We start from the raw sequence: 102,024 nt of genomic DNA on the forward strand, positions 1-102,024 counted from the left end.
TGGAGCATGTCAAATTTCTCTTTTTGGTATTGGGGGTCCCATCTGTCAGACCAGCCCCTATTCTTTAATACATAGATTAACCCTTTAATAAATTTGGTGCACTTGACAAAAAATATGCAAACACAGCAAACCCTACAAAATTGGGGGACTATTTGTGTGTCCATCTCTCCCTTGCTGGCAGAGACAAGGATAAGACATTGGATTCCATTAGGTCTGATCCTTCTGTTATTAAAGGGGACAAGTCGGGAGCCGAGACAGCTGCTTATTTCCCTAGTGATTCTTCAGTTGTGTCCCTTTAAGGATAAGCTCTGCATCCTCATATATTATGGGGGAATTATTCCTTCTGTTCTGCTCATTTCTTAGGTTTTACCCCCCAGTGACATGTAGAGCGTGCCACGTACTGACCACACCACGGCGCCCCTTATCGCTTATCTCACTTACCCACGGGGCGGAAACGCCTCACATCACTACACACAAGGCCACGTTCTCTTATCTGCCATTCATAATATTTACTACGAGCAAAACTGTTATTGTTCTTCCTCAGACATAACAGATACAATGTAACAGCACAAAACATGAATACAGGGGAGCCGGTGTACAATGTATCACAGCACAACGGGAGCCTCCCATCCACCCATAGGTCTGTGACCACTTCCATCCCAGTAATCAGACGTCCACAGATGGGGTTTGTGCTCACAGCCCAACACCGTGCAGGACGCTTGGTATTTGCCACAGAACACCAGGATTGGCAAATTCGCCACTGGCACTGTGTGCTCTTCACAGATGAAAGCAGGTTCACACTGACACATGTGACAGACGTGACGAGTCTGAAGACGCCGTGGAGAGCGATCTGCTGCCTTCAACATCCTTCAGCATGACCGGTTTGGCAGTGGGTCAGTAATGGTGTGGGGTGGCATTTCTTCGGAGGGCCGCACAGCCCTCCATGTGCTCGTCAGAGGTAGCCTGACTGCCATTAGGTACGGAGAGGAGATCCTCAGACCCCTTGTGAGACCATATGCTGGTGCGGTTGGCCCTGGGTTCCTCCTAATGCAGGACAATGCCAGACCTCATGTGGCTGGAGTGTGTCAGCAGTTCCTGCAAGATGAAGGCATTGAAGCTATGGACTGGCCCGCCCGATCCCCAGACCTGAATCCGGTTGAACACATCTGGGACATCATGTCTCGCACTATCCACCAACTTCACGTTGCACCACAGACTGTCCAGGAGTTCGCAGATGCTTTAGTCTAGGTCTGGGAGGAGGTCCCTAACGAGACCATCCGCCGCCTCATCAGGCTCATGCCCAGGTGTTGTAGGGAGGTCATACAGGCACGTGGAGGCCACACACATTACTGAGCATCATAGATACATAGTTATTAAGGTTGAAGGAAGACTGTAAGTCCATCTAGTTCAACCCATAGCCTAACCTAACATGCCCTAACATGTTGATCCAGAGGAAGGCAAAAAAAAACCCATGTGGCAAAGAGTAAGCTCCACATTGGGGAAAAAAATTCCTTCCTGACTCCACATACGGCAATCAGACTAGTTCCCTGGATCAATGTCCTATCAAGGAATCTAGTGTATATACCCTGTAACATTATACTTTTCCAGAAAGGCATCCAGTCCCCTCTTAAATTTAAGTAATGAATCACTCATTACAACATCATACGGCAGGGAGTTCCATAGTCTCACTGCTCTTACAGTAAAGAATCCGCGTCTGTTATTATGCTTAAAGGGAATATTGCCTTGCGCAGGCGTGTACTGTGGAGGACAGAGAATGAACTTCAATCCAATATTGCGCCCAGCATGCAGCCAGCGGGTAAGGAAAGGGTGAATCAAACACCAGAAAACCCCGCCCATATGACCCAAAACTGGTCCCGCCAAATTCAGGTGACAGGTTCCCTTTAAACCTTCTTTCCTCCAGAGGTAGAGGATGCCCCCTTGTCCCTGTCTCAGGTCTATGATTAAAAAGATAATCAGAAAGGTCTTTGTACTGTCCCCTCATATATTTATACATTAAAATAAGATCACCCCTTAGTTTTCGTTTTTCCAAACTAAATAGCCCCAAGTGTAATAACCTATCTTGGTATGGCAGACCCCCCAGTCCTCTAATAACCTTGGTCGCTCTTCTCTGCACCCGCTCCAGTTCAGCTATGTCTTTCTTATACACCGGAGACCAGAACTGTGCACAGTATTCTAAGTGTGGTCGAACTAGTGACTTGTATAGAGGTAAAATTATGTTCTCCTCATGAGCATCTATGCCTGTTTTAATGCATCCCATTATTTCATTTGCCTTTGTAGCAGCTGCCTGACACTGGCCACTAAATGTGAGTTTGTCATCCACCCATACACCCAGGTCTTTTTCATCGACGGTTTTGCCCAGACTTTTAGAATTAAGCACATAGTTATACATATTATTACTTCTACCCAAGTGCATGACCTTACATTTATCCCCATTAAAGCTCATTTGCCATTTATCAGCCCAAGCTTCTACTTTACATACATCATCCTGTAATATAAAATTGTCCTCCTCTGTATTGATTACCCTGCAGAGTTTAGTGTCATCTGCAAATATTGAAATTCTACTCTGAATGCCCCCTACAAGGTCATTAATAAATATGTTAAAAAGAGGGCTCAATACTGACCCCTGTGGTACCCCACTGCTAACCGCGACCCAGTCCGAGTGTGCTCCATTAATAACCACCCTTTGTTTCCTATCCCTGAGCCAGCTCTCAACTCACTTACACATATTTTCCCCTATCCCCATTACTCTCATTTTATGTATCAACCTTTTGTGTGGCACCGTATCAAAAGCTTTTGTAAAGTCCATATACACTACATACACTTGGCTCCCTTGGTCCAGTCCGGAACTTACCTCTTCATAGAAGCTGATCAAATTAGTCTGACATGAGCGGTCCCTAGTAAACCCGTGCTGATACTGGGTCATGAGGTTATTCCTCTTCAGATACTCCAGTATAGCATCCCTTAGAATGCCCTCCAGGATTTTACCCACAGTAGAGGTTAAGCTTACTGGCCTATAATTACCGAGTTCAGTTTTTGTCCCCTTTTTGAATATTGGAACCACATTTGCTATACACCAGTCCTGTGGTACAGACCCTGTTATTATGGAGTCTTTAAAGATTAAAAATAATGGTCTATCAATGACTGTACATCATTTCCTTGTCTTGGGGCATTTCCACTGAAGTTGGATCAGCCTTCATTTTCCACTTTGATTTTGAGCATCATTCCAACTCCAGACCTCCGTGGGATATTAGTTGTGATTTACATTGATCATTTTTAGGTTTTATTGTTCTCAACACATTCCACTATGTAATGAATAAAGATTTACAACTGGAATATTTCATTCAGTGATATCTAGGATGTGGGATTTTAGTGTTCCCTTTATTTTTTTGAGCAGTGTATAATGGGGCAATGACCCAGCTATTCACACGATTATACATTAGTGGGGGCTATACCATGACTAGAGGGGAACGGAGACAAGTGGATAAGAGCAGGTCACACACAATTACTGTATGTACATGTTCCCACAGTCAGCAGCACAGAGTACTTAAGGAGTGAAGCACGCTTGTATGAGAGATAAAGATCACAAAGTCACAGGGTGGGTGGGTGGGGGGGGGGTTGCGTGTGTGGAGATCCAACATTTTACCACAAGCACAAGAACAAAAGAGGACCCTTAAGGTACCGTCACATTAAGCGACGCTGCAGCGATAGCGACAACGATGCCGATCGCTGCAGCGTCGCTGTTTGATCGCTGGAGAGCTGTCACACAGACCGCTCTCCAGCGACCAACGATGCCAAGGTCCCCGGGTAACCAGGGTAAACATCGGGTTGCTAAGCGCAGGGCCGCGCTTAGTAACCCGATGTTTACCCTGGTTACCAGCGTAAAAGTAAAAAAAACAAACAGGACATACTCACCCAGCGTCCCCCAGCGTCTGCTTCCTGACACTGACTGAGCTCCGGCCCTAACAGCACAGCGGCTTTCACTTTCACTTTAGGGCCGGCGCTCAGTCAGTGTCAGGAAGCAGACGCTGGGGGAGGTATGACGCTGGGTGAGTATGTACTGTTTGTTTTTTTTACTTTTACGCTGGTAACCAGGGTAAACATCGGGTTACTAAGCGCGGCCCTGCGCTTGGTAACCCGATGTTTACCCTGGTTACCAGTGTAAAACATCGCTGGTATCGTTGCTTTTGCTGTCAAACACAACGATACACGGCGATCGGACGACCAAATAAAGTTCTGGACTTTATTCAGCGACCAGCGACATCACAGCAGGATCCTGATCGCTGCTGCGTGTCAAACTAAATGATATCGCTAGCGAGGACGCTGCAACGTCACGGATCGCTAGCGATATCGTTTAGTGTGACGGTACCTTTAGTGAATGGACAAGTCAAGGCTGTAAGGTGCTGGAGACAGATAAGGTTCATGACAGAGGAGAATCAATGGATGTAAACATAAGTATATACATGAAGTGCAGGAGACAGAGGTGCAGTAATGGCTGTAAATATCCATATAGACCATATTATAGGGGTCCCGGCCATGTGCAGAGCGACACTATAGCGCCTGCGATAATATCTACACACAGTGGATTCCTCTGGGTGCAGCTCGACCGGTTCTCACCTGGGCAGGTCTGTTCCATCCTCATCCAAAACACTGCACTCCTGCCAAAATGCAGAGCAGACGCTGTGCCGAGGCGAAGGTTACAGCCCGTGTGGACGGGGGACAGCAGCCGGCCATTAGCGGGGTTAACACATCCTTACTGACACTGCGATGACCCTCCGGCTGCTGATCTTCTGGCACGGGCTGGACGTAGTCTAACATCATCTGCTTCTATATATGAGAAATGCACAGACATGGCTCTCGCCTGTAGATCGTGCTCGCGCACAGCCTTACCGAGAGAACCCCGCAAAGCCTGCACATGCCATGTGCATATTTTGCAGCAGATTTCATCCTTTGCAACATACAAGGCAGGAAAATCGGCACCATATCTTCAAATCCCCGCGGTGAGGGACGCACGAAGTCGGCCATGAGACGGCAGCTGCTGAAGCAAAACTCATAAGAACCCGCACAAAATGGCTTTATTGTTTTATTTAACCAACAATAATAAAGGGAGAGGAGGTCGTATAAACGGTGACGCCAGACACCTAGAGGACAATAAATTAGCAGCCCGTATCCACTACACCCCACGGTCATACAGAACAATACACATTGCAAGATATAAAAGAAAAAAAAAAAACTATTTTGAGGTCACTGTAACAAAATGCATCCTGCTCATAAAGGCTGGAGAATTACGTGCAGATACATTCATTAACCCTTCCTACACCTGGCGACATAACTAATAACAGCATTAGACCCTAGAACTGAAGAGTGAGTGATGATCAGACACCTTGGCAGAAAAGACTGGGATTTGGAAACCAGCGGAAAAAAAAAAAAAAAAAGTTTATATAGAATTTTATAGAAGTTTATATAAGAATTGAAATTGAATAGAAAATGGCAGACTAATGTGCTAAAAGTCTGTGATGATGGGGGCAGTGATTAATCCAGATGTAACAGAGGAACACGGGTCCCAGGAAAAAAAAGTTGCTCTTCCCATATATTAATTTTATATATCTGCTCCTGAAAAAGCCGGGAGACGCACGGCACAGACAGCCACCAATACAGAAGCTGGACGGGTTGTCAACAGTCACTTGGTGGTGGGAAACAGTCAACATGACTGTGGGTGCAACTCCCGCATGGGTGTACTTACATGGCTAGTCTTACTAAATAATTACCGAGACAGCACTAGATGCTGTTCCCAAATTAGCAGGTTATCCCCTATCCAAAGAATTGGTGATAACCTGCTAATCACCAGGATCCCACCCATCCGGAGAAGGCTCCATTCTTGGTCTATGGGGTTGCCAGAGATAGGAGTGCACATGCGAGGCCACCTCCCCATTCCAGCAGGGTTGTGTGAAGGAACACTTCCAATTAAAAGTCCCATCGCTCCATTCTACAGCGTCGTGTTTTCGGGATCCCATTGGTTGAGCACATGCAATATTACAATGTCCCACTCTAACCAGGGACTGGTAAAGGGGTCCCAGTGGTCAGACCCCAAGCGATCTGAAAATACAGAGTTATTCCCAACTGGGTAAGTTAGGAAAAATTAGATAACCGAAAAGTTGAAAAATGACAGTCAGGGTGATCACATCTTATCTTACCCAAATTTTCCAGAAAAAAAAAAAAGAACGACTAAATGAACTCTGTTAAATCCGAGTGACAGAAGCAGACGACTCCAAGAGTTAAATCATTTTTTTTTGGTGGGTGGTCTGTAATAATAATATTATACATATATATCTATTTATTTTTATAAAAATGGTCAAATTAATTTAGTTAGAAGTAAATGGTTAAAATTTCATAAACTTGCAGGTTAGGATCTCTGTCAGTGACCGGTGAGGGGGCAGAACGCTAGGACCCCCACAATGAATGGCTCCTTCACTGATCCGCCGCACGACATCACATCCTGTCCGGGGTGGAAACCTCAGAGATCGCTGTTATGGCACAACATACGGAGACCGCCATTATGTGGTGGGGAGACCCCTTTACACATTACGTGAGATCAATGGCAGCATTGTTTAGTGGAGATTGGCAGATGGTTATGGGGGATCCGGACCAGTGAGGATACCAAGCGTTGCTCCCCGCACAATATCTAATAATTCAGCTATAGGAAGCGGCTAACATGACGGCCGATGCTCAGTCCATCCAGAAATAATGACGTCTGTAACAAGGGTACGGACACAATGTGGAAATGCTCCGGACCAGGAAAAGTGCTGGGTGTGTTAATAAGGACAACACAGGCGATTTAGCAGCATAAGAACTATTATCACGTAGATTAGCAGCCGGTTCTGGCAGCAGCGCTCACTCAGATTACCTCCCACTCGTCCTCGAAGTCGGACTGCGCCAAGATCCCGTCGCACTTTGGAATGTCGGGGTGGTGGCTGTACGTCTTCGTGAGACGCTGGAGCAGGGACCCCGAGCTGCTCACACCCCAAACATCGTCCTGGGACGTCACTAAAAAAGAAACCACACATTGTCAGTAACAATCATTACATCATATCGAAGACCTATCCAAAGGAGAAGTCATAAATATCAGATTGGTGGCAACCCGCCTGGGTCGGAGCCCTGATATTCGTGTTGGCGGCAGGAGGAATCTCCATAGATGTTCCAATCCTGCTTGCCTGCAGCCACCACTAGGGGGAGCTCCCTGTATACATAGATACATGCTAAGATCCTGTCTGCAGCCACCACTAGGGGGAGCTCCCTGTATAGAGAGAAACATGATAAGATCCTGCCTGCAGCCACCACTAGGGGGAGCTCCCTGTATACAGAAATATATAAGATCCTGTCTGCAGTCACCACTAGGGGGAGCTCCCTGTATACATAGATACATGCTAAGATCCTGTCTGCAGCCACCACTAGAGGGAGCTCCCTGTATAGAGAGAAACATGATAAGATCCTGCCTGCAGCCACCACTAGGGGGAGCTCCCTGTATACAGAAATATATAAGATCCTGTCTGCAGTCACCACTAGGGGGAGCTCCCTGTATACAGAGATACATGATAAGATCCTGTCTGCAGCCACCACTAGGGGGGAGCTCCCTGTATACAGATACATAAGATCCTGTCTGCAGCCACCACTAGGGGGATCTCCCTGTATACAGAAATATATAAGATCCTGTCTGCAGTCACCACTACGGGAAGCTCCCTGTATACAGAGATACATGATAAGATCCTGTCTGCAGCCACCTCTAGGGGGATCTTCCTGTATACAGAAATATATAAGATGATGTCTGCAGTCACCACTACGGGGAGCTCCCTGTATACAGAGATACATGATAAGATCTTTCCTGCAGCCACGACTAGGGAGAGATCCCTGTATACAGAGATATATGAGATCCTGTCTGCAACCACCACACGGGGGAGCTCGCTGTATACAGAAATACATGATAAGATTCTGTCTGCAGCCACCACTGGGGAAGCTTCCTATATAGAGAAATACATGATAAGATCCTGTCTGCAGCCACCACTAGGGGGAGCTCCCTGCATCACACTGCGTTCTTATGTAAATCTGTATGCAGTGAGCTCCCCCTAGTGGTGGCTGTTGGTAGCCCACATAATGTTTACATGTGTTTCCGCAGGGGAATTTGCCATCTGGATCAGAATATTTATGAAGATAAATTGAGAAAGTTAAATCGGTACATAACACTGGCACCATTCAGTTGAAAGAAAGAAATGTTCAGGAGCAGACATCTAAAAAACTTCATGCACAAATTCCTCCCTGGGGAATAGCTCTTGCTGTATATTATGCCCTTACCCGTTACCCACGACATGTTGCCTGGGATCTTCTTCCAGTAGTCCCCGGCCGCGTTCTTCTCTGTGATCCCATACCGTCTAGCGATATCCCCGTTCTGACACAGGGCCCAGACGGTTCTCGCACTCACTGCCAGATGACAGGCCTGTAAACCTACGGAGACAGATGGCAAAAGCTTGAAGAGCATGTATACTTTTGCAACAGATTTTCTTAACTTTGCATATGGTCTGGATTTAAAGATCCACCGTTTTATGTACACAGCTCTGCTGCAGACCTAGCAAACACTGTGCTTAGATCATGCAGTAATCTGACAGCAGGAAGGTGAGAGGAGGCAGATGGACCTACAGGAGCTGACTACATAGGGTCTGTATATAGTCTATAACCATGGAGACACACAGCTCTGCATGGGATCTGTATACACCAGAGATTCTTATTAAGGGAAAAAATATATATAAATAAATAAATATATATATATTTTAAGATATAATGAAGATGAATGGGCCCATCGCTTTGTTCTTACCAGGCACATACTCCCAGTCCACCCCGACGGGCATCTCCTCGGTGATGCCAAGTCGGACGTAAACGTTACACTTGTTGTCCAGCGTCCACAGCATATTGTCATTTGGACCGGAGTAAACATTTATCAGAATGATTCCTACTGGCTGCAAAAATGAAAAAAAAAAAGGGGGTCAGTATAGTGTGAATATAAATACACACAATTTCTGCTTCCTGTCACTGAATGGACCCCTCACTCCTTATTACAGGAGATGTTTTGCAACAATGTACAGTGGAAATTCTCAACAGGGCAGCAGCTCCATTATCTACAGACCTGCATAGTTACATTGTAACAATTTCTCAGCTGTGGGAGATGAATTAAATCAACATGGATTTGTAAGCAAAAAAACAAATGTCTATTCACTGAGAGCAGGCGGAGATAATGAAGTCCATTTTTGATGTCTGGGCCCCTTCAAGAGCTGCGAGGGCAGAAGCAGGGAGGGCGCCGGCAGGGAGGGCGCTGGCAGGGAGGGCAGCAGTGGGAGCGCAGCTCTGGTCTTTCCTGTTCGCACCATTTGAGGTTACGGTTATATTTAGAGAACGTCGTCCCTGGACGGAGCGCTGTTTACACACAGATCCCTGCGTTACATCAGGTACGATGCGGAAGCTCATGTGGAAAGTATGCAGCGGCGGCAGACGGGTGCGGATTCTCCGAATACTTCGACAGACTGATGTCCATTTTGTGAGACAGCTGCATCGGATCAGCGCTCAGCAAATGAGATTTCTCACTCATCCACAACACAAACCGAAAAGCAGGAAATAATTAAAGGGGTTGCATAAATAAACTTTAAATTGGCTCCCACAAGCTGAAAACGCATCCATGCTCTCCCAGACGCCGCTCATCTCACAGATGGTCTCTACAGACACCTATTCACTGACAAAGTCCACGATTAGAAAACCATGGCTGCCATCTTCCAAAACAGTGCCACACCTGTCCTCAGGTTAGGTGCGGTACTGTGGCTTATTCTCATTCACCTCAGTAGACCTGAACTGTAATACCAGACACAACCCAAAGCAAGAAGTGGCGCTGTTCCTGTAATTCTGGACAACCCCTATAACAGTCCGTTATTTGTCCATATTACCTGTATGGGGGGCTCGATCATGATCCAGGCAGGCAGCATCATACTTGGATTAAGGGGTTGAGTTCCCACTCGGAAGTATATCCCCCCACTGGTGTCGCATGCCCAGATGTGTTGGTTGCCGCAGGACAGGCTGCAGAGCCTCACTGGACCTGGAGGAAAAGTATGTGTGTTCATCAGACATGTGGCGGTACAATATATAAACAGGCCGTGTCCTGAGCACAGTCCTGGCCCAATATTCACTATTTATAGGGGGTATGATCGATAAAACCAAGACCTAGGAATGTATCCCACCAGAGACCGTCAATCCCAGCCCTTGCACAGAGTTCATCCCAGTATGAGAACGTCTAACGCACTTCGTGACCCCCAAATATATTATTTAGGGGATACACCATTTTTTTTCCAACTGTGCCCTAAAACTTTCTGGGGTGCAGATTAACCATTGATGAGGTCAGTGGGGGCCCGAGCCAGATCCGACATCTATGGCGCCTTTAAGGCCTGAACACTATCTATGGCCTAAAAAAATATATAGTAAAAAGCAAAGAAGAGAAGTACAAGCCGCGCATACAGAGAACTAAACTGACACGCGACAGTGCCAATACTGGTGGCGTAAGGTGCAGTCGGTGGTTCTGGCGGCACAGATGAGTGTACATGCCAAAAGCCTTGGACCTCACCTTAACTACTGGAGGTACAAAAGGAAAGAAAATACTGACAAGCAGGAAGCGGCGGCAGGAATTCTGCACAAGACCGAGCCTGGCTTCAAATAGTCACGGTGTCCAAGCAACTCCAAAAACACGTCATTTACGAGAAATAGACAAAGCACAGATCTCAGTGTAAATACATGCGAGATCCCTGCCGGTTACCTCCGGACACCGCACCCCAAACAAAGCAGGGCACATTCCACCCACACAATCGGGGTAAGAAAAGCTGGAAGCAAAACTGAAACCAGCAGAAAGGTCTGCGAGGTCTTGCTGGGGACAGACTGACTGCTGGTTGGAAGATGGACTCAGGAATTGCTCATACCGAGTATTAATGATGTTAAAGCTTAGTGCCGGGACTCCTGGTACGCACTCCTGGTACGCAGGCGGCGGGCACGGGACTCCTGGTACGCAGGCAGTGGGCACGGCCAGATCTGGTTACTCCAGAGCAAGTCTTTTGGAGAGTAACAGGAACTTGGCCCGTCTGCTGCGTGCAAAAATAAGGTACTGGAGGCAGCAATGCTGAGCAGTCTGTAATGTGAGTGCACAAGACTCGCACATTACAAGGAAAACACGAAATGATAAATCGGGAATGATTCATAGCATTCTGAAGTGTAAGGGAGAATAAGAAGAATCCCATGTAAATCCAGAGTCTGGGGCGGTTCTGATTTCTAGACACTTTGCAGCTGCTGGAAAAAAAAACTGTTGAAAAAACAGTATTAAACGGTTAAATGGGGACATCGTTCATTGTCACGGCTGAACCAATGCAGCTTCTAAAAAAAAAATAATAAATAATAATAAACTATTGGAATAAAATGCTGCACCAAATCAGATGGGAAAAATCTGTGTGGATCGGAGCAGATTTGGAAGGTGCAGTTGCAGCGAGGCTTATTGCCACTGATGAACTCAGCAAGGGAGCACGCTTTTTTTTTTTTTTTTGGCATTATCTGTGTCATAAAAAATATATTACTATGTACTTTATGGAAAAAAATGTTTTAAAAAGACTTCCCTAAACTTTTGCTTGTATTCCAAAAGAAAACCCAGCAACAACATTCAGGGAACGTAAATCATTGCCCTCCTAAAAACAGCATTCCAGGCTCAGAGACTAATCTTGAGTGGTCCTGGTGTAGGGGCCTCGCAGCTTTGCGTGACTTGTCTAAAGTATCGCTGTCACACGGGTCTCCAGCTGTTAAAATATGTTGGGACGGACGTCAGCGGCCGCCCGGGTGGCATTGAATATCATCTACAGAGCCGAGTGGCTGTCCTGTGCCCCGCGCGCTGGGACATTCTGTGACACGCACGTACCCGTACTAAGTGACTTCTCTCGGTTTTCAGGAGTAACGACAACATTGAAACCCGCCACTCAGTGCGAGCGCTCCAAGTATAGAGCGCTGATAGGGACACCTTACCTGAGTGTCTCCCTGCAGATACAGCAAATGTTGGGTAAACAGAAAAAAAAGATGATGCAGAACTGTTCAGTTTCCAGCAGATTTACAAACCTAAATTATATGGGATTTTTTTATTTTATTCATACACTTACCCAGCTGAGACAGATCCAGTCTCGTCCAATGCATTCCTGTTGGACAGGTCTTGGAGAGAGTGCGGATCAGCACCGCACCGTGCTGATCCAGAGCCCAGACAGCATCCGCGCAGGCCGACATGTGGATCATCTCCGTATCTGGGGGAAGCTGCGCAGTGGACGGTCTGTAGGGAGCAGACAGGTCACTCAAGCAGAACAGGTCTTTTCTGCTTTGGGATATCCATAACACGCTTCCTGCAAAGGTGACAGCACCAAACTGGATGATGTCAGAGACACCGGATAAAGTAGGAAATGTTAAGTCAGACTTATATAGTTAATTACATCTCAAAAAAGGGGGTATTTTGCTAGGATACGACGGGAATCCAACAACATAGAATGGGTCCATGCACAGGGCTTAGTGCCCACTCCCTTAGGTGGGGATGCATTGCAGGTCATAGGGTCCAAGGCGTCGCTGTGCAAGGAAAGTAATGAAGGGGACAGAGTGCAACACCAACCGACTGGCCGCTCCATTCTCTGAAAAAGGATCCACATGATCACAGAGTGATGGTAAATCTTAGCGATATGTCATCACATCATAGCTGGTAGCGCTCCTTTAATGGATCCTATTAACGGTTTATCAAGGCCTTAAAAAGTATTACATACCGTCTCTACTTGGGGAAGCAGACGAGAAAACATGTATCCATTTGGTGGTGGATGCCGTACCCCGTGGTACTATCTGATGCCAGAATGTGCCTGTAAATAATGAAAAAAAAATCAATTAAAACTACCTTTTCTTCTAATCAAAAAAGGAAAACAAATAAAACTTTCAAAAAATAAAAATATTTAAACCTTGTGATAAAAAAATTACCAAGAATGCCGTTTTCGGTTCTCATATCCTTAAAATAAATGTACAGTATATAGAATAATAATAATAAAAAAAAAACACAAAACAAAAAACACTATTCTCCCCCTTAATAGAACCATAAATATTACAGCTCGCCGCAGGAGAAATAAGCTCTCAAAGTTACAGAAAAATAAAGTTATGGCATTCAGAAAATGGTGAAAAAATTTATTATTTATATTTTGTTTAACCCCTTAGTGACAGAGCCAATTTGCAGCTTAATGACCAGACCAATTTTTACAATTCTGACCACTGTCACTTTATGAGGTCATAACTCTGGAACGCTTTAACGGATCCCGCGGGTTCTGACATTGTTTTTTCGTGGCATATTGCACTTCATGGTAGTGGTAACATTTCTTTACTTGCGTTTATTTATAAAAAAAACAAATATTGCGAAAAAATTTTAAATTTCACAATTTTCAAAATTTAATTTTTATGCCCTTAAATCAGAGAGATATGTCACACAAAATAGATAATAAATAACATTTCCCACATGTCTACTTTACATCAGCACAATTTTGGAAACAAAATTTTTTTTGTTAGGAAGTTATAAGGATTAAAATTTGACCAGCGATTTCTCATATTTACAACAAAATTTACAAAACCACTTTTTTATTTAGGGACCAGATCACATTTGACATCACTTTGAGGGGTGTACATGACAGAAAATACCCAAAAGGGACCCAATTCTAAAAACGGCACCCCTCAAGGTGCTCAAAACCACATTCAAGAAGTTAATTAACCCTTTATGTGCTGCACAGGAACTGAAGCAACGTGGAAGGAAAAGGTTTTTTTCACAAACATTTTATTTCAGAACCAGTTTTTTTTATATTTTCACAAATGTAGAAAGAGAAAATGAACGACAAAATTTGTTGTGCAATTTCTCCTGAATACGCTGATACCCCATATATAGGGGCGCACAGCAGAGCTCGGAAGGGATGGAGCGCCGTTTGGGTTTTTCAATGCACAATTGCCTAGAATTGAGATCGGACGCCATGTCACGTTTTGAGAGACCCTGATGTGCCTAAACAGTGGAAATCCCCCACAATTGACACTATTTTGGAAAATAGACCACCCAAGGAACTTATCTAGATGTGTGGTGAGCACTTTGAACCCCCAATGTTTTCACTAAAGTTTATAATGTAGAGCCGTGAAAATAAAAAAATAAAAAAATTTCCACAAAAATGATCTTTTAGCCCGCATTCTTTTATTTTCCCAAGGGTATCCGGAGAAATTGGACCCCAAAAGTTGTTGTGTAATTTGTCCTGAGTACGCCGATACCCCATATGTGGGGGTAAACCACTGTTTGGGCGCACGGCAGAGCTCTGAAGGAAGGAGCACAGTTTTGGAATGCAGACTTTGATAGAATGGTCTGCGGGCGAAATGGTGTGTTTGCAGAGCCCCTGATGTGCCTAAACAGTAGAAAGTGTCCACACTTTGGAAACTAAACCCCCCCCAAGGAACTTATCTAGATGTGTTGTGAGAACTTTGAACCCCCAAGCGTTGCACTAAAGTTTATAATGCAGAGCTGTGAAAATAAAAAAAATCTTTTTTTTCCCCTCAAAAATGATTTTTTAGCCCCCAATTATTTATTTTCACAAAGGTAACAGGTTTTTTATTTACCATTTCATTTTAATCACTGTGATAGGGTCTATCATAGTGATCAAAATGAACCAATAGGAAAAATCTCCTATTGTTCTCCTCTTCCCACAGGTATGCACTGAATGTCTCCAGCTATGCCTAGATCCTGAATGCCTATCTGAACGGCATTTTTTTTCTCTGGTATGCACCGAATTTCTCCAGCTTTGCCTAGACCCTAAATGTCTATCTGAACTGCATTTTTTTCTCTGGTATGCACTGCTCACCCTTCACTTTGGATCCATAATGTATTTCACTTCTCTGGTGTCTTCCATGCATACCCTGAGCGGTCAAGTCTAACCCCTCCCCCCCTTTTATGACGTTTTGTTTAACTATGAACATGTGTTCTTGTCACACACCCCCACATCCACTCACAGCTGAATCCTCTTACTAGCACATATATTCAGATCAAGGAGTCTGATTCATGCATTTTTCAAAGTACATATTTTTAATTACTTTGAATTAGACTGAACTGGACTGGAATTGACTGGAAGGTAACAGAATACCAAACCACTACAATGTTTTGGTTTCTTTTCTCTTTTACTCCCATACTACTTTTCTTCTTACAATCTCCTGCAATCCCTCCACCTAGTAAAGAACTAGTCATTTCTCCCTCAATACTCCCCAGCCATCTCACCTTCTCCTCAGAACTGTTCCTCCACATACAATCCTCTTTCTCCAGACACACACGGCTGCATCATGTTCTATCCTGTTCTCACCTTCTAACGCTCGGTCTGCTACTCCTCATCTCTGGTGACGTATCCCCAAATCCGGGCCCTCCTCAACACATCCCCACACTCATTTATAACCCCCTGCCACAATCTTCCACACATCTTCGCAACCACAATAACCTCGTACTCATTCATCCAGCCCGCACTCCCCCTACCTGGAGCACTATGGAACGCATGCTCCATCTGCAACAAACTGCCATTTATCCATGACCTCTTCATCACCAACAAACTCTCATGGCTCACCCCCTCTGACTCAGCCTCTCCAGCTGCGCTTTCCTATGGCGGATTCCACCTCTCTCACACCCCTTGCTTCAGCAACAAACGTGGTGGAGGAGTTGGCTTGCTCCTGTCCGACACCTGCTCCTTTACTCCAATCCCGCTACCACCCTCCGCTGCTCTTCCCTCGTTTGAGGTGCATTCCGTCTGCATCTATTCCCCCTCCAACCTCCAGCTGGCGTTCATCTACCGCCCCCCAGAACTAGCCATCTCCACCACCTCCCCAACTGGCTACTTCATTTCCTCTCTGCTGACATCCCCACTATCATCATGGGTGACCTCAATATCCCCATTGACACTTCCACCTCAGCTGCCTCTAAACTTTTATCACTGACTGCCTCCTTTGGCCTCACTCAATGGTCCTCTGAAGCCACTCACAAAGATGGCCACACGCTGGACCTCGTCTTCATCCACCTCTGCTCCCTTAATAATCTCACTAACTCATCCCTCCCCCGTCTTACCACAACCTACTGACATTCTCTTCACTCTCCTAGTGTGCAACCCCCACTCCACAAACTCACTCTCCCTCGCAGAAATCTCAAACACATCAATTTACAATCACTCTGAGTCCCTTCTCCCTCTTACAGACATAGCTTCCCTTAATGACACAGATGCTGCTGCCACTTTTTATAACACCACAATAACAGCAACACTTGATTCGGCCGCCCCGCACATGCACAGCAAAACTCGTACAATCAACAGGCAGCCCTAGCTGACCACCCTGACCAAAGAACTGAGACGGGCTTCCAGGGCTGCTGAGCGGAGATGGAAGCGATCCCGCTCTGCCGACCACTTCACTGCATACAAGCAGTCCCTCGCCAGCTTCAAGTCCATGCTCACTGCCGCAAAACAAACTTACTTCTCACCTCTCATATCCTCCCTGTCTCACAACCCTAAACAGCTTTTCAACACTTTCAATTATCTACTCCGTCCCCCTGCCTCCCCTCTCATTTCTGCTAAAGACTTTGCCAGGTTCTTTAAAGAGAAGATCGATCTGATTAGAGAAAGCTTTGGCCCACAGCGCCCAATGCCCCTCTTAGCTGCTCAACCCTGTTCCTCCAAAACCAGCTTCTCCACCATGGCAGAAGATCACACCTCACCACTTGCACGCTTGACCCGCTCCCGTCCAACCTCATCCCTAACCTTACCACGGTCTTCATCCCAACCCTAACACACCTCTTCAACCTTTCACTCACAACAGGTGTCTTCCCCTCATCCTTCAAACATGCCAAGATCACACCCATCCTCAAAAAGCCCTCCCTCGACCCATCCTCTGTGTCTAGCTATTGCCCGATATCTCTTCTCCCTTATGCCTCAAAATTACTGGAACAACATGTCCATCTTGAACGGTCCTCCCACCTCTCCTCCTGCTCCCTCTTTGACCGGTTACAATCTGGCTTCCGACCCCATCACTCAACTGAAACTGCCCTAATTAAAGTCACCAATGACCTACTAACCGCCAAGAGCAAGCGACACTACTCTGTCCTCCTTCTCCTGGACCTGTCTTCTGCCTTTGACACTGTGGACCACTCCCTTCTGCTACACATCCTCTCATCTCTTGGCATCACAGACTTGGCCCTATACTGGATCTCGTCATATCTGACAGACCGAACATTCAGTGTCTCCCTCCCCCACACCACCTCCTCACGCTGCCCCTTGTCTGTCGGTGTTCCTCAAAGCTCTGTTCTGGGACTCCTACTCTTCTCCATCTACACCTTCGGCATGGGACAGCTCATAGAATCCCATGGTATGAAGTATCATCTCTACGCCGATGACACGCAGATCTACCTATCCGGACCTGACTTCACCTCCTTACTTACCAAAATCCCACACTGTCTGTCTGCTATCTTGGCCTTCTTTTCTGCTAGCTTTCTAAAACTGAACATGGGCAAAACAGAATTCATCATCTTTCCCCCATCTCACTCTACCCCTCCGCCAGACCTATCTATCAATGTCTGCTTACTTTTCCCAATCCCATATGCCCGATGCCTTGGGGTGATCCTCGACTCTGCCCTCTCTTTCAAGCCACATATCCAAGCCCTTGCCTCCTCATGCCATCTCAAACGCAAAAATATCTCCTGGATCCGTGCATTCCTTGACCGTGACACCACAAAAACACTAGTGCATGCCCTTATCTCCCGCCTTGACTACTGCAACCTCCTACTCTCTGGCCTTCCCTCTAGCACTCTAGCACCACTCCAAACCATCCTACATTCTGCTGCCCGACTAATCTACCTGTCTCCCCGCTATTCCCCAGCCTCTCCCCTATGCCAAGCCCTTCACTGGCTTCCTATCACCCAGAGACTCTAGTTCAAAACTCCTACAATCACATACAAAGCCATCCACAATCTGTCTCCTCCATACATCTGTGACATGGTCTCCCGGTACTTACTTACAAGCAACCTCCGATCTTCTCAAGATCTCCTTTTCTACTCCCCTCTCATCTCTTTTTCCCACAACCGCATACAAGACTTCTCCCGTGCTTCCCCCATACTCTGGAACTCTCTACCACAACACATCAGACTCTCGCCTACCATAGAAACCTTCAAAAAGAACCTCTTCCGACAAGCCTACAGCCTGCAGTGATCCTCAACCTACTGAACCGCCGCACAACCAGCTCTACCCTCTCCTAGTGTATCCTCACCCATCCCCTGCAGACTGTGAGCCCTCGTGGGCAGGGTCCTCCCTCCTTATGTACCTGTGTGCCTTGTTTTTTTGCTCATGTTTAATTGTATTTGTTTATATTTGCCCCCTAATTACATGTAAAGTGCCATGGAATAAATGGCGCTATAAAAATGTATAATAATGATAATAAATTGTTGCCGGGTGCCAGCCGGCAGATCTAGGCGGGTGTACTGCGCATGCACCCGCCATTTTCTTACTGGAAGACGACGCTGGCATCCGTGGAGGGAAGCAGGAGGACCCAGGGACACCAGGGGGGGGGGAAATCGGGGACCCCATTTCTCTCTCTTCTGATGTGCGATCACAACAGAGGAGAGAGAAATTAAATGGCAGATTGAACTTTTTTTTTGGTCGCCATTATACGGCCAATAACGGCGATCGCAACCCCGGGGTCAGTAATCCGACCCTAATCATGTTCTCCCCCGGTAGCCGAGACCCTGGAGAAATTTAGACTCTGGGGGGCACTATACACTTTTTCCACAGCGGCGGTGGTTTAAATACCCTTAATTGCCTCCATGAAAAGGCGTATCGGCGGTCGTTAAGGGGTTAAAGTAATAAAATATAAGAGAAAGTACGTTTGTCATCGCTGTAGTTAGACCGCCCTGCAGAATTAAGTTACTAGATCATTTCTTCCACATACTGAATAGCATAACAACAAATCCCAAGTTTCTTATACTTTTTTTTCCCCCAGTACATTATATGGTAAAACAAACTATGTAATTCAAAGAAGAAAAAAATGACGGCTCTTGGAGGAAAAAATTAAATACAATTAAAGTGCACAGACAAAGTTGGCAGAATCACAAAGTGTTAATACCCATCACATTGCACGACGGTGCGACTAATGCTGAGCTGACACTCACCGATAAGATTCCCCTTTGCTACGTGAAAGTCATTTTTGCCGGAGGTGATCCATACGCCGCTGCTGTTGACCCCCAGTAAGTTGGGCTGGCACTGGGACTGCTGGGACCAGAAGGTCATGCGCAGCTTGTCAGCCACCTTCTCCACGGGCGCTTGGGCTACCGTGGCCACTGTCTGCGTGGCCTGGATCAGGGTTTGGAACAAGGTATAATTATCAAAGACGACGTAGTCCGTGATGCTGACCTGTAACGTAAGAGGTTAATTGAAGACACAAGTCATAATCTGGCCTGGTGACAAGTATGGAGGCTATGGAGCTGCCCTACACGAGGAGCTCAGAAATGAAGACAAAGTGCCTACTTGCCACCAATGGTCATCTTCTCCTTGAGGCTTTTTGGAGGTGACTCCTGTCCTGAACCACAAGTTGCCATTGGTATCCAGAGTCCAGACGGTGTCCTGATCCCCCAGTGTCAGGCAGACTGGTTCCAGTACCTGTCTCTCACTGCGATGGTAACATGACGGTCATTACTTGCTGCACCAAAGGACATAACAATCCGTGACAAAGATAAGACGTACCTGACCAGGTCGCACTGCCAGACTTCACCCTCCGGAGAGAAGCTGCTGACTCCTTCCCTGTAGAGGAGGCCGCGCTGCTCAGTCAGGGCCCACACCACGTTATTTCTGGCCGTGATCTGGGATAATGGGCATGGGCAGTCAACTTTAATGGCTCTGGCACAGGGGCGGTCCACACTGAGGCCTGGTGGAAAGTCAGAAAAAGCATTTAGCACCTTCAAGCTGCAGCCGGTTTTTAATTTTTTAACTCCCTTTCCTTTAAGAACCATACATTTTCTATTTTTTTTCCAGGAAGACATGTAGATTTGAATGAAGCTGTGGCCCTGCATTGCTCGAGTACCAAGATGGCGGCCTGGGGGAACTCCAGTAGGCCCCTGTCTGCTCTGGAAACCCATTGGTACCCTACACTCACATCGCTTGGGGGATGATGAGAGCCAAAAACAGAAAAACAGTGCAATCTCCAGCCTTAAATGCCTCTATCAGTAACTAACAGTGCCATTTAAAGGGAACCTGTCTCCCCCAAAATCGAAGGTGAGCTAAGCCCACCAGCATCAGGGGCTTATCTACAGCACTCTGTAATGCTGTAGATAAGCCCCCGATGTATCCTGAAAGATGAGAAAAAGAGGTTAGATTATACTCACCCAGGGGCGGTCCCGGTCCGATGGGCATCGCGGTCCGGGGCCTCCCATCTTCTGAAGATGACGTCCTCTTCTTGTCTTCACGCTGCGGCTCCGGCGCAGGCGTACTTTGTCTGCCCTGTTGAGGGCAGAGCAAAGTACTGCAGTGTGCAGGTGCTGGGCCTCACTGACCTTTCCCGGCGCCTGCTCACTGCAGTACTTTGCTTTGCCCTCAACAGGGCAGACAAAGTACGCCTGCGCCGGAGCGTGAATACAAGAAGAGGACGTCATCGTAAGAAGATGGGAGGCTCCGGACCGGACCGCGACGCCCATCGGACCAGAACCGGACATGGACCGCCCCTGGGTGAGTATAATCTAACCTCTTTTTCTCATCTTTCAGGATACATCGGGGGCTTATCTACAGCATTACAGAATGCTGTAGATAAGCCCCTGATGCTGGTGGGCTTAGCTCACCTTCGATTTTGGGGGTGACAGGTTCCCTTTAAGGGGTCAAACTGTGGGAAGCTAAGAAAGCTACTATAGTCGCTGTTAGCATCCGATTTAATGTAGTCTGTATGGGCGGCATGGCACCCCTAAGCAAGGGCAAGCATGGCCCCCGCAGGCAAGGGGCTGTATGACCCACGCAGGCAAGAGGCCGCATGACCCCCGCAGGCAAGAGGCCGCATGACCCCCGCAGGCAAGGGGCCGCATAAAGCAGTATAAAAGGGTTCGCACGCCCCCCGAAAGGCCAGGACCCGCATAGAGCCGCAGGCAGGAGTCCGCATAGAGCCGCAGGCAAGGGTTCGCACACCCCCCGAAAGGCCAGGACCCGCATAGAGCCGCAGGCAAGAGTCCGCATAGAGCCACAGTCAAGAGGCCGCATGACCCCCCACAGGCAAGGGGCCGCACAGAGCTGTAGGAAAGGGTTCGCTCGCCCCCCAAAAGGCTAGGACCCACATAGAGCCGCAGGCAAGAAGCCGCATGACCCCCGCAGGCAAGTGGCCGTATAGAGCCATATGAAAGGGTTCACATGCCCCCGAAAGGACAGGACCCGCATAGAGCCGCAGGCGAGAGTCCGCATACAGCCGCAGGCAAGAGGTCGCATGGCCCTCGTAGCCCACATGGCAAGGAGCACCATACCTGTCTGTAAGTATAAATCTCCATTCGTTCTGATAATCCATGCAGTATCATCACTCAGAGCTACAGATGAGGCCTGGGGAAGCGCTTCGTACCAATGTCTTTTTCCTTTAATGGTCACTTTCCCACAAGCGAAGGCTTTGTCCGTCTTCTGTTCGATCTTCCACAGTAGGTTTCCTAAATAGAAATGATAGCAGGATGTTATCCATAACCGCGGCACAGCAAGAGCCACCGTCTTATAGCAAATGGTGGCTATACTGCTGTGTGGACACATACAGTTTCCGCAGCTGCAGTGACACAGTCCCGGGTACATCTGGATTTCTGATCTATAGGACATATCAGTGACTGACAAACCTGAGGGAGACACTGCCACCTGCTGGACGACATCTTCGAACCTCTGCCAGGGCAGGCCGACCCCCGGCACAGAACTGCAGTACAGGGACCCCTTGTAGTCCAGACACCAGACGTACTTCTCGGACACGACGAGGCTTAGAATGCCACTGGCAGGTCCAGAGTAAACCATCCAGCTCTCCGCAAGCTAAAGGGGGGCACAGAAATACGTTATATACCATGATGAGAATACAGAGACAGCTATTGTACTGAGGGGAGAGAACTCTTAACCATCGGAAAATAGGGAAAAAAAAACCTACTAAAAGGGGAAAAACAGCTTAAAGGGGTAGTCTCCGGCACTGGACAATGAATTAACTTTGCGGAAGCCTATTAATACCTGTTCCGATTTCAGTAAAGTGCTTTCTTCTTGCATGGACCGTGACAGATCTTGAGATACGGCCATTTCTGCCACACTGACGTCAGAGGAAGAGTGTTGGATCCTATGACCGTAGATGTCCTCGTCATCGCTGGACGCCAAAGACTGCTCGTGCTCGCTGCGCTCCGGTCTGTACTTTGCAATGGCCTCTATCGTGTCCTTAGGTAAACGGTATGCATTAAGACCAAAAGTGTCCCCAATAGAACTTGAGGATATGTGGCACCGGACCTCAGACACCTCCTTCAGCTTCTCCGAAATCTCATCCCTGTAGCCGTTCATGGATTGGGGATTATAGTCATTGCTTAAGTCTGCACCTTGTCCGCCAGAGTCATTACTCTCCTGCGTCTGCATTACGGCATCTTGCTCGTTGGCGTCACCATGTTCCCCCTCAGCGCAGATATCACCAGCCGCTGAACTAACATCGGACATAGAGACGCCAGTGGCTTCAGATGTGGTGCTGTCATTATTCTTAGTGCTTCCATGGTTAACTTCTTCCACATGGTATGAATTGCTCCCACTCTCAGCATCAGGAGCTGAGGAATCAGAAGTTCGGGTAGTGCTAAAGACGCCTGACGTGTTCTCCTCTTCACCGTGACATTTCCTGCTGATCAGACTTTCCTGGGAGCTTAAATGGTCACTGGTCAGACCCGCTGCAGTGCAGGAAAAGTACGAGGTTAGAGAGCATGGACTGTCCATGCTCGGTGTGCTCTCGAGAGATCCCACACGACTTCTGGAACCGCTTTCTGGAGAATAAAATAGAAAGAAAAAAAAAAATAACTAAAACACTTAATTGATACCTGCGATTTTTTCACTTTCATTTTTTTCCCCGTTTTTCTTCAAAGAATTACTTATTGTTCATTTTTACAGCGACGAGCCAGTGCGAGGGTTTGGTTTTGTTGCAGTTTTGAATAACACCATCAATATTACCATATAATGTATTGAAAAATAGGGATTTTTGTGTACTTTTCTCTGAGCCAATCATTGGGGGAGACAGACCATGGGTGTATGCTGCTGCCACCAGGAGGCTGACACTAAGTATTACAAAGAAAGTTAGCTCCTCCCCTGCAGTATACACCATCATGTTGGCTCCCAGAGAACCAGTTCAGTGCAAAAGCAGTAGGAGATCAATAATCTATATATATAATGGTCTAAGGGGTACTTCCGTCTTTCTGTCTGTTGGCAACTTCCGTAACGGTTATTCATTCGCTGATTGGTCTCGCCAGCTGCCTGTCATGGCTGCCGCGACCAATCAGCGACGGGCACAGTCAGATTAGTCCCTCCCTACTCCCCTGCAGTCACTGTCAGGCGCCCGCTCTATACTCCCCGCAGTCACGGCTCACACAGGGTTAATGCCAGCGGTAACGGACCGTGTTATGCCGCGGGTAACTCACTCCGTTACCGCCGCTATTAACCCTGTGTGACCAAGTTTTTACCATTGAGACTGCCTATGCAGCCTCATTAGTAAGAACACCTAATGTGAAAAATAATAAAAAAAAAAAACAAAACAAATCATTATATACTCACCTTCCGCCGCCTTTCCGACGCTCCGGTGACCGGTCTATGCAAGCGGCAGCTTCCGGTGCTAAGTTTGGTGTGCGACAAGGACCTGCCATGACGTCACGGTCATGTGACCGCAACGTCACCACAGGCCCTGAGCGAAGAAGCTGCGGTACCATGAGACAGGCAGGGACAGCGTCAGGAGCGCCAGGAGCAGGTGAGTATTTCATATTCACCTGTCCACGTTCCATCCGCCGCTCTGTCTTCCCGTCCTCTTGCAGTGACTGTGCAGGTCAGAGGGCGCGATCACGTATTAGTGTGCGCGCCGCCCTCTGTCTGAACAGTCAGTGCGGAGACACGGGACGCTGAGGAGCAGCGACGAGAGGCGAGTATGTGATTTTTTATTTTATTATTGCAGCAGCAGCAGCATTACATGTGGCACAATGCTGTATGGAGCGTCTATGGGGCCATAAAGAACTGCATGGAGCATTATATGGGGCATCTATGGGGCCATAAAGAACTGCATGGAGCATTATATGGGGCATCTATGGGGCCATAACTGCATGGAGCATTATATGGGGCATCTATAGGGCCATAACTGCATGGAGCAATATATGGGGCATCTATGGGGCATCTATGGGGCCATAACTGCATGGAGCAATATAGGGGGCATCTATGGGGCCATAACTGCATGGACCATTATATGGGGTATCTATGGGGCCATAACTGCATGGAGCAATATATGGGGCATCTATGGGGCCATAACTGCATGGAGCATTATATGGGGCATCTATGGGGCCATAACTGCATGGAGCATTATATGGGGCATCTATGGGGCCATAACTGCATGGAGCATTATACTACGTGACTGGGCAACATAGTACGTGGACATGCATATTCTAGAATACCCGATGCGATAGAATCGGGCCACCATCTAGTGACATATAAGAGTATAACAAGTCAAATTGCAGAACAAGAACAGAGCCATTAGCAGGGTGGGAGCTGTGTCCCCCAATGATTGCCTCGGAGAAAAGGATTTTAAAGGTAACCTGTCACCTGAATTTGGCGGGACCAGATTTGCAATATTGCCTTGCGCAGGCATGTACTCCGGAGGACAGAGAATGAACTTCAATCCAATATTGCGGCCAGCATGCAGCCAGCGGGTAAGGAAAGGGTGAATCAAACACCCGAAAACCCCGCCCATATGACCCAAAACTGGTCCCGCCAAATTCAGGTGACAGGTTCCCTTTAAGGTGAGTACACAAAAATCCCTATTTCTCCTTCACCTCATTGGGGGACACAGACCATGGGATGTCCCAGAGCAGTCCCTGGGTGGCGACAACCTAACAGATCAGGCCCTGCGTAACCGCTTAAGAATGTGCTACCGAGGCCTGCAGGGTCCACCTGCCCAGACTGCAGAAGTCTGGGAGTGAATATTGTAGTACTTCAAGAATGTGTGCGGACTGGATGAAACTGCAACCTTGTCTGCCTCCTCTGTCGACACCTGGTGCCTAATGGCCCAAGAACCAACTATCGACGAAGTGGGGAGTGCCCTGATCCCCCGCTGGGATAGGCTTACCTCTGACGCAGAAGGACCCCTGGACGGTGTAACGAAACCACCAGGCTAACATGACCGATGAAGCGGCTAAACCCTTCCTGTAACCGTCAAGAAGCCCAAATAAAGTGTCCAAGCTTCGGAAGGATGCCGTCCTCGATACGTACCTTCTCAGAGCACTCACCTCATCCAGAGTATGGGGAACCCGTTCCATTTTGTGGACTGGTGCCGAACGAGACGAGGGAAGAACGATGTCCTCGTAACAGAGGGGCTACGATACCACATTGGTAACAAGAGACGAGGACGGCCTGAGGACAACCTTGCCTTGATGGCAATAATGAAAAAAGTCTGAAAGGACAGAGCCCCTAGATTCGAAGACTGGCCTGAATGACGTGACCACAGAGAAAAAATGGCGACCTTCCATGACCGTAAAGTCTGTCCGGATCAAAAGGAGTCTACTGTAAGACCCCCACAGGACCATTAAGGTCCCAAAGATCTAACGGTAGGCGATAGGGAAGAACCTAATGTGAAAACTCCCTGCGAGACAGTCCATACTTGCAGTTCTGTTGCAATAAGACCGAAAAGGCTAAAATCTAGACTTACAGCGAGCTGAGCGTCAGGCCTGAATCTAGATTGTTTTGAAGGGAAACTAAAAAAGGGAGAAGGCGTCCGTGATCTCTGCCCCAAACAAAATGCGTACTGAGGTGGGCTTACAAGCACTAGTCGCTGACAACTTGTTGTGAGAGTCCCGCCTGGCTCAAAACTGGTTCCTGGACGATCCAACAACCGCCAGAGAAAATCCATGGGTTGTACTAGCTCAGCAAACAAAACCTGACGTGGTCAGTGCAGATCGCCCAGGATCACTGGGACCCTTTCCGCTTCCTAAAGACTCTCGGAAGTAGTGGAAGAGGGGTGACTGAACTGGTACCACGGAAGAACCAGAGCATGCACTGCGCTGGCTTTTGGATCTCGAGATCGAACTATGAACTCGAGTACATTGGGATTCAGTCTGGACTCCGTCCAATCTACATCTGGAGTGCTCCAGTGAAGGCAGATCTGTTGGAAGACTTCTGGATGAAGTTCCCACTCACTTGAGGCGAGACCCTGATGGTTGAAGAAGTCTGCCGCCCCGAGTTCTACTCCTGGGATGTGTACTGCCGAGATCACCAAGTGATTGATCTCGGCCCATCGGAGAATGTGAGGTACCTCGGCTATGGCCGCGGGTGTGAAGGGACAAATTAAGAAAGATTCTCCATTTTGTGCTTTTCGACTCCATTTTGCTGTTTTAAGATACATTTTGTTAGTAGGCTAAAGTTTACAGCTGTTATGAGACCTTGATTGTTGCAATCTAAACAGAACATGAGACTGAGGGTGTATTGTTCTATGAGACTTTGACGCACAGACTGTTCCTGCATTCTTATAGGTTAAGAACTGTGAGCGTGTTCTTATGCTGATTGGTTGAAGTATAATTTCTATGACTATGAAAAGTGATAGACAATAAACGGGGGCCAGAGAGATCTGCTTGATCCCCCCCAAACAGAGACACACGTCTCCGTCTGGTCATTTTCAGTTGCCGGCAATGCCCTGTAGATTAATATGGAAATCACTGAGTTAACCGTGAAGGATCACTTTAGATCCTCCCTCAACAGTTGGCGCCCGAAACGTGGGGCCCCAAGCAGGAACGCCTCTGCCCCCCGGAGGACAACAAGACAAAGGACCCTCGGACCGGACACAGGCACTGGAAAATTGGGACTGATCATCCCCCACAACAACCACAGTAAGTTGGCAGTTATACTGTCCAGACTGACCGTTTGGTGTGGTTTTCCTGTGTTTGTGCTGCAAAGAGGATCTGAGGTTTGTCCCCGATGGTGGGGTGATTCTTGGGTGGAATCATATAGAGGTGTAGTTCCGTTGGGAGCCCAGTGCTCGAACCGTACCTCATAAGGGACGGACACCCCGGATTGACCAGTGATGTAATTCTCTTTATAGTCAAAATATCCTGAATTCCTGATCACTGTTAGAATCAGGCGCGGTGAGGTGATCGAAGATGGGTAGGATGCTTAACTCAGGAATATATAGATATATATGTGTATTTCCAGAGGTGTCCGGAGGGAAAGTCTGAGACGCCCTCCTCCTTTCGCTGAGTACCGCGTTTTTGGGTTGTCCCAGCAGGGGACAGGTAAACCTAGTGGAACAAACTAATACGGCCGCTCTGGTATTGTGCACGACAAAGTAAGGATATTTAGCTCTAAAGGAGAATCAGTTTCCATGGAAGAAGACTACTTTGAATTTGTGTGATGAATCTGATATTGTTAGCCCAAAGATGGGGAAAATATTCTCAATCATTGTTTTTTCTAAGGTGTTATGGCATGTGAATTGTGTGATGAAGGTTTTGTAGAAATTAATTAAGTCTGAGAACTGCTGTATTCCGTTTCTGTGTGAAATTTCTAAGATACCTGATGGGAGGGGTCAAACAGCTGTGCTATTGCTTCTTTCTGTGCTGAGGAATGCTGCGATTTTCTTATCTATGCTGTGTCTCTGGTGTGGAGGGGCAAGTAGCTGCGTTCTAAGTTTCTTTGTATTTTCTTGGTGTAGTACGCGCTGGGAGATTTGTGTTTTGTTTAAAGCGACAATATGGTTTTGCAGTACAAAGAAATATTGTAAGTTGAAGTTGAAAGTGAAATATGGTCCCTCCCCAGGAAATTAAGCCTCTACTCCCGACTGTAAGCCCTATGCCCCTTAACCCCAAAGCACCAATATATCCTGGACTGCCGAGAAGTTCTATGGGCGTCTTATGGTAGTATTTAAAGATCTGGGATTCTCATTGTAACAAAAAGCCCATACACAACTTTTTGTAGTAGCTTTAATGTCCGGCCTTAAATCTGAATTGAAAGAGGCAATAATGTCAGTCAGACCCGATATTGAGACTTCCACTCCGGATGATGCATTAAAAGTAGTAAAAAAAAAAAAAAAAAAAAGGGGGTTTTCAGAATTTAACCCGCTCTGCATCAGCAGGGAAATCAAAAGGTTAAACCAGTAGCCGCAGCAAATCCTGCTCCAATCTCAGCCCCCCCCCACACACAGTTACAAGGACGCAGCTCCGTTCCTTATCAGTGGCCCATGTAACAGACTTCAGCTCCAGCCCTCCCACCATACACAAATTCAGCTCTCTACTCCAATATCCCTTTTAACCCTATGTCTGGGAATCTCACTCTCCAGCCCCGCCCTGCCAATTCTTGCTTGCAGTGTTGGCGCTGTGGCCGGCCCGGTCACTTTCAGAGAGATTGTCATACCCCTGCTGACAGATGTTACCTTCCAGTTCCCCCTTCTACCCGTAATCTGAATACTGGGAACTCTGGGGGATACTCTGGTTACAGACAGTCTCAAAATCCTGATAATCGCCCATACTGACGGGGTGGCCAACCAGGGTCTGCCATCACAATGTCCTCCACCAAGCCTGGGGCATGCTCATCCGTCACGCTTCCTGTGGGAGACACCCTTGTCAAGTTTATGGTAGACACTGGGGCGGCCAATTCCATAATCAAGTCATCAGATGTACCTACGGATTATCCCTATTCAATTCTCAGACCAAGAGCTTGTTTTAATTGGAGTAGATGGCAGGCCCAATAAACATACTCTCACAAAACCCATCCTTGTGGGACCTTTCCCTGAAGTTACTGCTCAGCTCGTAATCTCTCCTACATGTCCGGTAAATTTACTGGGGGCAGATTTATTATCACAGTTCCGCTCCAGGATACAATTCCAAGATGATGGTCAGATGGTCCTCACATTATATAACCCCTGTATCCTACATGCCCTTCCCACAGGTATGATGGCCCTGATAGGCCCAGATCCACCCCCCAATAATGCCTGTAGAACCAGTAAAAGTGTTTCTCAAACCTGGTGCCCCTTTTTCCAAAGTCCATCAATACCCTTTGAAATATGATCAGGAGCGGGGCTTGAAGGGGTAAATACAAATGTTACTCGATAATGATACCGTGTTTCCCGTTAAGAAAAGCCCCCACCCGGCCAGCCCCCTGTGTACCGGCTGGTACAAGATCTACGGGCAGTTAATGCAGCTACTGTTCTGGAAACTCCGGTGCCTAATCCACATACTCTTTTGTCCCAGATACCTCAGGATGCTGCTTGGTTCACAGTCATCGACCTCGCCAATGCCTTGCCAGTTTTTGTTTGCATTCACTTATCAGGGATGACAATTGACGCGGACAGTTATGCCACAAGGGGCCCAAAATAGTCCCAATCAGTTTGCAAAAAATATGGGCGAGTGTCTTTTACCCTGGCAGTTAAATCACCCCTATGTCACGCTGCTTCAGTATGTGGATGATCTTTTGTTGTGTGCATGAACAGAGCAGGAAGCCATTGCTGCCACTGTTAGCCTCCTCAAGTATCTGGCAGATCTGAACTGTCGGGTTTTGGCCTCGAAACTTCGGTTCTGCCTCGGTCAAGTGATATTTTTGGGTCACTGTCTCCTTCAGGGTGTCAGACACCTCACAAAAGAAAGAAAAATAGCCGTCAGCTCCCTTCCTTTTCCAAAAGATGAGACTGAACTCCAGCGTTTTCTTGGACTATGTACTTATTGTCGTCAGTAAATACCGGACGTGTCCCACATAATGCAACCTCTCTACAATGCCCTTAAAGACGGTTTAAGATATGCTGATGAGTTTGGCAGATTCCACACCGGATACGCTGTTACTACGGAAGATACTGTAGTGCACGGAGCTGCATTCCCTCCCTCCCTCACTGTCAGCACAAGAAGTAGAACTTCAGGCTCTGTCTACTGCATGTGTTCTGGCCAAAGACAGGTGGGCTAATATATACACGGACTCACAGTATGCATTTGGTATTGCTCATGATTTCAGAGCCCTATGGGCCAATCGAAAGTTTATTACTACCGCCGGGACTCCAGTGAAGAATGCTGAAGCTGTTAAAACCCTCATGGACTCAATCAAATTACCTACCCAGGTGGCCATTATCAAGGTCAAGGCGCACGGTCCTAGGAACAGTCCACAGACTGTTGGTAACACCTTTGCGGATATGCAAGCAAAAGCTGCTGCTCTCCTACCCGTTGAATGATCATATCAGCTATGGTGACCACGCACTCTCAGCGTAAACAGTTACAAGAAACACTGACTCTACAGGAACCTGATGATCCATGCCAGACTGAGGTTTTCTGTCGGACCCCGCGAGACCGATTAATGGTGATGCAGAGAATGTCCCCAAAGGAAGAAGTGAAGCAGTGGAAGGCTGAGCACGTATGGGCAATGGTCTCTGGAAAAAGGACCAATTTGTGAGTCTCCCTAAGCGGATGTACCCTGCTATTGCCATGTGGGCACATGGGCCCACACATCGAAAAAAAAAACAGGCCCTAGCCCTGGTACAAAAATTCTACTGGGCTCCAGGTATTTCTACAGTCCTGACAGCACTCAACCGTGCATGTAATATCTGTTAGACCTGCAACCCCAGTCAACTTCAACATGTACCCCCGAAGCACCTTGCTAAGCCCGACTATCCTTTCCAAAGGCTCCAGGTGGACCACATCACGTTGCCAAAGTCTGGAAGGTATGAATATTGTCTGGTGGTTGTCGATATGTTCTCCAGTTGCCCAGAAGCATTCCCGCTTACCAACATGACTGCAAAAACCACAGCAAAGAAACTGGTGATGGAAGTTATGTGCAGATATGGTGTTCCAGAAGTCGTCGAAAGTGACCAAGTTCCGGCCTTTATTTCTTATGTGTATCAGGAGGTTTTGACAATGCTTGGATCCACTGTAGCCCTCCATACTCTCCACAATCCAGTGGGAAAGTTGAGAGGCTGAACGGCACACTGAAGGGACAATTGACCAAAATGATGCAGGAGACTACGGCTCCATGGCCAGAGCTCCTACCCATTGTACTATACCACATTCGTACTACCCCTAAGGCAAAACATGGCCTGTCCCCATATGAGATACTGTTTGGTGCTAGGCCCTCAGTTGCAAATTTCCAGTCTCAGTAGTTATCAGAAGAAACTGACCGTGCTGTTCAATATGTTATTCAGCTTAGTAAAAATCTTGCTAACACCCATGTTTTAGTTTCTTCTTCCCTTCCAGATTCAGCAGAAACCGATATTTGTCACAACTTGAAGTCTGGTGATTTTGTGGTCGTGAAAAACAATGTCAGAAAATACGGACTAGAACCCTTGTATGACGGTCCCTACCAAGTCCTCAGTATCACTCCTATGTCAGTAAAACTGGAAGGAAGGCCGACGTGGATCCACGCATCGCGATGCACGCTGGTTAAACAGACTAGTAGCGGGGCGTGGCCTAGCAGGAGATGTGAGAGGACGCGTGTCGGACCTCTCCCGCTGCCTGAACGCTGATCCGGTAATATCAGAGGCGCCGCCGAACGCCACATACCGGTGGAGGAGCTCCTGAGTGCCCGGAGAGTGGAGGGAGCTGACCGCGCTGTGCGCACACAGCAGGATGACAAGAAGGAGGCAGAAAGAAGTCGGGATGGCGGGCAGCACGCGCTCCCAAGATGGCGCCGACAGCGCTGCTGAAGACGCGGCAAAAGCAAGTGCTGCATACCAGAAGAGGCTGGAGGTCATCGCCAGGTTGGAGCAGTTTGCGAGGACAGAGGAGGAAGGACGGATGATGCAGGGAGCCGCTGGAAAGGTGATAGAAGAGGAGGGGATCTCAGGGGAGCAGGTTGGGACGAGGTCTGGGGCACAGGCAGAGGGGATGGTGAGTGGATCCCCTATAACACCTATTATTACACCAGATGTGAGAAATCCTCCATTGAAAGATGTAGCTGAGCTGACTCCAGAATATGTTTCACAAATGGAGACTGGCAGTGCTGATGGGACTGGGGAGCCAACCCTGAAGGATATATTTTCTGCAGTATTATTCTGCAAAACTGCATTGACAACCCTAACTGTCCAGGTGGACGACCTTAAAGGGGAAATTGCCTCTTTTCGCACAGCTATGCATAAAATGGAGCGGAAAGTTGAACTGTTGGAGGAACGTGTGGGAGGTGCGGAAGATCAGATTGCTGAAATGGCAAAGAGAGAGAAAAAATATGTCCAGCGCATTGCGGAGTTAGAGTTTAAAACTGATGATTTGGAGAATCGTTCGCGCAGGAGCAACTTGAGAATTATTGGTGTACCTGAAAAGGCAGAAGGAAATAATCCCACTGAGTTCATAGAGACATGGCTAAAAACTAAGGTTGGAGGGGACAGTCTCACAAACCTTTTTGCGGTTGAAAGAGCTCACCGGGTGCCGACTAGACCTCTGCCCCCTGGCTCCGCCCCACGGACCTTTCTAGCTAAAATCCTAAATTACAGAGACCGGGATATTCTGCTACGGAAGGCCAGAAATATGGAGGAATTGACTATTGACGGTAACCGTGTATCTATATATCCTGACTATTCTACAATTGTACAGAAGCTCAGGATGAAGTTTGGAGAGGCTAAAAGACGCTTGCGTGAATTAGGACTGGCCTATTCTATGCTGTATCCGGCTAAATTAAGTGTGGTGGCCATGGACAGGGTTCACTTTTTTCAAAATCCTGAGGAAGTGTCACATTGGCTGGACTTGAATACCAAACGTATTGGAGCAGAAAAGACCCGCTGAAGAGGTTTAAATGCGGTCTTCTGGCTATTGTGATAGATGGGGGAGAGAAAATTGAGTTGATGGTTAATAGTGATCTGTTACTAAAAGAATTTGGGGTATGGTCCTTGTGCGCTAGGGTTGTGTTCGGCGGCGCAACTGTTTATATATCCTGTTTCTAAAGGGCGGGGGGAGGAACGACTGGAAGATAGAGGGAAATCTATTTGTGGTGGTATCGGCTTTTGAGCCACTGCTGGGATAGCAACAGCGCGTTCCCCTTTCTCATACAGAGAGGGAGTAGGAGGTTATACGTTGATTGTTATAACGTTGTTGGGGGAGAAGTTATTAAGGGAAGGGAAGGGTAGGGTCAGGGGTTATTTTGTAATAATGAGGGGCTGGGGGGGAGGTTTGGGTAGGAGGGCCCAGTTTAGGGGGGTAAAGAAGACCAATGGGAAAAAGAAGAGAAGGTTAACTATTATGCAAAATGATGGGAGATAGAGTTAAAATTTTGAGCTGGAACATTAGAGGATTATCGAATGTTACAAAACGTAAGGCTATTTTGCAGTATATTGTAAAACAGAGACCCTCGCTGGTATGCCTTCAAGAAACTCACTTAATAAAGGAAAAAAACGGTATATTGGATAAGAGATGGGTGAGGAAGGCTTACCATGCGACATTCTCGGCCTATGCTAGGGGAGTGTCAATCCTTGTGCATACAGGCGTACCGTTCGAGGAGGTAGAGGTGGTAATAGATAGTGATGGACAGTACGTATTCCTTGTGTGTAAGGTGTTTGCTAGACTGGTATGCAGAATGGGAGCCTTAAGCCTTTCGATATGCTGCAGCAAGAGTTCCAGTTCCCGGGGTTAAAACTATACCAATACAGACGGGTTCAACACGCATTTTAGGCACAGAAGAGGAGGGGGCCTATAGTGATCCAGAAGGATCTAATGTTGGACTTTATATTAAATAATAATGGAACAAAAGGGGCTATATCCGAATTATATGGAGATCTGCTACACACCTTTCTACTAGATTACCCTATAAAGGCCAGAGGGAAGTGGGAGGCCGAATTGGGGGAAATAGAAGATGATAGGTGGGAATCTATCTTAGAATACGTACCCAGGTTATCAATGAGTGAACCTGGGAGAATGTCACAATTGTATGTGATAAATAGGGCCTATAGCAGAGGTCCCCAACCTTTTTTGCACCAGGGACCGGCTTTAAGCAAGACCAGTTTTCCATGGACCGGTGGGGGTGGGGCAGGGGCGGGGCTTTGGTCATATGGGGGTGGGGTTATGGAGGGATGGAGCTTAGTGCATACTTATCATATAATTATGACATTTATAATGAGAATGTGATTGAACTTACCATAGGTTCAGAATGAGTGGGAGCACCATGCTTGTTTCCCTGGTGCTCTGCACCATTATTGCCCCATAGCTGTGCCATATAGTGCTCTGCACCATTATTGCCCCATAGCTGTGCCATACAGTGCTCTGCACTGTTTATTATTGCCCCATAGCTGTGCCATACAGTGCTCTGCACCGTTTATTATTGCCCCATAGCTGTGCCATACAGTGCTCTGCACCGTTCATAATTGCCCTATAGCTGTGCCATATAGTGCTCTGCACCGTTCATAATTGCCCCATAGCTGTGCCATATAGTGCTCTGCACCATTATTGCCCCATAGCTGTGCCATACAGTGCTCTGCACCATTATTGCCCCATAGCTGTGCCATACAGTGCTCTGCACCATTATTACCCCATAGCTGTGCCATACAGTGCTCTGCACCATTATTGCCCCATAGCTGTGCCATATAGTGCTCTGCACCATTATTGCCCCATAGCTGTGCCATATAGTGCTCTGCACCGTCCATTATTGCCCCATAGCTGTGCTGCTGCAATAAAAATAATAAAACACATACTCACCTCTCTTGCTTGCAGCTCCTCGGCGCCATCTTCCCGGCGTCTCTCTGCACTGACTGATCAGGCAGAGGGCGGCGCGCACACTATATGCGTCATCGCGCCCTCTGCCTGAACAGTCAGTGCGGAGAGATGCGGGGAAGATGGAGACAGCGCCCGGCGTGTGGAACGCGGACAGGTGAATATGTAATACTTACCTGCTCCCGGCGTCCCGCTCCTTCCCCCGGACAGCTGGTCTTCGGTGCCACAGCCTCTTCCTCTGTCAGCGGTCACCGGCACCGTCATTAGAGGAATGAATTATGCGGCTCCGCCCCTATGGGAGGTGGAGCAGCCTATTCATTTCTCTAATGAGCGATCCCACGTGACCGCTGAACAGGGGCGCCGCGGACCGGCTGAAAAACCCCAACGGCCCGGTCCTGGTCCGCGGACCGGCGGTTGGGGACCTCTGGCCTATAGGACACCTGATATGTTGTTGTTTAACCCCTTCCTGACATCCGACGTACTATCCCGTCGAGGTGGGGTGGGCCCGTATGACCGCCGACGGGATAGTACGTCATAGCCGATCGGCCGCGCTCACGGGGGGAGCGCGGCCGATCGCGGCCGGGTGTCGGCTGCATATCGCAGCTGACATCCGGCACTATGTGCCAGGAGCGGTCACGGACCGCTCCCGGCACATTAACCCCCGGCACACCGCGATCAAACATGATCGCGATGTGCCGGCGGTGCAGGGAAGCATCGCGCAGGGAGGGGGCTCCCTGCGGGCTTCCCTGAGCCCCCCGCAGCAACGCGATGTGATCGCGTTGCTGCGAGGGTCTTACCTCCCTCCCTGCCTGCTCCAGACCCGGATCCAAGATGGCCGCGGATCCGGGTCCTGCAGGGAGGGAGGTGGCTTCACAGACGCCTGCTCAGAGCAGGCACTGTGAAGCAGCCTGTACTTCTCGCAGATCAGTGATCTGTCAGAGTGCTATGCAAACTGGCAGATCACCGATCTGTATTGTCCCCCCCTGGGGCAAAGTAAAAAAGTAAAAAAAAAAATTTCCAAATGTGTAAAAAAAAATAAAAAAAAATATTCCAAAATAATGAAAAAAAAAATATATATATTATTCCCATAAATACATTTCTTTATCTAAATAAAAAAAAAAAAAACAATAAAAGTACACATATTTAGTATCGCCGCGTCCGTAACGACCCCACCTATAAAACTGCCCCACTAGTTAACCCCTTCAGTAAACACCGTAAGAAAAAAAAAAAAAAAAACGAGGCAAAAAACAACGCTTTATTACCATACCGCCGAACAAAAAGTGGAATAACACGCGATCAAAAAGACTGATATAAATATCCATGGTACCGCTGAAAACGTCATCTTGTCCCGCAAAAAACAAGCCGCCATACAGCATCATCAGCAAAAAAATAAAAAAGTTATAGTCCTGAGAAAAAAGTGATACCAAAATAATTATTTTTTCTATAAAATAGTTTTTATCGTATAAAAGCGCCAAAACATAAAAAAATGATATAAATGAGATATCGCTGTAATCATACTGACCCGAAGAATAAAACTGCTTTATCAATTTTACCAAACGCGGAACGGTATAAACGCCTCTCCCAAAAGAAATTCAGGAATTGCTGGTTTTTGGTCATTCTGCCTCACAAAAATCGGAATAAAAAGCGATCAAAAACGGTCACGTGTCCGAAAATGTTACCAATAAAAACGTCAACTCGTCCCGCAAAAAACAAGACCTCACATGACTCTGTGGAGCAAAATGTGGAAAAATTATAGCTCTCAAAATGTGGAGACGCAAAAACTTTTTTGCTATAAAAAGCGTCGCTGGTTTCACACTTGCGTTTTTGTCTGCAGCGTTTTTTGCACAAAAAAACGCATGCGTTTTTTCCCTATATTTAACATTGAAAACGCATGCGTTTTTTTTGTACACGTTTGGTCGCGTTTTCAAACGCATGCGGTTTTTTTCTGCATGCGTTAATTTTCAGAAATACAACCTGCAGTATTTTCTTGGTGTTTTTAAGCACATGCGTTTGTTTGCGTTAAAAACGCATGCATTTTTATCGAAAAAAAACAGAAAACACACTGAAAAGCCACCCACCACCATCAAGGTGATAAAGGGATCCAAACCCTAACCCTAACTCTACCCCTAACCTCACCCCTAACCGTTTAATGAACATTTTCTGACAGTCATAGTGCCACGTATTTCAGTGCCACGTATTTCAGTGCCACGTATTTCAGGGCAACGTATCACGTATTTCAGTGCCACGTGTTTCAGTGCCACGTATTTCAGTGCCACGTATCACGTATTTCAGTGCCACGTATCACGTATTTCAGTGCCACATATTTTAGTACCACGTATTTCAGTGCCACGTATTTCAGTGCCACGTATTTCAGTGCCACGTATTTCAGTGCCACGTATTTCAGTGCCACGTATTTCAGTGCCACGTATTTCAGTGCCACGTATTTCAGTGCCACGTGTTTCAGTGCCACGTATTTAAGTGCCACGTATCACATATTTCAGTGCCACGTATTTAAGTGCCACGTATTTAAGTGCCACGTATTTAAGTGCCACGTATTTCAGTGCCACATATTTCAGTGCCACGTATTTCAGTGCCATGTATTTCAGTGCCACGTATTTAAGTGCCACGTATCACATATTTAAGTGCCACGTATTTAAGTGCCACGTATTTCAGTGCCACGTATTTCAGTGCCACGTATCACGTATTTCAGTGCCACGTGTTTCAGTGCCACGTATTTAAGTGCCACGTATCACATATTTAAGTGCCACGTATTTCAGTGCCACGTATTTCAGTGCCACGTATTTCAGTGCCACGTATTTCAGTGCCACGTATTTCAGTGCCACGTATCACGTATTTCAGTGCCACGTGTTTCAGTGCCACGTGTTTCAGTGCCACGTATCACATATTTAAGTGCCACGTATTTCAGTGCCACGTATTTCAGTGCCACGTATTTCAGTGCCACGTATTTCAGTGCCACGTATCACGTATTTCAGTGCCACGTGTTTCAGTGCCACGTATTTAAGTGCCACGTATCACATATTTAAGTGCCACGTATTTCAGTGCCACGTATTTCAGTGCCACGTATTTCAGTCACGTTTAGGGTTAGGGGTAGGGTTAGGGCTAGGGTTGGAGGTAAAGTTAGGGTTGGGGCTAAAGTTAGGGTTGGGGCTAAAGTTAGGGTTAGGGTTTGGATTACATTTACGTTTGGATTAGGGTTGGGATTAGAATTATGGGTGTGTCAGGGCTAGGGGTGTGGTTAGGGTTACCGTTGGGATTAGGGTTAGGGGTGTGTTTGGGTTAGGGTTTCAGGTAGAATTGGGGAGTTTCCACTGTCCAGGCACATCAGGGGCTCTCCAAGCGCGACATGGCGTCCAATCTCAATTCCAGCCAATTCTGCGTTGAAAAAGTAAAACAGTGCTCCTTCCCTTCCGAGCTCTCCCGTGCGCCCAAAAAGGGGTTTACCCCAACATATGTGTTATCAGCGTACTCGGGACAAATTGAACAACAACTTCTGGGGTCCAAGCTCTCTTGTTATCCTTAGGAAAATAAAAATTTGGGGGGCTAAAAATCATTTTTGTGGGAAAAAAAAGATGTTTTATTTTCACGGCTCTGCGTTATAAACTGTAGTGAAACACTTGGGGGTTCAAAGTTCTCACAACACATCTAGATAAGTTCCTTGGGAGGTCTAGTTTCCAATATGGGGTCACTTGTGGGGGGTTTGTACTGTTTGGGTACATCAGGGGCTCTGCAAATGCAACGTGACGCCTGCAGACCAATCCATTTAAGGCTGCATTCCAAATGGCGCTCCTTCCCTTCCGAGCTCTGTCATGCACCCAAACAGTGGTTCCCCCCCACATATGGGGTATCAGCGTACTCAGGACAAATTGGACAACAACTTTTGGGGTCCAATTTATCCTGTTACCCTTGTGAAAATACAAAACTGGGGGCTAAAAAATCATTTTTGTGAAAAAAAAAAAGAATTTTTATTTTCACGGATTTGCGCTATAAACTTTAGTGAAACACTTGGGGGTTCAAAGTTCTCAAAACACATCTAGATAAGTTCCTTGGGAGGTCTAGTTTCCAATATGGGGTCACTTGTGGGGGGTTTGTACTGTTTGGGTACATCAGGGGCTCTGCAAATGCAACGTGACGGCTGCTGACCAATCCATTTAAGTCTGCATTCCAAATGGCGCTCCTTCCCTTCCGAGCTCTGTCATGCGCCCAAACAGTGGTTCCCCCCCACATATGGGGTATCAGCGTACTCAGGACAAATTGGACAACAAATTTTGGGGTCCAATTTATTCTGTTACCCTTGTAAAAATACAAAGCTGGGGGCTAAAAAATCATTTTTGAGAAAAAAAAAAAAATTATTTTCACGGCTCTGCGTTATAATCTGTAGTGAAACACTTGGGGGTTCAAAGCTCTGAAAACACATCTAGATAAGTTCCTTAGGGGGTCTACTTTCCAAAATGGTGTCACTTGTAGGGAGTTTCAATGTTTAGGCACATCAGGGGCTCTCCAAACGCAACATGGCGTCCCATCTCAATTCCAGTCAATTTTGCATTGAAAAGTCAAATGGCGCTCCTTCCCTTCCAAGCTCTGCCATGCGCCCAAACAATGGTTTACACCCACATATGGGGTATCAGCGTACTCAGGACAAATTGCACAACATTTTTTGGGGTCCAATTTCTTCTCTTACCCTTGGGAAAATAAAAAATTGGGGGCGAAAAGATCATTTTTGTGAAAAAATATGATTTTTTATTTTTACGGCTCTGCATTATAAACTTCTGTGAAGCACTTGGTGGGTCAAAGTGCTCACCACACATCTAGATAAGTTCCTTAGGGGGTCTACTTTCCAAAATGGTGTCACTTGTAGGGAGTTTCAATGTTTAGGCACATCAGGAGCTCTCCAAACGCAACATGGCGTCCCATCTCAATTCCAGTCAATTTTGCATTGAAAAGTCAAATGGCGCTCCTTCACTTCCAAGCTCTGCCATGCGCCCAAACAATGGTTTACACCCACATATGGGGTATCAGCGTACTCAGGACAAATTGCACAACATTTTTTGGGGTCCAATTTCTTCTCTTACCCTTGGGAAAATAAAAAATTGGGGGCGAAAAGATCATTTTTGTGAAAAAATATGATTTTTTATTTTTACGGCTCTGCATTATAAACTTCTGTGAAGCACTTGGTGGGTCAAAGTGCTCACCACACATCTAGATAAGTTCCTTAGGGGGTCTACTTTCCAAAATGGTGTCACTTGTAGGGAGTTTCAATGTTTAGGCACATCAGGAGCTCTCCAAACGCAACATGGCGTCCCATCTCAATTCCAGTCAATTTTGCATTGAAAAGTCAAATGGCGCTCCTTCACTTCCAAGCTCTGCCATGCGCCCAAACAATGGTTTACACCCACATATGGGGTATCAGCGTACTCAGGACAAATTGCACAACATTTTTTGGGGTCCAATTTCTTCTCTTACCCTTGGGAAAATAAAAAATTGGGGGCGAAAAGATCATTTTTGTGAAAAAATATGATTTTTTATTTTTACGGCTCTGCATTATAAACTTCTGTGAAGCACTTGGTGGGTCAAAGTGCTCACCACACATCAAGATAAGTTCCTTAGGGGGTCTACTTTCCAAAATGGTGTCACTTGTAGGGGGTTTCAGTGTTTAGGCACATCAGGGGCTCTCCAAACGCAACATGGCGTCCCATCTCAATTCCAGTCAATTTTGCATTGAAAAGTCAAATGGCGCTCCTTTCCTTCCGAGCTCTGCCATACGCCCAAACAGTGGTTTACCCCCACATATGGGGTATCAGCGTACTCAGGACAAATTGTACAACAACTTTGGGGGTCCATTTTCTCCTGTTACCCTTGGTAAAATAAAACAAATTGGAGCTGAAATAAATTTTGTGTGAAAAAAAGTTAAATGTTCATTTTTATTTAAACATTCCAAAAATTCCTGTGAAACACCTGAAGGGTTAATAAACTTCTTGAATGTGGTTTTGAGCACCTTGAGGGGTGCAGTTTTTAGAATGGTGTCACACTTGAGTATTTTCTATCATATAGACCCCTCAAAATGACTTCAAATGAGATGTGGTCCCTAAAAAAAAATGGTGTTGTAAAAATGAGAAATTGCTGGTCAACTTTTAACCCTTATAACTCCGTCACAAAAAAAAATTTTGGTTCCAAAATTGTACTGATGTAAAGTAGACATGTGGGAAATGTTACTTATTAAGTATTTTGCGTGACATATGTCTGTGATTTAAGGGCATAAAAATTCAAAGTTGGAAAATTGCTAAATTTTCAAAATTTTCGCCAAATTTCCATTTTTTTCACAAATAAACGCAAGTTATATCAAAGAAATTTTACCACTAACATGAAGTACAATATGTCACGAGAAAACAATGTCAGAATCGGCAAGATCCGTCAAAGCGTTCCAGAGTTATAGCCTCATAAAGGGACAGTGGTCAGAATTGTAAAAATTGGCCCGGTCATTAACGTGCAAACCACCCTTGGGGGTGAAGGGGTTAAAGCCGGATTGAAAGACGATTCTGGGTGTCCTAGGTGCTCTCAGTCTCAGGCGGGCATACTACACATGTTGTGGCTTTGTCCCAGACTATTTGCGTTCTGGGTTGTTGTGCTGAACCAAATTGGGGTGATCTATGGGTGCTCGATTCCCAGGGATCCGGTGGTTTGTGTACTTGGGTATGTGGAGGAAATCCTGACCGACGAAATTGCCAAAATGGCTATAGCTAGATTACTGTTCATTGCGAGAAAGGTTATTGCAAGGTATTGGATAAGGGAGGAACCTCCTACTAGACGGGAGTTTATTGCACAGGCTAATCATATTGTCCAGCTCGAAAAAAGTATATATAATAAAAGGAACAGAATGAGCTTCTTTCAAAAGCTGTGGCAGCCATGGCTGGACGGGAACAATTAAGAGACTGTGGTAAAAAGTTGCATATATTATAATATGTATGTGTTATATCTTTTCTTTTCTATTCTTTCCAGGAGTAATGTTTGGGCGGAGTTGGGTCTTCAGAGGGGAGGGGGGAGGGGGGGGGGGGAAGGGAGGTTTCTTTTAAATCAAAAACACAAATGTACCCTGTTTATGTGTATGGATACTGATGTCTTTATTTTGCACAATAAAAATATCTGATTTAAAAAACAGACTAGTAGCAAATAAGGGGACATAATGTTTTAGTTTTTTGTATTTCCATATATTATTATTGGTAACCGCATGGGACAGCCTAATTTCCCCAACATCCTTGAATAATAAGTTCGAACAATATCATGAAAGATTAGTAGTACAAATGGGTATAGCCAATAAAATTGTCAGTTCTATTTTCATTTACCCTATGATTACACAAATGTGGGATAAACTGCTTAGGGCCATAGATTTTCTAGATGATCAAATTTGGGATATATTGGATATACTTAATACTACTGTTGCTGTCCAAAACCAACTTATCATAGTCACTAACCAACATACTGTAGTACTGGATTACTTAACAGCAGCACAGAGTGGTATGTCTCTGGTTATTGGACCCGCATGCTGTCATTATATAGATCCCAATAGCACTATGAAGTTTAAGTTAAAGTTAGAGGACATTCAAAGACTCAGAGATCAATATGATAAAGACAATGACCGTAATAAGGATAGTTGGTGGGCAGACACGTTCTCCTTTTTTTAATCCAGCCAATTGGTTTAAGAGACTTGGGGGCTGGATAGCTGGAATCTTGCAAAGTTTGTTACATATTGTTGCCTTTATCCTTGTTCCTTGTTATGTATGTAATACTAAAACTTGTTCTTTGGTGTATTTCTGTATGTATTAGGAAATTCTGCACTAAGACAACTAATGATGAAACCAAAAGCGTTGCCACCCCTGCTCTTCTCTACACCGATTTCACAAAGTTATCTGATGAAGATGTTGAAGCCAAGCGCATGGCTATCTTCAAAAGATCCCCACCACTGTTATCAATAATTGTTATTTGTAAATTCTAGTATACAGGGGGGACGGGTACGCCGCAACAGCCATGGCTGGTAACATGGCACCAGCCATGTGAAGACCAGTACCCCTCGAGCTTATAGCTTGGGATAGTACCTCTGATGCTGGGCATTAATTAACAAAATTTATCTAGGGGGGAATGTGAAGGGACAAATTAAGAAAGATTCTCCATTTTGTGCTTTTCGACTCCAGTTTGCTGTTTTAAGATACATTTTGTTAGTAGGCTACAGCTTTTATGAGACCTTGATTGTTGCAATCTAAACAGAACATGAGACTGAGGGTGTATTGTTCTATGAGACTTTGACGCACAGACTGTTCCTGCATTCTTATAGGTTAAGAACTGTGAGCGTGTTCTTATGCTGATTGGTTGAAGTATAATTTCTATGACTATGAAAAGTGATACACAATAAACGGGGGCCAGAGAGATCTGCTTGATCCCCCCCCAAACAGAGACACACGTCTCCGTCTGGTCATTTTCAGTTGCCGGCAACGCCCTGTAGATTAATTTGGAAATCACTGAGTTAACCGTGAAGGATCACTTTAGATCCTCCCTCAACACGGGTACCTCCTAGATCAGGGGTCAGGAACCTTGGCCCTCCAGCTGTGGGAGAACTACAATTCCCAGCATGCCTCAACTGCTGCAAGTTGCTAGGGCATGCTGGGAGTTGTAGTTTTATAACAGCTGGAGAGCCGACGTTCCCTACCCCTGTCCTAGATGATTGACGTACGGTACAGTCGTGGCGTTATCCAATTGAATTCAGATGGGGTGACCCGCCAGAAGGCAGTGGACCTGCTGTAGGACTAGCCGTGCCGCTCGGATCCCCAAAACAATGTTCGGGAGACTGGATTCTCAAGATGACCGGCGGCCTTGAGCAGCGTGGTGACGCTCCCCAACCCAGAAGACTGGCATCGGTAATTACTAAACCATTGAACCGGGAGAAAGGATCTCCCCTGGATGAGGAAGGAGCTCAGAGACTACCCTCTCTAACCTGCAGAAAACAAGCGGAGCAAAGGGAACTGCTTCCATTGCCACCACCATTATTCCACAGAACCCTCATAGCAAATCGAATGGAATGAGGGGGATGCGTGACCAAGTGCGCAAGCTCCCTGTTGAATGACCAAGGCCTTGTCTCAAGAGAGAATCACCAATCCTCTGGAGGTGTCCAGGATCATCCTCAAAAGGCATATCTGCTGGGCTGGAAATGAGGAAGACTTGTCTAAGTTTATCTGCCAGCCCAGGTGAGAAAGGGTATCACAAGTGATATAGTCGGACTCAGCGTAGTCCTGGAAGGGGCGGCTAGAAATTCGTCCAGATAGGGCAGGAGGAATACGCCCTGAGAGTGCAAGATGGACATGACAGCCGCCATGACCTTTGTGAACACTCTGGGAGCGGTAGCAAGGCTAAAGGGCAAGGTCATGACCTGAAAATACTGTTCCTGAATGGAAAGTGCAGGAAATATTTTTTTTTTTGGAGGGGGGAAAAAAATCAAAATGTGGAGGTAAGCCTCCCGAATGTCAATGGATGCCAGAAACTCCACCTTTTTCCATTGAGGTCATGGCTGAACGGAGGAACTCCGAACATCCAAAGAAGGAGGGCCTTGTCAAGCTTGTTAGAAGTTTGAGGTCTAGGATCGGTCTTACTTTTCCGTCCCCTTTTTTGGGACCAAGATCCCTCCCGCTCAAGAGATTTGATTGACCAGCTGTACTGTCTTCGGGAAAAGGCTACTGTTGTGAATAAAAAGTAGTTAAGGTCTCCAACCAGGAGACCATTGCTCTAGCAACCCATGCGGCGGCTCAGGAAGGGAAGAGCGCTGAACCCGAGGCCGCAAGACGGAACGAGCCAGATTTGCTATCTGACAGTCCGTGGTATTTTTAATTGATGACCCATCGGGCAGGGATACTGTTAGGTATACCACAGGAGATTATATCCCATTAAGCTGCCAGGTGGTAGAATGCGTGGACGCATCCAGCAGGTCAGGAAAGTTAAAATGATGAACCCTCGATCCACCATCCTCTTAACAGGGAAGTGGAGAGTGATCGTCCGCCTTCTTTCATCATCCGCTAAATAGTGGTGATGCAGAGGAGGCTGCTCGGACGCCAAAAGGGAGCCTCTGTACATCCACAGAGTTAAGGTCCCCGGGTGGACAGGGCTGGTTATCCGGCGTTAGGCCTGGCTGCAGAAGAGGATATATGTGCTCGTCTGTTGATGGTGTGGGGAGATAGGTGCCCTTTAAAGGACCCGTCGCTCCTAAAAATCAGACCAGGCATGGCATCTCATGTCTTAGGGGGTATACGTGGAGGGGACACTCCATGTGTTCGCATATTGGCTGAAAAAGAATACCGTGCTTGAAGAGGCTTCTGTCCAGTGGATCGCTTATCCGGACGCTCCCTGTCAGGGTGAATGGCAAATGCTCTACGAGGGAGTTTAGTCTCCTTTTGAGGGACACTGCGTGATCTAGAGCAGAACCGGAGTCCTCGTCAATCTACTGAGATTGCTTGATGGTCTAAGTAGGCGAATCCATCCTTTTCTGAAGCTCTGGCAAGTCCAGATCAAAGGCAACATCCGATCCATATTCAGAGACTTGTTCTCAGCAAATCATTGGTGAGGGAGATCAGGAAAGGAAGCTCCCCCATTTTCTAGACGCCTGCCTGTACGTTTCTAGACGCCTGTACGTTTCTAGAATACTTGTGGTCCTTGCTAGCCGACGGCTCCCATGCTCCAGAGGGACCATCTATATCGGTCCTGCGAGCACTCCAAGCCACAGAGGGATTCAATCTCTTGGTCAGAGAAGACATGGGTTGCGGCAGTGACGAAGCCCACTCAGGGGAACTAGGTACTCTGGGATAAGCTGGGATCAGCGGCGGAGGGCTCCTGAACTCATTTGGGGTGACCGGATTCGGACTGGTCATGTGCCTTTAAGACCAGGGAATACTGGTCATGTGCCTTTAAGACCAGGGAATGCTGGCCATGTGCCTTTAAGACCAGGGAATGCTGGCCATGTGCCTTTAAGACCAGGGAATGCTGGTCAAGTGCCTTTAGGATCAGGGAATGCTGGTCAAGTGCCTTTAAGACCAGGGAATACTGGTCATGTGCCTTTAAGACCAGGGAATACTGATCATGTGCCTTTAAGACCCGGGAATGCAGGCCATGTGCCTGTAAGACCAGGGAATGCTGGTCAAGTGCCTTTAAGACCAGGGAATACTGGTCATGTGCCTTTAGGACCAGAGAATACTGGTCATGTGCCTTTAGGACCAGGGAATACTGGTCATATGCCTTTAAGACCAGGGAATACTGGTCATGTGCCTTTAGGACCAGGGAATACTGGTCATGTGCCTTTAGGATCAGGGAATACTGGTCATGTGCCTTTAGGATCATGGAATGCTGGTCAAGGGCCTTTAAGACCAGGGAATACTGGTCATGTGCCTTTAGGACCAGGGAATACTGGTCAGGTGCCTTTAGGACCAGGGAATACTGGTCATGTGCCTTTACGACCAGGGAATACTGGTCATGTGCCTTTAGGACCAGGGAATACTGGTCATGTGCCTTTAAGACCAGGGAATGCTGGTCAGGGGCCTTTAAGACCAGGGAATACTGGTCATGTGCCTTTAGGACCAGGGAATACTGGTCATGTGCCTTTAAGACCAGGGAAGACTGGTCATTTGCCTTTAGGATCAGGGAATACTGGTCATGTGCCTTTAGGACCAGGGAATACTGGTCATGTGCCTTAAGGACCAGGGAATACTGGTCATGTGCCTTAAGGACCAGGGAATACTGGTCATGTGCCTTAAGGACCAGGGAATACTGGTCATGGCCTTTATTCTGCTGGAGGTGTGAAGGAAGAAATTAAGAAAGATTCTCCATTTTGTGCTTTTCGACTCCATTTTGTTGTTTTGATATAAATTTTGTTAGTAGGCTAAAGTTTACAGCTGTTTTGAGACCTTGATTGTTGCAATCTAAATAGAACATGAGACTGAGGGTGTATTGTTCTACAAAAACTTTGACGCACCGACTGTTCCTGCATTTTTATAGGCTAAGAACTGTGAGCGTGTTCTTATGCTGATTGGTTGAAGTATATTTTCTATGACTATGAGAAGTCATACAGAATAAACGTCCATCTGGTCATTTTCAGTTGCCGGCAACACCTTGTAGATTAATTTGGAAATCACTGAGTTAACCGTGAAGGATCAATTTAGATCCTCCCTCAACAGAGGCAGTGTGGGGAGGGGGAGGGAGCGCCGTCTCCTTACCCAGATCCTGGGTCCCCCCCCCAACCCCCCCCCCTCAACCCCCCAACCCCCCCCCCCTCAACCCCCCCACCCCGCTCTTTGAACAGTCATGGCCAAAAGTATTCACACCCCTGCAATTCTGTTAGATAATACTCAGTTTCTTCCTGAAAATGATTGCAAACACAAATTCTTTGGTATTATTATCTTCATTTAATTTGTCTTAAATGAAAAAACACAAAAGAAAATGAAGCAAAAAGCAAAACATTGATCATTTCACACAAAACTCCAAAAATGGGCCAGACAAAAGTATTGGCACCCTCAGCCTAATACTTGGTTGCACAACCTTTAGCCAAAATAACTGCGACCAACCGCTTCCGGTAACCATCAATGAGTTTCTTACAATGCTCTGCTGGAATTTTAGACCATTCTTCTTTGGCAAACTGCTCCAGGTCCCTGATATTTGAAGGGTGCCTTCTCCAAACTGCCATTTTTAGATCTCTCCACAGGTGTTCTATGGGATTCAGGTCTGGACTCATTGCTGGCCACCTTAGAAGTCTCCAGTGCTTTCTCTCAAACCATTTTCTAGTGCTTTTTGAAGTGTGTTTTGGGTCATTGTCCTGCTGGAAGACCCATGACCTCTGAGGGAGACCCAGCTTTCTCACACTGGGCCCTACATTATGCTGCAAAATTTGTTGATAGTCTTCAGACTTCATAATGCCATGCAGATGGTCAAGCAGTCCAGTGCCAGAGGCAGCAAAGCAACCCCAAAACATCAGGAAACTTCCGCCATGTTTGACTCTAGGGACCGTGTTCTTTTCTTAGAATGCTCCTTTTTTTCCTCCTGTAAACTCTATGTTGATGCCTTTGCCCAAAAAGCTCTACTTTTGTCTCATCTGACCAGAGAACATTCTTCCAAAACGTTTTAGGCTTTTTCAGGTAAGTTTTGGCAAACTCCAGCCTGGCTTTTTTATGTCTCGGGGTAAGAAGTGGGGTCTTCCTGGGTCTCCTACCATACAATCCCTTTTCATTCAGATGCCGACGGATAGTACGGGTTGACACTGTTGTACCCTCGGACTGCAGGGCAGCTTGAACTTGTTTGGATGTTAGTCGAGGTTCTTTATCCAAAATCCGCACAATCTTGCGTTAAAATCTCTTGTCAATTTTTCTTTTCAGTCCACATCTAGGAAGGTTAGCCACAGTGCCATGGGCTTTCAACTTCTTGATGACACTGCGCACGGTAGACACAGGAACATTCAGGTCTTTGGAGATGGACTTGTAGCCTTGAGATTGCTCGTGCTTCCTCACAATTTGGTTTCTCAAGTCCTCAGACAGTTCTTTGGTCTTCTTTCTTTTCTCCATGCTCAATGTGGTACACACAAGGACACAGGACAGAGGTTGAGTCAACTTTAATCCATGTCAACTGGCTGCAAGTGTGGTTTAGTTATTGGCAACACCTGTTAGGTGCCACAGGTAAGTTACAGGTGCTGTTAATTACTCAAATTAGAGAAGCATCACATGATTTTTCGAACGGTGCCAATACTTTTGTCCACCCCCTTTTTTATGTTTGGTGTGGAATTATATCCAATTTGGCTTTAGGACAATTCTCTTTGTGTTTTTTTTTCATTTAAGACAAATTAAATGAAGATAATAATACCAAAGAATTTGTGTTTGCAATAATTTTCAGGAAGAAAACTGAGTATTATCTGACAGAATTGCAGGGGTGTGAATACTTTTGGCCATGACTGTATATACTACAATGCTAAACGACTACGATGGCGATGACAGGGTCCTCAGCAGACCTATCTGAACCTTGCGCTCACATTGCAGAGTTGGTCAATGAGTGATAACGTCACTCAAATGCTGCTTTCAAAGATTGAGAGCAGCATATAAGTGGTTAAAAAGCAACAGTCATGTATGGCGCAGGCTCAGCTCTTGGGCCCGTTCCATACAGCTACAACCGATGTGTCACGTACATGTATTTACTGGGAAGCAATAGAAAAAAAAGCAAGATAAGTGGAGGCAATTAACCCTTATCCCAGTCTGTTATTAAAGCAACACTGTCATGTGAGCGTGCAGATGGTCAGCTTATACCATACACGAACATGCAATTACCTTGACGCCTCTTTTTTTTTTTCTTCACCCTTATAGGCTTCACTTCCAGTGTCTGCTCAAATTCCTCATTGCTGATGACGCTAAATCTCTGTGAGGAGCGCTGCTCCCGAACAGCGCTGTCAGAAGAGTCCTGGTCGGCATCGTTCAGACTATGCACGCTGTCGATAGAGCGGGGGCCCCGGTCTGGAAACTCCACAGGGAGAGAGCTGCTTCGGACTCTCGGCTCCAGCGCCTCTTCTTGATCTCCTTCCTCCAGCTCCAGGGGGCACAGCTGGATCCGCTCCGTTCTCAGTGGCTGGACAGGAGGGTCCTGGCTTGTTTTACTATTGGATACTAGTCCGTTTTGTGGCTTCTTTTCCAGTGAAGCGTGTTTTGAAGGCATCCGGAAAGGGCTATGGAGCACGGCTGTTACAAAGGAAGACAAATCTAGTAAGAAATCTAAAAAATTAGGTGCCGGACGCAAAGGGAAAAAAAAGTGAGAACATTGCATTCTAAAAAAAAAAAAAAAAAAAAAAAGAAGAAATTATTATTAACACCTTCTCGTCTTGTCCCAATGTCTTTACCATTTTGAGGTACGTATATATAGGAGTGCCCAATGATCACCCACATAGGGGGTGCTCCTTAGTTTCTAAAAGGAAACCATAGCTCTCGTATTTATCAGCCTCATGACCACTGTAGAAAATCTGTGGCCTCAGTGGTCAACAGACTGGTGGTTAGTAGTTGCCATGTCTGTTCCCCGTGGGGATCATTGGGGCAGAGGTAGGGGGGATTCACAGGACAACTATTTGGATTATACGATACGGATTATGTTTCTATATAAGAGAACCAGAACAGTCTTTAATGTCTCCAAGGCCTTAAAGGGAATGACCACAGCGAACATGTCTGGGAGGTGAATATATATATAGTCACTATTTATTATTATTATTATTATGAACACTTTAGCATTTCAGAGAAGTGATTTTCAGTAGTGAACAAGCGCTTTAACCCCTTAACCCCAGGGCCATTTTCAGTTTTCCCTTCTTCCCAGAGCCATTAATTTTTTTAATTTTTCACTATGGCCATGTGACGGCTTGTTTTTTGCAGGACAAGTTGTACTTTTGAGCTACACCATTTGTTTTAACATATCATGTACTGGAAAATGGGAAAAAAAAATCCCAGTGTTGTGAAATTGCAAAAAAGTGCAATGCCAGTGTTTTGCTTTTTACCATGTTCACTAAATGCTAAAACTGACTTGCCATTATGATTCTCCAGGTCATTTTGACTTCACAGACACCAAACATGTCTAGGTTCTTTGTTTATTTAAGTGTTGAAAAAATAATCCACAATTTGTTTTATAAAAAAATGGCGCCATTTTCCGACACACATAGCATCTCCATCTTTCATGAGATCATTATTTTTTGTGCACTGAGCTGACATTTCTATTGATAACATTTTGTTGCAGATATGTTTTGATCGCCTGTTATTGCAATGTAGCGGTGACCAAAAAACCCCCGCAATTCTGGCGCTTTTAATTTTTTTCTCGTTATGCTGTTTAGCAATCAGGTTAATTATTTTTTTTCATATTGATAGATCTGGCAAATCTGAATGAGGTGATCCAAATATGTGTACACTTTTTTTTTTATGGTTATATTTTGAATGATTCGAAAGGGGGTGATTTAAAATTTTTGTATTTTTTTTCTTTTTACTTTTTGCATACTTCAATAGTGGGAGTCCAGAATCTGCAGTACTTTGATCGCATCTGTTACACACAGGTGATGATCAGATCGCCTGTGTGTAGTAGAAATGCTCATAGCAATGACAATCACAGAGGTCTGCTACAGACCTCTGGTTGTTATGCTGACCCATCGGTGACCCACAATCATGTGACAGGGTCACCGATGGGCAGACCCAGTAACACGCTTACTGTTAGCGCGATAAGGAGATTTTTGTTTACTTACCGTAAAATCTTTTTCTCCGAGCCAATCATTGGGGGACACAGACCGTGGGTGTTATGCTGCTTGCCACTAGGAGGACACTAAGTGATACAAAGAAAGTTAGCTCTTCCCCTGCAGTATACACCCTCCTGCTGGCCCTCAGCTAACCAGTTCGGTGCAAAAAGCAGTAGGAGATCAGTAACAACATATTAGCTTACAGCATGTCACAATATATATGAGAGTATAGCATATCGGATTGTAAAAACAAGCATAAGCCAATACTAGGGTGGGAGCTGTGTCCCCCAATGATTGGCTCGGAGAAAAAGATTTTACGGTAAGTAAACAAAAATCTCCTTTTCTCCTACGCCTCATTGGGGGACACAGACCGTGGGACGTACCAAAGCAGTCCCTGGGTGGGGACAACGTCAGATCAGGCTCTGTGTAACTGCTACTTACAAGTGCGCCACCGCGGCCTGCAGAGTCCGCCTGCCCAGAGTCACATCTGTGGAAGTCTGGGAATTATAATGCTTCAAGAATGCATGCGGACTGGACGAATCCGCAAACGTGCAGGCGTGTCTTGTTGACGCCTGGTGCCTGGAACCCACGATAGACGGGAAAATAGGCTGTCATCTAACACGGAAGGACTCCTGGATGGTGAAAGAATACACCAGGCTAAATGGCCGATGGAGACGGCCAAACCCTTCCTGTAAAAGTCAGGAAGCCTTCCTCTTACCGGTAGGAAACCCAAGATACAGTGTCCAACCTTCGGAAGGACGCCGTCCTCAAGACATACCTACTCAGAGCACTTGCTCTGTCCGGAATATGGGGACCTCATTCCATTTTGTGGAGTGGTGCCAAAAGAGATGAGGGAAGAACTATGCCCTCATGACAGTAGTAATACAATACCACCTTGGTAACTAGGGACAGGGAAGGCTTGAGGACAACCTTGCCTTGAAGGAAATAAGAGAAAAAAGTCTGAAAAGACCCGTTAGCACCGAAGACTCGTCAGGATGAGGATATCGCCGAGAGAAAAGGGGGCAACCTTCCCTAATAGAATAGATCCCAATGATCTAACGGTATGCAATAGGGAAGAATTACATGTGAAAAACATCCTGCGAGGTGGTCCCTACTTGCAGTTTTGTTGCAGAAAGACAGAAAGCTACCAGCTCCGCAAGCGAACTGACGTGGTCAGTGCGGATTTCCGAGGATCACTGGGGCCCTTTCTGCTTCTGAAAAGCTTTCGGAAGTGGAAACTGGTACCACGGAATAACCGGAGCATGCAGTGCGAAGGCTCCTGGATCTCGAGGCCGAACAACAAACTCCAGTACACAGGCGATCAGTCAGGACGCCATCCGAGCTACAACTGGAGAGCTCTAGTGAAGGCGGGTCTGATGGAATACTTCCGGTGAAGTTCCCACTCACTTGAGGTGAAACCCTGACGGCTAAATATGTTCGCAGCCCAGAGTTCTACTCCTGGGATATGTACTGCCAAGATCACCGAGTGATAGATCTCGGCCCATGTGAGGTACTTTGGCCATGGTGCTTGAACGTGGGTACTCGCTAGATGATTGACGTATGACACAGCCGTGGCGTTGTCCAATTGAATTCGGATGGGTTGACCCGCCATAAGGAGTGGACCTACTATAGGACTACCCTTGAGATCTCCAGAGCAATGATCGGGAGAAGAGGACTGGCATTGGAAGTTACTAGTAACCATGGAACCGGGAGAAAAAACTCCGGATGAAGAAGGAGCTCAGAGACTATCGTCTGAAAGGCTGCTTGACTTGCTGAAAACTAACGGAGCAAAGGAAACTGCTTCCATTGTCGTCTCCGTTTTTTTTTTTTTTTTTTGGAACCCTCCCAGCAAATCGAATGAAATGAGGGGATGAGTGAGCAAGAGCGCGAGCTCCCTGTTGAAAAACCATGACCTTGTCTGGAGGGAGATTTACCACCCTTCTGGAAGAATACTGGATCATCCTCAAAAAGGATATCTGTTGGGCTGGAAATGAGGAGTTGTCTAAGTCTAGCCACCAGCCCAGGTGAGAGGGTATCGCAAGTGATATAGACGACTTAGCGTAGTCCTGCAAGGGTGGGTAAACAGTCGGTCAAACAGGGTAAGACGACCACGCCTCTAGGTGCAAGATGACAGCCGCCATGACCCTTGCGAACACCCTGGATGCGGTAGCAAGGCCGAAGAACAAGGTCGTGACTTAAATGCTGTTCACGAATGGAAAAGCAAAGGAATTTTTGAAGAGGTTAGGCATCCCGAATGTCGATGGATGCCAGAAACTGCACCTTTTTTGTTGAAGTAATGGCTGAGCGGATGAGACTCCATTCGAAGAAGAAGAAGAACCTTGTGAAAAGATTGTTAGAAGTTTGAGGTCTGGGATCGGTCCTACTTATCGTTCCCACTTTTAGGAACCAAGATCCCTTAGATCTAGACTGTCCTGGACAACCCTTTTACTGTTGGTCGGGGCTGCGGAAACGTACGATTCTTCGTTAGTCTCCCGCTCAAAAATATGATTGACCAGCTGAACTGTCTTCAGGAAAGGGATACTGGTGTGAATCAAATTAGTTAAGGACTCCAAGCAGGAGACCGTTGCTCTAGCAATCCATGCGGCGGATAGGGAGGTTAAAGGGCTGGACCCGTAGCTGCCAAACGGAACAAACCAGATGTGCTATTTGACAGATCGTGGCATTTTTAATTGAGGACATATCGGGCAGGGATACTGGTAGGTAAACCACAGGAGATTGTACCCGGTTAATCTGCCGAGTGGCAGAATGCGCCGCTGCTTCCAGCAGGTCATTGCAGAGTTAAAAATTAGGAGCCTTGATCCACCATCCTCTTAACAAGGAAGTGGAGAGGGAAATTCGCCTTGGTGATGCAGAGGGGGGTGCTCAGACGCCCGAAAAAAGGATGCCTCTGTACATCCACAGAGTGCAGGTCTCCGGGTGGACAGGACAGGTTGTCTGGCGTTAGGCCTGGACCTTCGAGTGCCCGTCTGTTGATGGTGTGGGGAGACCGGCGCCCTTTAAAGTGCCTGTCGCCCTTAAAAATCAGACCAGGCATAGCGTCCCACGTAGAGGCTTCTGTCCAGTGAATCGCATATCCGGACTGGATGGCAAAAGCTCTACGAGGGAGTTTAGGCTGAGGGAACTAGTTACACTGGGATAAACTGGGATCAGCGGCAGAGGGCTCCTCATTTATGACCAGTTTCGGATTGGTCATGGTGCCCTCAAGACCAGGGAATACTGGTCGTGTGCCTTTAAGACCAGGGAATACTGGTCGTGTGCCTTTAAGACCAGGGAATACTGGTCGTGTGCCTTTAAGACCAGGGAATACTGGTCGTGTGCCTTTAAGACCAGGGAATACTGGTCGTGTGCCTTTAAGACCAGGGAATACTGGTCGTGTGCCTTTAAGACCAGGGAATACTGGTCGTGTGCCTTTAAGACCAGGGATTACTGGTCGTGTGGCTTTAAGACCAGAGAATGCTGGTCGTGTGCCTTTAAGACCAGGGAATACTGGTCGTGCGCCTTTAAGACCAGGGAATACTGGTCGTGTGCCTTTAAAACCAGGGAATACTGGACGTGTGCCTTTAAGACCAGGGAATGCTGAACGTGTGCGTTTAAGACCCGGGGATACTTACTGGTCCCGTGTCTTTAAAACCCGGGAATTCTGGTCACGCGCCCTTAAGACCAGGGAATACTGGTCACGCGCCTTTAAGACCAGGGAATACTGGTCACGTGCCTTTAAGACCAGGGGATACTGGTCACGTACCCTTAAGACCAGGGAATACTGGTCACGTGCCTTTAAGACCAGGGAATACTGGTCACGTGCCTTTAGACCAGGGAATACTGGTCACGTGCCTTTAAGACCAGGGAATACTGGTCACGTGCCTTTAAGACCAGAGAATACTGGTCGTGTGACTTTAAGACCAGGAATACTGGTCATGCGGGTTTAGGTAAAATCTCGCAGCGGGCGAGAAGCGCCAATTCAGGGGGCGGAGCCACAGGCACGACGTGGGCGGAGCCTCGAAACTTCCATGAATAGGCCCCAGCCGGGGCGTAAATTTCTGCAGCCGGCGTCAGCGTAGAAGTTAGGGGTGGTCACCCGTTGCTCGAGAAAATTGAGCGCTTCCGCGTCAGGCGCTAAGCGCCAGGAAACGACACGGTGCGCTTCTGGGGTGCGGACTACACATCGGCCGAAGCCGGGAGCTAAATTTGTTAGCCGGCTGGAGCGTTACCTCAGGGAGGTGGTCACAGGGAAGTCTGAGACTGCCTGTCAATATCCCGCTGCAGAAGCCCATTGCTGGCAGGATCCACTTACCAACGGTGCGCGTCCCGGCATGGAGCCGCCGCGGATGTCGGGTATTGCAGCGTGGACGGTGCAGGGATAGAGAGATAAACCTCAATCCATCATCCCTTTGTTAGGGAGGTGGAGAGGAACCGTCCGCCTCCTTGTGCCATCCGCTTTCACAGTGGTGGGATAGTGGGGGCTGCCCGGACCATGGAGGGGGGCTTCTGCACATCCACGAAGTTCAGCCCATCGGGACCATGAAGGCACCTTCGCCCCTGAAAGGGATTTCAACTGCGGCCTAGTCCGGCTGCAAAAGCCGGGGACTAAATTTTTGGAGCCTGCCGGTGGAGCGCGTCGGCGGCCCGCGCGCCGAATGATTGCCGCTGGCGTACCGGCCAGTGGCACCCCCAGGACCGCATCTTCCACGCAGGCAGCGTGAGGAAGAATGGCCCCCCGAGATCTGCAGGGCGCCTCTCGTCCCAGACGAGAAGCGCCGATATAGGGGGCGGGGTTACTGCCGTGGGAGGGATCTGCCCACTGCGGCCTACTCCAGCTGAGAAGCCGGGGACTAAATTTTCGGCCTGCCTGGCGATGCGCGGCGGCCGCAACGGAGCGACGCTAACCGCCGCAGTTTCCCGACCGCCGGCGCCTGTCCCCAGGGGCTCTGCCGCAAGTACCGCCGGCGCCTGCCCCATAGAGGCCACTGCGGCCTACTCCGGCTGAAAAGCCGGGGACTAAATTTCCGGCCTGCCCGGCGGTGTGCGGCGGCGCGGCCGCAAAGCGATCTGGAGCGCAGGAGGGGAACTCCTGATGTACTCACAGTCCTGTAATGCAGGTCCCCCTGTACCTGCGCGCTCCATCCTCTTCTGTAATCCCTTTGGGCTCTAGCCGCAAGTATGCAACGCCATGTAATGTGGGCCTTGTATGTCGGGCCCCCGGAGAGGAACATGAGAGCCAGGCTCTATGTGCTCGCCGTCTTGCAGGGGGAAGGGAAATCGGGACCAAAGATGGAAACCCGTTGCCCCAGTAAAAATTGGCGTGCTCCAACGTCGCAGGAGAGGGACGGGGAGGTATACTCGCCGTGCTCGCCTGTTGCTGGTTCGGGGGAGAGCGGGTCCCATAAAAAAAGGATCCGTCGCCCCCTTCACTCCGTTGAATAAAAAATAAAAATTTACAGAAAAATAAAAATAAAAATTAAAATAAGAAAGTTGGGGTCTGAAAACAGACCCAAGTGCCTCCTACAGACACTAAGCAAGAACTGGTTAGCTGAGGGCCAGCAGGAGGGTGTATACTGCAGGGGAGGAGCTAACTTTCTTTGTATCACTTAGTGTCCTCCTAGTGGCAAGCAGCATAACACCCACGGTCTGTGTCCCCCAATGAGGCGTAGGAGAAATAAATGCTGCTGTAAAAGACTGACAGTGGCATTTAGCTAGTTAACAGCCGCAGGTGGATTGCGATTCCACCTGCGGCTGTTGCAGGCACATGTCAGCTGTATAGATCAGATGTCATGTGCCCGGAAAATTGCCGGCTCAGCGCAGGAGCCTACACCAAACAGGGAAAATCCGACATGTGTGTATGTGTGTGAAACAGTGACATTCTAATGTACAACTTCAATATTTGCAATCCCGCTGATAATGCAAGGAGCATATTCCGCTCTCACCGGATACAGCTCCTTCTGGCATGTCCGAGATTCTGATTATTTCCCGGTCACCCTTAAGAAAAAATATTTCATTGTTGATACAGGAGACGGAGACGATATCCCCAGCACTTTCAAGACCTCCAATCACAGCCTAGGGGAAAAAAAAAACAACTTATTAGAATATGATCAGGAATAAGGAAGGAAAAAAAATAAAGAAAAAAAAACAAAAAAAGACACACGCTCAGTATTTCCTCAGGTTCTGTAGCACTCATACCTGATTGATGGTATCTATGAGATAGATGCTGTACTCGTCCCAGCTCATGACCCATCCATCATGTAGGAAACAGGTCACCAGGCCCAGGTGTTTCTCAGACAGCACATATTTTGCTTGGTTCGTTGTTTCCATGCGAGGATACAGATCGAAAGATTCCAGTCCACCAGACAACACGTCCTTCAAAATGAAGGTTGACTGAACAGATCCATGGGCATCCGCCTTCCAGAGGCGCAGCCCAGGCCGGGATGCGAACAAGGTAAGGTCACTTTGCTTGCAGAGGCTCGGGATAAAGCACGCTCCGTATTTGCCATTGCTGAAACAACAAGACAATGTCACCGGAGATAGGATGAGGCTGGAAATTGTTGAATCTCGATGACAAGATGGTGTTTGGCCACCATTTATGCGCTAATATAGTAAAAATCTATTTGTTTTGCTGCATTTCTGATTTGGCTGTTTAGCTGCATGATGACAGGTTTAACATTAAGTCTGCCAGTATACGGTGGTACCGAAGCACAGAAGTATGCACATGCAGCCGCCAAGGAATGCCATGGCTCTGTCCCTAACAGTCTATTAAAAAGAGACAGCCCCGGGTCCTTTTTTAACCCTATAGTAATGCCAGTACTGACAATCCCTCCCCACTGCACCTATTCGATCATTTCTGGCAGGGTACCTGTAATACACAGCAACAACAGCTGGAACCGGCAAAAAACATTATTTTTTTTTAGGAGTGTTGCAGTCTGCTCAGTTTAGGAGTGCTTCGCTCCACAGGTTGCAGGTTCCCTGCTTACCAATCGACGTTGCGCTCCTGCTTGATTGACAGTTTGGACCAGCATCGTAGCAACACTGTCCCGACTAGTGCTATACGAGGGAGCTTCACCTCTGCAGTATCAGAGGGGCGCAGGGGGGTAGTGAAACTGTCCGGATCACTATAGTGCGCTGTTGGCTCCTGATCCCAGCAAGCTTCAGAGCCCCCCGCACTCCTCCGCTGCAGAGTCATATAGTGCAGTGCTTACAAGCTCTATTAGAAGGCTCCTGTAAGAACTGCACATGTTCAGTGTCTTAACCGCCCTTACAAGCATTGTCCAACAACTCTTTAACCCTCTTCATGAAGCAATGAATCCATATTGCTGGTGATCACATGGGCATAAGGACAGAGAGAATAAGAAGCCTCAAGTAGCTTTGACATATGTTTTCAACAGGCTGCAGGAACGGGTAAATGCAAAGAGGACTTACGATTTTCTCGGCTGATTTCCAACTTGCTTGATGGATTTCTCTTCGGTGTAGAAGAGAAGACATCTCTGAGTGGTCGATATGAGCAGAACTTTGTGGCTGTAATCCAGCTGGACTATAGAGGACAACTCCTCCAGTATAAGGCAGGAGTCACATGTACCCTAAACGAAGAGGAAGAGTCAGCGGCTGAAGCAACAACACAAGGAAGAGAGCGGTTGATCCATCTGATGAGGTCGGAGTTACCTTATCAAAATCCAAATTGGACTGGATAATTTTTCCTCTCTCGTCACCAGAAAATAATTTCATCCCATTGGGGCTCCAGGCCAGGGCCGTGATACTACTCTTGTGACTGCCGAGGACATCAAACCTCCGCAACTGCAAGAACAGGGATATTAAAAGGCTCCGAGTAATGTTTTGCATTGTTTTAGGTTCCCTTCCTTTACAAACTACGGTTGTAGTCATCATGGTGATCTGATGGGGGAGGCTGTTATGCAAGTCAGATAACAGACCTGATGCAATCTCATCATTATAACCTGCACTAATGTGGCTGCAAATACAGACCTGTTTGTTTCGTCCAGGTAGAGGAGACACGAGTTGGAAAATGGCCACCCTGCCGGAAACGGTGCCCACTGCGACCAGGTCATCAAAGCAGCTCAGAAGCTTGGTCACAGATACAGACTCGGTCTTCCCCTGGAATGGAAAAAAAAAAACAGGAGAATGAGCCATAATCTGAAGATATTCTGAAACCTGGACACAAAATTAAAGTGACACCCATGTATAACACGGTGATCAGATGTGAACGGAAGCTGCCTGCTCAGTGACCAGGTTACCACTCTCTATCACCCCCAAAATGACTGATGGTTGTTGCAGCTTCCTGTCACCATGTACAGTATGAATGTCATCGCTGGAGGCCGCTATGCAGACAAAAAGCCAAAATATTCGAGAAGATATGGACATTTTGTTGGGTTGATAAGGAATTTAGGCCTGACTATTCCAGGCTCTCTGGGATCAAGTCCAACTTATGGTGTTGAATACTAACTGGGTGTTCTACTCCTCAGCAGCTCATAAGAGCTGTAATGATCGCAGCTAATGCTGAGCTCTAAGTGCTTGGCTTTAATAATGCAGCACAACAACCGAGGATTTATCCCATTCAGGATGCAGCTAATTTTTGCTTTTATCTCCACTTCTCCCAAGGGCCAGAGAACTTTATTTTCCCGCTGATGCTGCAGTTTGAGGGCTTGTTTTTTTGGCAGTACCATTTGTAGTTTTGAATGACACCATTCACTATAAAATATTATACTGAACCTGGAAAAAACAAAACAAACAAAAGCAATTCCACCACTGTTTTATGGGCTTCATTTTCACAGAATCCACTGTGTGGTAAAAATGATCTTCCAGCACGATTGTCTCGGTCAATACGACTACTTGAAAGTTAATGTTTTGTTTTATCCTTATAATGGATTAAAAATAGTTGAGAAAGTTTTTGCAGGAAATATCCTGATATCTGTAACTTTTTTTTTATCTACCGTATATACTCGTGCATAGGCCAAGTTTTTCAGCACATTTTTTTTGCTGAAAAAGACCCCCCATCGGCTTATACACGAGTCACGGTTCCACTTACTTGTTCTCCGCTGCAGTGCGGGTGTTGCCCGGTCTCTCCCGCTCATCTGCGTGCGCTTGCAGCCTCTGTGAGTGTTCCGGTGACTGCTGATAGGGCTGACGTTGGCCCCGGGGCCAGTGCCGGGGTCCTAAGCAGGAGGGGACACTGGAGCGCTATGGGGGGGCCAGATACCTGTGCCGCCGCTTGCTCAGGCCCCCGGCACTTGCGATATTCACCTCTCTCCGCTCCACCACTGCAATGTCTTCCACGTCCTGTGACGTTCAGGTCAGAGGGTGCGATGACGTGATTAGTGTGCGCCCTCTGACTGAGCGTCAGTGCAGAGAGACGGCGACGCTGAGGAGCAGCGGTTAGCGACGAGAGGTTTTTTGGTTTTTTTTGCAGCAATATACAGTATATGGGGATCAGCATAAACTGTATTGAGCATTATATGGGCATCTTATGGGGCCCATCATTAACTTTATGGAGCATTATATGGGGCGTATTTTGTATGGAGCATCTTATGGGACCCATCTTGAACTTTATGGAGCATTTACAGTAGCTGCTGCATTTCCCACCCAAGGCTTCTACTCGAGTCAATATGTTTTCCCAGTTTTTTTGTGGTAAAATTAGGTGCCTCGGCTTATACTCGAGTATATATGGTATCAATCGAGGCTTGGTTTTCGTGTGTGACAATTTGTCATTATAATTAGTACTATTTTCGGGTACAAAGATGTTTTATTTAATTTTTTTTTTTTTTGGGGGGGGGGTAGATAAGGACAATTTTGATGCATGGTAATTTTTCGCTTTAACGTATGGTTTAAATAATTTCATATTTTCATAGATATGACTAATGGAAGCAACAATAAAAAATAAAAGTAAGCATATCTGTTTGCTTTTAATAGGGATTACTCAACCTTTTATATCTTCTAAAGCCCCATTTTTACTTTAGTATTTTGACCCAGTAATGTGGTATTTGGTAAAAATTGTTATCTAATATGGAGCCTAGCCTGTAGCTTGACTTCACAGGAGAAAAACAAAAGGATGGCAAAAAGGGACGAACCTTCATCAGAACCCCCAGAAGCCGGGGAAACCCATTCACGGTGCCTGGGGCCATGGGCGACTGACTCGATGTCCAACTGGAATCGTGCCGCAAAAATGCCGCCGTCAGAAGCATTTCAGTAGTTACACAGCAGGAATCTGAGCTAATCCCGTTCGCTGTTAGAGGTAGGTGGTTAAGCCACAGACGACTTACTTCTAAGTTATACTTCTTCATCTGATTGGTGTGCCTGCAGTGCAGATATAACATCCCAATGCTACTGCCGATGGCAATGTAGTCGCCATTGACATCGATAGCCGTGAGATAGACGATGAGGGATCGAAAACCCTTCTGGATTTTAGCAGGGATGGCATTGAGAATTGAGTACAAGGGGCAGAACTCCTTAAACGTGACAGTTCCCGGAAGAGCGGCCATGGTGTTCTGTCTCTGGAAAGGTGCAGGTGGCTCAATCCATCATCATCATCATCAGGAGGGACCTGGAAATAAGAAGAAAGATACAAGTCAGAGCTGCTAATGGCAGCAGTAGGACGCATAGAGGTAGAAGCGATGGGACAAGCCCTCACACACCACACCTCTGTTACTTGTAGACAGGGGAGGGGGGGTTATTTTGCTCTTTCATTTCCTTTTTTTAATGATATTTTCGTCCCTGCACATTTCCATTTGCTGGGTGTCAGGAGTATCAGATTCTCGGTGTCATTTGATTTTCCGTACTGGGGATTTTTTGCTTTCATTCAAGCAGAACAAGAAAAATTCTGCTAAACTCAGATTGTATTTCCCTACAGACAAAAGTGGGGTCTCCAGCTACCAACATACAAGGTCCGTGGATGTAGCACTGTGCTCAGGTTTCTCTGCCGGTCCCACAGACAATGAGAGGAGCATCGCCACTTCATTCAAGGCTACAGAGCCACAATCTCAGGATTATTGGGGGTCCTGTTGGTCGGACCCCCAGATTACTTGTGATATTGGAAATATCCCATTAATAAGCATTTGACTGCTGTAGTCAAGAAGTCACTGTTGATTGGCTGCAGCGGTCATCTAACACCTCCTTCGCTAGAAGAGGAAGACAGGGAACCAGAGGTGGGGTCTGGTAAGCGGGTATGTGCATATGCAGCACTGGCCTTAAATAATATAATAAAAGCACAACACGATCACTACACGGACCCCCGACACTCCAGGATACTGCTGCTAGTCTCCTGGCTTCCTCCTCTGGCGGGTAGTGGACATATGTTGACCATGGTTGGGGGCCAGCTGCTATCACTCTACGTTGGAAAAGGAAGCTGGAAGACCGCCGGTGGCACAGACAGCAGCAGTTTTTATTAAATTATACAAAAATCCAGTTCGGGATATCAAATATTCAGCATCAAAGTACTGAACCCCACACAATAGATGTCTGTGCTATGAAGATTGGAGAAGACCCTCAGTCATGGACTGTATAGAAAACCATTCATTACTATAAACTTGTCCATCAATTACAAACCTGCCCCTGGAACAATGAACAAAACCCATGAGACACAGCTGCCTGCAACAAAGCGCCTATTCTCCTATATGACAAAGCTGCAGCCAGGACACGGACCGGAGGGGACGGACACAGGGCATAGAGCATGATGCTGGCTCATGATGGACAATTATAATGTCTGTAATACTGTGACCAAGCTGATGAAGCAGAGCTGTGGTGTAAAGAATGGGGGAAATTACCTGCTATAGGCATTCCATGGCATGTAGAGGCTACCCTTGAATATAGTAAGCCTATGTGCGATAGTATTCATTACCAGCGACTATTCCTGCACTGGTCAGTTTAAGATCAGAAGTGAACAGCGACTAATATCCAGCTGTAGGTGACCCCCGGCACCAGTAGCCCCTCAGATCCAGGCCTGCGATGCTTCCTTTATATAAGTTAGAATCATCATCTATAAATCCGTCACTTACCTACAGTCCTTTACTACAATGAAAACCTCAATGACGGAACTGAATGCAGAGGGAAGGGAGACATGAAGGATCGACCGCAGGAAAGGGAAAGGCTCTATTTCCAGAATCACACATCCTCACTCCTGCCTGGAAGTCGTCCACACACTGGCCCCATCAGGATGTGACACCAAGGAGGGAGAAATGGGGGCAGGAGCAAGGAGAGGGGGAGCATCTGTGCAGCCTGTCTGTATAAGTGCTGGGGGACCCTCAGTCCGAGCTCTGTATAAGCGCTGGGGACCCTCAGGTGGGCTCCGTATAAGTGCTGGGGACCCTCAGGTCGGGATCCGTATAAGCGCTGGGGAGCCTCAGGTGGGCTCCGTATAAGTGCTGGGGAGCCTCAGGTGGGCTCCGTATAAGTGCTGGGGAGCCTCAGGTCGGGATCCGTATAAGCGCTGAAGGACTCTCAGCTCGGGCTCCGTATAAGCGCTGGGGACCCTCAGCTCGGGCTCCGTATAAGAGCTGGGGGACCCTCAGCTCGGGCTCCGCATAAGCGCTGCGGAACCCTCAGCTCGGGCTCCGCATAAGCACTGGGGGACTCTCAGGTGGTGCTACGTATAAGCGCTGGGGACCCTCAGCTCGGACTCTGTATAAGCGCTGGGGGACCCTCAGGTTGGGCTACGTATAAGCGCTGAAGGACCCTCAGCTCGGGCTCCATATAAGCGCTGAAGGACCCTCAGCTCGGGCTCCGCATAAGCACTGGGGGACCCTCAGCTTGGGCTCTGCATAAACGCTGGGGGAACCTCAGCTCGGGCTCCGTATAAGCGCTGGGGGACCCTCAGGTCGGGCTCCGTATAAGCGCTGGGGACCCTCAGGTTGGGCTACGTATAAGCGCTGGGGACCCTCAGGTCGGGCTCCGTATAAGTACTGGGGGACCCTCAGGTTGGGCTACGCATAAGTGCTGGGGACCCTCAGGTTGGGCTACGCATAAGCGCTGGGGACCCTCAGGTTGGGCTACGTATAAGCGCTGGGGACCCTCAGGTTGGGCCACGTATAAGTGCTGGGGACCCTCAGGTTGGGCCACGTATAAGTGCTGGGGACCCTCAGGTCGGGCTCCGTATAAGCGCTGGGGACCCTCAGGTTGGGTTACGTATAAGCGCTGGGGACCCTCAGGTCGGGCTTTGTATAAGCAATGGGGACCCTCAGGTCGGGCTCCGTATAAGCGCTGGGGGACCCTCAGGTTGGGCTACGTATAAGTGCTGGGGACCCTCAGGTCGGGCTCCGTATAAGCGCTGGGGACCCTCAGGTCGGGCTTTGTATAAGCGCTGGGGACCCTCAGGTCGGGCTCCGTATAAGCGCTGGGGACCCTCAGGTCGGGCTTTGTATAAGCGCTGGGGACCCTCAGGTCGGGCTCCGTATAAGCGCTGGGGGACCCTCAGGTTGGGCTACGTATAAGTGCTGGGGACCCTCAGGTCGGGCTCCGTATAAGCGCTGGGGACCCTCAGGTCGGGCTCCGTATAAGCGCTGGGGACCCTTAGGTTGGGCTACGTATAAGTGCTGGGGACCCTCAGGTCGGGCTCCGTATAAGCGCTGGGGACCCTCAGGTCGGGCTCCGTATAAGCGCTGGGGACCCTTAGGTTGGGCTACGTATAAGTGCTGGGGACCCTCAGGTCGGGCTCCGTATAAGCGCTGGGGACCCTCAGGTCGGGCTCCGTATAAGCGCTGGGGACCCTCAGGTTGGGCTACGTATAAGTGCTGGGGACCCTCAGCTCGGGCTTTGTATAAGCAATGGGGACCTTCAGTTCGGGCTCCCGTCTCTTCTTTTTTCTATGTGTCTGGAAAATTTTCTTTTTTTGAGTGGGGGTGAGAAGAACCCAGTCAAACAGTATGGAAACTCCCTTTAAGTAGCCTTAAGATCACAAAACTCTGAAGCACACAATGTATCTATGCTCTGAGGTCTATGTATATACGGCACACACAGCAGACTGCGCAGTCCTCTCACCTGACCCGGTGGCTCTCCCGGTCTCCTCACCTCACGCCGCTCTTCTCTCGGGCCCAAACGCTCATCCACAGCCCCCAAGCACAGAACCAAAACACCGGAGCAGGCCGGCCAATCAGAAACCACCTCCTCGTGACGTCACACCACTTCCGCTGTTAGGCGGAAGTCGGAAGTGAATGTTGCTATGGAGAGTCACGTGTCCTGCCCGACTCCTCATGCGCCGGCGGAATGGACAGTGAGTGATCCTTGTAATTTCCTTTGTCTATACTGTGATCTCAGTGCAACGGTATGAGAGTAACCCCAAAGAAAAAGCTTCCGTAGCAACCAATCAGGACGCAGCTTTCATTTTCTCTAATGAGAGCAGCAATCTGATTGGTTGGTTCCACTTTTTTTTTTGCTGCATTTTCCTTTACGGCGTTTGCCAGATTTACACATTTTTTTCCACCACAGGAACAAAGATTTCTAAAACTCTTTTCCCAGTGTCATAAAATGACACCGCCTGAGTCAGAATGTCTCCTTATTAAAGGGGCTTTCCAGCACTTTTTAAAAAAATTCTTACATTCCCATATTTAAATTATTTTTTTTTTCAAATTCAGGTAAAACCCTTAAAAAAACGGCGTTGACAGGCAGCGCCAGGAAGATCAAAGACAACGCTGCCGACTGGCACAACCTGATGCTGAGATGGGAGAGCTGCAATGACACGGCTTTCAGTGCTGCCAACAAGATCGTCAATCTCAAAATCAGCGCCCTGTAAGTGATGTAAGGGGTTAATCTGCCTTGGTATTTTACCGTATACAGTGGGGGAAATAAGTATTTGATCCCCTGCAGATTTTGCAAGTTTTCCCACCTACAGAGAATGGAGAGGTCTGTAATTTTTATCGTAGATACACTTCACCTGTGAGAGACAGAATCTAAAAATAAAAAAACAGAAAATCACATTGTATGATTCTTACATAATTAGTTTGCATTTTATTGCATGAAATAAGTATTTTATCACCGACCAACCAGCAAGAATTATGTCTCTCCCAGATCTGTTAGTTTTTCTGTAAGAAGCCTCCTACTCTGCACTCATTACCTGCATTAATTGCTCCTGTTTGAACTCGTTACCTGTATAAAAGACACCTGTCCACACGATCAATCACACTCCAACCTCTCCACCATGGCCAAGACCAAAGAGCGGTCTAAGGACCCCAGGGACAACATTGTAGACCTGCACAAGGCTGGGATGGGCTGTAGGACACTAGGCAAGCAGCTTGGTGAGTAGGCAATAACTATTGGCACAATTATTAGAAAATGGATGAAACGCAAGATCTCGACTCGTGGGATAATGAAGATTTTGAGAAAGGTCAGGAATCAGCCCAGAACTACATGAGGACCTGGTCACTGACCTGAAGAGAACTGGGACCACAGTTTCAAACATTACTGTTAGTAACACACTATCCCGTAATGGATTATAATCGGGCAGGGCACGTAAGGACCTCTTGCTCACGCCAGCACATGTCCAGGCCTTTGTGAAAGTCGCCAATGACCATCTGGATGACCCAGAGGAGACATGGGAGAAGGTCATGTGGTCAGATGAAACCAAAATACAACTTTCTGGTATCATTTCCACTCACTGTGTTTGCAGGCAGAAGGAGGATGAGTACAACCCCAAGAACACCGTCCCAACCGTGAAGCATGTTGGGGGAAACATCATACTTCGGGGGGCTTTTCTGCAAAGGAGACAGGATGAAGCCACCGTATTGAAGGGAGGATGGATGGGGTCATGTATCTTGAGATTTTGACCAACAACCTCCATCTCTCAGAGCATTGAAGATGGGTCGTAACTGCGTCTTTCAGCATGACAATGACCCGAAACACACAGCCAGGGTAACTAAGGAGTAGCTAAGCATTTCAAGATCCTGGAGTGGCCTAGCCAGTCTCTATACCTGAACCCAATAGACACCTGAAAGATCTGGAGAAGATCAGTATGGCTTAGGGGGCAAAATCCCTGCTGCAGTGTCTGCAAACCTGGTCAAGAACTACAGGAAACGTCTGACCTCTGTAATTACAAACAAAGGTTTCTGGACCAAATATTAAGTTCTGTTTTTCTATTGCATCAAATACTTATTTCATGAAATAAAATGCTAATTAATTATGTAAGAATCATACAATGTGATTTTCTGTTTTTTATTTTTAGATTCTGTCTCTCACAGGTGAAGTGTACCTACAATAAAATTTAGACCTCTCCATTCTTTGTAGGTGGAAAATCTTGCAAAATCAGCGGTGTATCAGGTACTTATTTTCCCCACTGTACATAGACAATATCATCTGCTGCTAATGTTGTCTTTTTGGAAGCAGCTGCCATTTTTACCAACTGTGGAGCTTTAATGTAGTCACAAAGTCACCAAGACCAAACATTTAGAATTGAGAGTCCTCAGTGGTTGATACCTTTTAATGGCTAACTGAAAAGATGGTAACAAATTGCAAGCTTTCGAGACTACATACGTCTCTTCATCAGGCAAAGACTAAAACAAATTCTGAAGAATCACATATTTATGCACAACATAGTATAGAAAAAAAACAACAACTTTTCAGTTAGCCATTAAAAGGTATCAACCACTGAGGACTCTCAATTCTAAATATTTTTCTATCTACTGGCTAACACGGTACCAAGATATATTTCTTTCCTGTATCAAGACCAAACATGTAGATACCTGTGATCACCACTACAGGGCAGTCTGCCGGGGATATAATAAAGCATTCGTGCTGCGGGTTTATTAGGACCACTCATGAACAGTGAGACTTCTTCTTTTTTCCTAGATCATATGAGAAGCTGGTAATAGATGACGCGGCGTCTGCTCATGAGAGTCCGAACAAAGAAGAACTGGAAAGATTGTGCTCAGAATTACTGGACCTGTTGAAGAGAATGGTCTGTCTCTTCCCACATTGTTTTTTGTTTTTCTCAGTTTTGCATAAAGTTTTATATTTTTAAATGTTTTTATCTTGTAAAAGAGCCAAATTCAGCTGAAAATGGAGAAGTTGACATCCACGTTCAAAGGCGTGTGTGACCTGGAGGATTATCAGTGCCAGGGCGAAAATCACCGGCCGATACTTTTCCTTACATGGCCGACAACGCTGTTCTGTAAGTATTTTGTGTTCAGGATGTGCAGATTTAAAAGGAACCCTGTCAGCAGGATTGTGCTCAGTAACTACAGACAGAGTCAGGTCGGCGCCGTTATACTGATTACACTGATACCTGGTGATGAAATCCGTCTTGTGGTTGCTGTGGAATCTTTATTTGTAGTTATAAGCTAAAGGGAACCTGTCAGCAGATTTTGCCGCTATAATATGCAGCCACTGCCTTTCGGGGTTTATCCTGCTTGCTTCGTGCCGCGTTCCTTCACAGGCATACTGATCTGCCCTGTTGAGGGCAGTGTAAAGTACTGCAGTGTGCAGGTGCCAAGCCTCTCTTACCTTTCCCAGCGTCTGTAGTACTTTACTCTGCCCTCAACAGGGCACAGAAGTACGCCTGCGCAGGAGCACGATGCCTGGGAACGGTGAAGAAGCAGGAGGGCGGCATCGCAAGAAGATGGGAGGTGCCGGACCCGGACCTGTGACACCCATCGGACCGGACCGCCCCTGGGTGAGTATAATATAACTTACTTTTCTTCACTTGCAGGTCGGACCGGGGGCTTATCTACAGCATTATAGAATGCTGTAGATAAGCCCTGAAAGGCAGTGGCCGCATCTTATAGCGGCAAAATCTGCTGACAAGTTCCCTTTCAGGATATGCTCGTGCTCTGGGGCGGGACTGTGGGTGGGGCTTTGTTGTGCTCTGATTACATATTCATATGTATGTCTTCTGACAAATCACATTCATCAGGCAGCGGCACTGTAGCATCGTGGATTATATGGCTGATTCCATGTTATTTAAACAGCGTTGTAAAAAAAAATGTTAAAAAATTCTTAATTTCACCACCTGTGCAATAGCATCTGCCATTTATTCTGATCTATTGGAACATTGCTACTGCGCAGGTGGTTATATCTTGATGAATATGTTTGGGTTTTTTTTCAAACCATAATTCTATGCAGGATGTAAAATAGAAGTCAGATCAGTGACCTGTCATAAGCCCATACATATAAGCAGAGCACCACAAAGCCTGGCCCATAATCCCACCCACAGACCCGCCTACATGCCGCTCCGGATCACAAAAATCTCATTAAGGCCTCTTTCACACGTCCAGATAATTCCGGTACCGGAGAAATCGGTACCGGAGTTATCCGTGTCCGTGTGCTCACGTGGCACACGTGCGGCATCCGTGTGCCACCCCTGTGCCGCGCCTGAGGACCACACAGACCGTGCAGGAGAGACAGCGCTACAGTAAGCGCTGTCCCCCCTGTGTGGTGCTGAAGGCGGCATTCATCTCTTCTCCCCGCAGGAGAGAAGAGATGAAAGATCAAGTTTTTTTCTCTTTTTTGTTAAAAATAAAGTTGCCGGGACCTCCCGCCTCCCATCCCCAGTGCGCCGCCCGGCCCCTTGCAGAAGAAATACTCACCCAGCTCCCGCGATGTCTCCTTTCTCCTCTCAGCGCTGGCAGCCTGTCCTGTGTGAGCGGTCACGTGGTACCGCTCATTACAGTGAGGAATATGCGCCCCGGGCGGCGCACTGGGGATGGGAGGCGGGAGGTCCCAGCAACTTTATTTTTAACAAAAAAGAAAAAAAAAACTTGATCTTTCATCTCTTCTCTCCTGCGGGGGAGAAGAGATGAATGCCGCCTTCAGCACCACAGCGGAGGGGACAGCGCTTACTGTAGCGCTGTCTCTCCTGCAGGCGGTACGTGCACACGGAGGAGAGTGTACACTGTTCTCCGTGTGCAGGACGTATTGCTGTACGTGCTGCCGGAGAAACACGGACATGTCTCCGTGTCTTGCACACGGACACACGGTCCGTGAAAACACGGAGACATGTGCATAGACCCATTCATTTGAATGGGTCTACGTGTGTCCGTGTCTCCGGTACGTGAGAAAACTGTCAGTACACGTACCGGAGACACTGACGTGTGAAAGAGGCCTAACTGAAAACTACAAATAAAGTTTCCACAACAACCACAAGACGGATTTCATCACCAGGTATCAGTGTAAGACTGGGGTCAGACTAGCGTAAGGCATCTGATGCAAGATGCTAATGACCCTCGGCTCCTACCGATTGTCATATTACTGTGCTCCGAGCCTCTCACACAGAGAGGATCAGACCACATCAGACCACAGCTGTGGAGGAGGTAGAGAAACTAATTTCTCCATCTCCTCCATTGCAGGCGTCGGTGTATATCGGACCGCACTCGGATGATATCCAAGTGATGTGCGTTGTCACTCGCACCCATAGGCTTATATGGGTGCGAGTGAGCCGAGACTCGGCTGAGTCTTGGTGCCAATCGCAGCATGTTGAGGTTGTTCTCCCGTGCCGATTCGGATGAGAAAATAATCACAGATGTGATTTGCCCCATAGATTAACACTGATCCTAGTACTATGCAATGTTTTCTCGCATAGCACTCTTCCGTGTTATATGCTAGTGTGACCCCGGCCTAATCAGTATAACGGCGTTGACCTGACACTGTCTATAGTTACTGAGCACAATCCTGCTGACAGGGGCACTTTAACTCCTTCATGACCAGGAATTTTTTTTTAAATTATTTTCTAATAACCATAACGGAAAATTATTTTTCTTTTTTTTTGCTGTTTTTAATGACTCCCATATTGAAAAGTTTTGAGAAAAAAACCCACAATCTTAAGCCATGGTTTTAATTTTTTTAATGCTTTTATGCCTTTTCATTGTGCAGTAAATATGATCAGGTAACATGATTTTCCATGGCTGCTGCGATTACGGCGATATTAAATTATAGTTTTTATATTTTAAAGTGATAAAAAAAGAAAAAATAGAACTTTGTAAAGCGAGTTTGTGTTGTCTTGTTCAAAGACAAACTTTTCTTCTATTCTGTGGCAATCTGTAGACTTTTTGATATCTCTTTGGGCTATGATGTTTTGATCACTCATTTTAGAGTGGTTTGGCTACCACTTTCTAATGTTCATTTTTATAGGTTACATAATTTTAATTTTACATTATTTTCCAAGAGCCATAACGCAAAGTTTTATATATTTTTGGACTTTTACAGGTCTGGTTAAATACTTTTTTTCCTTAATGTAGGATAATTAGGTGAATAAAACTTTATTTACTATATGTGAAGAATAACTAAAAAAAAGCTTTTTTTTTGTTTTCTTGTTCTCTTAATTGCACTCTGGAAATGTCCTCATTTACCCCTTTAACACCCCATTATAAGGGCAGGTGCAGACTCTAGTTTTGATAGGATAACATTGGTCCAAGTGCGATCTATGGGGCAGTGCACGTCTGATTTTTGTTTTTTCTTCTTCGAGGAGGGGTAGGGGGTTGAGGAAAAAAAACAAACAACTTCAACATGCATGATTTGCCTCTGAATCTGATAGCACTTGCCTATTCATGTCTGCGGGTTGGTGGAAAACGCCAGTCGCATTCTGCCACTCGTATCAGTAACCGGACAGATTTTCTATGATGGAGAACACAAGGCCATCAGCACTTGATCGGAGACATTTGTCTCCTGCCCTTTCCGTCTCACAACTTGCTGACTGAACCCCTTTTTACTACTTTCTTGTGTTGCAGACGAGACCTCCTTAAAGATGTCCGAAATGTACAAAAAGGAAATTTCCCTGAAGAAGACTATTGTGGGAGAGATTGCACACACCACAGATCAGGACTTGTTAATGGTGTATCTGTCCTCCTGGTTATATCAGCCATACATCGATAGTGGTAGTAAAGTCCTGCTCGAGAGCATGCTGCTGGAGACTGGGCACCGGACCCTTTAACGGGGACATTTCCTGAATTATGGTCTTCACATGCACGTTTCTCCTAGCCTAAGGCTGGATGGCGACACTGGTCACCCTGTTACTTTGCATTTGATGATTGGCAATGGGGTCACACATGCAACCACCACAACAAATCCAATACTGGGATTTGGAGTCAAACAGCAGAATTTTCCCACCTGCAAATTGCACGAAACTTGAATGTGTCCTGTGTGCAGTTTTTTTCTTCCCCAGCACTCATTTTTTTTAATTTTTTCTTTGACTTGTGACAGCTGCCATAAAGGCAATGTGTAGAAGACGTAAGAGGTTTATGTACTTTTGGATAAAAATTTTCAAATATTTAATAAAATACAGAAAATGTATGCAGCTCCCATGCAGTCCTATGTGTCTCCATGATCATGTACTAGAAATAATACTGTTGTCAGATCCTGCAGTTGAATGCTACCGTGCAGGCTGGTGAAAGAGAGGAGGAATGTGATCAGAAGTGGCAGAGTCACACATGACCGCAGGATCAGACTACACACAGGGTAGAGACACATTAGTGCAGGAGCTGCATACAGAAAGCGGTAGGAGATTGCCAACCATTTAGTATTGCTATGCTTGATGGAAAGTATTAAAAAATGTCATGAACATTTCTCCACCATCATTATGGCACCCATATTGTAAAAAAGTTGACTTTTCTCAAATCAACTACCTATTCTACGGTTCCTGGAATATAGAATGGACGCCAGTCACTGTAGGGTTAACCCTTGAATGACTCCTAAGGGTTTCTGACAACAGAACAGTTTAATTTCTCATGATAAATACCCCAGCCTGAAGATTGTTGGGTATAATAACGACGTACGGATGACAGAGACTTCATTCATGAAAAATGTTTATTGAGCAGTAAAAGGCAATTACATGTTTTGTTTCTCCCACAAATATATACAGAAAGATGTTATCCCTTTAAGAACATATATATATTTTACATTTCCACTAAAATGCTGATAAACTTTACAAATAAAGCAATGGAAATGGGAAATGAGTTTGTCTCAGTCGTTACTTTTGTACCTAGTGCCTTCTCTCGCCCCCATGAAGTTCAATAGTAGAAAAGGTTTCAGTTTGGAGAAGAAACGCATCGGGGGTTGTACCTCACCGAGAACAGTCATATAGTAGGGGTCCGGCTGAGCAAAAACAGAAAAAAATTACCAAGGTCACAGCTAAACCTTTAGCTGATCTATGTGACCAAACAGCATGGGCCTGGGGTGGGTGACTACATAACACAGCCCTTAAAGGGTTATTCCGACCTTCTTAAATAATGTGTGTTCACGTTTAATAAGGAACCAGCTTTTTTTTCTTTGCAGAGCCATCTTATTTCCGAAAGTGAGCAGAATTCAGAATGCAGCTCTTGCTGTGACCCAGAATAGCTAACGAAGGAAAACAAAAGTAACAACGGCAAATTAAAGGTAAATTCATGAATGGTCTAGAAAAATTACACGTAGACCTTGTAGGAAGATCGATCATCGATGACTACAGGAAGCTGCAATCTGAACGCCATCATCCAGGGTTAGAATAAAAAGAACTTCCTAATAAAACAGCGCCTCCTCGTCCACAGGTTGTGTGAGGAATTTCAGCTCTATGACTTGAGCTGCAGTACCAGACCCAACCTGTAGACAGGGGAGGCAGTAATCCTGGACAACCCCTTTAACACAGTTTATAACTCCAGACACAGAGCAGGAGCTTAATAAACGTCTTAACCTCACTTACCTTGATCTACACCAAATAAATGTGGCGGCGTATAAAATGCAAGACTGCGTTCCCAAAAAAGCGTGGCAACCCCCAATATCCATAGTGACAATCCTAACTCAGGAAGCCACAGAAAGGGGAGAAATCTGATTGTCTAACGCGACTACAGCCCCATTATTTACTGCTCTGATGATAGTTCTCTTTTCTAAGCAGTAGGACTGGAACGCTCCCTTGTCTCGTGGTCGTGTCTGTATAATGGCACATGCCTTTTCTTGCATGCACTACTCCGGTCCGTTTTATGAAAAATAAATAAATAATGCACACTGCATTTTTTCCCCCCCAGTAGTCCAAATGGAAATATCAATTGTATGCATTGCCCATATAGATCGAAAATACATTAGTCTGAATGATCCCTTAAAGGGATTGTCACCCTTGAGAAACTTTTCTTATTTACTGAAATACATATCTTTTCGACTTAAAAAAATTCTGCCATTGGGTTTCATTAAAAGTTTGGCACGGTACGCCTTCTCTTTATTGCATATTTGACTGAGTTAGAAAATGAGCCTTGGCTCATTCATCTCAGCGACACCATCGTTAGGAGAGTTGAAGTGTTCTCACATCCCACTATTTAGATGCCCCAATCTCGCCTGATGCTCCCATACACAGGAGCGCCGTTGTGTTCTCTAGCAGAGATTCGCCACCAGACGTCTCAAATGGTGATTTGTTGTAAATAGGATCAAAATAAAGATCATATTAAAAGCCAAAACGATGCAACATTTTTAGTAAAACATTTTGTAGTTTCAAATACAATAAAAAAAAAAGTGGACAACCCCTTTAAGAAAAATATTTCTCTTGCTGCTGTCTTCTGCTTGCATCGTATCGATCGGACTGGATTCCATCGTTGCAATCACTGAACTAAGACATATTAGATCCGTCTGAATTTTAAGGTTTGCCTTCGCTGACAGCAAGCAGAAACCTTGGAAATGGCGAGGAATTGAAAAAAAAAAAAAAAATCAGAAAGGTCGGCTGACTCAGTCATAGGTCAATAGTGCAAATTTTCTGTTCAGAAAAGGACTCCTTAGAGAAAAAACAAAATTCATATAAAGGATTTATAAATCAGATAAAGAGTCGATCGCAGAAGAATATATAAAGGGAACGTCCTACATTTATTAGAAAAATGTCAAAAAAAAAAAAAAAAAATCTGAAAATTAGATTCACTTAATTTCCATTAGGGCCGCCACCGTGTCCTGCGGCTGAGCAGGGGGCTCGAATATTACACCCGCCTCGCCCACTGCAGCTCCTTCCGAGTGGTGAACAAACACCAAGTCCTGTCCATAGTGGAAGCCAAAGGCTTGAGAGCCAGAGTCGCTGGCAATGATGTCTGGGGGGATTAAGGCGTCTACACCTTGGAAGCTTTCGCTGCATGTCTTTTCGGTAATGGTTTGTGGAGGAGCATCAGAAGGGAGGGCGAAGTCAGCCGGAGAACATGGGAGTGGAGGGACAAGGCTTCCTGGTAAAACCTCATCGGGCCGTGTGCCCTCCTGTGTAATATGGCTGCAACATTCATCACCTGGAGTTTCCGCTGAATGATCCGTGGAAATCTGTACGGAGTCACCCGATTCTCCACCAAGCAGAGACGAAGCAGTCGCAATAACGTCCTGTTCTATGCCACATGGAATAGAGGCTGGAGTGGTGATCACAGGCAGCTCTTTAGCTTCTTCCTCCATCACATTTGACAGTGATGTTTCACAAACTTGTATGGTACAATTTATTGTAACATCAGAACTTGTATCATTTCCACAAAGTAATTCATCAGCCATGAGATCTGCACAAAATAAGAAAACAGGTTACACAAAGTTATCCTACAAAATATAACTACTATAATACTGCCCCCTATGTACCAGAATATAACTACAATAATACTGCCCTTTATGTACAAGAATATAACTACTATAATACTGCTCCTATGTACAAGAATATACTATAATACTGTCCCCTGTGAACAAGAATATACCGTATTTTTCGGTTTATAGCATGTAGTTTTTTACCCCAAAATTTGATAGGAAACTGTGGGTGCATCTTATAATACGAATGTACCGTAGCTTACAAGATGTGGGGTGGTGTGGGAAGAGTGGCCTGTGGTGGAGTGAAGTCAGAGAAGGCATGGTCGCTGCTGCAGGAAGCTGGCGGCAGCAACAGAAGTGGGGTGATGCAAGGCTGAAAGGAAGAGATCACCATGGGTAAAAAGGACTGGGACGGCCTGAGAACCACCTTGTCCTGGTGAAAAATTAGAAAAAAGGAGCTCAACAGGAAAGAGCGGCTAGCTCCGATACCCACCTGATCGATGTCACCGCAACCAGGAAGGTGACCTTCCATGAAAGGGGGGTCAGAGACGTCCTACAGCGGCTCAAATGGAGCCTCCTGTAAGACACCTAGGACTAAGTTAAGGTCCCAGGCATAAAACAGCCTTCTATAGGGGGTACCACGTGGGAAAGGTCTTCACTTGCGGCTTAAAAGCGATCCTGCGCTGGAACAAAACTGATAAAGCAGAGATCTGGTCTTTGAGGGAACTAAGCGCTATGCCTGAATCCAGACCAGTCTAAAGGAACTCCAAAATAGTCGGGATGGAGAAGGCGAGTGGAGAATGACCGCGTTCCCTGCACCATGCGGAAAAAACTTTTCAGGTGAGGTGATGAATGCGCCCCAATGCAGGCTTCCGAGAGCTAATCATAGTGGAAACCAGGGCCGGACTGGGACTAAAATTCAGCCCTGGCATTTGAAGTTACACAGGCCCACTTGTCACATGGTGACTGTATAATACCTTTGTACACTTGTAGGCAGGGCCGGTTTTAGGCAAAGTGGGGCCCTAGGCAAAGTTTAAAATGGGTCCCCAAATGCTAACATATTGCACATCACACAGAAGCCTTTCTGTTGTATTTACGTGCGCTGAGTTCAGGCCGCTAAACAAGTTTGATCGACAATACTGAAGTTGTTCAACGCTTGTTTCCCGGCCTCTTTCCACCAGCTGAGGAATAATGATGAGACAGAACGATCACTAATAGATCACTAACAGATCACCATACAGTATCATGTTTTCAGCAGCACATCTACAGTTTACACTGGCAATGTGCTGCTGACAACAAGGCTTTTAGTTCCAGCAAAAACAATCCGAATATGCAGCATTTTACTTGTTTAGTAAAATACACCCCATAGTCCTCCATATATTATAATGTGCTCCATAGTCCTCCATATAGTATAATACACTCCCTATAGTCCTCCATATATTAAAATACACTGCTCAGTCCTCCACATAGTATAATACACTCCTCATAGTCCTCCATATAGCATAATACAATCCTCATAGTCCTCCATATAGCATAATACAATCCTCATAGTGCTCCATATAGTATAATGCACCGCCACAGTCATCCATGTAGTACAATTCACTTCCCATAGTATAATGCACCCCATAGTTCTTCATATAGTATAACGTATTCCCCATAGTCCTCGATACAGTATAATGCAGCCCACATATAGTATAATGCAGCCACCCCAGAGTATAATGCAGCCACCCCAGAGTATAATGCAGCCACCCCAGAGTATAATGCAGCCACCCCACAGAGTATAATGCAGCCACCCCAGAGTATGTAACCCCCATAGAATATAATACAGCCCACCTCCCCATAATATATAATGTAGCCCCCCATAGAATATAATGCAGCCCCCCATAGTATACAACGCAGCCTCCCCCATAGAATATAATATACCCCCACAATAGTATATAACACAGCCACATAGTACATAACATGGCCTCCCCCATAGAATATAATATACTCCCCATAGTATATAGCAAAGCCCGCATATTATATAGCACAAACCGCATAGTATACAGCACAGCCTGCATACTATAGCACAGCTCGCGTAGTAGATCACACAGCAGTATTCAGCACAGACCACACAGTAGTATACAGCACAGACCACACAGTAGTATACAGCACAGCCCACGTAGAAGTATACAGCACAGTCCACCACACAGTAGTATACAGCACAGCCCACAGAGTAATATATACAGCACAGCCCACAAAGTAATATATACAGCACAGCCCACAAAGTAATATATACAGCACAGCCCACAAAGTAATATATACAGCACAGCCCACAGAGAACTATATACAGCACAGCCCACAGAGAACTATATACAGCACAGCCCACAGAGAACTATATAAAACACAGCCCAGAGTACTATATACAGCACAGCCCAGAGTACTATATAAAGCACAGCCCAGAGAGTACTATATACAGCACAGCCCAGAGAGTACTATATACAGCACAGCCCAGAGAGTACTATATACAGCACAGCCCACAGAGTACTATACACAGCACAGCCCACAGAGTACTATATACAGCACAGCCCACAGAGTACTATATACAGCACAGCCCACAGAGTACTATATACAGCACAGCCCACAGAGTACTATATACAGCACAGCCCACAGAGTACTATATACAGCACAGCCCACAGAGAACTATATACAGCACACAGTAGTATACAGCACAGAGCACAGCCCACAGAGAACTATATACAGCCCACAGTAGTATACAGCACAGAGCACAGCCCACAGAGAACTATATACAGCCCACAGTAGTATACAGCACAGAGCACAGCCCACAGAGAACTATATACAGCACAGAGCACAGCCCACAGAGAACTATATACAGCCCACAGTAGCATACAGCACAGAGCACAGCCCACAGAGTACTATATATAGCACAGAGCACACAGTAGTATACAGCACAGAGCACAGCCCAGAGAACTATATACAGCCCACAGTAGTATACAGCACAGAGCACAGCCCACAGAGAGCTATATACAGCCCACAGCAGTATACAGCACAGAGCACAGCCCACAGAGAGCTATATATAGCACAGAGCACACAGTAGTATACAGCACAGAGCACAGCCCACAGAGTACTATATACAGCCCACAGCAGTATACAGCACAGAGCACAGCCCACAGAGTACTATATACAGCCCACAGCAGTATACAGCACAGAGCACAGCCCACAGAGTACTATATACAGCCCACAGTAGTATACAGCACAGAGCACAGCCCAGAGAACTATATATAGCACACAGTAGTATACAGCACAGAGCACAGCCCACAGAGTACTATATATAGCACAGAGCACACAGTAGTATACAGCACAGAGCACAGCCCAGAGAACTATATACAGCCCACAGTAGTATACAGCACAGAGCACAGCCCACAGAGAGCTATATACAGCCCACAGCAGTATACAGCACAGAGCACAGCCCACAGAGAGCTATATATAGCACAGAGCACACAGTAGTATACAGCACAGAGCACAGCCCACAGAGTACTATATACAGCCCACAGCAGTATACAGCACAGAGCACAGCCCACAGAGTACTATATACAGCCCACAGCAGTATACAGCACAGAGCACAGCCCACAGAGTACTATATACAGCCCACAGCAGTATACAGCACAGAGCACAGCCCACAGAGTACTATATACAGCCCACAGTAGTATACAGCAGAGCACAGCCCAGAGAACTATATATAGCACACAGTAGTATACAGCACAGAGCACAGCCTACAGAGTACTATATATAGCACAGAGCACACAGTAGTATACAGCACAGAGCACAGCCCACAGAGAGCTATATACAGCCCACAGCAGTATACAGCACAGAGCACAGCCCACAGAGTACTATATATAGCACAGAGCACAGCCCAGAGAACTGTATATAGCACACAGTAGTATACAGCACAGAGCACAGCCCACAGAGTACTATATATAGCACAGAGCACACAGTAGTATACAGCACAGAGCACAGCCCACAGAGCTATATACAGCCCACAGCAGTATACAGCACAGAGCACAGCCCACAGAGAGCTATATATAGCACAGAGCACACAGTAGTATACAGCACAGAGCACAGCCCACAGAGTACTATATACAGCCCACAGTGGTATACAGCACAGAGCACAGCCCACAGATAACTATATACAGCACAGAGCACAGCCCACAGAGAACTATATACAGCCCACAGCAGTATACAGCACAGAGCACAGCCCACAGATAACTATATACAGCCCACAGCAGTATACAGCACAGAGCACAGCCCAGAGAACTATATACAGCCCACAGCAGTATACAGCACAGAGCACAGCCCACAGAGAACTATATACAGCCCACAGTGGTATACAGCACAGAGCACAGCCCACAGAGAACTATATACAGCCCACAGTGGTATACAGCACAGAGCACAGCCCAGAGAGAACTATATACAGCCCACAGTGGTATACAGCACAGAGCACAGCCCAGAGAACTATATACAGCCCACATCTCTTCTCTTCCTCCCCTCACCTCCTCCGAGAATGGCCCCACAGTCCAGAAAAAAAAAAAACTCTCCTCGTGCCCAGCGTTGCTTCCTGGTTCCTGCTCCTGTCTCAGCAGCTGCAGTCTGCCCGGGACACAGGAGGTGCGCGATGATATGACATCATCGTGCACCCGCAGTGTCAGAGGCAGAGCGGGGAATGATGGGAGAGGAGCGTCTGTAGACGCTCTCCTCCATCATTGCATTCAACTGTACCGGCGTCTATACGCCGGTATAGTTGAATGCGACGGCGGGGGCGGCGGATTGAGCGGCCCACCACTGGCACCGGCCCTTCTGGCATTTGCCAGAAGTGCCCTATGGCCAGTCCGGCCCTGGTGGAAACCACCTCTTGGGAGAAACACCAGCTTGGGTTAGGACCCAGGATTCAACAACCAGGCCGTTAAACACAGGGCCCCGGAGTTCTGGTGGCAAATCGGGCCCTGGGAGAGTAGATCTGGTCGATCCGGTAGTTGCCAGGGAACGTTGATGACGAGCTGCACCAACTCCGCGTACCACGCCTGGCAAGGCCAGTCCGGTGCGACTAGGATCACCGGAATCCCTTCAGTCTTGATCTTCCTGATAACCCTCGGAAGTAATGGAAGAGGGGGAAAGACATAAGGAAGACGAAATTGATGTCACGGAAGGACCAGTGCATGCGCCCCAATGGCCACTGGATCATGGGACCGAGCTACGAACTCGGGTACCTTGGCGTTTAGCATAATGCAATCAGGTCCACCTCCGGAGTCCCCCAGCAATGACAAATCTGTTGGTAAAATGCCCAATCACTCTATATACGGACAACCAGAAAGTACCCAACCCAGGATTAGTATTACAATAGGTCTTTATTATATCATAATTAGTGACAATACATAATAGAAAATATATAATAAAAAACACATAAAATCAATAAGTCTGTACGTAACACAGGACATCTACAATTAGTAGAATACCGGCAAACCCATTATTGCACAATACGTCCCAACCAGAAAAAAGTGTAAAAAACATCAGTATACAAATAACCACTCTCATTAAACCATGTAATACAAGATATAAATATATATAGTGAACCTCCAAAGTGAATCATATAAAGTGCCAAGTGCTAGGAGATCCTAAATACATGCACTAGGTGCAAATGTGCAAACACCGCTCAGAATGAGCAGAACCTGTGCTATAGAGAACTTGTGCAAATGACTAGAAGGGACAAATAAAAGTTATATAACGGTATATACCTTTAGGGTAGCCGGGTCCTATGGTAACGCACCCCAGGTCCCTTCTAGTCATTTGCACAAGTTCTCTATAGCACAGGTTCTGCTCATTCTGAGCGGTGTTTGCACATTTGCACCTAGTGGATGTATTTAGGATCTCCTAGCACTTGGCACTTTATATGATTCACTTTGGAGGTTCACTATATATATTTATATCTTGTATTACATGGTTTAATGAGTGGTTATTTGTATACTGATGTTTTTTACACTTTTTTTCTGGTTGGGACGTATTGTGCAATAATGGGTTTGCCGGTATTCTACTAATTGTAGATGTCCTGTGTTACGTACAGACTTATTGATTTTATATGTGTTTTTTATTATATATTTTCTATTATGTATTGTCACTAATTATGATATAATAAAGACATATTGTAATACTAATCCTGGGTTGGGTACTTTCTGGTTGTCCGTATATAGAGTGATTGGGCATTTTTCCTCACTTGGTGGTGGTTAGTCACCAATTTTACACAGAGTACTGGAATTGGTATATGTCCCTAATTGCGAGTTGCACAGGTTTATATACAGGTTAATAAATATTCTCCTATACTTACGGTACTTCTGTGTTCTTACATTACAAATCTGTTGGTGAAGTGACCATTCTCCTGAGGCGAGACCCTGACGGCTGAGGAAGTCTGCCGCCCAGTTTTCCACACCCGGGATGTGAACCGCTGAGATGACTGGGTCATCTCGGACCAGCGGAGAATGTGTTCCACCTCGTGAATTGCCGCCCTGCTGCGGGTGCCCCCCTGATGATTGATGTACGCCACAGCCATGGCGTTGTCCGACTATATTCAGATGAGAAGACCCGCCAGAAGGTGATGGAACCGCTGCAGGGTCAACCGAATCGCCTGTATTTCCAGAACGTTGATCGTAAGACGTGAGGCGACTAGCATCCCTGGGCAGTGTGGTGACAGAAGACAGCTCCCCAGCCGAGAAGACTGGCGTCAATGGTGACCACCAGCCATTGAACTGATAGAAAAGATTTCCGTGGCTGAGGGAGGACCATAACTTCCATCACGTGAGCGCCCGCTTGACCCACGGAGGCAAGCGGCAAAGACGGTTGAGAGAGAACGGGTTCCTGTCCCAGACCGATAGAAGCGCAAAGCAGAGGACAGAGGTGTAGTTAGGCAAAGAGAATGGCTTCCAACGCTGCCACCATTTTGCCCAGGACCCCCATGCCGAATCAGATAGAGTAAGGAAATGGGTGACAAAGTGCCCAAGCTCCTTGTTGAAGGGCTATGACCTTGTCTCGAGGGAGAATCAGCAACCCTCGGGAAGTGTCCAGGGTCATTCCCAAAAAGGATATCTGCCGAGCTGGGACCCGTGAAGATTTGTTTAAGTTTATCAGCTAGCCCAGGTGAGAAAGTGTATCCAAGGGGATACGGACGCACTCGTACAGGTGTGGAAAGACGGCCCCTCGATAAGAAGGTCATCCAGGTATAGCAGGACAACAACGCCCCGAGAGTGCAGAATGGACATGACGGCCGCCATAACCTTTGTGAACACTCTTGGAGTGGTGGCGAGGCCGAAGGACAAGGCCGTAAATTGGAAATGTTCCTCGCGAACGGCGAAACGCAGGAACCTTCGGGGAGGTGGAAAAAATAAATAAATTAAAAAAAATAAAAAATCGGGCTATGAAGTAAGAATCCCTGATGTTGGTGGATGCTAGGAACTCCCCCCTCCCCATCTATGAGCGGAGGGACTCCATCCTGAAGTGCCGTTCCGTCCTTCTTCGGAACCACAAATAGGTTCGAGTAGAAACCCTCAAACCTCTCTGTTTTCTGGGACAGAATGATGACGCCGTCTCATGGTAACGAATCGATGGCTCGGTAGAAAAGCATGGCCTGTGCATCTGTCTTGTGGGGGGCGAGAGGGGAAGAACAGTGCTGGACGATGGGAAGAAAACTATCTTGTACCCGGAAGACACCAGGTCTCTGACCCATTCATCGTGGACGACAGAGCTAGATTTGACGAAATAGAAGTAGACTTTCGTCTACTCTGCTGGTGTCGACCGGACAAAATGAGTCATTGGGCCGTGAATCTATGGGACTTAGGGTACTGTCACACTCTGCAACTTTCCAACGATCACGACCAGCGATACGACCTGGCCGTGATCGTTGGAAAGTCGTTGTGTGATCGCTGGGGAGCTGTCACACAGACCGCTCTCCAGCGACCAACGATGCCGAAGGCCCCGGGTAACCAGGGTAAACATCGGGTTACTAAGCGCAGGGCCGCGCTTAGTAACCCGATGTTTACCCTGGTTACCATCGTAAAAGTAAAAAAAAAAAAAAACAGTACATACTCACATTCCGGTGTCCGTCAGGTCCCTTGCAGTCTGCTTCCCACTCTGAGTGCCGCCGTAAAGTGAAAGCAGATCACAGCGGTGACGTCACCGCTGTGCTCTGCTCTTACATTCCAGCCGGCAGTCAGTCAGTGCAGGAAGCAGACTGCAAGGGACCTGACGGACACCGGAATGTGAGTATGTACTGTTTGTTTTTTTTTACTTTTACGATGGTAACCAGGGTAAACATCGGGTTACTAAGCGCGGCCCTGCGCTTAGTAACCCGATGTTTACCCTGGTTACAAGCGAACGCATCGTTGGAACGGTGTCACACACACCGATCCAACGATGACAGCGGGAGATCCAGCGACGAAAGAAAGTTCCAAACGATCTGCTACGACGTACGATTCTCAGCAGGGTCCCTGATCGCTGCTGCGTGTCAGACACAGCGATATCGTATGGATATCGCTGGAACGTCACGGATCGTACCGTCGTAGCGACAAAAGTGCCACTGTGTGACAGTACCCTTAGATCTAGTTTGCTTGGGTTCAGCCCTTCCATGACTGGTTGGTCTTATACGAGACCTGGGGACCAATGTCGCCACGAGGGGAACGCCCCAATCCGGAAGAGGTGGTGGCATTGGACCAACCGGAGTTGCTTTGAAAGGAATAAAAACGCGACTGTTGTTGACGACGAGAAGGTCGCCTAGTCTTCTGCTGGAGAAGGAATTTACTCTTTCCTACTGTGGCGTCCGAGATAAGCTGATCCAGCTTCTCTCCAAATAAAAGACCGCTCTGGTAGGGCAGAGACGTCGGGGACTTTTTTTTTTTAAATCATGTATTTTTTATTAAAGCATATGACACACCATTAACAGAGTCCGATACAATTTCCAGACAAATACCGTACATTAGATACATGACCTGATAATATATTTTCAGTTTACTAAACAACACCCTTACCACCTAACCAACCCCCCTCTCCCTCCCCCCAATCTCTTGCCCATTATCCAATATAACCATCTGACAGCATCACCTCTTGAGAAAAGATAACAAGCTTTACAAAAACACACCTGTACATGTAGGAGTCCCCCCAGAATCAACTACACGACACCCCTTCTACTTTGCAGTAACTCAGCAGACGCCACACCTGGGTAATCCATCCATCCACCCCACACATTTTCAAATTTTGTATTCTGACCTCTCTTACTGTATATATTTCTTTCCATAAGGACAATAAAATGTATCTTGTTGATAAATTCCTCTTTCCCTGGCGGTTTTTCATCCAACCAGTGCATTGCGATAAGCTTTCTCGCAGCATACAACAATCTTGCGATAGTCAGCCTTCCACATTCATCCGTAGCAATATCATCCATACAGCCCAAAAGGCAAGTCAGCGGGTTACGCACCACATCTACTCCTGTCACCTCCTGGATCAAGTTAAGCACCTTCACCCAAAAGGGTTGGAGGCGAGCACACGACCACATCATATGTAGCAGATCAGCGCCTTCCTCACCACACCTGGGACATTCTGAGTCACCTCTCAGTCCTGCCTTCCTCATCCATGCCGGGGTCCTGTACACCCTATACACCAGGTATAACTGTGACACCCTCTTAGCCTCACTCAGGGAAGCCCTGGGGATATATTGAAGTATGGACTCCCACTGGGACTCCGACAAGGGGCCCACATCCGCCACCCATTTCTCCTTAATCCTTAACGGATGCTTCAATAAAAAGGTATCCATCAGACCCCTGTACATCAAGGTAATGAACTCCCCTGTACTCCTCCGAGGCCCAATAAGATTCAACAAGCTATGTGACTGCAGATTCATGCGCGACACCTCATTTTGACAGTTTAGGGCGTGTCTCAACTGCAGGTACTGAAAGAATGACTTCTGGGTTAAAGGAAACTCAGTCCTAAGTGTCTCGAATGTTTTAATAACATCTCCAAGCAACTGAGACACGAACCAAATGCCAATGCGCCTCCACTGACGACCGAACCCCCCGCAATCTCATGAGCTCTGCCAACCTAGGTTCAAACCAAATTGGCGTATATCTCGTAAATTCCGTTACTCCCCTCCATGGCTTAATTTTCTGCCATACTTTCCCCATCATAGCTATTGTTGGGAATTTTTTGGGGTTAATTCTGAATCTACCTGCTTCAAGACTGGCCAACAATGGGCCCTTCCCTACCGCACGTTCAATGATTATCCCCGCTGAAGAGCTTTGTTCTGGCTCTCCCCAACCTACCATGTGCTGGCATTGAGATGCTATATAGTAGATCCATGGATTGGGGACCGCCAGACCACCCTCATCCTTAGCCCTTTGCAGATGCTCCAATTTGATGCGCGCCCGTCCACCCTTCCAAATTAAATCCCTAAATATAGTATTGATCCTATAAAATTTACTCTGAGGCAGCCACACTGGAGCATTATGCAATATGTAGAGGAGCTGAGGCATAAGTATCATTTTGATCAAATTGGCTCTGCCTGCGACCGACAGAAATAGCTTCTTCCAGGCCCCAATCTTCTGTGGAACTTCCCAAGCAAAGGAGTCAGATTGAGCAGCACATAGTCCTCTATTTTGTCCGAAACCACAATGCCCAGATACTTAAACTCATGTAGTACTGTTAAGGGAACCCCAGGGTCAAGAGTCAGAGGAGCCGCCGCGTCCATGGGCAACAACACAGACTTCTCCCAATTAATAGATAATTCGGAAAGAGCCCCAAATTTAGAAATACTGTTCATAGCGGCCCCTAGAGACTACTGTGCATCTTCCAAGAACAATAACACGTCGTCAGCGTACAGGGCTATTTTTTCTTCATAGTTTCCATACTGAAACCCCTTTACGTCCCTGTCCCTCCGTATTGCCGCCACCAAGGGCTCAACAGCAATTGCAAACAGCAGAGGAGACAAGGGGCACCCCTGCCGCGTTCCCCTATATAAAGGGAAATCCCCCAACAAGACTCCATTGACCCGTATCCGGGCTCTTGGAGACGCATACATCAGCTGCACCCAACGTATGAACCTCTCACCAAAACCCATAGCCTTCATGACCGCCCACAAATTCCGCCACTCCACACTATCAAACGCCTTAGCGGCGTCTAAAGACACCACAACCCTCCGACCCATATTATCCGCCATTTACCTGCATATTGAGAAACAGTCGTCAAAGATTACACGCTGTGAAACTATTGGGCATAAATCCGGACTGGTCCCGGTGTATTAGTGTTGTTATCACCTTGTTAAGACGGTTAGCCAACATCTTGGCCAAGATTTTGATATCTATCGTTAATAACGAGATTGGGCGATAAGAAGCTGGATCCCTCGGATCTTTACCCTGTTTTGGCAGTTCAACAATTATTGCCTCCTGCATGGACCTCTGCAGCTCCCCCTCCACCAGACCAGCAGCATACACCTCCAATAAGGCAGGAAGCAGTATCTCTTTATATTTTTTATACACCTCCCCCGGTATCCCATCTACCCCCGGGGCTTTATCATTGGGCTTAGAGACCAATGCGGCGTCAAGCTCCTCCAAATTAAACGGCTCCTCGAGAAGTCCCCGATCGGCCACAGAGTCTGGGAAGCTGTACCCCTGTCAAGAAACCATCCACCTCCTCCATCGTTGGCTGTACCCGTGATTTATAAAGATCCGAGTAATACTCCGTCATCACCTCCAAAATTGCTTTGCAACCAGTATGCTCCCTCCCATCCCTTCCCTTCAAAGCGACTATATGTGTGGAATCTCTCTGCGCCGTCACTATTCTGGAAAGGAGATGGCCCGCCCTGTCCCCCTCTTCAAAGTATTTGGCAGTTTGAAACATTCTTCTACGTTCCGCTGTTTTCATTGCCATCTGACATACTCTATTCTGTGCCACCTTTAACCTTCCCTGTGCCTCTGGGGATTGATCGTTAAAGGGCCACGGTCACCCCCTCCAGCCGTTATAAACTAAAAGAGCCACCTTGTGCAGCAGTAATGCTGCAGTCTAACAAGGTGGCTCTTTTAGTTTTTGATTCATTTATTACCTCAATAAAGCGTTTTAAAAATTGGCCACACATACCAGATATTGTACCAGGAGGCGGTCCGAAGCGTCCTGTATGAATCCCCCAACTGCCGTAACTCTTCTCTTCAGGGCCGACGGTACCCGCCCCCTTCGCGTTGTTGCTTCTTAAATCCGGCGCCTGCGCTGTGCGTGCCTGCCTGGGGCCTGCGCAATGTTCTTTGTCAGTCACATCTCAGATGCCGGGTGCCTGACTGCGCAGGTGCGGGCAGTGCGGCCACCCTGTTACTGAATCCCCGCCCCGCACTGTGTTATTCATTATGCACAGTGCGGGGCTGGCATTCCTGGGCATGCGCACTGCGCTGTTCAGGCGCTCCCCCATCTCGGACGCTCTCCCATCTCTGACGCTCCCCCGCCTTCCCAGGAACCCCAGCCCCGCACTGTGCATAATGAATAACAGTGCGGGGCGGGGATTCAGTAACAGGGCGGCCGCACTGCCCGCACAGGCGCAGTCAGGCACCCGGCATCTGAGATGTGACTGACAAAGAACACTGCGCAGGCCCCAGGCAGGCACGCACAGCGCAGGCGCCGGATTTAAGAAGCAACAACGCGAAGGGGGCGGGTACCATCGGCCCTGAAGAGAAGAGTGACGGCAGTTGGGGGATTCATACAGGACGCTTCGGACCGCCTCCTGGTACAATATCTGGTATGTGTGGCCAATTTTTAAAATGCTTTATTGAGGTAATAAATGAATCAAAAACTAAAAGAGCCACCTTGTTAGACTGCAGCATTACTGCTGCACAAGGTGGCTCTTTTAGTTTATAACGGCTGGGGGGGGTGACAGTGGCCCTTTAATTAATGCCTCCTCAGCCTCCTCCAACTCTTTACGTCAGGGACTTTTTGAACGCAGAGTCCACACGTCATTCCCTGAGCCACAGAGCCTGACGGATGGTGATGGCGTTTGAGGCTGCAAGCGCAGCACAGTTAGCAGAGCCTAATGATGCGTGCAACAAATCCCCAGCTAAGGAGATCTGGTTGGCCAGGTCTGCTGCTTCCGGGGGGAGGTCACTATCTTGAATGGTCCTTCTTAGGGTACTGCCCTAGAGACCATAACTTTATTTACCCACGCCATGGCAAAAGAGAGAGAGTGCCAAGCCCAAGGCTTCAAAAACCAAACCGTGAAGGTTCTCTGATGGTCCGTGGGGTCTCTAATCGAGGAAACATCTGGTAGAGACAGGAAGGTTTTTGTGGCCAGGTGGGAAACAGGTGCATCAACTGGAGGGGATTCGGCCCATTCCTTCCGCAAATTTGAGGAAAATGGGTATCTCGCAGCAATAGGCTTCTGACCTGCAAAGCATTTGTCCGGTCTCTCTCTCTATGCCATTGAACTAGGTCCTGGAACTCTGGGTGGTTGGAGAAAACCCTATGAGGTCGTTTGGTCCTCTTAAAAGACACCGTGTGATCCGGGACAGAGTTAGGGTCCACATCAACCTTTAAAGTCTTTTTGACGGCCTCAATGAGACTATCCACCGTCGCCTGAGTCTAGGTCAAGGGGGATGTCAAGATCGGAGGTAGAGTCCTGGCCACTGAAAGCCCCGAGTGAAGGGGAACGTGAGACAGAACCCCCGGATAACGAGGAGCGAGAAGACCCGGGTGACGGAGTGCTATGAGACCGTTTCCTAGATGCCTGTGCAGTTTTTGTCTGAAAATGGTCCCTGCTGACCGAGAGTTCCCATGAGGAATAGGAACCCTCCGAGACAGGCAGACGAAGACCCCGACCGGTAGAGGAGGAATCTTGGAGGGACTCTATTGCTTTGGCTATGACGCCATGGACTGCGACGAAGCCCACTCAGGGGGACTAGGTACACTGGGTTCGGTAACGGCGGAGGGCTCCTGAGCGCATTCGGGGTCACAGGCTTTACAAAGTGGCATACTATGTCCACGTGGTAACGAAGTCTGGCAGGTTGTACATGAGGTGAAAAACACAGTATGTGCCTTATTAACCTTCTTGGATGTCTTAAGGAGTGACATGACGTACTACAGTATGTCCCTGATTCTGCCGAAATACTCCAATAGGGAGTGCAGTACCTTGTAAGCTCCAGTGAATACTGCAGAGAAGGGCCAATGAGTATCTGCTGCACGCTCAGAGATCTTACCCAGGTCCCGTGCCCCGTGAAAGTGGTCCTCTCGGTCTCCCGTGCCCCTCTGATGTGCAGCAGGACTCTGCTGAACGCCCCGTCAGTACATGCAAAGAGCCGGGCAGGTGGAATAAAGATTGCCACAGGGAATTGCAGAGGGGGCATGATTGACAAGTCTTACAGTGTGCAAGGCACGCCAAATTCGTAGGCACAGTGGGCGGAGATACTGCGGCGACGTCATGAAGTGGGTGGAGCATTGGAATTGCCGCCGAGAATAAGCCCTAGCTGAGGGCTAGACTTCTGCAGCCGGCCGGCGCGGGACCCGGAGGGAGAGGGGACGCCACTGGAAATAGCACTCATACCGCATTTGCAGGAGCCCTCTGCTGTGATCCAGACGCACACCCAGCCCACCTTCCCAGCGGTGTGCATCCCGTCATGGAGCCGCCATAGATGCCGGTAATCCATTGATGAAGCACAGAACCAAGTGCTGACCCAGGCTGGCTGCATCAAAGTGGACGTGCAGGAAACCTCTATCCATGTGCTCCGAGGTCAGAGAGGGACCTTCCGCCTTCCTTCCATCGCCGCTGTTCATCAAAGGCGATGCAGTGGGGCCGCACGGACTCCATAAGCGCATCTGGACACCCAAGGGGTTAACTCCCCGAGGATGGAACAAGGCTGTTGATCCGGCAGTCAAATGGATGGATGAGCCTGGATGCAGATGGGGGTACAAGGAGGCGACACTGGGGAAAGCAGTACCCTGAAGGGACCCGTCACCCCTAACGAAGATCTCAGGCATACCGGTAAAAGACGATGCAGGAGGAGGTATGTGGAGGTGACACTCCACGTTCCCGCCTGTTGTAGGTTAAGGGATCCGACGCCCCAGTAATCCTTTGAAAAAATTAAGAATTAAAATAAAAATAAAAAACAGTTTAAATTATAGATGCAATCTGAAAATCAAACTTGTGCCTCCTACTGACACTAAGCTGAACTGGTTCGGCTGGAGCCAGTGGGTGGTGTTTTCTGCAGAGGAGGAGCTAATCTTTTTGTATCTACTTAGTATTAGCCTCCTAGTGGCAGCAGCATAACACCCATGGTCCTGTGTCCCTCAATGAGGCCAAGGAGAAATATATTTTCCACCCCAAAATTTGGAGTGTGTCTTATGGATCACAAAATACGGTAATCACTAACTTACCTGGCGTCTGTTCTTCTTCGTGGATGTACACAGTGTTCTCTGTGAACATTTCTGGGGTCGGCCTCTCACTTTCTGCTTCATCCACTTTTGATCTCTTGGATGGCGGTATCATCTCTTCCGTTGAACACTACCACAGAGCACATTACATATTACTGGCTGGTGACAATTATAACCAGATCATTATTTGGGCAGAGATCTATTACCTCATTATTCTCGTCTTCTGACGGTATTCTTGGTTCTTCTGAGATTTGTTCTGGGAGAAGAGAAACTTCTACAAACTGTTCTGCAGCAACGTCCAATGATGCTGCCACCTAGTGGACATAAAACATCACATGCAGAGCAGAGATAACCCTTCATTAGTACTCTATAGTACCACCTGTTGAAACCAGAGACCCGAAAATTCCATAATATCGACCCTTTAAAGAGCCTTGCTATATGACTTGGGATAAAAATTTGCACAGCAAACAAGCCTCCTTACCTTGGCATGTCACAAGGAGAAACGTTACCCCCTTACCCATCATTAGCCAAACTGCATGGCTAACATAGGGCTCCAATGTCTTACACTTAGGGTATGTTTCCACTTTCCGTAAAGGCAGCGCTTTGGATGCAGCAGATCCCCGCTCCATCCAAAGCACTGTTGGCTTTTGCATGCACGGTGATTCCGCTTGTGTTCATTGAACACAGGCGGAATCACCGCTTCCTACACATAGACTGTGTGTAATTTATCTTGCGGAGACTGAGCGTCTCCGCAAGATAAATAGACATGCTGCGGTCTATAAAGACGTGCCACATGTGCGTATAAGCAGGTCTGCCACCTGCGCCTTTGAACGCATAGTGGAGATGGGATTTCATAAAATCCCATCCTCTATACTGTAACATCTGGCCGCTGCGGATTGGACGCTGCGGATGTATGCAGCATGCAATCCGCAGCAAATACGCCACGTGGAAACATACCCTTACAGCAAATCTACAGGATGTGTCAGAAATCTCTTGATAGAGACTAGTCCCACCATATAAAAAGGAGAGGGGACCACCCCTTTAACTCACCTTACTATCAGTAACTTCAAGAGTCTTTCCCACCCCACTACTGAAATACTCTGCAGCCAACATTCGGACCATGGAGTGCAATTTCTCCAGTTCTTTATATAGGTGCGGAAACAAAGGCTCATCTGGATGTTCCTGTTTGACCTTTGGAAAAATAGCAGCAGAAAGGATGAACAGTGATGGAAGATAAAGGTAAAAAACAAAAGAAAAAAAAAGTCTAAAGCATCAGTGCACCGACCTTCACGAGAGAGTAGTCACAGACTGAAAGACGCTCGGAAAGACACGGTGCAACGTGTTCCCTTATGTCTGCATCTTCACAATGTTGAATGAGCTGCAGAAGATGGAGAGAAAGAGTATATAATGTGTGCACACAGGGACTGCACCAGCAGAATAGTGAGTGCAGCTCTGGAGTATAATACAGGATGTAACTCAGGATCAGTAATGTATGTACACAGTGACTGCACCAGCAGAATAGTGAGTGCAGCTCTGGAGTATAATACAGGATGTAACTCAGGATCAGTAATGTATGTACACAGTGACTGCACCAGCAGAATAGTGAGTGCAGCTCTGGAGTGTAATACAGGATGTAACTCAGGATCAGTAATGTAATGTATGTACACAGTGACTGCACCAGCAGAATAGTGAGTGCAGCTCTGGGGTATAATACAGGATGTCTCAGGATCAGTAATGTAATGTATGTACACAGTGACTGCACCAGCAGAATAGTGAGTGCAGCTCTGGAGTATAATACAGGATGTACCATATATACTTGAGTATAAGCCGAGATTTTCAGCCCATTTTTTTAGGCTGAAAGTGCCCCTCTCGGCTTATACTCGAGTCATTGTCCCAGGGGGTCGGCAGGGGAGGGGGAGCGGTAGCTGTCAAATTATACTCACCTACTCCCGGAGCGTCTCTGCATGTCCCTGCTTCTCCAGCGCCCGCAGCTCTTCCTGTGTCCAGCAGTCACATGGTACTGCTCATTAAAGTAATGAATATGGACATGACTCCACTCCCATAGGGGTGGAGCTCATTTTCATTACTTTAATGAGTGGTACCAGTGACCACTGAACACAGGAACAAGCTGCCGACGTCAGAGACCATCGCATCGGAGAAGCAGGGATCGCGCCGGGAGGTTGAGTAATGTGATATTCACCTGTCCCACCACCGCGCGCCGCTCCGTCTTCCGCATCCTCTGGCTGTGACGTTCAGGTGACGTGTTTAGTGCGCGTGCCGCGAGATGACGTGTTTAGTGTGCGCCGCCCTCTGCCTGAACAGTCACTGCAGAGAGCCGGAAGACACAGCGGCGCGTGACGGTGGAACGGGGACAGGTGAATATCGCAAGTGCCGGTGTCCCCGCCTGCTCAGGACAAGAGGTCAGTATTGAATTTTTTTTTTTTTAATCACAGCAGCATATGGGGCATAATATTCTATGGAGCATCTTATGGGGCCGTAATCAACCATTATGCAGCATTGTATAGGGCAAATGTTTCTATGGAGCATCTTATGGGGCCATAATCAACCTTTATGCAGCATTATATGAGGCACATTTCCTATGGAGCATCTTATGAGGCCATAATCAACCTTTATGCAGGATTGTCCAAGACAAAAGAGACCTGTAGAAGCGCTTGGATCAGCGCGAAACAGCTGTCATCATTCACCTGCTCACCTCCCATCCAACTGCACTCCCTCGGACCGAAAAGCTGTATTTGTTCATGTTCTAAATAAAGAATTGGACCACAGTTGGGTGAGTGCTGCCGCATTTTTCTGTTATGATCTTTATGCAGGATTGTATGGGGCAAATGTTTCTATGGAGCATCTTATGGGGCCATTATCAACCTTTGCGCAGCATTATATGGGACATATTTTAATATGGAGCATCTTATGGGGGACATCATGAACTTTATGGAGCGTTATATGGGGCTCCTGATTCAATATGGATATTCAAAAACACTTAACCTACTGATGTCTCAATTAATTTTACTTCTATTGGTATCTATTTTTATTTTTGAAATTTACCAGTAGCTGCTGCATTTCCCACCCTAGGCTTATACTCGAGTCATTACGTTTTCCCAGTTTTTTGTGGCAAAATTAGGGGTCTCGGCTTATACTCGAGTATATACGGGTAACTCAGGATCAGTAATGTAATGTATGTACACAGCCATTGAACCAGCAGAATAGTGAGTGCAGCTCTAGAGTATAATACAGGATAAGCAATGTATGTGCACAGTGACTGCACCAGCAGAATAGTGAGTGCAACTCTGGAGTAGAATACTGGATAAGTAATGTATGTACGCAGTGACTGTACCAGCAGAATAGTGAGTGCAGCTCTGGGGTATAATACAATATGTAAGTTATTAGCTTGTAAAGAGCCCAGTTCTCTGCTTCCTCATACACAGTAACGATTCATATGATGGATATACATATTGTACTGACTTCTTTTGCTTGCAGTGCATTCTGCTCAGAGGAGGCAATGGCCAGTGCTTTCCGAGGGCGTCCGAATCTCCTTGCTGTTATCTGCTGTCGTCCCTGGCAAGTGGTTGATACTGAAGCAAACTCAAGACCATCATTATCCAAAGATAGAAGTCTGGAATGATCGGGGTTCAGGGGGTCCTCTAACAGCCTCTTCTTAGGTCTCGGTGTTGGCTTCTGAAACACAAATTACATTATATAAGACCAAAGGATTCCAGGGCATTAATAAACTATGGTCCAACCCCAAAGGGGCCGCAGCGCCCCCTGCTCACTGACGAGCGGCCTCATTCTGTCCGCACAGCGTCAGTCTCTGACTGGTGAGAATCCTCACCTTAGGTTCACCAGGCAGCGAATTCCCCCCAACACCAGATTCTCTGTTTTTCTTGGCATCGGAAACTAAGGACGGCTCGATCTGCCCGTGACTGGGGTACAGCCTGTAGTGTCGGGACAACCCTCCTTTACCCATATAGGACTTTTCACACGTCTGACACTGGAACAGTTCGTTTTTCACTGTGTTTGGCAGCAGGTTGCACGGTGCCTTCTCCTTCGCGCCCTTCTCCTCTTCGTCCGTGCTCAGCTCTGAATAGTCTTCTGAATCTGAGGCGCTGTCTTGAATCAGGTCACCCACTTTAAGGAACTTGTAGTCCTTGGCTTTGTGTTTAGGGGGGCGAGATATTCGGCCAGAGCGGGTCTTTATCTTTATGGCCTTTTTGCGTTTATGGCCTTTGTTCTGTGCGTGGTCGGTCAACGTGCGAGCACCATTAAGCGAATGGATGACTAAGGATTCCCCGGCGTTCCTATTAAGGTCGGGGGTCCTCTGTTTTGCAGCGGAGAGCTGAGCCGATCGAACGAGGATTTGGATTGGAGACTCCAGAGTGGATGCATTCACCACCAGAGGCTTCCCCAAATTGCTCAGAGACTTGATCTGCACAATCTGAGAGCCGAGGAGACCGGGACTGGTGTTTTTCACATGGACGCCGCTGAGGTTAAGCACCACCGGATCCGCACTCGTCTTTGCCTGGAGACCAGGTACTTGAACATGGACGGGATTTAGCTGGAACAAAAATAAAATTATTATTCACACATAATGCTAATACTTCCCACAGCTGAGGATTCGTTACATGTGCCTGGTCAATCCTCCAGCTAAACAGCTTTCTACACTCGTGTTCATTACATTGTATCAGTGCAGATAAAACCGTCCGGTCCGGAGATCTCATAGGAAATTAGCGAGACTGGATACAGTTGTAACAAACACTCAGCTGTGAGAAACACCAAGGAGCTGATTTATCATTGCATTTCTGTCTTTTTTCAGGACAAAAACAGTTGTAAAAGGGACTTTATTTGCGTTAACCTTACAGGTTTTTTTTTTCCTTTAATGTTCAGCAACATAGCAGCAGTTTTGGTCATGAAGAAGTTTCTTCCTAACTCATCGTTTGCAACTTTTTGGGAACTAATATAATTTTTTTAGTGCAAAATATATTTTCAAACCTTTCACTTAATATGAGACTTTTTACTCTGAAGTAGCAAAAAAAAAAAAAAAAAATCAGTGAATTTCATGAAATGAATTCATGAAACCCTGTATAACATATTAAAGAACAACATGGCGTAAAGAACGAGGAAAAGGGCATTTATAGGAAGAAAAACTATTAATAAATGTAAACGATGAAACAGGTTTGTTTAGGTTCGGAGGTCGGCTGGGGACATGAGACTTTTCTTTTTTTTTTTTTGGGGGGGGGGGGGGGGGAAGGGGTTCTGTTTTTTCCTTTCATTAGCTTTGTGATTGATGCGGCAAAGCGTTTCACCCCCCTAAGCGCTATCAACGCGTTTTTCCGCTAAGGAGACGCAGTTGAAGAGGATTTGGCGCAGGTCTCTATGTAGAGTTTGGTCCATAATACACATTTTTTAAAAAAAATTGCATTCATTTTGCACAAGAAAAAAACAAAACGGGAATATAAGTTGCGTTTGGCCCATAAGAGTTACCTTAGTTTCTGGGATCCTGGAGGTGAGGGCCCCCTCTCGTAAGACCACAGGGTGGGCTACTGTCAGAAGCTGAGGGATAAGAGTGGGCCCCCCGATTGCTGACACGAGGCCTCGATGTGTCGCCATATTTGAGGCCCCCGCGAGTGTTGTGGCAGCCTCACGGCCTCTGTCTGCAGCCTCCATAGTGAGGTTTAATGCGCTTTCCATGGCCATATCCTCCTCACCGGCACCTACCACCCCGGGGGCACCGACCAGAACCATCCCAGAGTGTGCGGCCTCCATAACTGCGGTTCCCACGACTGCAGCCTCCATGACTGCGCTTTCCACAACTGCGGCCTCCATGACTGCAGCCTCCATGACTGCGCTTTCCACATCTGCGGCCTCCATGACTGCAGCCTCCATGACTGTGCTTTCCACATCTGCGGCCTCCATGACTGCGCTTTCCACATCTGCGGCCTCCATGACTGCAGCCTCCATGACTGCGCTTTCCACATCTGCGGCCTCCATGACTGCGCTTTCCACGACTGCGGCCTCCATGACTGCGCTTTCCACGACTGCGGCCTCCATGACACGACCTCCAGCCTCCAGCCTGACTTCAGGTTGGGCAGCCTCCAGCATACGGCCCCCATTTAGCAGCCTCCCCCCGGGCACCAGGCTGCCGTCCGGCTGCACGTAGAAGACGGTGTCACTGTGGGAGATGCTCTGCAGGATTTCCGGGCTCAGTGCGTCCCCTCCGCCTCCCTCATGTACGACCACCACCTGTCCAGGGTCCTCTACCATCATCTGCACGTACTCCTGCACCGCGGCGCTCACCACCTCCGCCATGTTTCCGGGGCAACCCAGCGCCGCCATTTTGTTGGAGTTTTTGTCGCCGTTATGTAAAATTTCTCCCTTCGTTTTTCAATCAGTGTCCGTGTCCAGGACGCAGCTCCAAATGAGCAGGAAACAGTCACGAGGTTTTCTTTTTAGTTTTTTTCCGATCACGGAAGGTCAAAAATAGGAAGTGCTGTACGGTGGCCCACCGGAGTCAAACTTCAGAGCGCGTTTTATGTTTACAAAGTTCGAATAAGTGACAGCTTTACAGTCATGAGTTTGCTATGTGAAGTAGTAATGGAAATGGTGAAACGACAAATCACAGAATCACATTAGAGGAATAACAAAAGTTTATAAAAAAAAAAAAAGCAAAAATCACATTGGCCCGTACGGGGATCGAACCCGCGACCTTGGCGTTATTAGCACCACGCTCTAACCAACTGAGCTAACCGGCCAAGCGACGACTGCATGGAACGTTCTGAAGGAGAAGCCCTACCTCTCCTGCAAGGTGAGCAAACATAATGGTGTCACTCTTTGGAATTGTTACACCGCTGTATGAAATTCTTGCACTGTGACATCACTGTGTGCAATACTCCGTCTTGCCACGCCACCGAACGTGGTGCTGTTATAGGAGTCACAGTATCCTGTAATGCAATAATTTTATGAACATTGCTCACTGACGATGCTGAAATTAGTTTCATATTCACAAAATGTAAGGTTTTCTTGTGTCTTTTACAAGTTTAATGAGGAGCAGCAATGATCCCTACAAAAAACGGTAACGTGAATAATCTTACAAGCAGCTGCCAAAGATATAAAAGTATCACTGAAATGTGCAAAATGCTCCACATCAAATATACGTCTCTAAAGCATGGCCCAAATGGGTTCTCGGCTAGTGCCAGGCCCCCACAGCCCACCAGAGGTGCACGTGTATCCGTATCCTGGATGCCGTTACATATGAAAGTAGTGATGCTAGAGGCGGCCTTCCGATCCCTCCGTTATCCTCCCGATCCCTCCGTTATCCTCCCGATCCCTCCGTTATCCTCCCTGTGCGTCTGACATCTCAGCGGATCGGGTGCGATGATGTCAATAAAATACGCCTGCAGTGCGGAGCGTCAGGACACTAACCGGCAAGGCCGGAGCAGCGGGTGAACGAGGAGAGGTTTTTTATTATAGTGTGTGGAGAGGTGCGGGAGCCATCATACTGTGTGAGGGGTACTGTTAGGGTATGTGTCCACGTTCAGGATTGCCTCAGGATTTTATGCAGGTAAAATCCTGACCAAATCTGCACCTGAGGTCACTGGCAGGTCACCTGCGTTGTCCTTGCGTTGTTTCTGCATTGTAAGGACATGCTGCGTTCTTAAAAGACGCGCCGCATGTCCGTTTCCGCGGGTCTGCCGCATGCGTCTTTTACTGCATAGTGGAGACAGGATTTCATGAAATCCCCTCCACTATGCTGCAACATCTGGACGCTGCATTTTTGACCCTGCGGCTCAACGCAGCATAAAAAACGCAGCATTTCCTGAACGTGGAAACATACCCTAAGGGTCATTATGCTGTAAGGAGTTACTGTGCAGGCATTATACTGTGCGTGGGGGACTATGGAGGCATTATACTGTGTGTGGGGGACTGTGGGGGGGCATTATACTGTGCGTGGGGGACTATGGAGGCATTACACTGTGTGTGGTGGACTGTGTGTGGCATTATACTGTGCGTGGGGAACTGTGGGGACGTTATACTGTGTTGGGGTCACTGTGGGGGAGTTATACTGTGTGTGGGGACTGTGGGGGCATTACACTGTGTGGGGGACTGTGGGGGCATTGTACTGTGTGTGAGGGACTCTGCAGACATTAGTCTGTTGGTTTCAGTGTGGGGGCATTATACTGTGTTTGTGGTGGACTGTGTGTGGCATTATACTGTGCATGGGGAACTGTGGGGACATTATACTGTGTTGGGGTCACTGTGGGGGAGTTATACTGTGTGTGGGGACTGTGGGGGCATTACACTGTGTGGGGGACTGTGGGGGCATTATACTGTGTGTGAGGGATTCTGCAGGCATTAGTCTGTTGGTTTCAGTGTGGGGGCATTATACTGTGTATGTGGTGGTCTGTGTGTGGCATTATACTGTGCGTGGGGGACTGTGGGGACGTTATACTGTGTTGGGGTCACTGTGGGGAAGTTATACTGTGTGTGGTGCACTGTGAGAGCCGAGGCGCATTATACTGTGCATAGGTGCTGTGGGGGGCATTATACTGTGTTGGGTCAATGTGAGGGAATTATACTGTGCATGGGGGACTGTGGGCATTGTGTGTGGTGGACTGTAGAGGTCATCATACTCTGTAGGGATCACTGTGAGGGAGTTATACTGTGTGTGGTGGATTGTGAGACGGGTATTATAGTACGTTGGCATCACTGTGGGGCATTATACTGTGTGCAGAGGACTGTGGGGGCCATCACACTGTGTTGGGGGTCACTGTTGTAGCACTGTATTGTGTGTCGTGGACTGTGGGGGGCATTATACTGTGTTAGGGTCACTGTGGGGGCATTTTACTGTGTCGGACTGTTGGGATATTATACTGTTTTATCATTGTGGAGGTAATATACTGTGTGTGGGGGGGTCATCATACAATGCTAGTATCACTGTGTGGGCATTATACTTTCAGTGGGGGACAGTTGGAGGCATTATACTGTGTCGGGATCACTATGGAGACATTATACTGTGTGTGGAAAACTGTGAGAGCATTATACTGTGTGTGTGGGGTGGTTCTGTTAGGGTATTATACTGTGTTGTATCACTGTGGTTGCTGTCACCACACAGCAGTCGGTTGACCCGGCACCAGGGGCTCCTTCCTTGTCCCTAACACTAGGTGGTGTCCTAGCTCGCCCTGCTCCCCGGGTTACTTCAGATGGTGAAGACTCCGGGGCCTCCACCCTTGCCTTATCTCCTAAGCTAGCCCTCCATCTGTTCTTTTCACCCACCCAGGGAAGTGTGGCGCTACTGTGCACCATTGGACACCAACCTGACGAACAAGGCAACACAAACAAGGGTTAACAGAAAACTCCAGGCATACAAATATTCACTCACATGTAACAGAGGAATGCACCAGGGTGTGAAGGTAGGGGAATAAACAAAAACAGAGAAGGATAAGGAATTACCACGCATACAATCCAAGCAACAGTCACTAATAACTCCTTCATCTCTCCTTCTCATATGAACTCCTCTCCCACCGTTTGACATGCAGCAAATACTAGCTCTGACAAGGATTTCTAAAAGAGCCCAGATTATAAAGGGCAAAGGAGTGGCTAACCAAACTCAGCTGTGAGCACAAGGATTTCCAACATGGTCGATTAACCCCTGTTCTGCCAGAAGGAATAGTCCCAAAATAAATTTGGCACTCCAAAGTTAAATGCAGAAAAACTTAGATAATGATTTATTAACATAGGTACATCCACTGTGTATAAATGTTGACGTTTTGGCCAACACTAATCCTTCATCAGAATATTCTTCAGTTCTTTGCGACGACACAACAGGTCAGCTGTAACTGAACAGTGGAGTCTAAGCGTGATGTAATAAGGCGCTGAGGTTACTGCACTAAAGTGCTGGGGATGAAGCACAGTGGAGTCTAAGCGTGATGTATTAAGGCGATGAGGTTACTGGACTAAAGTGCTGGGAATTAAGCTTCATCCCCAGCACTTTAGTGCAGTAACCTCAGTCAGGGCCTTACTACATCACGCTTAGACTCCACTGTTCAGTTACACCTGACCTATTGTGTCGTCGCAAAGAACTGAAGATTATTTCTGATGAAGGACTAGTGTTGGCCGAAACGTCAACGTTTATACACAGTGGATGTATCTATGTTAATAAATCACTGTCTAAGTTTTACTGCGTTTAACTTTGGAGTGCCAAATTTATTTTGGGACTACTTGGAGTGGTATCCTATTCGTGCACCCTTTTCAATGGAGTGCCGTGCAGCCTCTTTTGCTGCCAGAAGGAATTAACTCCATTAAAATGACGTAGAAGTGCTTCTTCTCAGTGCTGGAGTAGGAGCAATCTGATGCTGCAGTCTTCTGGCTCTACACTGTTGCGGTAACCCGTGACAGTTGCATTATGCTTTGTTGTATCACTGTGGGGGCATTATACTTTGTGTGCGGGACTGTGGGGGCATTTTACTGTTCATGGAGGACTGTGGAGTCATTATACTGTGTGCGGTGGACTGTTGGGGTATTATGCTGTGTTCTATCACTGTGGGGGCATTATACTGTGTGGTGGACTGTTGGGGTATTATGCTGTGCTGTATCACTGTGGGGGCATTATACTGTGTTGTTTCACTGTGTGGGCATTATACTGTGTGTGGGGGACTGTGAAGGCAGTACACTGTGTTGTATCACTGTGGGGTCATTATACTGTGTGTGTGGGACTGTGGGGACATTATACTGTGTGTGTAGGACTATTGGATCGCCCCCATAGGGCAGTGGGGTACTCGTTACCGGGTCCTTCGGTTCTCAAGGGGGATGTCACGATGGCTGACCCGGTCCGTGGCCCTAGGGACGTCCGTTTTAAAAGGGGAGAAAGGTCTTTAAAGGGATAATGTTCGTG

At 47.1% G+C, this 102,024-nt stretch overlaps 3 protein-coding genes and 1 non-coding gene across 5 annotated transcripts; 1 reads left to right on the forward strand and 3 right to left on the reverse strand.

Annotated features, from left to right (window-relative positions):
- Positions 1–5,075: 5,075 nt before the first annotated feature.
- On the reverse strand, positions 5,076–65,407 carry TECPR2 (tectonin beta-propeller repeat containing 2). Of its 2 annotated transcripts, none has more exons than XM_077269245.1 (20): positions 65,283–65,407; positions 61,544–61,824; positions 59,253–59,381; positions 58,935–59,066; positions 58,695–58,852; positions 57,462–57,774; positions 57,209–57,338; positions 49,339–49,743; positions 22,350–23,131; positions 21,977–22,160; positions 21,626–21,799; positions 19,872–20,052; positions 19,656–19,797; positions 19,301–19,541; positions 12,876–12,965; positions 12,234–12,467; positions 9,999–10,147; positions 8,882–9,023; positions 8,365–8,514; positions 5,076–7,062 (listed from the first exon to the last, which is right to left on the reverse strand). In XM_077269245.1, exons 2-20 carry the CDS (start codon positions 61,760–61,762, stop codon positions 6,914–6,916), a joined length of 4,104 nt encoding a protein of 1,367 aa, XP_077125360.1. In that variant the 5' UTR covers positions 61,763–61,824; positions 65,283–65,407; the 3' UTR covers positions 5,076–6,913. The 2 variants fall into 2 exon arrangements, with proteins under 2 accessions (XP_077125360.1, XP_077125352.1); XM_077269237.1 differs by having other exon boundaries at positions 65,253–65,384.
- Positions 65,359–73,147, forward strand: CINP (cyclin dependent kinase 2 interacting protein). The gene is made up of 5 exons (XM_077269264.1): positions 65,359–65,484; positions 65,846–65,999; positions 68,052–68,160; positions 68,244–68,373; positions 71,924–73,147. Exons 1-5 carry the CDS (start codon positions 65,478–65,480, stop codon positions 72,124–72,126), a joined length of 603 nt encoding a protein of 200 aa, XP_077125379.1. The 5' UTR covers positions 65,359–65,477; the 3' UTR covers positions 72,127–73,147.
- On the reverse strand, positions 72,981–97,587 carry ZNF839 (zinc finger protein 839). The gene is made up of 8 exons (XM_077269254.1): positions 96,618–97,587; positions 94,969–95,691; positions 94,602–94,814; positions 92,407–92,499; positions 92,172–92,312; positions 91,328–91,435; positions 91,125–91,251; positions 72,981–75,673 (listed from the first exon to the last, which is right to left on the reverse strand). Exons 1-8 carry the CDS (start codon positions 97,467–97,469, stop codon positions 75,063–75,065), a joined length of 2,868 nt encoding a protein of 955 aa, XP_077125369.1. The 5' UTR covers positions 97,470–97,587; the 3' UTR covers positions 72,981–75,062.
- A 224-nt stretch (positions 97,588–97,811) lies between these two features.
- On the reverse strand, positions 97,812–97,885 carry TRNAI-AAU (transfer RNA isoleucine (anticodon AAU)). Its single transcript has one exon. It is a non-coding gene; the product is annotated as a tRNA-Ile (tRNA).
- Between the last annotated feature and the right edge of the window lie 4,139 nt (positions 97,886–102,024).

The sequence above is a fragment of the Ranitomeya variabilis genome, chromosome 1 (genome assembly GCF_051348905.1).
Source record: "Ranitomeya variabilis isolate aRanVar5 chromosome 1, aRanVar5.hap1, whole genome shotgun sequence".
NCBI classification, from domain to species: domain Eukaryota; kingdom Metazoa; phylum Chordata; class Amphibia; order Anura; family Dendrobatidae; genus Ranitomeya; species Ranitomeya variabilis.

Excerpts from the sequence above, each read along its gene's own strand:
- ZNF839 (XM_077269254.1), bottom strand. The coding sequence starts at position 97,469 with ATGGCGGCGCTGGGTTGCCCCGGAAACATGGCGGAGGTGGTGAGCGCC. Across the intron at positions 94,815-94,968 it reads CGCTGCCTGGTGAACCTAAG|AAGCCAACACCGAGACCTAA; the intron begins GTGAGGATTCTC and ends TTTGTGTTTCAG. Across the intron at positions 75,674-91,124 it reads CGAAGAAGAACAGACGCCAG|ATCTCATGGCTGATGAATTA; the intron begins GTAAGTTAGTGA and ends TATTTTGTGCAG.
- TECPR2 (XM_077269245.1), bottom strand. The coding sequence starts at position 61,762 with ATGGCCGCTCTTCCGGGAACTGTCACGTTTAAGGAGTTCTGCCCCTTG. Across the intron at positions 21,800-21,976 it reads GGTGGCAGTGTCTCCCTCAG|GAAACCTACTGTGGAAGATC; the intron begins GTTTGTCAGTCA and ends ATTTCTATTTAG. Across the intron at positions 19,798-19,871 it reads TGGCAGTGCGACCTGGTCAG|TGAGAGACAGGTACTGGAAC; the intron begins GTACGTCTTATC and ends TTACCATCGCAG.
- CINP (XM_077269264.1), top strand. Across the intron at positions 68,161-68,243 it reads TGGACCTGTTGAAGAGAATG|AGCCAAATTCAGCTGAAAAT; the intron begins GTCTGTCTCTTC and ends ATCTTGTAAAAG. Across the intron at positions 68,374-71,923 it reads ATGGCCGACAACGCTGTTCT|ACGAGACCTCCTTAAAGATG; the intron begins GTAAGTATTTTG and ends CTTGTGTTGCAG.